Genomic DNA, 144,179 nt, shown 5'->3' with positions numbered 1-144,179 from the left:
GGTAGGGGTAGGTTCTGGTATTTGAATGTTACTGCTGGGATCTGAAGGGTGCAGATAGGAAATTTTGAGACCAATCTTATGTAACATTACAACATTTGCTGCTCCAGCGTTGCTAAGTATGATTTTACGATGCACAAATATTCTCTACCAAGATCTTTTCCAGGCTCTTTCCTGCCGTAACTCCACTTTATTTTATGAAGCTTTTCATTAGCCCTTTGCTTCACAGAAGGGAAGAGAACAAAACAAAAAGAACCTGCTTGACATGTAGATGCTGTGTGTGTTGCTGCTCGCTTGTACTTGTTCAGTCCCCAGAACAGTAAGATGCTGATCCGTAGCTGGAGTACCTAAGCTCTGCTCTAATACAAATAAATAAAAATAATGCCTTTACTGTGTTATCCTAAATAAAATGGTGGCATTGATGATAATGTTACAGCACTAAGTGTCGTAGTGATTATTAGTGTGAGGAGCTGAAAGCTATGAAGAAGATTTGAATAGCATTTCTTACAATATATTTACTGATCAGTGGACTCTTAAGACTCTTACTATTAAAGAGAAAATTATGGCACTAAAATCAATTGGGTAATTGGGAAGTATTTTTAGCAAAGCAAAATTGATACCGTTGCCAAGGAAACGCTCTCAGAGTTTTGATACGTATATGCCTGGTATTAACTCTTGTGTCTGTCTGGGAATATGAATCAGCACATCCAGATAATTGTGTAAAATGCTGGATGATCCTGTACACAGGGAACGTGAGAAAACATTCCCTCACTTAACGCAGAAAAGAATCTGAAGAAGAAACTCTTGAGCCGCTGGTGCCTCCTTGGCTGGGTGGGAGTTGCAGGAACAGCAGGTGGAAGGAGTCTCTGTTCCTCCCGCTGTCTGGATGTGTCACAAACGCAGACCAGGCTGGATGGAAGGCAGTAGGATGAGGCTTGCTGCTGAGGCACTAGCTGCCTCGAGGCTGAAGCAAATAAGATAGCTCTGCTTTAGAAAGCCCTCCTTCTTCAGGTGCCCAGGTTGTCTAGGGAAAGATCTTGTCCCAAGTCGTCTTGGGAAAGACAAGTCCTTGTTTAACTTGGTGACTTCAGCAGTTTCTGTATCAAGACTGCATGTAGTAAGTTAGTTGGAAAAGTGTTTCTTAGGTTAATGTTAAGGACAGAGTAAGTACCACTGCTCAGCGGTGGAAACAATTCAGAAAGTATCTTTAAAAATACATGCAAAACAGTTGCTAGAGAAGTTGTAGTGAATTAAGCGTCCAAGAACACTGGTTATTACAAATTGTTTTCCTGCCTCTTGAACTAGAGCTTCTTGCCACAGGGTTTGCTAGGCTGCGTGTAGGGAATAACCAAAGGCAGCTTCACAGCGCTTGGGTAGTGATCACCAAAGAAGAAACTCACGATCCCAAACTCAGAACTTGGTTCCCAGCAGGAGCTCGGTTACTCCTACCTATGGAAAATCAGCATGAGAAGATGGAAATGAGCAATTTGTTTATCTGGAGTTGTTAGAGAAAGCAGGGTACCAAAAGGCCCATTTTTGTGTGCAATACTGGGTCAAGTGGAGAGGAGATACGTAAGGCTTGGAAACTAAGATAAAAATTGAAAGGGTATATAAAATACCATGCGAGTATTCTGTACATCACACGCTGCATCTGTTTCTTTATAGAAGGTGCTAAGTTTTCTAGGGTCTCATTAACTTCCATGGCAGGAGTGTCGTGCCATGATTTCCAGTCCTCTACAGCTTTCATGAAGCCAAAGCCCTCACAGCATTGTAATCATGGAATAGGATATTTAATTTGTCTGGTGTAAATCCAAAAACAATCTTAAAGCAATGATGATTTCAATGGGAGAGATCTTTTGCCAAATCTAAATTTCACCAATGAAAGTTTTCCATCTAAAAACGTGTGACTGAATATAAGGGGGAACTTCTTCCTAGGAATGCAGGAAGGCCAAACTGGATAAAAACCTGAGCAATCTGGTCTGGTCTGAGCACAAGGTTCTATTAGAGATCTCCTGAGGTCCTTTCTACCTTATCCTATGAAATTCAAACCCATAGCAATAAGTGAATGTTATTTATTGCTGGAATACTTTCAAATGAGGACTTGATTTTCATCTAAAAGATCCTCTAGTTTAAATAAAATCAGGAGATTCCTATTGCCTGTATTATGATGAGGTTAGACTAAATGATTGTAATATCCTTCTAAACATAAGTAGTCTTGGTTATTCCTCATGTGGATTTCTTTTTTTCTTCTAGCAGTGGCTTTTCATAACTTTGATCTTTCACAAAGACATTTCACTGTGTCTATTTATTTTACTATATGCAAAAAGCACATAACTGTCTGCTATTTATTCCATGTATATTTTGATAGAGATTAGGGAGCAACTCACCTGGAAAATGCACTGAAATTTTACTGAAGCCAATCGAATACAAATACTTTTCATTTGCATTTTGCAGTTTGCTCTTTTGTATTTAAATTTCCTACAATGAGAAATGAAAATGTGACTAGTAGGGTGTGAAAGTGAGGCAAAGGGTGTTGCAGAGCAGCCAATTAAGTTACAGGACTTAGAGCATCTGCATGCAGTGCCACACTTCAGGTTCTCTAAGAATTTTCATGTGGAGTAAGGAAAGCTGCTTGCTGGGAAAATCACCTAGGTGGGTAGAATTCCAAAATGGGCTGAAATCTGTTTCAGGAGCAAATTAAATTAAAAGCATGGGTTAGATCAAAATATTAATGATGTATTAGCAAACCTTAGGAAGAGGTATAGAGTTATGATTTAGATATTAGAGGAAAGGTGATACAGATATGAATATAGAACCTGTGCCCACCTGGAGGTGGGAGAGAGGAGAGGCCGTCTTCATCGTTTTGCTTCCAGCTCTGAAGCGAATGCGGCATTTCACCTGTCTGCTTTTTTCTTTCCTTTTGGTTGCTAGTAAAACAGCCTAAAAACCTGTGTATTAGTGCCATTTCAAATACAATTGATAAATTATTGTAATGCCAGAAAAAAAGATGTCTAGAATGAGACCGTGGAATGATCTGACAAGAGAATAATTCAGCGAAATTGAGAAACAATTTGAAGTCTGCAGAGGTTGGGAACAGCCTGCTAATGCCTTGCGAGCGGCTAAAAATCATCTGCCCATGGGGTGATGTCTGTTCTGTCCGCTGTGTTAGCAATTCCTAAACCGGTGCTAGTATTTTGGTGTGTGGGGGGAGAGGGGGTGTCCGCTATCACACCACACCTCGGTTTTGTCACTGATTTTTGGTGTCCCAAGAGGAGGAGCTCGTGCGCCTGTTTAGTGCTGTGCTCTGGAGGGTGGAGTGAGTGCAGTTTGTAAATTGTTGTGAATAACATTTAAGACAAGGCAGCCATTAAAGGAAAAAAAAAAAGAATTTATTTACTGTAGTGAAGAAGCTACTAAGGCAGTTGTTACATATAGAGGCTGATAGAAATAAAGGAGCACTTACAGCTTTATGGCACCTTGTAGCTTTTACTTGAAGATATTTCCTCAGTTCCCTTCCATTGCCTGATCGTCAAATTAAGCTAACTGTATTTCACACGGCTCCCCTGAGCTGCATCCATTTATTTGAAAAGCTCCATTTTTAGGCTTGTTATCTCCAAAATAAATACTGACTTGGTGTTAAATAGTCTCTTTTCTATTTCTCTTTCTCAGTTATGTTGCTATTGAGTATAAACTCTCTCGGGGCCCTGCTACTGGCAGCTAATTCCGTGACACGCTGAATTCCTCTCCTAATTCCTGTCTGCGAAGTTTGAGTTAGCTCTGATACAGCCTCCCGCTTGTCATAGATTGACCTCTTCAGAGTTTCTCATCAAATCGAAAGACTTGGTTTAATATCTGCTTAAACTATAGGTACACAAACAGTAATTAAAAAAAATACACAGTCTGTCTATGCTTGGAGAAATTGATACCTGTTGTATCATACCTGGCAGTTTAGATCTGTATACAATTAAGAAAAATATTTCAGAATAAAATAGAAGAGCATTGAATGCATGTTGTGTTTTCCAAGCATCTAGGCATATTTACAGGTCAGCTACTTGGAGGATGCTGAAGTGCTGGCATCTAGTTTATTGGGGCTAGGGTTCTGGTAATGATAAGGAATTACTGATTAATCATTTCAGCGGTTTTCTCAATAAAGAGAAAAAGCCAGTGCGCTTTCCTTGTACATGTAATGAGAGCAATAGAAAAAAATGGCCCTTCGTCACATGGCTAGTGTAAGGAATAATTAATGTTTGCAAATATGTGGGCATATTTAGATTAGAAGTTGCAAAGAGAGCAAAACGAACATATGCTGCTTTCCTCTATTAAGCACAGTTAAAATAACACAGGAGATGGCAATGGTTTGGGAACAACTGGCCCATTTGGCTACATTAACTAAGGAGGGAAAATATCTTCAAGCTGGGAGATTTCTCGAAAGCCTCCTTTTCACTGAGGAGCCTGGTGTTTTCAAGGACTTCAGCTTGGAAGCACGGTCTATTAACAACGGGGTAAAAGAGGAAAGGAAAAAGCTGTAGCATGTATTTTGAACCAGAAGATTTCCCACACCGAATGCTAGTATACTGTCCTCCGCTTTGCACTGCTGCCTTTGGACCTTGGAAAGCTGGCATGTTTGATGGGCAAAGGAGCATAAGAAAATGCAGTGAAGAAGGATGGATGATCCAGTGCAGCTAGAGTGAACAAACTGATCATATCTCAAAGACAGCTGTGGCAGTTACTGTCGTTGCACCATTTGTGTTCCAACTCTGGTACAAGGGCTGCACTACTCCTCCCCTGTGTCTTTGTCCAAAGAGTTCCCATGATCCTTGAAATATGGTGGTCTTGATAATAATCACTATTGCAATTTTGTTGTTTGGGTCTTTCTAAGGATTTTAAAGAGTGGTAGGAAGTGCATGATGTCAGCCAACCCCAGTAAATTTTATCTTCCCTTTTGCATAAGAAATACAGATACTTTGAAAGTGGAAAACAATCCAACTGTACTGTCTCGTTCAGGGGGAAAAAATAAAAAAATAAAAAGATGACTAGAATAATGTATTCTTTCAAATGCACCTTTCATTAGAGGAGTGTGCTGATATACTGCCATGCTTTACAGTATTTATTATACCCAGAGTCATTATCGAGGTCATAAACCCATTGTGTAATATTAATCTCTTTTCTTACCTTTTGTCTTGCTCACATTTGGCTTATGAGTGCCTGGTACCTCTGACCTGTCCCATTTCTTTTCTACAAATCATGGTGATATGTAGCAGGCAATTAAGGTCAAATTCTTTTATTCATCAGAAAGCCAATTTCTGATGAGAAAGTGTAACAGTGATTGCCATAACATAAAATAATTCATCTTTAAAAGATGTCATCTGTCACTGTTAGCTTTCTGGCAACAGTAATACTAGCAGCTTTAAAGAACAGAATTGCTCTGATGGGAGCAGCTGAATGTTCCAGGATAGCCAACTTCAACACTGGTGACCAGTAGACTGAAAAAAAAATCAACAGTCTAATTTTAATTAAGATAATGGATATTTTGTACATATTTAGACCAATTCATGTCTGGGTTTTCGTGAGATCATGTACTGCAAGGAGCCTTTGTTCTGTTGTGCATGACACATCGTTTGCTATTTGAGTAAATATCTGTAGAATCTATCAATTAGGCTAAGATCAAAGCCAAAACTTTAAAATTACTTTCATTTTTCAAAAACTGACTTAAAGGCTTCAAAAATTAATTTTACCTAGTCCTTGAAATAAATTAGGAGAAAATACTGTGTCATCTGTTCATTTCAATCTCTGGGGTTATATTTCAAGCAAAAGTTAAAGGGACCTTTGAATTCAATTATCAACTGTTAGACTTGGTTGGCATGCGTTTCATCTGAAGAAAAGGTCCAAGATGGACAATTTGCATGTGGGGATTTTTCAGTTATTTTGAATTCCATCTCTTCTATGTGAAGGGAATCTACCTCCTTACAGGTGGTAGTTATTAAAGCTGTTTACGAGGTAAAATTGCAGCTTGGTTGGCTGCTCGTTGAGGATGTGCAACTTGTCTTTCCTTTTGCCTTGTGTCGCAGCCAGTACTACAGGGAACAAAGTGACTGTATGATAGGTATAGAATGGGTATGGACTGCTACATTAGAGATTAATTATGGCTTTGGGATATCTTAGGATGCAACAGAGACAGTTTTCAAAAAGTCCACATATTTGTACTGCGATTTTTCAGAAAAGAATCTATATTCCTTGTAAGGTCTGCCGGTATCTTTGGTATGTGGAAATAGATTGATCGGATGGATCTAGTAACATCCAATATGTAGCCAAAACATACAGAAGTAGTAGGACTTGCTGTGGATGGTGCTGTGGGTTTGGCCTTTCTAGCTTTAAGAAGAATTTTGCAGCCTCAAACGCTTCTACAGCCTCTTTGCACAGTAGGAAACACAAGATGTGCTAGACTATGAAACTCTGCTAACGGTAACAAAACTTCGAGAAATTACCGTCATCTTTTCTTAGCATATTTATGCATTTATGCCATTAAAAGAAAAAAGAACTGAAAAGACTACCTTTCAAATGTGAGTAAATTCAAAGGTCATATTCCATCCCACCCCCAAACTGCAAGTGCCCTTTTGTGCTATCTGTTGACTTTTAAGTTCTTGTTATTTCTCTTGGCAAATTCCATTTCAAATTCAGTATCTGTTTTGCATGGCATAAAAAATTGCACATGCTATGTGGCATAATGAGGCATTATTGTAGTTCTGACTTCCTATTACAGGACTGGAAGTGATTTTGGCCAAGGCAAGCAGGCAGAAGTCATTATCATCCGATAGCAGCTAAAGGTCACAAATGACACAATCAGGGGCATTCTTTTCATAAGAAAAACATCCCAGTTAACAAAACAGAAATTGCTTTATTTTAGTGATTGCAGAGCTATAATATTCAAGCACATAGTATCTTAACAATAAGAAATAAGAGTTAATAGTTGGCTATGTGAGGATCTTGGTCTACATGCGTGCGCAGAAAAACACGTAGCCTATATCTAAGTGTTTAATTCTGAAACATGCTTAATTATCCTACACATTGACTCAGGTTAATTGCTTCCCTAAAATATAAGCCTGTGCTAAAGTGTTCCTGAAACAGTCTAAATTTTGGTACATACACTTAGGAGTATTCTTTGTGGTATCATGGTGGTGCTGTTTATTGAGGACAGGAACATTATTGCGGGCAAAATATTTAAAATATTTAAATCTATTTTTCACATTGATATCTGTACCTCAGAAAGGTTTGTCTTCAGTCTCTTAATACAAAAAATGGAACATATCAACTGTTTTACTTAAATGTCCAAAAAAATATATTTTGACCTATGTGATTTTTTTTTTTCTTTTTGAACTGTGAAATTCATCAGAATAGACACTTTCACATAAATAGCTTAAATGATCATCCTGGAATTTGATGAGAAAATACGTTTTCTGGGTAGCTAGATGATACTAGATGCTATTTATTTTCTGTGTTTCTCCATGCTACCTCGTAACATCAAATCCCCTCTACAGAAGAGGTAGATGAACCCCTTTATGCAGCACTTGTCCTAGATCTTTGTTTTTGCCTTTTCTGCAATCTCCAGATTTTGGCTGCAGTATCTTTAAAAATCTTAAAAGAATCTTTGAAAATATCTTTAAAAAAGGAGCTAGGAAGTTGTTTTTAGACTCAAGCTTTGTATGCACTATAACAAATAGGCCGAACTACTTTAGGGGCTTGTTGTTGTTGCAGGCGGCTGCGCGTGGGGCGCCCCAGGGCGTCTGCGCGGTCGAGCCGGGGGCTGCGGCGCTTCAGCGGCGGCTCCCTGGATCCCACCTGCCTGGGGAGGCCTCCACGTGGGTTTTAGGGACGTTTGAGCTATTCAAATTACACGACCACAGTCTCTTTCACCTCCCTTGAAATGAATTTTAAATGAATTTAAATCCCTTCCTTTTAAATGAATTGTTTTAATACTGCTAAATTTAACGTGTTTAAAAGCATTTGTACTTTACATTGTTGGAAGGGGCAGAGGTAGCGCACGTTTTCATCCTACCACATACCCTTTTTGACCTTATGGAACTGAGGGGGACTTGTTGTCAGTTCTGCAGCAGGTTGCCCAAATCAGCAGTGCTCATTTTGGTTACCAAGGGTTAAAGACTTCTGCAGCAAAACAGCTTCCATTAGAAAACTAATGGAAACGTTTCCCTGTGCCCGATTTTCCTTTCCATAAAATGACCAGGCTTACCCTGAATCTGTGCATCTGATATTGTTTCATTGTTTTCCAAATGTATTAAATAAAATCTTGTATGGTATGACACCATTCTCTCTTTAAGTGGAAAAACATAATGCTGCTTTAAAAAAAGAGAAAAATGGTTTTTCTAGCTCCCTTCGCCTCTTCCTTCTCTATACAACCATGCCATGTTGGCCAGATATATTTGCTTGGTACTGTGTAGAGTAACTAGTAATGAGTAGGCAGTTTTTGTTAAATAACATGTGAATAAAAATAGGCAAGAGTACGTGTGTCTGGAGATTTATCTCTCTGCTTGTGCCTTGGGACAGAAAAAGGCATTTGCTCTTGTCCTGCTGTGCAGCTGGAGCAATGCCTGTCCTGCAGGACCAGGGCAAGTAGGACCTGAGCCAGGCTCGGGCTGTCAGCACCGTAACCCAGGCTGACGGCAGCGTGACTGTGTTGGTCTGTTTATTGTGGCATTTATTACTGGATTTCTCTAGGCTTAACACTTACGGAAAATACCTCAGGTTCTTTCTTCTGCTTTCCCTTAAAAATGGTGTCTACGCATGAATCAATGCTATGACAAAGTCTGAACTTGCATGCAAACTGAGCTCAAGGGATACAGAAGCAGCATTCATTCAGTGTTTTTCTCAGAAATGAGCTGTCTGGGTGCACCAGGAGTATCCTCATCTTTTGCTAGCTTTCTAAGGAAAATACTTCATTTAAACAAATATGTAACCATCACTTAAGATAGAATTCTCTTTCTGAAAATTATCGACAACCAAGTTGGCCAGTTGCCGCCGGGCCCTTACTCTGTTCAGAGAACCTTCTTGTGCCATAGATGTAATACAAAGCACTAATGCAATATTTCTTCATTATCAGGACTCCGACATTTCATTTTGGTTTTGTTTGCTAGAATTTTATTTAAAGTGTTATATTTGACGTGAGGAAAGAGGGAAAGAAAAGTCTTCAGGGCTATTAAAATTCAGAACACGGAAATAAATAACCATAATGTAATAGAATAGGTTCCTCTCTTTCAACCTCCAGCTTTTTTAAACAGGACAAGTCCATGTGGGTATTATTTCTGTGGCTCTAGGCAAACGTGTACTAAATTCCATGTACTTCGAAACATGTGGATGGCAGACTGGTGTGCTCCGTGTTTTCAGGGGAAGGGAATCCAAAATGTTTTGAACTGGAATGCGTAGTTGTGACAGGATGTCCAAATGTTTTCACAGGAATATTGATCAAATAATAATTTGATGAGTTTGGATAGACTCCACTGGCATCAATGCTAAAAGGAATTATTTGCACTTATCTTTGCATCCTGTAGTAATCATTCAATTTGATCAGCAAAATAGTCAAGCATATCCTGTTCATGTGTGTCAGGCTGTTTTTTTTTTTTTTTTTTTTTTTGCCAGATTTGAGCTATCAAAGAGCTGGATGAAATTGTAGTTATCTGTTGCACCTGTGGCAGAATGAAGATGAAACTGTATAAAGGGCCATGTTGAGGACTTTGCCGAAGGCTACTTGTCCATGCTATATGGCTTTGTTCTGCCGTACCTTACGTGAACAGACAGGTGCAGGGCTTTGGCCAACGGAGAGGCTGATTTGGTTCCCATTCCTCCAGCTTAGTTTTCCTATGCTGGCTCTTTCACTGCGGCAGTCGCCCAGGGGAGAAGCTTTGGGCCGTTTGCTCATCCGCATGGTCAAGAGGGAGCTACGGCTCTAGCCAAGGAGATGTTTCTTCAGGTTTCATCCCTGCGTGCCCCCCTGGACGTGGTATCGCTGTAGATCATTACAGCCCATTTGGCAGCCACATACAAAGATCTCTAGAAGACGACTAATACTAGACTTTGAGACAGAATTTCAACAATCCATTCCAATCCAAGTCGTCTTTGTAATTTCATAAGTCTTAACTACTTTTAATTATATTGGAGGGAAAGGATAAGAACAAAAAAGCCTTCCTTTTTTCACTCTATTCTGAACTTTCAGGGCGTCTTCTAAGTTTTCAATGACAAGTATTTATTATCTTTCTTCTAAGACTGTATATTCTGGAAAAGATAGTAGCATTTACTGTGATAAGTGTTTTCTGTTAACAAAAAAGCAACTATCCTATTTAAAGAGCCTTTTCCAGAATTCTGAGTGCTGATTGTTTCAGGTGAACATTCAGAAATGACAGAGAATGTTTAATTCATTGTCATCCTATTAGATTTTTCTGATTTTGCTACTTTTATTTTCTGGATTTCACCCTTTTTGGGCTTCAAAAACATCAATGTATCTCAAGAGACAAGCTCTGTAATTCAAAAAACTCTCTGCCTTTTCATTCCACTGATGAGTTCCCAGATATTTTTTCCTCTAGGAGAAGGAAAAGCATTTGAAATCTTTTGAAGAAAAGACTGTTCTTAGTTCTTTAAACAATAGCATGCTGTAGTGACCCTTATTTATGAATGGTCATTCCTGTGGTATATTTGTGTGTCATCAAGTGATTTTACACTTATGTTTAAACTGAGGGATTTTAATCTGTAATCTCCGAAGTCCATGATAGGTAATTAAGGAAAACGGATCTATTGTTAGTAAGCCTACTAATCTGAGGTAGAATTCTGCATGTTACACCGATTTAAACATGGCAGAAGTACCTCATTGTAGATGGAGTTATTGCTTGTGTAAACTGATAAAATCAGAATTCAGCATCTTAAATGTTTTATCATTTGAGGGATTTTTTTTCAGCTGTCCCTCTGTAGCTCATAGGTTGCATAAACTGAAATGTTTGGCTTGCATGAATGAGATGCTCCTGTCTAGGATATTCAGTGTCTGCCCAGTCTAATAAAGCTCTCAGATCAAAGAATCAGGACTCCTGTAAAAGTCATTTCCTTTTGAAGACTGGGATAAAAGCGGTCATTTAGGATGAAATTATTGCAAGTCATTTGAATAATCATCACTCATGAATTTTGGAATATTCTTTTTGGAACAAAAACCTGTATACAACAGAATGTAACTAGTGCTCAGGAGTGGGATATTTCATCAAGTGATGCTGAACATTCAAAAATCTACCACTGCTGAGCAATATAACATGCTGTCACAGATACCATTACAGAATATCATCAGTCTTGGGAAAGCTCATTCGAAAACTGAACTCTGAAGTCATAGAATCACAGAATGCTTAAGGTTAGAAGGGACCTCTAGAGATCATCTAGTCCAACCCCCCTGCACATGCAGGGTCACCTAGAGCATGTGGCACAGGACTGTGTCCAAGCGGGTGTTGAAGGTCTCTAGAGAAGGAGACTCCACAACCTCTCTGGGCAGCCTGTTCCAGGGCTCTGTCACTCTCACTGTTAGGACTCTTTCCTCAAGTTCCTGTGGAACTTTTGATGCTTCAGTTTCTGGCCGTTTTTTCTTGTTCTGTCCGTGGCCACCAGTGAAAAGAGGCCAGCAGTATCCTCTGCACTCCCTCCCTTGAGGTACTTATATACACTGATTAGATCCCCTCTCAGCCTTCTCTTCTCCAGGCTGAACAGGCCCAGCTCCCTCAGCCTCTCCTCATAGGGCAGATGTTCCAGGCCCCTGATCATCCTTGTGGCCCTGCGCTGGACTCTCTCCAGAAGCTCCACATCCCTCTTGTCCTGTGGAGCCCAGAACTGGCCACAGTACTCCAGATGTGGCCTCACCAGGGCTGAGTAGAGGGGCAGGATCACCTCCCTTGACCTGCTGGAGACACCCTTGTTAACACATCCCAGGATCCCATTGGCCTTCTTGGCCACGAGGGCACACTGCTGCCTCATGGTCAACTTGTCGTCCACCATGACACCCAGGTCTTTCTCCGCAGAGCTGCTCTCCACAAGCTCGGTCCCCAGCCTGTACTGGTGTCTTGGGTTATTCCTCCCCAGGTGCAGGACCTTGCACTTGGCCTTGTTGAATTGCATGAGGTTTTTCACTGCCCAGTTGTCCAGTCTGTCCAGGTCCCTCTGGATGGCAGCGCAGCCCTCTGGGGTATCGGCTACTCCTCCCAGTTTGGTGTCATCAGCAAAGATTGTTAGGGAGAAGTTTGATTTTCTGTAGTAGTCACTAGACACCAAACATGTAATGAAGCTGACTACAGCCTGGCCTCAGTGGATTATTCCATTCACCATTAATTATAAATATGGCAAACTAGGTGGGCTAGGCTAGTATTGAGCTTAACTAGGAAAGGATATTGAAAGTGGAATTCAATGTATAATGGCTTGGATAGATGAGATGGGTAAGGCAATGTGATCTGTAAGTTAATGCAAACATAACAATTGAATATCCTATGTAGGTTTTAGGTAAATGCTTGCTGAAAAAAGAAATGGCATTGAGAATATTATATTGAGGATATTATATTTATAGTGTTCATAAGGTATAAAACTAATAGTTGCTTATATGCCTACTAAGTTGCATTTGAGTACGGATACCAAAAATTGTAGGTATGTTGCATCTCTGAAATGAAAAAGCCTTCTACAGGCTTCCAGAGTAGATGGTACTTTTAGCTGGTATGTTAAATGCAAACTGCAGGTTGATAAGATAGCTAAGGAAGGAAGAGATGAATTTAGATTTTCTTCTAATTAGAAACAGCAATCAAGGACGTGTTTTTACTAAAAGAGACGTGCTGATAATGCATTTTCGATGCTGGAGAAATAAAGATAAACTGAAAACAAAATAATTTGACTAATCTTTTTGTTTCTTAACCATCTATTCAACGTATTGACTTTTCAACTTACTTTTATTTACTTTATCCCGAAAGTGCATTATCCAGCTGTCTTCTCTAAGCATGTTATCTATATATTTAATTCAACACAATTCTATCTTTTAGAGATGTTTTGTGGAGTCTAGTGATTAAAAATGATCCAACATGTCTACAACTGTGTTCATTAGCATTCACCCTACGAAGTGAGTAGAGTTTTACTGTATCAATCCATACGTTTTAATGCTTTGGGGCTCTTTGGGATGACAAGCTCTGCACAAATTTACATAATGTAACATCTGCTGATGAACGGTTGTCTGTTTTACAGGGCATTTTGCTTTGTAATCTAAGATAGACGTAACCGGCACCAGGTTTTGCGGGTTTTTTTGAGTACACTAATATTCCATTCTGTAGTTTGCATGTTATGTAAAGGTGTAAACAATAGGCTGCTGCATTAAACACACTCAACAAAGTAATTAGATAACATCTTACTGGCAGAACTGAGCACAGTCAGTCTGTATATTTAGATTACATGGCATAAAAAAATCAGGAATTCTTTTTCTGTGGAGTAGAAACAGCTTTTTTGTGGCCACTATATTTAATGGTTTGTTTTTGATTATGAAAAGTTTTTTATGGATTGCAATGATGATGGTGTTTTTTTTGAAGGAATGCACTGATATAAAATCATCCCTTAATGAAAACCCTAAAGCAATGGAGTATTACCAAATGCAAATGCATTAACAAAGTAATGAATGATGAAAATCACAGGGCTATTGATACAGGTGTTTTATTTCTATAAAAGCTGTTTCTCTGACCAAAATGGTGAACATTCCTGTTAGAGGCTCAATCTGAGAAGTGTAGAGACCAGCAGGCTGCTTGATCTGGTAGGCCTCTTGCCCCTCTGTCTTCTCATGCTTATTCTTCTTTGGTCCTCCCTTTCACCTGCTTTGGACCCTCCCCTGAAGATCCATAATAAATTTCTTACTTTCCAGCAATCCTCTTAAAACATTAGTTTTACACAAACTCAAAATTCTGTCTGACCCATTCTCAGATTCTTTCTTTCTGTCCTGTAACAAGTCCTAAAACCCTTTGTGTTGAGTGGCAGAGAGAATTTCTTCAACTGGGACATCTAGGTGGGTTTCTGTACCTAGGCAATAATATAATTTTTCTCTCCTGGTTTTAGTACTGAATTGTGCTCTGTCTTCACTTGTGTGTTGTTTGGTTTCCTCTGCCTACAATAGTTGTTCTGTTTCTTGCTGGTTTTTTACTTAGTTTGACTTGCCTTTAGTTACATAATCCAACACTTACTATTTTTCTCTAAGAATTAATGTTCTGTGTGTAACTAAGTGTTTGTGTTTTCATATCATATCTCAAAATTTAGGAGTGGGTCAACAGCCAGGAAAGGAAAAATATCCAGATATTCTGACAAATTTATGCAAAATAACCTTTGGTCCAGTAAAAGAATCAGCAAACTTTTTAATACTTTTATTATTGAAATATTGCCTCCTTTAAAAATACTTGTCTAGCTTATCTTCTACAAGAACACAGATGCAAGGGCATAAAACTGTATGACCCTGGCTGGGGCACTGCATCCTGCTAAGACAAGCATTCAAAAAGTGCCTAATTTAAAAGGATCTGTGGAAGTTCTATTTCATATCCTACAGCACACACCAAAAAAAAAAAAACAGGTGGTGTTCAGGAAAATGGCAAAAATGACCCCATTTCTGTAATGTGTCTTGGGAATGCAGAGGTATAGATCAATAAGTCTGTGTTCCTGAAATAATGAAGAATATGTTCAGTAAGATTCTCCATCCTAGAAAAGAGCTAGCCATGGATTACAAAAGAAGGCAAATAGCTCTTCCCTGGAAAGGCCTGAACATCCCAGAGTTCCCAGTTCATCCCCAGTTCCCTGCCAATGCAGCCAGGAAACGTCCCTCCTCAGGGGCTGCTGGTTTAAGAAGCAGTTGTCAGCACAAACTGTGCTCGAGTTATTTTAATAACTCTAAGTAAATCTAATCTGCATATTAAATGTTAGTCTAATCTTGACTCCAGTGATTTGTTTAGACCTTTTATATAAAGCAGGAGACTGTACTTTTTCTGAACCTCATTATAGATCAGGCCACTTAGGAATATCCCATTTATTCACTGTTTTAAGAAAAACAAGCAAACATTTCAGACCTACTCAGGTATTATACATCCTAATGGACTGTAGTTGGGAAAGAATCTGTGGTCTTATTTGAAACATCACTAATATCTCTCATTACCACAGAAGGACACGCAATACAGATGAAAACACGGAGCTCAGGGGGCCCATGCCTCCTTCCAGAAGCGTGGTTCAGCTTCAGGCAAAGATGAAGCAAAACCACCAGAAGGAACAGATGCCCCTAATGCCGTTCTCAGTTTTGCTAGGCCCAGGAAGGCAGGCTTGCCTTGCTGCCAAAGGAGGAGTTGTGGTTGTGGCATGGCAGTTACCAGTGGGGTAATTGCTGGAGGGGACTGCGGTGACTGATCGTTTCACTGTGGGCTGTTAAGAGAAGGAGCAAATCCTGCTCCCAGGAAAGGCTCTCTGCCCCAGGAAGACTTCGGTTGGGGCTGTGCTGCTGAGAAGCCTGCACCCTGCTCTTGAGAATTAAATAGGCTCAAATCCCAACAGAGGCTTAAGGCTCCTGTTGCTTGATGGAATATGATTTGTCATACTTTTCCAAACAAGTATGGGAAATACTTCAGCTGCTGTGGAAGTGCTCATGTACTTCAGTAATGCTTCATCTTGTCCTTTCTGATGCTTGCTTTTGGCCTCGCTCTGCTGTTAAGCATAGTACTCGCTGCCATGGAGCCCAAGATGCTCCATCTATCAGTCATTAGCAATAGTTTCTTAAAAACACCTCAAGCAAGCATTTTTTTAAAAAGCAGTAGTATTTGCTTTTATTTCTGTTATTTCTGTTAATCATTATTGAGCTATGTGGTCATTCAAAGTTATTTTAAAGCTTTGATCTTGTTAAATAAATTCTTGAGTTAAAACTTCACAGTAAAAGCAGCATTATAGATGTAATTCATTGAAGACTTCATAGTCTTCAATGGACCAGCCACCAATAGTGATAGAAAGCTGAGTACAAATGGTATTGATCACCCAGGCAGTTTTTTCCTGGAGTCAGTGAAGCAAATACTGCTTGCTTCCCTGGCAGGCTACAGGCCTCAAAGGAACAGTTTTTCTGTAGAAAGACTAGGTAGGACCTTGAGGACTTGCAGGCACATGGGCAAGCTGGCAGACAACCTGAATGTGGAGCAATGCCCGTGCAAATCGATGATAAAGTTCCTGCTGACTTTAATGGGTGCTGGAAAAGAGGAATCGACCATTTAGGGAGCAGGTGGTGGCAGGTGGCCATGTGGTACATACCTCCTGTTACGTGTTACCTGAGAATATTTTGACTCTTTATCTCCCTTTTCTTTATTATTTCTGACCTTTGAAAAAAAAGGCAGGTTTTTTTTCCCCCCCCATTGTTTTCCTCCTTGTTGAACTTAAGTGTATCTCAAGCTAGAGGATGATAAACACACCCTCCACCCTTGAAAATGAAGGGGACACAAAGGTGATGCTATGTTCCTTATTCCTCCTGGCTGAATCTGTGTGCTGAGAAAGTTGAGATTAGTGAGATAAACAGTATTCTTCAGATTCCCTGCACGGCTTTATGAAAAACAGCCTGGATTGAAAACTGATTCCCTAAACACATGTGATCACTTGTGAGGCTATTGGGAAGCTGCATTATTGGTAACCTGGATAACTTTGCTACTTGAGAAGTTTGTTAATGAGTCTTACCAGCCGGCAAAAGGAGTAATCTATTCGTGTAACAGGAACAATCTCTTCCTATTTTACTGGGGGAAAAAATCCTTCATTAAAATGACCAGATTGCTTGTTTATGCAAACATATATTTTCAGCTTTCTCAAACTTATTTTGCATTTTGTAGCAGTTGCCTAATGGTTGTTTAACAATGAGCTGTGAGGATCTTTGCATATCAGCTCATCAGAAAAAAAAATGTATATGTTTTTTAAAGATTGTTAAGTATGGGTTGTAATAACCTTGCAAAATGTTCTCTTCCTGATTCTTCTTTGATCTCTGTTTATGTACTCTGCCAACATTGGTGCTCATAAATCTAGTAGACTCCAAAACCATATAAATAAATAAACTTTGACAGCCTGTCACCTACAGGACACATGCTTATTTTTATTGTTTTGCCATGGTCTTCTGATTTTGCCTAAGGTTGACCTTGAGTTTGCAGGTGGTTTTGAAAGTTAATGATTGAGTATAACAGACTTGAAATGGACAATATGCAGTTTGAGATGAACTAAACCCAAATTTTATATTGGCTTATGTAACAGGCTTCTCCAAATTCTTTAAAACTGGCTTGAGTTCTGGCCCATGCCAAAATTATCACTTCTTGTTAAAGTTTTGAAGACTGTTTCAGGACTTGTTACATAGGACCTGCAGCGTGATGGAAAAGGGAAGGACAAGGAGACCTCTTTATTTCTCTTTTTCTTTATTTTTGCTTTCTGCATGAGAATGAATCTTTTCTGTGTCCAAGATAAAGTACAAACTTTGAACCCAAGTTGTAGTAGTTGTTGGTGGAAAATGATATTTGAAGAAGAAATTCTGTCACAAAATCTCATTTCTAATGGAGAGCAAGTGCTTGACTAAGCTAATTCTGGTGGATAATGATGTGTAGCTAAATCTCAAACTGAACTCGAAATAGTTGCACAAGCAAGGGGCAAAGGGAAAAGAGGAGAGTCAGGGAGAATCACAGTTTGTGACAGAGGAAGGCACAAGGGTTGCTAGCGGGATGGTTCTCCTAGATAGGGAATGTGAGGAAGCAGGGAGCAGAGCCAGCTGGTTCTCTCTCCCTCTCGTTCCTCTCTACCTCCTGAAAGAGGCCACCTTGGCAGCAGTTTGTGCCTCAGGCAGGTGGTTCTGAAGCTTAATACAAAGAGAGCAGCTACCTGTATAATCTTCAATTTCATTTGAAAAATCATATTTCAAGAGAGCAGTTTGTTGCCTCTCCAGTTAGCAAACTTGCCTTTATACTTGCTTAAGAGTTCTTTTATCTAAGATGCTTGTCCACTAACCAAACATTATGCACAGTATATTCGGCTCTCTTCAAACTCAGCGCCGTTAGTAGAACATAATGAATGAACACCATAGAATGACCAGACTGCCAGAAGCAGAAGTGGGGCTATGGATGAGCTTAGAGCTCTTCACAGGAGCACTTCTTTAGTAGAAGGTCTCTTTCTATTTAGAAAAAGCCTTGGTAAAAGTCTTTTAAAGTAACCTTAGAAAGCTCATTGGCAGCTGCTTTTTCTGTGATTCTGTGCTAGTGGAGCCTGTAGCCAAGATTCCCTGACCCTTGTTAGTGCTTGAATGGTAACTTCGAAAGCTAAATTTGAGCTTTCACATAACCACTCAAGATAGTTATGGGCAACTATTGTGTAAAACTCTCTTCTTCCTTGTTTTTGCGTAACATTTACTGGCTTTGTGTGACACAGGTTATGATGGCATATTCAGGTCACTCCAGTGACATAGCAGCTATATATGTAACTTTAGTTTCCTTTCAGCTGTGTTTATGGGCCTTTGACAATAGCCAGTGTGCAAAGATATTTTACCCTCTGCCAGTTTGTCCCTCCCTCATTTGTACTTCTTGAGATGAAAAGGCAGCATCTTAAATTCAAAAAAATGCAGTGGTTGGAATACTGCATATGGATCAGTCAGAAGTAACCTAGTTTTGTAAGGTCTTTATAATAGTTTTGTACACTATGCAAGTATCTCTTTTTCTGTCCCAAACTTTTGCAGGGATTGCTTTTGTAGAGAGGAGTTACAACTGTGTGTATATTGTGATCTGACTCATAGCTCTCAGCCACTATAAATGTCAAATTTCTCATTAAAAAAAAAAAAAACAGATGTTCAAGTATGTTAAGTGCATTTTCAACTGCTCTAGTATTATAGTTGGGTGATAGATAAATTCAGCTGAGACTGGGTATGTTATAAGACAAGCTCATGGCACAGTTTTGTTAGAAACAAATGTCATATATGCTCTAATGAGGGGGAAATCTGTAATCTCCTAAGATGTAGTGCCAAGCGTGATGTGCCTTCCCAGACCTTTGGTCCAATTCCCTTTGCAGTAGGTACTACTTAATTGTAACTTTTTTTTTAATTTACTAAGGTGAGAGAATGAGGACAGAGAGAATGAGTGGGTAAAATTCTGCTCTAATGACTAGAGCCTATGTTTAGAAATAGAAATGTGCTAAATTGCACATGCTAAATGTGCAACAGGCATTGCTCATATATTATCAGTGAGCAATGAACAGCAAGTCCTTTTAAAAAGTGTTATGTACTTGTATATCAAAAGTTAGGAGTGTGAAGGTGAGGCAAATGGGGAAATTGGGCAGTGTGGCAGTGAGGGATGATCATCCATCATCTTGAATCTACTTGATATATTGTTTCCTGTTGCTTTGTAGTTTTGTTAACTTTCTCTCCTCAGGGCAGCAAGAAGGGTGAAAGAGGGAGAAATACCTATTTATTATGAGTAGGCTGAAAGAAAAAAATTATGACCACTGGCCCTCTCAAGTGATGTGATTAATAGATATTACTTAGAAAGAAACCCAGTAATTTAAGCCTCCACCAAAATCATGGGTTCTGCACAGGTTATCTGGAAGCCAAGAGCGGTGTCGCATAAAAGTGCCCAAGTGGGAAGAGGCCTTTGGTAGGATATTGTTTTATTTTTAGAAATTCCAGGCAGAATCATAGACTGTAGACACTGTTTCTCAGATAATTCCTGTCTCTAATTTAACTTTTAATTGGAAATCATAGCAAACTAGGTCAGGGTGCTCAATAAAGTTGTGAGAGAATTCCTGTCAATGAGAAGTGTGTACATAAACTTGCATTCCAACATGAAAGCAGATTCCCACCGCAGCCACTGGAAAATGGATATGAAACCTAGAGGATAAGGCACAGGTGCCTGTGGATAGAGAGTACTAACTCTATAGCATTTGTATTGAGAAATATGTTGACTGATATATTGGGGTAAAGCTGAAATCCAGTTGGAGAATAGTTAAAAGTATAGAACCACCCAGCAATTTATAAATGTCCATCATCATATCTTGGAGGTAGTAGTATGGTTATGAACTGCTGTCAATGTAAAAATATATTGATACTTTGTATGTTTGAGGAGTCAAAAATGATTTGCAAGATAAATTACTTAAATTTATATCTACTATTCTATAAATTTAAATGAAAGAAACTGCTTAAAATGGTACTTTCAGGTTTCATACAGGAAGAAATAAAGCTAGGAAAGAAACAATAGATATTAGCTTGGTGGGCAAAAGTGCAAGATGCTACTGAATGGCAAAAATGTTCTGTCAATATTATGTTCTAACAAAGATGAGAAATTGATTCCTCAAATAGTTCATCAGTCATATTAGAAAGAAGATACTGCTTTCTCATCTGTTTCTAGATCCGTTCCTAGATATCTACAGCAGTAAGTCTAGTAAGCAGAGTTACTGCTGTAGATATCACCAATACTGTAATGTCACCAAAATAAGAAAACTAGGAATCCAGAACACAAGTTCAGATTATCTGCAAGTAATAACAGTGAAATATCACTGTAACTTTCTAATTCTGAAGAATGTTTGGAAAAAAAATCCAACATCACTCTTGCTGGAAAAGGAAAATATGCTTTCTTGTTTCAAAAAAATACATTTTTGTAATCAAAACTGTCATTACTGAAATCTAAATCCAATGAAAAACCAAGCAAAAGAGAAGACACTAATCTTCTGATTTTCACTCTTCCCAGTTTCACTGAAATGAAACTGAAATTATAAGCAGGTTTTCTCTCGGGATAAAGGCTGAGGTCTAGTCTTGATTTATATTTTATAAAATAGATTGGAATATGATTATTGCTATTTAAAACAAGAACAAATAAAAAAGCCCACTAAAATCAAAGAAATGAGACTGATGGGTCCCACTGCAGTCTGAGAAGACTAATGGAACCATCTTTTTTAAAGATAACAATTTTCCCTATTAGTTAGAGAAGCAGACTTGAGGGCTAATGTTTAAATGGCTAAAAAATAAGTGTGTTTAATCTCATCCATAGTATTTTGTCCCATATTTGGAGGGGGTGGGGAAGGAGTTAAATACAGATAGTTATTTAGTTCATAGTGTGAAATGAAAATGCTATTGCCTGGACGAACCCTTGATCACATTTGATTTAACTCATCTCAGTTAGCATCATCCCACAATGGCCAGTATCCATGGGGATGAGTAATCTGAGTGTAGCTGTTAATTGTAAGAGATTAGAGCCTGCACATTGATTTCGGAATGCTGAAAAAGAGGTGATTCTAACAGGATGTGTTGAATGAATTTAAAAACAGGGTGTTGATTAGTGTTCCTCACAGATGCTGTCATTCCGGAAATCCAGAAGGGCCGCTGAGCAAATACTCTATTACTTAGATGGTTAGAAAGACAACCACCAAATAATTCTGGGTGGCACTCGTGATATTATTTGGCTATGATACTATTCAGGGCTGTTGACTTACTGCTGTAGATATCACCAGGACTATAATGTCACCAAGTGCACATCCACAGTGAGTAGAAGCATGTCTTGGATAATCAAGTCCATAATAAGATGGGAAGGTTTGCAAATGCATTTGGAGGATGATATAGGTGTCACAACCAGGCCCAGTTCATCTTGCTGGTCAAACAGCCTGTTGTCAGCCACAGATGTCAAACATCCAATGTACTCCAGGCAGCTGAGGCTACCATCACTATTCCTAGCCTGGAGGTCTCACCAATATTGAGAGGCTTCTTGTATTTCATTCCACTTGGTGACCTGCATTTAAAACATTTTCACTTGTTGCATTATGCTTACTTTATTCCAGTAGTCAGGAAATAAATATGGTAATACAGAATAGATGGGAGGTAGCACAATATGGAGAAAAATGCTGTATTTAGAAGATATCTAAAGGGTGGCTCTTTATTATGGTTATTTATTGCTTGTCTTAGACATTTGGTCACAAGGACACTAAGACATTTATTTCTTAAAGTTCAAAACTGTATTTTTACATAAGATTACCCAGGATAACTAGCATTATAATCTCAGGGATGCCTGCAGAATAGTTTTTCTGCAGGCAGGGATTTTCAGAAACAGTAACAACTAAGGTGTGAATTAAGCAAGGAATAAACTCTATCCCCAACTGAAAGACCTTGAAAAGAGAACACTGAGATAGTTTATTGCTAGGATAGGAAAGAGAAAGTTTCAAAACAAAATCAGGTAGCTTAAGGTGCAAGATAGTTCCAAGATTCCAAACTAGGGAAAATATAAATATTGATGTTATGATAGAGCAAAATCAAAAGATTGAAATCTGTGATACTAAGGAAAGTACTGCCTCATAAGTAGAGAGATCCTTCAGGTTTGACCCTGAAGATCTGCAGTAATCCTTGTGAGGGCTGTGTTACATGTACCGAGGTACATCTGCTTCTGAATTTAAAGCTAAAACTCTAGCAGAACATCAAAACCAGTCAGCTCCAATACACATGTAAATTGGCAATGGTGAGAATAGTCATCAGCAAGTACATGACTTTATTGCAGTCTAAGTGGCATTCCTTGCCATTTTCATATATGGAAGTGTATTGAAATTTTATATTTACTGTTTTGAAACATAATGAAATCTTGAAATGTCGTATTCACTAAATTGGAATACTCTAGTAATGCTATTATTTTTAAAAAGAATAGTATATTTATGTGTTTTTTTTGCCTTTACATGGTGTTATGTGACACATATATATAAATATTACTGCTATTACCAGTTCTTTTTGCTTCTCCTTCACCACTGTTTACTTGTTCATTACTTCTCAATCATATAATATGCTGTTGCTGGCTTACACAAGTAGTCCCAAAAGTACAGGTTTTAATTATGAAAGTCTCCATATTGTTCTCTCAGTAGCTTGTAATAGGCTCGCTATAGGGATCTGTAGAGTCTTGAACACAACTTGCTGTGTACAGGAATTACTTGCTGCAAAGTCACTCTTTTGGCTTCCAAGATTGAGCTTTGCCAGTCTTGCCTTCTGTGCAAGGAAGAATCTTCCATTTCTGTCATAAATAATATTCTTCCTCTTATTTACACAAGGAATAAGATTAGTGTTCCCTTTTGGGAAAATCTCCTGTATACGCTGTTTTGAAAATGGACACATGTAATGGCAGGGCTGCAATTTAGGTGCAATTTAGGCTAGTCTACTCAGACTGCTGAGTTTAAAAGCCCTTAGCTTAGGTAGTCAAGCGTACCACTTGCTTGCAGTAGGAATGCAACACATATTAGGCTTGATCAGTCCACTTTTAGGCTTGTGGCTGCAACACAGGCTGACTTCTGACATGCAACAAATAAATGAGGTTTCCTCTTAACAGATCCTCAAAGACTGAATTAGAAGAACATGCTGTTAACCCTTTTAGAGGTGCTGTTGGTGGCACAAACGATGAGCGCCATAGCTTTGTTCACACGAATATGCAGAGTTGGGATATAAAGCCAGTGAGGCTTTCCATGCTTACATGGAAGTACAGATATATGTGTTAGATTTTACTGAAGAAGCATAAAGGACATCCATTTCTCATCAAGTTTCAGGTTTTTGAGGGATACAACATCAGTTCTGTTACAGTGTGTTCACTTAAAAGACAACTTTTCTTCCATAGCTGCATTTTTTTGCCATACTTCTGTTAGATGGCATATTATTGCAGGATCACTTTGTTACAGACCAAATAGGTCTGCTAGGTAGTTTTTACAAAATCCATGAGACTTTGAAGCTTCTAATCTTAGCTGGTCTGCAACAGACTCTATTTGGTAGTGCCTAGCATAAAAAAGCCATCAGTTTTTTAGAGAGAGTTGAAGATGTGTGTCCACAACAGTGATGAATGTAGTTTAGCTTCTGTCTGAAGGGTTCTCCCTCAGTGGTTGCTGTGTATTGCTGCTGGAGGCATTACCATACTATAAATGAAAGTGGCTTTTCACACAAAGTTTGTAGGCATTTTGTTTCATTGTTTAAATAAGTAGACAAATAGCGTAAAGAAACTGTACTGAGAGTTAAACAGTATCACACTGTATTTGTGCATTCGGTTTTTTTCTTTTTTTCTGCTTTCAGCTGTCAACTCAAGTGGTTTTGTTCATGTATCAGTGTCTGTTTGACAAGGAGGATAAGAGAAGAGATGCTAAAACTGAGCTGATCAAGACCCTGAGTCAAGCTCAAGAAAGCCCCAGCTAAGCAGACAGCTGGGCTGCTGCATTAGAGTATTAGAGGCTGTTTCCTGTTCTCTATTTCCTCCTCACGGTTCAGCGTTTTGCTCTGCTTTTAGCAGAACTGCCTCACTTGGGATGTTCTCCAGTGAGCTTGTTTTATTAGTGTTTCTTACTGTCATTGTTATGGGAATAAGAATTCACTGCCCACTTCTTTGCTTAATAACCCCTTAACTCAAGGCCGCTTCCAGTGCACCTTATTGCCTTAGTTTAATTTCTGATATTCAGCAAGGAGAACCTACACTTATTGTTCACTTCCTCAGTAATCGAGACCTTAATTTTCTCTGTCTCCAAAGAACCTAGTTGCTTGAAATAGATGGGGGAAAAAGGCAGCTTTTTTTATTGGTTTATTAATTTTTAAGTGATATTGGCATCTTTCTGAAAAGACAAACTCAGCGAATGTACTTTTGCTACTACAGAATCAACTTGTATTGCATTTCTTCAAAAGAACCTCTTTAGCAAAAGAGATGTTGAGGATGCATTTTGTGTTCCCCAAAGCCGATATCCCCCATGAGACAGCTTAGTCCACATTCTTAAAATACTGCTTAAAACTGTGACTGATCAAGAAAGAATTTGAGGATTAAAGAAGAGTATATGAATCATTTGCAAAAATAGTGTTTTTCTGCTGTGAACCCTTTTTGAGAACAAAGCAGTGCGCTAGCGTATCCCTTCCCGTTCTTTCTGTCCTATCACGCTGTTATTACCAACAGTTAACAAGTTAGTTGTAAAACCAGAGCACCAGCCGATACCGTATGATGTTTTTTCTCATGTGTCTCTGGTCTGGGTTAGCCATGCTGTACTGTGAGAGGCAGCTCTCTGCTTCGGTTAAGGCTTGGACAGATTTTACAGGGCACTTCTTTATGGAGTGCCAATAGGTGGAACTATAAAATGGGAACAAAAGTTCAGTTAAAAAAAAGAATAAAACTATTTTTATAAGGATGGCTTCTTGGGAGTCCCAGGAAGAGAGCCAAAGCAGTGTTTGAAAAGTTTTTTTCTAAAACCAGTGTGATTGCATCCTTGATTAATCCCTTAATGAATCCTAATGTAAGTCGAACAATTTGAAGTTTGTGGAAATAGGTATCTTCAAAAAATTGTCTTTAGATCCAGGCTAGGATCAAACACCTGGCTAATTAATTCTGCCTCATGTCCATCAAAAGCAAGTGGAAAGGTCTCGGCAGTGCAGATCTTCCGTTTAGTAACATCATAACAGACAACAACCATGTCAGAATTTGACCAAGACGGTCCATGGTTCATTCTAGAAGGGTTTTACAGTTGCAGTTCGATTCAGTAACTGCATTCTAATTCTACAGGCAATTTTTTTACTTGTAAACAAGTAAAACTGTTTTTTTGTTACTGCTCTGAAAACTGTTTATTTGTAAAATATTCATACTTATAACCTTCATGCCACAATTAGTCATGTTAGTGTTTCTATTGAGAAAATCTTCACTTGCAAGTATATAAAGATTATATTTAGCTTGTCTGCATCGTAATGAGACATAGACACAAAGATCACATTTCATAAAAATGCAGATTTTTTTTATTAAAAATATTATATCACAGCTTTTTCAGAAAATAACTTTATGCTGTAACAATTCCAGGCAGAGCAACACACTGAACTTCTGAACGATGTCATTTGCTTCATACCAAGCTGTCATATAGAGTGATGGATTAATGGCTTGACAGACTTTAGCACCATGTATTTTTGACTTAATTCCAATAATTCATATTGAGGTGATATTTTGCTTTTCTTTATTTGTCAGTTGTTACCTTTTCAACTGTCTGAAACAGGTGCCTATAACAGGGTTAATCCTGTACTCCCTGCCCAGAGTTTAAAACAGATCCTCTGTATACAAGTTGTAATGTTTGCCCTTATGTAATAGTGAACCTGCCATGTTCAGACAGACCCAGCCTTTTCATGACCAGACCCCTACTGTATTTCGACCTGGAAAACCACTTTCTGGCTGTACAGTGGCTGCTGCAGTGAATCTGTGAAGGGCTCATTCCTGTGAAGAGTTCTGGAGGGTGCTCCCATTTGATGTGAACAGTAGGAGCCTCACTGATAGCTAGCAATTAATTACTGAAACACCGTATGGTCATAGACACACAGCAGATGTATGTGTGTACGTGGCAGAAAGGGGTAGAAAGTTCTACATTGGCAATTCAAGCAAGGAAAAAGCCTAATTGTTACAATCAGGATCTAAAAATAGCAGCTTGGATTTGCCTTCAAGCAGCTAATGCTTCAGCATGTTTGGACCGTGGTTATTGCCGAGTTGTTTGTGTGTGTGTGATTTCCACTTTTCTGTTCTTTTGCTATTTGATGATTGTGAAAGCAGTGTGGTGGGAGGCTTTTGGGCTTTGGTTTTATTTTCTACTGACTGCAAGCGCATGTGCGAGATCCTGTGGCGTGATAGAACAAATTGTCCAGGGTTAGCCACCACTTATATCAAGAACGAAAGCAAAATTAGGCCTGTGGCCTTAACGTAAAGGAAACCATGCTTATTTCATGCATACTACTCTTAGAGTATTGCCATAGCATGTTTTCAAGTGATATTTTTATACCTGTCTTGTTTTTATAAAATGATTCTTACTACCTTCCTTTAAGCTTGATGTAGCTGATTTTCAAACTGCTTGTTACTAGTAGTACCTCATATCGCCTCAAACACTGCCAAATCCAACCAGACAAGACACTCAGGAGTCATTTAGTGGCAGGCAGATCTGACTCCAAGACAGAATTTAGGTTAAAAAAAAAAGAAAGAAATATTGCTATTATCTATTTTAGAAACCAAATCTGCCCGATTAAGTGATTTATAAGAGATTCTGTAGGAAATCTGTGGGCAAACCCAAGGTTCCATGCAGATGCATAGTTACAAATTGCTGATGGAGCTATTTGGTAGCCTTCAGCTGAACTTTGCTTTGTCAAAGAGTATCAGTACTTTCTCAGAATATCTTTCCTAAATTTCCCTTTGCTAGAATGGCTCAGGGTGAGGTACAGCCTTGCAGAAGATTAAGTTCATCTGACTCTTGTCATTTAGGTGAAAAGCAAGGGCAGATTTGTAGAGGCAGAGAGGATAAAGAACAGCACCAAGCAAGGCCATGTCTCACTTAAAGCACATCTGTGTTGGAACGGACGTTGGTGCTCCCAAGCTCACCAATCAATACCCTTTTGATAAGGTTTCTTTCCTAAAGTCACCTGTAGACTTTGTAAGTTTAAATAAACAAGAAGACAAGAACAATGCACTGGAATCCTATAACTTTTATTATTGCATTTTCAGAAGAATCCTGTTAAAAGCACAGGATTTATTTTCAGCACAAGTGTTACATCATTTCATTTGATTTGAGGAATACTACAGCATATATGCGTAATAGCAGTGCTACCCTGTTGTTTTACTTCTCTGCAGTGAATCACTTTCTTCTCTCTTGTACCTCACCAAGCTTTTCCTATTTGTTCTGTCAGCTATATATTTCCCTGTACACCTTCTTTGCTTGTCAGCCAGCTGCAAAGATCTATTCTGATAAGCATCAGTATTTAAGAACGGGTATATTGATCGTGGACTTGGCATTTACACAGTTCACAAGAGCATCGTTCAGTTGTTGCCTTCTTAAAAACAGGAAACAGGAGTTTTTTCCTTGTATTTTCAGTTCTTGTACGGTAAACTTTTAGAGCTGTATCTCTTGTGTTTTGGCTTTTCTTCAAGGTCATAGAATGTCTCTGTGTATTCTCCCTCTGTTCTGTAAAGGAATTCTTTTAATTTTTCTTTATTGGTGCTTATGCTCACCAACAGCCTCATAGATTACAAGCTTGGTGGTATAGCAGTGCTGTGGACTCTCCTGGATATGACCTGTATGGAGTGCATAGCATGTCTGTAGGAACTGCAAAGCGAGAGATCTGAACATGATCAGTCGTTCCCTCAGACATTCGCTAGAAAGCTAAACTCTGAGTTTTGCATAATGTCAGTCTTAAAACGGTGATGAAGCTACTGAGCTCAAGTGATCAAGAGGGAGAGTCTGCTAGTCATGAGACAGTATATAGGATAAGTTATCCTAGTCAAACTTCAGGCGTTTCTTATCCTCAATTTTTAGTAATCAAAAGGTGGCACCGGACACCTAGGTCCATATAGAGAGAGTGAAGGATTTTGATCCTAGCTTGTGCTGGCTGATGCAGGCCATGAGGCTGACCCTTGAGGAGCGCTTGTCTCTCTGTGTCTGGAAAGACCAGGAGTGAAAGGTTCCTATGAAATAACAAATGTGCAAGTAACTGTTCTTAGAGCAGGTGAACCCCAATAGAATGACCTGTATGAAAGATTCATTTTTTAATGTCTAGTGCTTGTATGGTTAAAGTTGTTTAAGAATTAGAGGTGAGAACCACAGAATCATTGCAGAGAAAGGTGCCCTGCAGTTTAGCTGCATCATGAATACAGATTAATATGTGAAAGCGCTTGTATAATGCCTGTGTAATAGCAATTGATTTAGTAAGGTAAATATGTGATGCAATACAAGGCAAAGACCAGCAGAGGTCACAGAAGCAGGAATAAAAGCCTGGAAAACACCAAGAAGCTAGGAAAAGCTATCTGTGAGGGGGTAAGATAAGGGCTGGAAAGCTGAGTGAGCTCTCAGAGAAAGTCACAAGGACCAAAGCAAATTCAGAGTTCACAGGCCCAGTGATATATTGCACTGATTGCAAACTTAATGAAAGTTTAATCCTCGCAGAAACAATCAAACTGATAAATACAAGTTAGAGTTTTAAAGTACATCAAACTGCAGTGCAAAATTATCTGCTAATAAGAGGTAATTAAATGATATGCTAGATTAAAGAACCATTCAGTAAGATATTAAGAAAATTAAAATTGAACTCCAAGTGACATTTATCCCAATCATAAATGACAGGTTTCTAATAAAGAGCAAATTTATATTCAAGGGAAAAAAATGTGCAAGTCAATTATATTTCCTTATTCAAGCCTTTATTTGTAAATTTCCAACATTTATGTATGTGAAATTTTCATTATAGCATACATTAAGATTGTTTGGTAACTAAATCATGAAAATTACTTTGGATAATGCAAAGTTTGATGATATTTTTAGAGAAAGCAATGAAATGTTATTCAGGAAATGGCAATCAAAAAGTAAGAAGAAAAGGTTGCTAGTATTGGCCGGGCCCCCACTCCCTTTCTTTAACAAAAGCTATAAATCAATTGGACTTAAAAGTGAAACCATTTTAAATGCTGAAGGCAATACAGTGCAATTCCCCTGAATACCTTTTATGTTTTAAATGGTACTACAATGATATCTTTAGAATGAAGCCTAGCTCCATTAGAGACAAATCTTTAGTTTTTAATGAATCTGCTATTGATCAGCCTGCAAGGATTGAGCCAGACAGTTCATCAATGGCCTCTATATTTGCAGGTCCGCATTTTTGTGTGCTCCAGTCTTCCATACAAGAAATTTTCCTTTTATGTTTTTCAGCTGATAACTTAGTTTTTTTTTTCTAACAAATAACTACCTCAATTTTTGCCTTCTTTAGAAATTTACAACTTTATTATTATCATCTATTACTATTTTTTCAGACATTGTAAGTTTAAGCATTTGACAAATGTTCACCAGTGTTTGACTGTCTCATTTTGATAAGAAATGGTTTTAATTTTTTCAATTAAAAATAGCATTTTTAAAAATCCATGGCATCAAAGCTTTATTTATGTGATTTGAGCCCTTAAATGGTTGTCTTGGATTTCCTGTACTGCTGTGAATTAGACTGGCTTGATTGCTGTGACACCAGGCAGACCAAGTGGCACTGCCAGTTCTTTCTCATAGTCTTTGTTCAGTTCCACTGGTCAGCCACAAGTGCAAGCTTCCTTGCACTGTAAATGGAGAGATGAAAATATAATCTCTTAATTTTTGTTATTTTTTATTTATTTTTTATTTTTATTAGTACTTATGATCTCTTAGATTTTCGTCTGGAGGCTTCCTTTTTGTGATAAACGTGATAGAAGCAGATGCAATTATAAGACCTTTCCTCTCAGAAGAATGATTAATTGTAGAGATAAACACATATATTTGGGTGGCCAAAACTGATCTTTGGTGCTTCCTTTCTGTAGCAATATATTGAGAGTTGGAGTTATGGCCGCTGTAATCAGGTTTACATTTCCAAAGTGGGGATGTGATGTGGTAAAAGTGAGTATGCTCCATGACTTTTATGACTTCTACTTGGGGAGTCTTTGATTCTGAATTATGACTAGGATTAAAAATAGGCCAATGTGTTCATAATTTTTATGGCTTTTGGAATGTAATTATTCTAATACTAATTATTCTAATAATTAGAGATTCCGTGTATGATGTATCATACAAGACAAAGACTTTTGTGCGCTCCAATCTTCCATACAAGAAATTTTCCTTTTATGTTTTTCAGCTGATAACTTAGTTTTTTTTTCTAACAAATAACTACCTCAATTTTTGCCTTCTTTAGAAATTTACAACTTTATTATTATCATCTATTACTATTTTTTTCAGACACTGTAAGTTTAAGACAAACTGTGGAGAAAATCAATTCTCTAACTAGAAATGTAAGCTACAAGGTATGCACAGGTAGCACGTGCAATGAAAGGTGAGGAATTAGCCTGATCTCTGCAGCCTGTTGGCTGTTTAGAAGTGGGGTTGTTGTTCATTAAAGGGGTGATAAATCCAGCAGTGGTTCCTCGGAGCAGATGAGCTGCAGTGAGGGCAGTGCTGGCAGCCCAGAGAGCGCTCTTGGCTGCTCGCAGTACCCACATGGAAGATTCTCCTTACTCATTGCTGAAGGGGGTATTGCTTGTGCACTTTGTAGTGCCTATATCCATAGGCCTGTATCCACTGTATCCAGTGGCCAGTTTGGACTGTGCGTGAGAGAATAGTCTAAAAGATACTGAGTTTCTTTTTTTGGGGGTGGGAGGGGAACGCTATTCTGTCAATCCCTCTGCTGGGTAAAGCAATGAGGCAGCAGCTAGGCCGGGACGTGAGCAGCGCTGGAGTGTCCGTGCCCGGCCTGCTGCTCTTTGCGGGCGCCCAGGAGCCGCGCGCTCCCGCTGCAGGGTTAGAGCACCTCAGCGCTGGAAGGGCCGGGCTGGCCAAACCGCGTGCGTGAGCGGCCAAGCAGCAGCAGCGATGCAGTGCGATGGCAGCGACGCGTGCCCCCGGCGCGTGCGATGCTTCCTGCACCGTTACCATATGCCTTCCAGCTTTACCTGTTTGAAGAACATGTAGTAATAAGTTCAGGCCACTGTAACTTTGTCTTTGACATTTATCTTTTTTTTTTTTTTGTACTGCATATTTCATTGCATTTACAAGCAACTGTACATTCTCCTTCACTCGGTGTCCCTGTCCTCAGGGCAGCTGCCCTTTTCACCATGCTCCAGCAGCAGTTGGTTACATTGCCATTGGTTCCACATTTCACATTTCTACTGTCTGAGTTTACGGCAATTTATGGCACTTGCCCCTCTGATGCCTCTGCTTTTGCACTGTACACGTGAGCAAGCAAGATATTAGCAAGGTATTAGCAAGAAGGAACGTTTTAAATTTAAAACAGGAGCAAATACTGAAGAGGACAAGTCAGAAAAAGGGAGAGGCAGAACATCAGCAGTGGCACAACTCTGTTTTGGGTACCTCTCCACTTGTCAGGTCTACTTGAAGCAAACCTTGAAGCATTGTGACCGATGAATTTTATCTGAAATGAGCTGGTATTTAGTGATTTGGGGAGGTGCCTAGAGATAGAGCTGCTGCTCAATAAATCTCTTAAATGAGGAAAAAAAGATCACCCCAAAGTATATTTCATATTATGTGAGGAAAAAAAAGGCAATTATTGCTAGATGCCACTGCAGAATGTACTGAAATTAATGGGAAGCTTTCCAATGACATTAGGAGATCTGCATCAGGTTTTGTAAAATTTCATGGATATATATTTGATCTGACTAACTGTTTTTGAAATTCAGAGGACAGTGTCTTCCACTCAGAATAGCTAGAGACAAATTAAGGTTCATCTTTTGGTTTTCCCTAGTGGAGCTCTGAGTAGAAGCAGGGATGGAGGCAGAGAAGTGAAATGGGATAGAGGAGAGAAATTGCTTCCATTCAAAATGGGTGTTTTGTCTTCCTAGAAAATTCCTGATTAGTTACAACTACTTTACACAAATGAAAATTGTGGACCCTCTTGTCCTGCACGTTTACATAGACTAGTTGTCTTACAAGATGTATTCAGCCAACCTCTTTATCACCAGGTGGGGAATGAGCGAAAGTAGGTTTTTAGCTGGGAATTTTTCCTCTTATTTCAAAAGTGCAACTTTTAAAAATGAGCTACATATCTGGCATGTGATATACATATTCTAAGGTGAAAGATTTGTGCGCTTCATTAGATTCCTCAGCGTTCTTCTGTTTCTTCATTATTTCCATGCTGGAAAAAATAGAATGACAGGATAGTTGAGGTTGGAAGGGACCTGTGGAGATGATCTACTCCAACACCCCAGAATTGTTTTATAAATATCGGATACATGAAGGATTTTCAACTTCTATTTTCTCTTAACCAAAAAAAAAAAAAAAATGGTTACAGAAGACCTTCACAGGGAAGTTCTTTATGGTACAGTAGCTCCTGTGTGTGGAGCTTTGTATTAAAGCTGACATGACTATTGTTGGGCTTTGTCCCTCCTGCAATGTTAAGTAAAATGTTCTCTATCTCTCTGTTTTGACTGAAATGCTGCTCCTTGAGTGCCCGTGTAGATTGTGTACTGTACACAGTACTTCCCCCATTTCCCCCATTTTTGCTGATTTGTGCATGGTTTTCTCTCATCAAATTAATAATAATAAAACACCCTTATGTCTCCAAAGTTCTTTTTCACCCTCTCAAATAAATTCTGGCCAGACTTGTCATCTATTTAAAAAAAGAAAAAAAAAAAAAAACATACTGAGAAATTGATATTCATGTTGTGAAGTACTTAAAAACATGAAGCACAAGCATTCCTGCAAGGGGAGCTGATTAAGAATAGTAAGTATAGAACAAAATATAAAAGAATACAAATTTTTTTCCAAGTCATCCCAAGCTCAGACCCAGAGGAGTTTGTTCATGAAGCAGAGTGGACAAGGTCCTGTGAGTGATGGCAATAATTTTAAGATAGTTGAGAAACACTGGGCCAAACCTTGTCCTTGCTGGTCCAAATCACTATTGGGTTAGTGAGCACAGCAGCTGAGAAGTGAGATGTAACAGAAGCACCGAGCTGTACAAGCTTGAAATATCTGATGTGGTTTAAAATTAAATCTTAAAGACAATTATGTTTAATTAAAGTAAATGAATTAAGAATAAATACAAGAATGGAAAGTATAGCTTCACAGGGATGTACTTGGAGGTTTAAAACCACCTAAACAGGATTCACGTTCAGTTAATACTTGTAAGGAGCAAAAAATGAAAGCAGCAAAAGTGAGAACGAGTCAGTGCTCGCCAACAGGGAGAAGTGGCTGCTCCGCCAGGGCGGGGAGTGCAGCTGGCAGTGACTCCATGTCTGAGGCATTGAGCTTCTGTTTGAGCTGGGCTTTTAATAGGGAAAAGGATGGCAAGAAATGGAACATATAGGCCACAGTCTGAACGTTGCTGCACATGACAAAACCATGGCTGCTAATTCAAATGAGTGCAGAATTAGTATCACAGTAAATACACATTGGGGCCTAAAAAAAGTAGCATATACGGAATGTAACCTGGCAGCTGGTGACAGGCATGGGGACATGTGAGAACCTAGTTGAGCCTTTGCCATACTTCTTCCTCCCCTATAGACACTGGGTTACCAGATACAATGAAGTAAATGGGACATTGTGCTTGACAAATGAGAGCTTGGGATGAATATTGATGGGGAAATGACTCATGGTGCTTAGCAGTCTCTAGCAGGGGGTGTGGAGGAGGGAGCTGAGCGGCTGCAAGGCACACGGCACAGAGCACTGCCCGGAGAGACACGCCATGCTCTGCCCTCGGGAGAAGCGTCCCCTTCTAGTGGCTCTCTTAGCGCTCAAAATGAAGTCAAAAGTCTCTAAAATGTAGTCATTTTCTGGCTTTGCAGAGTTTCCGCTCAGGAAAATAAGAATTAAAAATGGTACCTAAATTTAAAAGCCAAGATGTTTTTCTCCTTGGACACCCCATTCAGAGCAGCAAGAACATTGGTGTGAAAGCAAGTGGCAGCTGTGTAGTTACTTTGGGGGATGTGTGTGGTTTTTTGGGGTTTCTTTTTTTTTTTTTTTAAACTCAGGTTAAAATGTTCTGAGGGAGATGGAGCCTGGTTGCACTGGCAAAGCTGCTACCTGCATTTTCAGACTTATTTGATGTATGTTACTTGGCTTTTAAGAATCTAAAAAAGGAAGATCTAAAAGCACCTCACTTCTCACTGGCAACTTAGTACTAGCAGGGCAGAGCTGCCTTTATTCCGAGAGAGAGCACAGAGAGGTGACTAATCGCTCTAGGCCGTCGTCTTTGTGGAAGAGCCAGGACATGCGTGTTAGGTTAGCACCTCAAACGTGTGCCAAGTCAGCTGTCCCTGCATTTCTATTAGTCTGTTCCTCAGCCATAGCCATGATGCTCAGTATGCAGCTACTTGCATGGAAAGGCCTGTTAAAATACATTTCCAGCTACATTTCTCACATTCTTTCCTCTACATCTCTTCTTCCTTGGTGATCTTTTGCTCAGAAGGCCGTCTGCATCCATTCCGGTGCTCGGCAGAATTGAATGTTTGGAAATTATGGGGAAATTTTTCATCCTTATCTCCTCTTCCATCTGAGAGCCCCTTCTTTCTGGACACTCCACCAACTCCTGTTAGATGGTGAGAGGAATTAATGTGCAGTTGATAATATGGCTATAGAGGTTTGCTGACTGTACTCTTCTGTTACTCTGCTAGAAATCTTAGCTTCATTGTCTGTGTAAATTGGATGACAAAGTCCCTGGAGAAGAAATTGCAGGTTTTGTGTGTGGTTCATGTCATTATCTGAGCATGATTTGAGCAATCAACAAAATAGTATTCTGACTAATAGTAACTGTGTAGCTGTTGGTTGCAGTAATCTGATAAAACTATTGCTTCTGCTACCTGGACCTTTTTTTTTTCTTTCTTGTTACCTTGCCAGGTAACTAACTAATAAATACACAGCTAACAAAGCTATAGTTTAGTAAGAGTTAAACTAGTTGATTCTTCAGCTAAGGTTAAGCTAGCTAAGAGGACCAGCAAATGCCATAATTTCTACTCAAATCATAACATGTCATCAAGTCTTTACACATTAATCCCTGACTATAGAGCTCTTGCTGTCACTGATCAGTAACTCGCATTGATTGGGATGGCTTCTGTAAGCAACGCTCCTTTGAGGAACAGGCTACTCCTTGGCTGGTTCCAGGCTGCCAGGCCTTGAAGAAAGGGTGGCAGAGTCTGGCTACCTGTCAAACCTCCTACATTATCAACCTCTGTAAAATAATCTCCAAAGCATGTTTAGTTTGCAAATGAAACTGCTTTTGCTATTCTCTCTGGGCATTTTATACCCATTGTTTTATTCTGAGTGGTGGTGTTTTCTGCTGCTTATGACAATCATTAATGTTTTATGAAGTGCTGCATTTATTTGCTTAGTGTTATTCCAGATCTGTTCTAAACAGCCCTGAACTGTACATGCCTGACTGCCTGCAACACTGACAAATATCAGTGTTCATGCATGGTTAACCAGGCAATGAACTATTCACCGCCCCAACGTGCAGCGTACTGTATTTTCAAAAGGCATGAGAACAAATGTATTTCCCTCTTATGCAGTGAAGAATGTGAATGAGATGTATTGATGGCAATAATAAGGACAAGTCAGTTGTTATGGCCAATACATGCTAAACTTTCCTTAACGTTTGGGCAGGGACAGAGCTCGGGGCTGAGAACTCGTGTGCTGCTCTGTGTGTCACACCTGTGCTGTCCCAGCTGGGGCACAGGCTGGGAGCCAGCCAAGCGCTGCTTCACTGGGTAGATAACATTCCGCTTTACTCATCCGAAACCACTGCTTGTTAATTGCTCTGAATCTGCCTCCAGTAAACTGTAATTTGAACCTTGCCTACCAGTAATAGGTATTTCAATAGTATCTTTATTTCCTGAATTAACTGAAATATCTGAGATTAGAAAGGAGTACCAAAATATGTCATTTAGTCTATGAGATGGAGACGATGTGAAACTCACATATTTATTCTGGTGAACTTACTGCTTAAAAGAGGGAAGTTCACCAAAGAAAATTCACATCTGAAGATGTCATTAGAAAAAAAAGCTGTGATATCTTGCTATATTTGGTATATATTTAGGCTCTGAGATGAGCAGCAGAGATCAGTTTGGAAGTCAAGATACTGCGTAGAATTTTCTAAAGTAACCAGGGTATGGGGCAAAAGGCAACAGTACTGTCAGGTCCCAGTGCAGCAGTATATTTACACTATATTTAGAGACAGGGGTCATGAGCGAAACAAGCTTCTGACCTGAATTCAGGATTATTAACTTGGACTCAGTATCCTGCAGAACCAAAGCACATAAGCATGGACATTAAAAGTGCACAGCCCTTCACATACTGAATTCCCTGACCTCTCAAATGTACAGCTTTAAGCCAGCATGTATTTTTTTTAAAAAAGGTTTACATTATTATCATTATTATTTTTAGAAGCACTGTATTGACTTTGCTGGAGGCAATAGGTGGAAGGATAATAGCACTGTGTCGCAAAGAAGGGTTGTTAGCATTCAGTTAGAGTAAATGATTGCTGTTAGCATTCAGCTGCAGTAAATGATTACTGCCCAGAGACAGCAATACTGCACGCTCCTCATCTGCTCCATTTCAGTGTTAGTGAGTATCACTGAAGAGGCTTCCAAAATCTTGCAGTCATTCTTCCAGAAGAGTTATCAGAGTATCTCATTTCTTCTCTTTTGGATGAGTGCAAGGGGAAAAAAAATTCTATGTATTTGAATTTTTTGTAATACGGGAAACGCTATATGATTTCAGCAGCTTGAGAAACAATTGCTGCCCTGGGTAGTTGCTTTGTAATCAAGCAATTGCCAATCTGTTGATTGGAGGAGCAAAAGATGGTGAGAGGCGAAAGCAGACATGTTTGTTTGAGATTTTTTAATGGGATATCAAATGGAATAGGCCACCTACAGGCAGAATTCATTAATATCTGATTTTATTTAATGTTGCAGCAGTAGGAATTTTCTGAAAATAATTGAAACAAGGATGGGCTATTTAACTCCTTTCACAGAAAAGTCTTTCTTCTGAGATTTGAATTTAGGGCAAATGTGGGTCTCCTGCATGCATCAAAAGATAGGAGGAATAGCCAAATTCAAACAAATAGGTAAGAATATTAAAGTAAATCATATTATCAAGAGGCCAGAGATTTTATCGTGTTTTATCATGTAAGGCAATGTGAGGATCATGGTGTATGCGTGCACAGGCCCAAGCACGCGGCCTGTCCAGCTTTGCTCACACGGGCAGCGTGCCCGGCCCTCCGCAGCCTGAACCAGGGCCTCTCCAGGAATGCTGCTCCTCACATACACCTAAAAAAAGGAAGAATCGGGCAAAGGCGGTGGCTTGTGTGAGGATGTCCTGCTGGGACAGTGGCTTTACTGTCATGGTGCCTGTGCAGAGGCCAGGACTGCTGGTCCTGCCTGGCCTGTTGTCTTGGAAAACTGCCCAGGCTGTGACCAAATGATTTCAGCTGTGTGGAGGCCTGGAGGGGGGTGAAGGTGGCTCTTGTGGAACATTAACTGCACCTGCGGGAACCCCTCAAGCTGGAGGAGGAGTAGCCTAGGGGCTCTTCATTGACTTAAGAGATAAAAACTTCAGTATCTGTTTACTGTGACAAAAGCTTCTCAAGTATGAAGATTTACCTTTGAATGAGATAACCTTTTTTTTTTAAAAAAACATTCCACAAGAAATTGTCAATAGAATGCCTGAAAATGCAGCTGCCTTATTAGAGCCTGGGCCTGCTCAGTGTAGGAAAATCTTCTGTTACAGGTGTTGGTCATTCTGATAAATCACCTAATTCTTGCCCAGCCAAAAAGGTCCATCTGGGCAGTTAAGCTCCTCTGAGCACTGTGGTATGGATGAGCAGATGTAGCTCTGGAAGGCGAGGAAAACAACCTTGTATCCCTGAGCTGCTGCAGGGAGGAGGAACCAGAACCTACCAAGAAAGGTATTGGTCCAAAAGCACATGTGAATGTGCCAAGTGTGTTGCACCATGTTATCTTTGCAAATGGCTACAAGCGGGCTTAGCAGCACCTATTTTGTGTGGCAGTTGATGGGCTCTGGGCCCTGTGATTGCTGTGCTGAGTGTGTCCTGAGGTCACAGCGTGCTGTTCATGCAAACAGGCATCACAGAAGGCTGAACACAGGCTCAGGAAAAAAATGTGCGTTGCTGGAATAACGGCCTCAGCCATTAGCTGTAGGTAGAAGTGGTTTGCGTTCTGAAGAGAAAACACACTGCTTTAGACAGAGGCATTAAAACAGTGTGCACGAAGGCAAGGTCATGCATGGGATAAGGATAATGGAGGCAGGTAATTTCGTGAAACTGGTTAAATGCAAAAGCAGAAGCCAAGTCTTTAACCGGGCATAGGCTGGGGTGACTCTGGGATTGCTGTGCCAGGAAATACGTTGCTTAGTGTTTGAACAGAAGGGAGGCTGCTCATCCCAGTGAGCACATAACCCCTTTGGAGGGTTGTAGCACAGGCTCCAAGCTGCTCCAGTGCAGTGACTGGCATTTCTTCCAATATTTATTTTACCACTGCCATCCCTGTTATTGTGTTTACCCCCTGCTGCTTCCAGACTCTCTAGCTGGCAAGTAGAGCTCAGGGACTATAAATAGCTGTTATTCACTGCAGAAATGCAGATCCTGAAAGCAGTGGCTTTCTGAGGAATGGTTAAGTGGCAATCTGAGGCAGTACATCAGCCCTGCTCATTATTATTCTGCTTTGAAATTCATTGTTTTAACTACTGGTATATTAATTAGTGTACTTGTTTCAAAGCCTGCTACATTCTTTCATGAAGTTAATATTTAGTGCCATGGTACTAATTTAAATAGGTAGACTTTAAATTTGATAGCCTCATGTTACTCAGGGCATGATGTGGTAATTAGTAAATAATGGTATATTCTTGTTTTTGTTAATTGAGAATCAAGTCATTTGACAATTATGCAGCATTCTTTCATTGCTAAAGGTTTCCATATTTTAGCAAATTTTTATACTTTATGTTGTTTAAAAAACAAACAAAAAAACTTAGATTTTAACGCTAAATTTGTACTGTTGAGATTTAATTGAGCCTGCATGAATCAGTGTTGTTTTGACCATTTCTCCTCTTTGTCTTTGAAAAATACGTATTTGGATGGCTTGGGTAGTTCTGGAATAGCTGCTACCTCTGAGCTGTAGAGCCTTCCTTATGAGACAGACTTTCATTATATATTTGTTGTTCTCTTTGTAACCTTGACCTTTGCTACTGGCTGTTGAATTCAGGATATTCAGCTCTGAAGATGAGCTTGTTACAGTCATTTCTGTACCGTTTGGCACACAACTCCAAGAAAATTTTGACGTAATGCCTTCCGAATATCTTCCCTCCTTCTGCGTAGGAGCCTGCGGTTTGTTTCTCAAGCCTGATAGTCTGTGACAATTCCCCACAACTGAAGAAATTTAAAACCAGACCTTTCACCTTCCTTGTGTGTTTGCTCCCGAACACAGAGTTTCAGATGCAGCTGGGATGCCTTGTGGCTTAACTCCCCAGCTGTAGCTTGTTAGCACTGGAGGCTATTTGAAGCTCTAACAATACACCTGCAGTTTTAATGGCTTATGCCCCAAATATTTTTCTCTGAATTTTCTGAAAGAAAAATCTGGATCTTCTCATCTGAAAAAGTTCAAAAGTTAAAGTCTTGATTCCATTTTCTACTTTCTAGCAAATATTTCTCAACTAATTACAATGAATTGACTGCAGAGCAAGTGTGCACTGCTTCAGGTATTCAGTATTGCATATATACCTGCCAATACTGAATATTTCAGTAGGCAAATGAAAATAAAGGCCTTTAAGTGCCCCAAATTCCCTTTCACTTTCAACTTTGAATCTTGCAAAGAAGCAGCAATGTGTTCACAGAGTGACTAGACGGTGACTAGACGGTGATGGTCTCTTTTCAGTGGTGGCCACTGATAGGACTAGAGGAAATGGCCGGAAACTGAAACACCAAAAATTCCATAGGAACTTAAGGAAAAATTTCTTGACAGTGAGGGTGACCGAGCCCTGGAACAGGCTGCCCAGAGAGGTTGTGGAGTCTCCTTCTCTGGAGATCTTCAAAACCCGCTTGGACGCAGTCCTGTGCCACGTGCTCTAGGTGACCCTGCGTGTGCAGGGGGATTGGACTAGATGATCTCTAGAGGTCCCTTCCAACCCTAAGCATTCTATGATTCTATGACTAGTGACTAACCCAAATAGTTAAATGCTGTGGTGCAGCATTGATAGCAGCATGTACATTTGAGAGTGCAAGCTGTGTATAGATGAGGAAAAAGTATATTAAAAATGCAGCAGCAAGAACTGTGCTGTCCTGTGTGAATAGCATAATCTATAAGCAACAGTTATCTGCTCTCTCCTGGGCACTTTCTGAAAGAACTTTCTATTGTAGAAGTCTCCAAGCTGCAAGTTGGCAGCCTCATCTGTGTGTGTTTTACAGTAGAACCAGGCTACATATAAATGAATGGAAAAAAATATACATCAAAATATTCCAAGTCATCTGTCACTTTTAAACAATAGCTTTTTAAAATCAAGGTGAAATGTGCATTGGAGGACAACTTTCACATTTTTATAAAACATTCCTTTTTGACAATCATCTCGGACACAGAATTACTACAGGAAATGTTCCTTTAAGCATGCAAAGCTGTGTGCACCAGAGAGATATTTTTATAGTGACAAAATTCAACCCATTATTGAGAAAGTGAAAACTGAGCTCTGCAATTAAAAGAAAATATGCTGACTCTGAACATGGCCCCAAGATTTAGTGAAAGACTTCTAAAGCAGAAAAGTCAACAGAAGTTTTTTGAAATATGTTTTGAGGGAGTTTTTCTTCCCCGTGAATGCTAGCATGAAGAAAAGTACCTTCAGGCAGGCTTATTCCTTTCAGAATAAGTGTGGGTGTTTTTTTTTTTTTCTTCCAAAAAATGGTAATGTTTTTATTTGTGAACCTTCTGCACTTCGTCTACGCAAAGGCAGATGAGCTAATGAGGGTATTTTCCAATTTGCCATTGCTGTGGCTTTGGACCAGCTCTGCTGTTTCTAGGTCCAAACAGATGCGAATAAGCTAAGCTAAAATATACAACATAAATGTCTTATCCTGAGTTGTGTTAGTGTAATACACCAAAAAGTGGCAGAAGCTTAAAAAAATGGATTAAAATTGCAATGGCAAAAACAGAATGAAACCACTCTGTAAGGCAGATAAAGGGCGGGGGGAAAAGTGCATGTAATCCAGAAGTAATAGGAATTTTGTTAGGGAATCACTATGGGTGGTATGTGAACTCATAGACATATCCTTTATTATTGTACAAAGAGGAATCAATTTTCAAACATTTTATTATTTAAATATGATCATTATATAGTTGTCTAAAGCAAAAATCTGGAAAAAAAAAGTCTGGGATATAAATGGTCCCCAAAAGTGCAGTCGAATTTGTATGTGACCATTAGACTGCAGAATAGGCTTGTAAAACAGGATTTATCGCTTCTTTCTAAAATGGAGTTTATCATACTTACCTAGCTTGCTTTGACTTGCAGATAATTTTTAAGTGATAGTGTGCAGAATTTCCACACGTTGTCCTATACACTACCTGTTTAGTTATTCTAAAGTAGAAAGGTGCAAAGCTACAATAAGGTCAGTATCAAATAACTTGTTCTCAGAATCTGCTTCTTTTTTAGTCCATGTACAGGTGAACAACACCCTTGGGTTATAGAAAGGAGGGTCAAGATGCTTAGACTTGACTTATGCATGTGTTTTACAAAGTGTTTGCAATGGGTAGCATTGTTTGCAACCAGGTTTTCCCAAGCAGCCACAGCCTCTAGCTCAATTTTCCCAAATTCTTGAGTCACAGTTTAAAAAAAAAAAAAAAATCCAAGTTAGTTATCTGTAACTGATGCATCTGAATGTGGAGTTGCACATCCTCATCATCCTAAAAGGGCTTGCAGGCTGTCTCTGTGAGCAACGAGCACCCAGATGTTCTAATTCAGGCTATCACTAATATCTGAGAGTTGCAACTAATCTACATAATATTAACAGTCATGTGTTATTTTGTAACACCATAAAATTCATCTAGCATATCCAGATATTATCTGTTCATAATCACAATGGCTTTTTCATGACTCTCAGAAAGCAGCTAAAGATGTGTAGGATATTCTGCATTGCTGATTTTAGTGAATTGCCTTTTCACTGGTTGAAAAGGTTTTTTAGCATCCCTGTCCCTTGTCACTGATCAGCATGTTGTGTATCACGCAGGTAAGCAGTACTATGCAGGTCTTTTCTGCGATTCTTCCAGGAGTTTCCATCTAGGCTTGTCCTGGTAGTGACCAGGAATGTCATGTGGAGACGCAAAACGCAGCTGTCTGATAAGTCTAGGTCATACTGATAGATTTTTCATTCACCTGAGGGTGAACGTATTGTTAAAGATGTTATAAACATGTCTACAAAGAAAGTTCATTTGAGGGGTTTTGTGGGATAGATTGTCACAAATTGGCTTACAGGTAAATAATTTTATTAACATCTTTTACATGTATGTAAATACTTTTCTGAATCTATTTATTATAAATTTTCCTTTTCATCTTTTTTCTATGTAGAGGATAGTACATGAAAGCTATGAGTGTTCTGGGGGTTTGACCTGATCTAAGAGAAATGACAGAAGAAATTATAGAAAAGCACTTTTTATCTCAAGTTTTAGCATTCCATATCTTGTAACTAAAGGTTTTTTACTTTTTAAATCCTATAGACAGAAGTTTTTCTAAAAACACTTTAATACCAGCACTAATCTATTTAGCAGTACAGTACTTCCAGAGAACGTATATTTTCTGATGGTAGTAATACCTGGAGATACTAGCAAAGCTTAATGTTGTTATAGAATGCTTCTTTATCATCAGTTTTATGATTTTTTTTCTTAAGATTTCTGGTAGTGTTGCTCTACCAAAATCCTATGTACAAAGAGATATGGAAATTTACTGAATTTGTGCAAGAGTAAAGATGTGGTCTTGAATCAATAGGCTGCCTATATTCTTTTAATGATGGTTATCAGTAAGTGTGTAGACTGAGGCTAGTGTTTTCCTAGTACAAGTTTAAAGATTATTTTGATGTGCACAGAAGATCATTTCTGTAGTGCTAGATTAATGCTAGAGTAATGCTAGAGCTGGTTCAGAAACTTTACAGTATTAGGGAATAAATAGGGCGAGTAGACAGAAGTGGGGAATTACTTGAAATTGTGATATTTAATATGGATATGATGTTTATTATGGTTGCTTTATTTTTTTTGAATCTATCTTAGTTTTAGAAAAGGCTTTATAAAAGATTTTTAAAAATACCTTTACTTTGGAATGAATTCTTTAATATTCATAATTGATAATAAATAAAATTGTTCAAATACTCTGGGTAGAAGGTTTCCAAAGCTTAAAAGTCCATTCAAGATACCAGCCTGTAAAGGAGGGTCCTTTCCTATTAGAGTGCGTTGCCACTAAGACTGAGAGACTCTCAAGAAGTTGAAGGTGATGAGGTGCGATACCATCACACAGAGAGTGAAAGGGGAGGTATGCAAAGCACTCGCTTGAAAAATAAATAAATCCAAGGCATGTGTCCTAGTTGGGACGTGGCTTCTGATCCACAAACCATGCAAGGCTGCTCCGCATTGACAACCACTGACTGCATGGGTGCGAAACGGGAAGCGTAGGCACCGCTGCAGCCCAGCTGCACCCACACCCCGTGCATGCTCTCCACGTTTAAACGCAAGGCTCCTGGCAGGCAGGTCTCCTTAGGCAATCTTAATCCCATCCTGCGGGACTGTAGTTCACAGTGTGAAAGGAAGAGTGACTGGGGAAGACTGGGGACTCTTCGATTTGACTTCCCACAGTCCCATGACACTTTCTCATAACCAGAAAGCAAATGAAGGCACACCAGATGGCATTTGAACCAATATTAACTGCTGTTCGCTAAAAATGTGCGTGCTTTGTTATTGAAGATTAAGGTCTCTTCTCAACTTCACTAATTCAAGAGCCTTCTCCCCTGAAAATTGCCTGACATGGTATTTTCCAGAGGCGATGATTACTTTTTGGTGCTAGTTGTGTGCACCCCGGGAGGACAGCTGGTCTGTGGCAATGATGAGCTGGTGAGCTCTGCGTGCAGGGGCTGAGTGGGGTTGGCAGCTGGCACTTCTCCACATTACTGCCCTTTTCCCAAGTCCCACATATTAATGGGCTTCCCAGGCAGCGCTGGCACATCCCTACAGTCCCTGCAGGGAGGCCCAGGCTCTCCCTGTGAAACCTGAAGAAACCACTGGGTTTCAGCAGTTACTTTGTGCTACTGAATTAGGAGAACTGGGAACTTACCTGCCAAAGAACACAAAGCCCAGAACTTTCTGGTATTTTCAATGCTTGTCTCAAGTTTGTCCTTTTCTTCTGTTACCTGTTCTCTAATATTCAAGAAACAAATTTTAGCAAATATAGGCTCATTAGACTTAAATGCTAAGCCAAAATGCCAAAAAGCCACAGAAATGCATTTGCAGTTGAAATGTAATTTACAGCAGAAAGAACATTCTCACTTCAAGCAGAATTGGTTATTTATAAAAATATCTAATAGAAAGTTTAAAAATTACCCAGAAAGTTTAAAACTTCCCTTGCATGACTTAGTTTATTAACATCTCACGCATATTTTGAATGTGAAGCAGTTCTGCCCAACTGCTGCAAAGGAGGCTTCTTCTACCTTTTCCTCAGCAAAGAGTTTTGGATCTACATTTCAACTCATAAAATCACAGACAATTTGAGGATGAAAAAGACTAACTGGCTTCCTTTAAACTTGAACAAGAACCTAACAGCTCCCGGGAAAATGATGAAGTTGGCAGCTCAGTTTTATTTTGCTATTATTTTTCTCTGGACCTCTGAGACCAGATTTGGACTTTGACTTGTCATACACAATATTACTAAAAGCTCTCATACAACAATACTGCTAAAAGCTCATTTTCTTTCAAAGGGACCATGGTATTTATGGGGTAGTGTGTATAAAGATGCACAGACTTTCACCCTGAAACGACTGAGTGATGAGTGAGCCTACATCCATCTATCCGTGTGCTATCCATACACTGCATCCATCTGTCCATGCGCTGTCCCAGCCACGGTCACTTGGGAGCTTGCACAAGAGGTGTGTGTGAGGCAGCAGAAAGCGCCCTTTGAGGATAAGGAGGTGTAAAAGCCTGGGAAGGCCAAAAACAGGCCAGGCACATCAGAAGAACTAAATCCATGCCAAGGCATTTGGAAAAACAGGTTTGGGTATGTGGAGGAACAAGAACCTGGCAAACGTGGAAGGGAATAAAACTCCAACATGTAATGTTTAGAAAGAAGAGTGTGATACTTCTTTCTAGGAGTCCTACTTTTCTGAACACATCTTCTTAGAGGGATTTCAGGTCTGATGAATTCAGCTAGCCATTCGTCCCACACAGCTGCCACTTTCTCTCCTTTATTTCTATTTTAAATTAGTCTCTTTGAAATTACCTTTTGTGAATTAGACTGGCTTGTACAGTTTGTTGCCTTCAAGAGACTAGAATCCTTTCATGTGTCAGGAGAAGCAATAAGGGGTGAAGGCCTGAGGTTGGGGAGCTGCTATATGTATTTTTTTATTTGTTATTTTCTTAAGAGACTTCAAAAGCACAGCGGGCAGAAGTAGGCAAGGAAACTGTTTGACAGAGGTCCAACTTCTTCCTTTGGACAAGAAAGAGAAAACGTGCAGCAAAGTACAAGTTTTTGAGAAGGTAGTGATAACAAAATCATCTGAATTTTGGTCAGGAAGTTGATGCTACTCTAGAAGGAAAAAGCCCAAATACTAGTTAAGTATCAAGGGAGACAAAATGACACACACACAGTCCTCAAACAGAGAATTACAAATTAAATCTTTCCTCAAAATCAGATATTTTAAAAATACATTATCTAGGACTTGTTCCAAACTTCCATTTCACTTGTTTGTGCAAATTCTGAGAAAAGCTATTAAGAGACAAACAAAATACTTGGAGAACTGACTTTCTATACTATTTGCAGTAGTTATGACTATGGAGAGGCAAACGGGAGTATTGTGTCTTTTTTTAAATACAGATTACTATGTTGACCATTATTTTTATATCCTTAAGCCTGTCTCTTGTCAGCACTGTATCTTCTTTAATCTATTTGTGCTCATGTATAAGGGCAATGCACTTAGTTAAGACAGCATGATGTAATGATGACAGAATACTAGTTTTCTGCAGTTTTTAAACTTAATTTTTATTTTGTCATTGATTCCTTTAGCTTCCCCTCCAAAAAAGTCCATTCCATCCTTTTGGTGTAATAGCTTTTAGTTCATATCCATTGCACTGACAAGTCATGCTGGCAACTTTTCAGAAATCTTTTAGATGTTTTTGGCAGTGCTTATTAGTGATAATTTCCTCATTAGGTCCCTTTCTTTTATCCTATTAAAAGCTGCAATAGCTTTTAATCTTGAACTGTTCCTGGACACTTGGCCCCAAAGTTTTTTGGGTCATTTTCAGTGACCAGGATTTGAGGAGCTGCCATTTCCACCGTCCCCAGTAGCATCTGTGGAGCTCGCTGTCTATGATGAAGTAAAATGAAATAAGGTAGCTTGAACGTAGCCTTCCTGTGCTGTCACCTCCAGGAAGGTTTCCAGCTCTGTCTCTGCTTCTCCTCGGACGCCTGCTTAGCTGTTTTGCACCTGGCAGGCCGGGAATGCTCCCTGCCCTTGCTGGGTCACTGGCAGCCCAGGGACTTGCCATCGCCTCCTTCCCTCTTGCATTCATATACAGTTAATTGCAAAGGGCCGTTTTCCTGGACTACTGCCAGAGTTTGAAGATTTCCTAAAACCACTTTGCTGTATGTATTTGAACTTTCTGCTCCCGAAAGGTGAGAGCTGTGAAGTTTGCTCTTCATCCATGGAGAGTTGTTAGCAGTGCCAATTTCTATAGGACTGACTTACATGAACCTTGGTTTGGAGGATCTGTCCTTTCAAATGAAAGGTTAATTAGATGCTTTATGGCTTTGAGTCCTAGCTTTTTTTTTTTTTTCTCCTCTCTCTCTCTCTCTCTCTCTCCCTCCCCCCCCTCCTCTAAAGAGAGCACTGATTTAGTCTCATTGCAAATTTGAGTAATGGTGACTTCTCTGCAGCAGTGTGTAGCATCTATCTCCATTATTTTTCAGAACTTAGCTAAGAGCTAGAATCTGCAATCCAGCTAGAGCTATTTTATCCTATGTGTGAGTACAAAGTGCTTGAAGTTTGAAATATATTTGCACTGTGCCAAGCAACTCTGGGCATGCAAAGATGCTCTGCAGGCATTTCTAGGGTCAGCAAAATTCTTTGCAAATAACAGAAATGAAGGAAAAGATGAGGATAGGACTTTTTGCCTTAAGGATGGAGAAGAAAGGACACTAGCAGCTTTGCATTCATTTCCATTTACTGAAGTGGCAGGATAATATCTGTGAGAAGACTGAACTGGTACTCCCCAAAATTATTGTTTCTTTTAAAATAATGCTGGTTCATTGAGGTCTAGGCTTACGGCAGAAGTAGATTTGTTCGTTACATTTTCAGCAGTAAAGCTTGAAAATTGCTCGCCAGTCCCTTTGTGTGGTTTGGGGTGCAGCAGCCCAGCTGAGAAATCTATTTTCCTTCTGCAAACTTTGGGAAGAATTTATTCTTGCATCCAGACAAAAGAAAGCAAGTTTCTAAACCTGAAGCTGTGCTAAAATTCAAAAATAGTCATAATGTGCTTGTTGCTAGAGTGTTTTGTGAGAGGGGATGGATCATCTTTAGGAAGATGTAGGAAGTCCTTTATCTTAGGGATTTGGAGATATTGTTAGAAAAGTTGTTTTTTTTAAAAAAAAAACTCTAAGAATTAGTAGGACATTATTTTTATTTGTCCTTGTAAAGTTAAATATTAACATGAATTTTGTGGTTTGGGGGGCTGGTTTTGTTTGTTTTTTTCCAAGATTACTCAAGTGCCTCCAGTTGTGCCTCTTGTTCAGACAGGTAATGGCCATAGAGCAGTGGGGCAATAGAAGGGGCTGTTGTGTTTGCTGGCTCTAAGGATTAATTTGCCATAGAGTGGAAGGCAGTAGCTGAATTACAATTTGGAGATGGATAATGAAGCAAGTCCTAGTTCTGAGCTTAAAATGCACCATATTTCTCTATTTGGCTATGCTGTTCTCCAGTCTAGATAACTTTGGTATTTATGAAGTTTCTGTTAAAAAAATACGAAGAACGATTTTGTCGGTAGGAGGGCAAGATGCCTTTTATAAACCTCTTAGTATCCCTTGTCCTTCATGCACAGAGGTGAGGCTGATTCTTTCCTGCAGCATCGAAGAACTGTTTATGCAGCTAGTACAGAATACGCATGTAAGGATTTTCCTCGATCAGGAAAGCACAAAACTTTGAAGTTCTGGTGGGCTTGAAAGTGTCGGCAGCAGGGACACCATTGCTGAGGTGGTGGCCTCAGGTCTGTGCTCTGCTCTACCTTGTGCTTGAACCAACGATGTGAAGGAGAGGGCCTGGAAAAGAGGGAAAAACAACCTTTTCTTTCTCTGTCTTGTACAGCTTCTGGAAAATGGAAGCTGTGCTGCATTAAAATGTAACACAATGATAAATTTTATGTAACAACCTATTTTCCAGGCTCCTCTTTCTTCTAGCGTGTTCTGGGCTTAATATTTATCCTCCTCCTTAGTGTAGCCATTCATTCCTAGATGTCCAATCTACCTTTTAAAGTCAGTTTGACAGGCTAAAAGAGGGCATTTTTCCTGAACTGTCCTCAGTTGTTTGATTTGTGGAGAATGTGAAGTATCAAGTAACTTACTTTGTCTGGCAGAATAGGTGCTGTCCTGAAAGAGGCACCAGCCTCAGAGAAGTGAAATAATAAGCTATATAGTCTGCACTATCCTTTCCAGAACATGGAAACCTGGTGCCTCATGAGTAGGTTTAATGTATAGTGGGCAAAAAATATTTCTAAATGTTTAGATGACTTTTAAGTAGAATATCATATCCACTGCTTTTGCCTCTCAAATATTGGTTCTTCGTCATCCCACTTGCAAGTGTGATTTGATTTGTGTAGATGCTGATTAAAAGCAAATTTTGAGACAGTAGCCAAGATCTGTGTAATCAAAACATGGTTTTAACAAGTGGAAATAGTTTACAAAGGTCAGATCACACAATCAGGAGCAGAATCACTGTATTGTGGGTTTGATGATCATAGTACAGGAGCTGAATACTTGCATAGAGAGTATGCACTTCGTGAGCTCTGTATCAATCAAATTAATAACCCCTATGAGGGGGAGAAAGTGTGAGTCAAATACATTGTTATCACAGTATTTGTGTATAGCTGCTTCTTTCATAATATCACAACAGACATTCGAAGAATTAGATTTGCTTTTTTTTCTGTTTCTGTCTGGGGGAATTAGAAAAGAATAAGCTGTCATGGGCTCAATAAAGTAACTTAAGAGTTCAAAAGAAATGGCTGAAAATGGTGTTGAGCAAGTGTGCAACATATACAGAATGTTAATTTAATCAAGAAACCTAGAGAAATGAAGTAGTGAACAGGATGTATCCTGATGCATAAATAAAATGTGGGTACTTTACTATGATTTTATTCTTTGAAAATGCAACAACTTAATATTGGTACTAGATATTGAAAATTAAAATATTTTGTATATTTCAGTAATATAAATGTATAGTGACAACTGATGCCATTTAGGTGCATCACTAATCTGGTTTGTTATGAATATTATCCATTATAATCTGAAAATGTCACTAACGATAATTTCAGTAATACTTTTCCTTGGAGATTATTGTGTTTAAAAGACTCAAAAATTTCGGCTGCTGTTGGCTAACAGAGTTGAAAGCTCAAAAAGGAAAAACAGATATGGAAAAGCTATCCAAATAAAGATTTTAAAAGGTCTATACCTCTGAGGAATGATGAGGTTACTATTGCTCTCTATCCCAAGCATTTTCAGATATCTGCCATCTTTTGACTTAGCTTCACTTGAACCCCTTGATCAAGTCAAGGCATCCAGGGTAAGCGTGAGTCCTGGGCAGTGTTTGGTGTGGAGGATGGAGACTCAGGGTACTGCTTCAACAGGGGCCTTGGAGTAGCATCAGACTGATCTATATTTAGCACTGTTAAATTACAATATGATGCAGTAAGGGTTGTGACCAACTGACATTTTGTTTGACAGAAAACCAAAAACAAATGTGCCTGTAGTATTGGAAACTGATGTCAGAGCTTTAGGGACTTGCACAAGTGTAAAAAAAGAAATATGAGAAACAGAACCTCAGCATGATCCTCAAAATGGCATTTCATATTTTTGCAGAAGAAAACAGTGTTTGAGACAGGAGTTGCTGACATGGGGTTGCGTGCCCATTAGAGGAGCTTTTCACCCCAAACAGATGGATGCCGTAGTGCAATGTCGCTTCCAGATCCCAGAGGAAGAAAGAAGTTCTGGGATCTGGAAGAGACATTTCACTACGGCATCCGTTTGGGATGGGTCTGGGGCCATGTGGGCCATTTAGATGTTTGATAAGAGTTCTGAGGTCTGGAAGAAGCCAAATCAATGATCTTGCAGCCTCCTGCTACCCCCTGGGGTTTCTTGGGATGGGGGTGGGAGCTGAATGGGGCAGGGAGGGTCACAGGATTAATCAATTAAATCCAAATAACAGGAAAGCTTTCCTTACAAATATATTGAAGAATGAAGTTGGGAGCCTTTTTATGTCAATGACGGCCTTTTAAATATTAAGTTTTGCAGAAAAAAAAATATGTCTAGGAAGATGCAGTCCTCAGAAAGGCGAACTGGATGGCGTAGTATTTGTATTACTTGTGTTTGTTACCCGTATGTATTTCTCATTCTACATGGCCACCGGAAATGTGGGCAGCTGTTTGAAGTAAGATCCATCTGGGCCTTAGTGATGAAGATAGCTCAGAGAGAGCAAGCCAGGCAACTCTTGCATTTGTAGTTGGGGAACCTCTGGTATGTGAACAGTGGCCAGTTGGAGGGAGACACTGTTTTCTTAAAGGCAGCTTCTTTGTTCCTGCTTTATGCGATTTTATATGCTCACTTTTTTTAGTGTTTTTTTTTTTTTTCTTTTTGATACCTGCCTAATATATGTGCTTTCCTTTTTCTCCTTAAAGAATTTATTCAGCCATTGATAAAATGTATGGAGCTATTTGATTGTCTCTTAAGCAGGTATTGAATTTCCTGTAAATGAACAATAGACTTATTCCCAACATGCACTCAAACCAAGTCCCCACTAGGTTTGCATCTCTTGGGTGGTCTTTGCTCCGTTATCACTTTGTGATTGACAGTTACACGTTCACCCTTACGCCTAATCTTTACAGACTTTTGACTTTTATCATTAGTTCCCTTACAGAGATTTTAAGTGGCATGTCGTTAGGAGGGGTTTCTTAAAAAAAAAAAAAAAAAAAAAAAAAAAAAAAAAAAGGTCAGAAATAACAGATTAATTGTAAAACTTAACCTCAACTAAATATGCCAAGCTATGGCAAGTATCTGTGTTTGTAGATACGGCCTGGTACAACTGACACCTTGTTAATGCATAGCAAGACTGCTATGAGCATTACTCATAGTGGAAAAGGTTAAAAAAAAATGCTATTGCTCCCAGGTAGCAGAGCCCTGCAAGGTCTCGCCAGTGCAGCCTGTTACTTCTTAGGGAAGTCAGCGGAGTTAAGGCCCTGTGCTACCTCACTGCCTTTAAGATACTTCTTCTGCCGTTAACCAGGGCTGCAGGATCTGCTCACGCTGCTCACTTACTTGGGAGCATTTGCAGGAAAATATTAACTACTTCTCTGTGAAGGACAACAAGATATTTCACATAATTTTAATTAAAGTGAAAAATCCACACTTGCATAATAGGCCTGGGTGGCATGCTTGGATGGCTGCATTCTCTTTCTACTCTTTTTAATTATTTCTGCTTCTTATGCAAGAACCTTCTTTGCACCTTCTCTTTGCTCTCTCTAAGCAATTTGTTGTCTTTCACAGTTTGATCTTCCCTGACAGCTTTCTTTGCTCCGTTTTCTGGGCATAAAGAGCAAAACATACATTTCAGTCTCAATGACTTTCATTTTAGATTAGGAAAACTGAAATACAAAGTGAGAACAAATATAAAATCTTCATGAAAGCGGAAGTGAAGAATCTGTAAGATCTGTGGTTTAAAAAATTCTATAAAACCCTTCATCTTTAATCCTCTTATAACTCTGTCACTGGCTGACAGGCCAGTGGAGAGATTTTTTATTTTATGCCGCGGAAAGGACAGATTTGTGATTAAGGCATAGATTGGGTCTCGGAGGATTCTAGTTCAGTTTACATCTCTTGTTATAAAACTCTTGCATGTGTTTTGATTTAGACTTCATATTCTCTGTGTCTTCCACTCTGTCAAATGAGGATGATAATGTTCCTCTGTCTACTTAGATGTACTAATCCCTGAAATGCTGTTTTCTACTGGGACTGTTAACTTTGTGATTATCTGAAATTTGGGCCTGCTAAGTGTTACACAACAGCCCCCGCTATGGATGCAGTTGCACGTGTGCCTGATCCCTGTGGATGGTAAATGCGAGAGCCCCCTCAATGTGCCGCCTCTGTGCTCTCCCTCGACCTGGAAACCGAAAATGTGGAATACCTCAGAGAGGAATGGTAATGGGTGTGTGGTGATGTGAAATGTCTGGGGTGGGATGTAACCTGTGAGCAGATTTCTAGACAGTGGCGTTAGAAGGGAGCACGTTTACAGGTGAGCGTGAGTGTGATCTCTGGAGCATTAGCCCAAGTGACTGCTCATCTTTTTGATGCTCTTGGGCAGCAGTGGCTATTTCAAGGGTAGCTTCAGTGGAATGGGAAGTCATGTCAGCACTTGAAAAACACTCATTGGAAACTAGTGTCATTTATTTATGCTGTCTGATATAAAGGCTATTTTCATGCAGTTCACATTTTTTTTGTGGCTTGATATCTCAACTTTTTTTTGAAATGCTGTCCAGGTTCTTTTCTCATCTATTTTAACCTGATTTTGGGGCGTAGTTTGGTGGGAACTGAGGTCAGAATACTCAAGTACAGCATTTTTTTCTCAATTGTACCAGGTTTCTGGAACTCCTCTTTCATCAGGAAGAAAGCTGGGAGTATTCAGACTTCTTCTAGACTTACAGCATCACTCAAGTGTAGATTTTTGAACAATTTTCAATTTCTGGTGAATTTCTGTTGGTTCTACAAACAAAACACAGTTGCTCTAACCCAACAAAAAGGTGAATCTACTAAGTTGTTTTTCTGTTACACACTAAGCAACCTTAAATGTCTCCTTGAAAGCCAGCTAATATCATTTGCTTTCAGTTTTAATATCAACAGGAAAGGAGATCTGTGCCTCAAGCTAGGTTTTCAGTTCACCCAGAGTCTCTGAAGTAGGTCCAGGAGAGGCAGAATTGACCAAAAGAGCAGAAAGAGAGAAGCAAGGGGAGACAAACTAACAGCCATTGCATTTCCAATTCCAACTCTTGGTACCATGAGGAATTCTCTGTGAGTGTGTGGACTGATTTGCCCACTTTTTTCTTGCCGATCATGGAGTCTATGCAGAAGAAAACCTCTGCAATGGTGTCCAAAATTGTTGCAAGCAGTCTGGCTTCCGGACCCTCTTGTCACCCTATCCTTGGGTTGCCGGGCTGATCCTTCCTCCTTTTGCCCAGCAGCTCCTCTTCTACTTCATGTTTTACCTTTCTCTTCTCTCCTGGAGGTTAAAAAAAAAAAAAAAAAAAAAAAAAAAAAAAGGCTTGGGAAGTACATTTTCTGTTCATCATAGACCCAAAATATGTATTTCAGTCTCAATCATCAAACCCAGGGGATGTGAACACAGATTCTGTAGATCAGCTGCAGACTATGTATCGTTGGTTTGTATGCTACTAAAGGGGACATCTCTGGAGATAACCATAAATTAACGTGTACAGTTATTATTAGCTGAGTGTGATTGCTGGAGGAGCATTCCGTTGTTAGCGTTCAGGAGTTCAGTTGCTCCTTGAAATGGAGGAAATTATTAATTTTATTTAATGGTACTATGCTAGTCAATGCAGAGTCATTATGGGATGATAGAAACTAATCCCTGGGATTTTTCATGGATATACATGGTGTTTTGAAGCGGGAGATCATATTTACTTGATGAGAGGCAAAAATAAAATCTTTTAATTCTAAAATACTAGCAAATAACTGGAAAAATCTTGGAAAGAGTTTAGTGGTCAGAAATTTGTATTAAAATGAAGCAAAGGAGACTTTTTAGATTCAAGGAGAAAAATAGTGTGCTGTATCTGTATATGTCACCCCGAAACCTGCAAAAACACTAAATTACTTGAGACAAGGAAGGCTGCTGCTGTCTTGAGGTGACATTCATACTGCTTCCCTCCCTAATGGTGCTGGGCAGTTTGCTAGGCAGTTGGAAAATGCAAAACAGAGCTGTCAGGACATAGCCAGGTAGCATGATATTTTATGGAGAATATTTGGGTAATGTTTGTGAATGTCATAATGGAGCTTTTTTCTTTTTTTTGCTTGATATTTATAGGAAAATATATAGTACAATAACAGAAAAGCTGAAGATGACTGAATGAGATGATGTTCCCAAATGGGAAGCATCGTTAAGTGGTAAAACAAACACTTCCCAAGCTACATTAATATGTTCTAACATTTTCTTCAATATTCTTGGTTTTCTAAACATCCTTGCAGGAATAGACAAAATAAGATTCATCAAAAATACAAGATTTGATGTTTAATGAAAAGTTTGGAGAGGGTATCTGTGTTTCTGTATAAAATTAAATAACAACGCAGGTGTACACAGCTATTATTTGATGTACTTAGCATATATTCCTGAGAGGTCTAGCCTTTGAATAACAATATATTTCAAAATACAGGGAAAAGAGCATGTTCAAATTTAACTTCTAAAAAGTGTAGCCAGTGAGTTCTTAAAATTGCCTTCCTTTCTTTGAGCCTTTTTTCAGAGATAGACACTTTTCACCTGCTCTTTTTTTACCTTGATTGCTGTGTGATTTATTTCTGTCTTTTATTCTACTAAGATGTAAAGAATACCTTTTCTATTCTAAGTCTTTTAAAAACATGCATATCTCCCTAGCTGATAATAATTACTGTTGTTATCTGTTTAGGATAAAATGTGCACTTTTTTCTACTGCAGGTTAAATGACTTTTGATTAGCAATGTTTCATCTGCAGCCCTTGAGTTAAATAGTGCTATGAAAATTAATAAGATTTTTGTTGTTTAAAATTACAAGACAGGGGTGCTCCTTTTCATTTTCAACAATGCTCACTGAACACATTCTCTAGGCAATATCAGGATCTGTTTATTGGAGCTGTGGCAAATTGTTCAGGCAGGGTAGAATTACTGAATTGTACTAACAGTCAAAAAGACATAGGAAACTAGTGCTTTTCTCATAGGATTAGCCCAGATAGTTTTAGGCTACAAAGATTAGTCTTCTAAGTTATAAAGTTCATCTTCTAAGATTTTTGGGAAGGCCAAATGCAATACAGGGGCTAGGCTGCCAACATTTCTTTCTTTACCTAGATATGTTGATAGCAGAGTTAGTTTATTTTCCATTTTACATATTCCCCAAATAGCAGTTTTCCTTTCTATGTATTTTTCCTAAACTCAGAGTAAAATGAGGACAGGTCTGAAAAGTAAATCTGTTCTTCTTAAACTCTTCCTTTGCATGAAATATGAAAAGATAAATCTTCTATGGATCCAAGTCTTCTAAGCCTAGCCCCTTCTGTGCACAGTGACAGGGAAGATAGAGGGAGCAATAACATGATACTAAAGGTATCAGAAAATTTTTTGCGATTATCTTGAATGTGCATGGGATGCAAACTTCTACCTGCCTACATAATCAAAGCCCGGGTATCTGCATTAACTGCTCATCTCTACAGCCACATTGTTGTTTGCCTTTTTATGGATAGGGAAAATAAATTCTAAAGGCCAAATTATGCACTCGGATGATACGTGTGTATTCAGCTTATCCCGTAGGAGATGTTACCATAGCTGTTAGCAAAACTCTTATTTCAGTTTTGGGAGGAAGGTCAAGACTTCAAGTGCTTTATCCTTAAATTCTTTATAAAGGAAAAGGTCATGCAAAGAATTAAACCTGACAGTTTTTACGATTCAGAGCTCTGGTGCTGAGCGAACCACTTTGGTTCTGCTGGGCAGGTGCCCGGTATTTTGGTTCATTTGACAGTAGCTCTAAAATACACAGTAACAGAGAAACATGGTACCATCTTGCACTTAAGTAATTCCTTTTAACATCACTAAAAGAAACAGGCAACAATGAAAATGATGTAATATTTAAAAAAAATCAGATTATTTAAAATTTTATGTAGCCTGAAGATATCCATAATGACATAACAACACTGAATTGTTATTACATTCTACTCTTTAATACCAGGCTATTCTAATCGGTTTCCCTTTTTCCCATTTGCCAGGTTTACCTTTGGCCCAGGAGCTTGTGATTTAGGATCCCTGTTCCATTTAGCATGAGCGAGAAGGCACCAGGCCATGAGCTGCAGTGCTGGCGACGCGACGGCTCCTCATCAGGCCTCAGCATCCTTCCTGAGGAGCGTTCCTCTGAGAGCTCCGTGGCTTCGTGGAAAGGTAGGAGGCTTTTATGAAGCTGATGTTTTAATTAAAACAAATTTGCCTAAGTTTTGAAAGTTCTGTTCAGTCTCCTGTCAGATACATCTGTCAGGTGCATCACTGTGCACAAGTGATGAGATATGAGGTTAGCTGGAGCTGGAAGGAGGAACTGCGCTACTTTTTCTTCAGAGTTAATGCTCTAAAGGATAGAAAAGGTTTTTCATCTCTAAAATGCTATTTTTTAAAACACAGACTAATATCGTAGAACAAGATGAATCTTTAAGTAGAGGAAGTTCTGACCAACTATGTCAGATCATACAGAGTAGTTCGGAACAAATTTCTGCATGCACATTGAGAGTTTGCAGGGTGACTTCTTAATAAACTTTTGCTTTGTTTCTACTGATCTTGGATAAATGTGTGCTTGGAGCTGAAGTCACTGCAAAAAAACTGCCCGTTATCTGCCACCCAAATGTTTCAAGGAACTCGCAGGGGAGCAAGGCAGACAGAAGTGCTCCTTGTTGCCCAGTTGCCTATGTAACAAAATCTACCTTAGGATGCATACACAATAGATTTAGAAGTACTCTGTCACATCTATGAAGTGGAGTCTTACTTGCTGTTCTTTGTCTTTTTCTATTACAAATATTTTTTAAATATTTTTTCCTGTGGTATTTCTGCAAAATAATCTGTAGAAATAAATGGCAAAATGTGTTTTAATAGGTAAAAGACCATTTCTTAAGCTGCTCTTGTAGCTTCCCTCTGTGCGTGTTTTTGTTCTGCCGAGCTGGTATTTCTTGTGTATCCCAAGGGTTTGAGCTGAAGAACAAATGTGTTGTTATTGATTCAGACTTTATAAATATAAGATTTAGTAAACTGCTTTCTCGAAGTTGTCAAGATCCTGTACCAAGATGAGCTCATGCTTATCCAGTCTGTATCCATGATTCTCCGACACTGAAAGTCTCCCAGGGGCCCTCCTGGGTATGTTCTGCTAATGCATAACTGAAAAGAGTTGCTGCAACCCCCTGAGAAATGGGCCAAGTGACTGGAATCGGGGAAAGCAGCCAGATAGTGCTCATGGAGTGTTACCTGGGGTTGTAATGAGCTGACTGCAGCTGTGTGTGTCGTGTTTGCTCTGTGGAGCTACTGCAGGAGCTGGAGGAGCTGCAGGGGCTCGCACTGGGTGTTGGGCACGAGCCGGAGGGTCTCGGGAGGCTGGGGAACAACTGCGCATTTCCAGACCTTGCATCCGTGCACACAAGGGCACACTGGGCTAGTGCCGTTCAGTGCAGAGGGAAGCAGGGCCTGACATCAGCTCTGCTGGCGAGAAGTAAGGTAAATGCAAGCTCAGTGCTAGGAGTAAGTTTATCTGCTTATTAGCTCCCCTGTGTTAAGTCTGATTACTGTAGAATTTCACCTGGCATTTCCTTAAAACTAATAGTTTTCCAAGGGCAATAATTTTTTGAAGTTAAAGGGAAGCACCTAAATTTTGGGTAACTTTATGAGGACTCTGCGAGGACAGTGGTTTGTAGGACCAACTACTGCACAAGAAAGCTCGAGAGCTGCTGGATCAGCAAGAAAGCTCCTAAAGGCATGTGAAAAATCGGAGGGGGTGGCGGAAGAACTAAAACCATAAATGGTATTTTTCTGCAAGAAATTTCATAAAACAGCAGATTAAGAAGTACTAGTATAAGTAAAACAAGAATTTGAGAACCAAAGACCTGTGAAACCTGGATAGATCTGTGAGATTATGGAAAGGGAAAGGCTACCTGGATTTGCTTACCTCATCATTCCAGTCTTTCATTTCTAGACTTTCAGGGAAACACTGAAATTAATTCCCTGAATTTAAGGGACCTTGTGCATTGTTTTTTCAATACAAGCATGCTTGAAAGTGTAGAATTGGTTTTTATTTGTTTGTGGTTTTATTTTTATCTTCTCATTTAGATTTCAGTTGTGCAGTAGGCTTAATTTAGAGGGTTTTGTTGTTGTTGTTCGGATGTTTTATTTAATACTATAAAGTACCCAGCTATGTTAAATCCCATTTAATGAGTCTTTTTTGATTTCCAAGTAGCCGCTTTATAGCCTGAGCTACTATTTTTATAGCCATCTTTTACAAGTATCAGCTGGATAGATGTACTGCTGTTTGAGTGTATCATTTTAGGAATGAAATGAGAAGTTGCTTTTTTCTGTGGGTAAATTATGGTTAAGCTGATCCTCATCTTTCACAGCCAAATATATAGCTACGCTTAAAGAACATATCTGAAAGTTCTAAAGAAAAATAGTGATGGCAAGAAAAATGAAATCTCATCAGATAGTTCAGTATGCTAGCATCATAAAGCATGTGTCTGGTTGAAAGGTCAATATTTTTAATGTCTTTCATACTGGTTAAATTAAAGCTATGTTAATTTTTCATTTTTTATTCTCCCCTTTTCCTTTTTGATAATGGATATGAATTTTATGCAACTGGAAATGTGAAAATCTAATCTAGTGTCATCATACTGTACTTTTCCTCTCCTTCCTCTCTCCGCTCCACCCAGCCCCCATATGAGAAAAGAGACATTTTTACATATTTCTCTGAGGTAATGCAGTGTTCTGGAATGCATTATTCAAGGAGGAATGTTGGTTTATAAGCAAAGCTTTTAGTTCTTGCCTGGTACCTCAGATCTTTTAAAGGTCATGAACTTTTTTTCTACCTGTTAAAAGGATACATTTTTCATTGTAAATCTTGACTTTAAAAGAAAAGGAAAAAAAAAAAAACACGGTAATTTATGACTAGGAAGTTCAGATATTTTCATCTGCAGGATTGTTCTAAATAAGGAAGGAAAGTGCATAGGCTTTTCATTTTTATAAATGGAACAATAGTTCTATCATGGGTATAATAAACTGATTTACCTATGAAGTTTTTCATAAGATTTAATTAAATTCTCTTTGCAAAGCAATTGAAATTTTTTATGAAAGACAACACTTGCATCTTAAAATATCACTTTTCCCCCAGGCTTTAATTAAGTTTCATCCAGACGGAACCTCTTTATTTGCATTTTGCTTTCTACGTTGATGCTTAGAGTTGAATTCTGCCTTCTAGCCCTTAGCCTATTTTACAGTAGGCTTCAACCTTCTAGTTGCAGAGGACCATGAATAGGGATTATTTTTCACTAGGTTCTTACCTTAAACCCAGCTCTTCATTTCTAAGCAACATTCATACTCTGCTACAGCATCGCAAAATTCTTGTTCTCTGTGTGCAGGTGAAGTTTAAACCCTACTGGTGCTCTGGTCGCATCAGAAGAGACCCATGAGTGTTCATGATCTCTGCCCAGACAGTTGATGTTTCTGCTGGTGACTGTCCTGCCTCTCTGCTCCTCCTCTCAGTGTCTTGCTCTGGGCTGCCTCTTTAGTCTCTTCCTTTTCCTAGTACCTAATTCTTGTGTTGGTTCTCTGACGTGATCCTTTGCAGGTGGATAAAGCAGATGAGCTCAGTATTGACTTCAGCTTTTGCCATCGTCAATGTCTTTCTTTTATGGCCCATCTACCAGCCTCCCCCATAATGACCTTCTTTCCCACCCTTCCTTTTGTGTTGCATGTGGAACAACTTGCTGAACATCCTACCTTATCCTTTTTCAAATCCCAATTTATAGCTCCTCTCTCCTGTGATCCTACCAAACACAGTAGATAATCTAGAACTACTTTTTACTTTTCTACTATTATTTCCATTCAACCTATAGTTCCATGTATAGTACTGTTACTAGAATTTGTCCAGTTAAGAAAGCCTACTTGATCAGCGTTCTAAAATACTGAGTACTTTAAAACTTTCTTCTTTTTTTATTCATGTTTTTAGACGGAACAGCTTTGGAGCACAGAAGGGAGGAGATGTTGGCTGTGTTTGTGAAGTTTAATGGGGCTCTGTTCACAGTGAAGGGATCTGGTGTCTCCTGTATCTCAAATATTTGCTGCTTTAGCTGATGTAGCTGATGCACATAGTGTGTTTGACCTGTACAGTCATGTTTGAGGGACAGACACTGCTTAGCTTCTGTTGAAAGTGGAAATCCTACAAGGGTCAGGGTGAAAAATATTTTCCATCTCTTGTAAAAATGCGCGGAATGTTGAAGTATGTCCTTGAGCAGTGCAGTGGAGCCTGTGTGGCTGCTGCCTTTGTGCTACTGTGGAAAACGAGGATAACAGAGAGCTCGGGAAAGCAGTGATCCCTGCAGTGCTTGCACGGGCTCCAGCTACGGCTGCAGTTTGTGCAGCTCCTCCTGCCCCTTCCTTACAGCTGCGAGGGCCGAGCGAGGCCAGAGGCTGCACACAAGATAAAACGTGACCAGGCTGGGCTTGGTTTTATAGAGAATCTGGAGCCTGGATTTATCTGTATGCACAATGAGGTAGAAATGCAGAATCCAAGATGTGTGGGCACGTGAAAAAAGTCACTGGCTTTGGCGTTCGTTCACACCTGTGTGTGTGTGTGTATCATCCATGGTGAGAACTGCACCTTTAGGAGGCTTCAGTGTGAACCTCGGAGGTTAAAATCATTCAAGACTAACCAGTTAAAACACATGCTGTCTTGCATCGGTGCCTAATGTTGGCAACAGGACAGCATGTTGTTAAGTCACGTGAGCTCTCTTGCGTTCTAGCTCTTAGTTTACAAAATAAATTAAGATTTGTATGTGATTTGAGGGCTTTCTCTGATATGTTGGACATAATCCCTGAGACAGCAATACCTTGCCTCAACAGAGGCATCTACCTGCTCCTGGAGCGCAGAGAGCCTGTGAAGGCTTGAGCTGTTTCTGGGCACTGGACACCAAGCTCACAGACATGTCCCAGGGCAGGAGTAGCAGCCTGTGCAATGGTGACCACGAAAACATTTTAGCACCAGGAGGACTTTTTCCCCCTAGAATTAAGCTGGGCAGTGATTAATATTTATTGTGTGTGTGTGTATGTTACACTGTGTGTCTCTATGTAAAATCTCTTCTCAGCAGTTTTCTTCTGGGAGCGAAATAACCTTTATCATACTCAAATGCCATTTCATTTGCTGCTTTGCTTGCTGTGATGGCAGTGTAAGTTTACAATACAGAGGTCGACTTTTGATTATGTGCTGAATAGCTGGCCTAGTCCCTGTTTGGAGAACACTTTTGCACAGTCAGCACCAGACCGGGCTTTGATGTCGCTTTCTCAACAGGAATTACAGGTTTCTGCAAGAACGGTGCTGTTGAATCCAGTTAGTCTTCCCCAGGAGTAAGAGACAAATCTGCTAGATAAGGCTGGCGGATCCCAAGTGTTGGATCATGACTGATGAAGGGTCTGTTTCCTTTTCTCTGTTTGCTGGGAGGTAGTGGAGGAAGGACATTCAGCTTTTAGCTTCAGGTTTGGTTTACTCTCTGTTTTTGTGCACTTTGTGCTATTGATGGGGGATATATTCTTGAAGTTTATGGGAGCCATCCCTTGGTGGAAGGAGGTGGCCAGGTTGCACAAGTGAATAATATGATCTCGTATTCCTAATAATTTGCACTTCATTGTTGTGTCTTACTCTTCAGGGCAGAGGGCTTTGTAGAAGCATGAGATGACTGAAGTCGGGAGAAAGAGTGACTGAACTCTGAACTGCTCAGACCTTGACAGAAAAAAAAAATCTATGTATGTTGATTGCAATACCCTCTGTCTGAGGGACTTAGAGTCTTGATTTAGGGAGAAACTCATAATGTTCTGCCTAAGGCCTATTTGATAATATGTGGAAGTTCCAGGTGAAAATAATTTAAATGTATGTCATCAGCTACTCTTGTTAACTGGAATGAACTAATAGAAAGCTGTTAAATCACTGACAGCTGCAGAAATTGATTGCTCAATGATCTGTCTGGCAGTGGCTGAAACCCGTTTTCTTGTGAAAGGGAATGGACACTTGTTCAGGGAGTGGAAACACTAGGTGTTGTAAGCAGAGCAGCAAAAGTAATCCCTCTCTATCAGGATATTTCCATTGCAGTGGTGTTTTGAAGAACAGAGTAGGCTTCAAGGTGATTTTAAAGATTTAGACCCCAACCTTGAAGGTTGTGTGAGTGGGCCATTTGACTACAAAATGAGGCAATGCAGAGTATTATGATGATGATAATCACTTAGACTTAGGCAGCTGATGAATTAGAGATGAGTCTGGTCCTTTGAAGCAGCCTTTAACAAACTAACCACAAGAAGACTGTGCAATTGAGTGCAGCAGTTTTATTGAAAAAGTCCACAGGTGTGTGCAATTCCTTTATTAAAAGGTTCTCAAATACATTGGACAAGGAGCAATTGATGATTAAGAGTTATACCTTTTTATACATTATTTCCAAAACTATACAAACATTGGAAATTTTTCCTTTTCCTCTATTTTAGCTATTAATAATTCTGTAATGAGAAGTTATTTATCTCTCATTGCAGTCTGCAAGCCTGCTTTCTTGAAGGTGACATTTTACATCTTGGAAAATAAAAAAGTCAGTAATATTTACATGTGCTTAAGGTTGCATAATTGAGCATCGTACAGGTTCTGAAAACCAGTGGATAAGTGGATTTCAAGATTCACCCAGATGGGCTGAAGGTTTTAAATACACACAAACTGCATACATATGATTTAGTAGCCAAGATGCCCTCTGTTCCCTTTAGTTTTCAAGGTTATCTATAAACTGTGTGCTAGCCATGATATGGGTTGGTTTTAGTAAAGGTACTCACAGAGTGAAAAGCAGCACTGACAACGACACTTGCTGATCAAGGAAATGAACGGGCACTGAATTGTACATGTACACAGGATGAAAGTTCAGTGCCTCAAAATGAACTTGGAGTTTGTATATAAAAGTAATGTCTAGAAGAAAGTGTGAGAAAAATAGCAAAGCTCATGGGAGAAGAACGAGAGAAGCACGTGGGTTAGTTTTTGTAGCTGATCTTGCAATGCATAATTATTGGAAAGTCAGTTAAAATATAAGCAACATTATCAATGGAAAATGAAGGCTACAACAGCAGTGGACACATACAGCATACTTAATAAACTATTATATTGACCATACAGGTTTGTCTACGTGTTATTTATTTGAATCCTTAAGGCTTCTCTAATGTATTACATGAAAGTGCTGTCTGCTTGGATCTTCCATGCATGAGGGAAGAGGGTATTTTTTCAAGGAAAAAAAAAATGATTTTTTTTATCCACATTTCAGTTACAATAGCACATCCAGAGACACAAAATAAAAGACATTATGGTACCTTTGTTTCATTTATTTTGGCCCCCAAAAATGCATGCACTAGACTTTATGTACTATAAGGTATTGAAATATTTACAGCATTGTACATGTGCTCTTAAAGGGATGGCAAAGGTAGAGGTCTATTTTTATCTGGGTGGGGGTAGAAGTTATTTTCCTAGCTAATAATACCTATTCAAAGTGAGAGATGACTCTTCCAAAAAGAAAAGCCCACAGAGAATAAAGCTATAGCGTAATTATAGCCAATGTTAACAAACTGTACAGTACTTTACCTGGGAATGCCAGTCTTGGTCGCTCATGTTTGGAATGGCAGTACCACCTTCTAGGTAACGTTGCTGTGCTCCCCTTGCCCTGTCTGCTCTGCTTGTCTGTTCCAACAGGTATAGCTCTGTATAACCTGTTTCCATGACTTCGATTTCAAATTATTTCAACATGTTGAATGGACATTTAATTCACAATAACCTGATGGCAGTTTCTGGACAAATGGTGTGATCAATACTTACCGGGTTATGGCACTAAAGAATTCAGACCACTATAAAGCGCATCATAAATACTTCAAGTGGACTTAGAAAGGAAACCATCTCTCTAAGAAATTCAGTGAGTAAGGCTCGTATCACTGATCTCATTCTGCTTTTAAAGGTAAAGATATGATACCCAATACACCAGGTTAAACAAGCAGAAGGCCGTAGGGAAGAAGATGCGGGCGTAGGAGTCCATTTTGGCGATGCGGATGTGTATTCTGCCATGCCTCCAGGCGCCTGTTCTGCAATCCTCAAAGCAGCAGAAAAAACTGGCACAGTCCTTGCCATCGAGACACTCGTACCCGTATTCTTCATCCCGTTCTTGCAGGTGTGTAGCATTGTTCATTTGAATAGTAGCTGATCGAGGCCGGATGTCAATTGTGGGGGCCTAAGGGGCAGTGACAGAAAAAGGAGAAGATGCGGGAGGGAAGGACAAGGTTGTTATCACCAGACCACCAGGAAAGTAGAAACTAATGGTCAACATGGGAATGATGGTGCTGCATGGGGAATACGGCAAATTGCTAAGGGTGTCTAATGGCAATACTAGCTTGGGCTTGCTCCTATCTGTTGCATCAAACACTTTAACTTTAGAGATCAGCAGCATAAATCCATCTAAAGTTAACTGTGGACAATTGCCTCCAGTTAAAGGAAACATTCAGGAATGCAACTGAATTGCTTTTATGTTTTATAATTTACGTAGCTGCTTGATACATGAAGGCAATCTGGGTGTTGCACATGGAAGGAACTGAAATAATAATTGGAAATGCACAATTTTCTTTAATATAAGACTGGCTCATGCTGAAACAGGAGTGAATACTATATACAAGAAAAAAAGGCAACAGCCAGGTCTTTTAAAGTACGTTAGTAGAGTCTCACAACCAGTAGGTTATGTGAATATATGTAGATCAGCATCTACTACTGTTCACCAGCTAGCTGGTTGCATCAGGTTATGGTAACTGCACATATATAGGTTTGGAATGAATTGGGCAAATAAAGAATTTAAAACTCATTTGAGCACATGGTGAACACTGGGATGACAGGAAGACAGGCCTCAGAATTTCTGACTGCTGTTTATTAGAATAAAATAACTCCATCTCGGGAGTATGGAAACCTGTTATTTTTAATAGGTTTAGAACAAAATCTATGCATTTCTGAATGAAGATAAGATTCAGATGTATTAGATATATTTTTTAATTTGTTAACGGTGTGCCGATCTAGTGACAGCATTAAAAATGCAGGCATCTTAAACCCTTTCAAAACTCTTACTCTTGCATAAGCAACAGCATTTGAGGTGGTATTGAGTTCTGTTCAGGTCAACATCGGAATAAATTAGATTTTGTAATTTAAAATAAACTAAGCTTTAGAAGAGAGCTTAGAGATGAGTTCTAAAAGGGTGTTTTGCAGGTTTCTGGTGTAGCTGGTGGTATTGGATCCCATGGGCAATTGAGGAAGAGAAACAAATATTTTGAGCATATTAAACTCTCTTAATTCATGAGATCCAATAATGTTGGTCACTCTTGAACTTAGGCTAAGTTCAAAACCATAGTGAATCAATATTTGGGCTGCTGAATCAACTCTACACACTCTTCTGAAATAAGTAACCATTCTGCTTAATTAGGTGTTTACCTTGAGTAGAATGGTTAAGCTAATACTAATTTTAAAAGAACAAAACCAAAACAACAACAACACTCTTATATAAAAGCTCTAATAGTTAAATTCAGCAGTCGCATGCAGTGAATTTCCATTCCAAAAAACATTATACCTTGAAGGAAAACATCCGAAGAAGCTTTCATTTTGTAGACAGAAAAGAGAATCAGAGGTTTTTGGGTTTTTTAAATTAAAGAAAGGAAAGAAAGAGACAAAAATAATGTAAATTAAAAATATGTTTCTAAAGCATAGTAATCTAAAAGGTCTAAATTTATAGAAAGGGTGGGGTAATACCAATTTACACAAGTATCTATAATATAAAAACACATTTTTGTCTTCTCACTCTTTTTGTAGCTACATTTGGGGAAAAAAGTGTAAGATATAAAACTTATTTTAGATCTCGTCATATTCTCTGGGTATTCCAGTCTTTTATGCTGGACTGTTTTGGAAGAGGAGACCATTCACATTTCATAAACACACATTTCAAATGATATTCTTTTTTTCTGTAGATAGGCTTTAATGCTCTACTATTAAGTAGTCTAGACTCTGCATTTAGGAACCAGGCCATTATTTAGACTTCTGCTTGTCCCCAGAATTTCACAGCTAAAAAGGTACAATTAACCTATGCTAATATGGACATCTCTAGGTAGGACATCAAAACTAGAAATAATTATCCTTTTCCTGCTAGTGAAAGACAGAGGTGCTCAAAGACAGCTATTTGTCTCATCCCCCAAAGGGATGGATGAATCTCTCTCCAGAAATGCCTGTTTCTTTCTATTGACCATGACTTCAACTCTAACATATCTAAAATTAGATGTCAGTTCTTTGGCTATGAACTCATGGCTGATTTTGTTGCTGTTCAGCCACTATAGAGCACATTATTATTTTTTTTTTAAATGTGCTTCTAAACAGTCTTTTAAAGATGAAATAAAAAATAGCATGTAGTAAAATGTTCTCTAATTAATGTATTTATCTGCTTTGGTTCTTTTCTGCTAATATAAGAAGTTCTTGAAGATTTTAGGGGGGTGAATGCACGCATTTGTATTTGTTTCCTTTGTGCTTGAAATAGATGTGAAAACGCTCTCTACAAATATAAAGCACTTATGTCCTTCACATTTTATACCGGCACATTTAGCTTTTGAAAGGGTTTGTTGTTTGTTATTCCCTTTAGTATTTTACCCTAGTTCTTTTCATCCCACCCACGGACTGTAGACAACAGACTTGTCAGCTCAGTTGCAAAAGGCAAAGAGAAGTCTGTCCTGGACTAAGTAGGCAGCAACTTTTTTTCCCTGCCTAGGCAAACCTCTCAGCTTCCATAGATACTGTTTCCAAGATTCTTTATTGTGGCTATTATAGGTGTTTTCTGTTACTGTGTACCATGTACCCACAAATAATATTGCAAACTGCTAACCAAATCACATTCTAGGGAAGAGAAATGGATAAAAGAGGGAGAAAATTCAAGAAAAAGAAGGTAAGGAGACAATGAGAAAGAAATAGATGCTTAAAGGGGAATTAGAAAAATTACATGCCATAGTTTGAATATAAAAGATTAACTTGATAATATAAGAAGAATCAAGTCAGTAATACAGACATTCTGTTAAAGGCAGAGAATATCACCAAAGCCAAGACAGAGAAAGTGTTCTAGTTCTGCTAGGAAGGTCACAGCAAGAGCTCTGTCTGCAACATAAATACTGACTTAGGTGATAGAATTTGCACAATACTTTAGTTAGAAGGATTCTGGTTCTAAGAAATCAGTCTCTGTAGATCCAGAGCACTGTAATAATTGAGCTTTCTCACTCTCAAGGACGAATGTTTGCATTTCTATTAATAGTTAATAAGAATATACATATAGTAGCAAAATCTAAAATAATATAAGCATAAAATGGGATTCAAATGATCTTTTATAAAACCTAACCAAGTTTTATATTGTGGTGGTAAAAATATACATACTGGGTTTTTCTTCTTTTTGTCTTTATCCTTGCTTGGTTTTCTGTTGCTGACAAAGTAGTGCAAAGTTCCATACTCGACCAGTGCAGAGAACACAAAAATAAAGCAAACTGACACAAAAAGATCCATTGCTGTCACGTAGGAGACTTTTGGAAGAGATTTGCGAGCAATTGTACTTAGGGTGGTCATTGTCAGGACAGTTGTGATACCTGGTATGTAGACAGACAACAACAGAAGTATCAGGTGAAAAAGTAATTTTGTCAGTTATCTCGCATTGAGTGGATTTGAGCCTGGAGCTCTGGGGATTCAATGAGAGCCCCAAGGAATAAGGGAGTAGGAAGCACCTTTGCATGGTCAATGCAAGGGTTGTCCTTGCAGGACACTCTCTTTAGAAGGATCTTGGTTCAAAGAAATGAGTTTAGTTTTTCAGTTGGTTTTTATGAGACCTTTGTTTTAGGGATTTAATTTAGAATGAGAAATAAGATGAGTTGTTGTTTCAGAATAAGAAAATAAGAAAAAAATGTCTAAAAAATATATCTAGCATTTTAGACTATTCTTCAGTGTAATCTCAGGCCCAGTCTCCCTAAATCTTTCACTCTACTGGAATCAGTTTCCTTTGTTTTTGATTGCTGGGCAGTGACAGCGCTCTCGGGTGCAGGGGAGCGCTGCTCTGCGCCTCGCGCCCCTTCTCGCCTCGCAACACGGTGCCCGCTGTTTTCCTATGAAGAGCATTAACACTACATCAGAACAGCTAAAGTCCATCCCAGTTCTACAGGGCAGGTTTCAAACCTCTGACTCTGCTATAAGATTTTTTTTTTTTTTTTTTTAGAAAAAGAGTGGGGAAAAAGGGCAGGAAAATGCTCAAAATGCTCTGCTGTGGGAACCAGCAGACCTCTAGTCCTGTGTTCCTTGCAAAGGAGCTCTGGAATGAGAATGTTGTTTCTCATTTTACACACTCTTGTTCTGTATTGTAGTTTTGTGGAGAAATGAAAATGCAGAAGTAAAAACTAAAATCATCACATCCATTTAGTGTAGGAGTAGAAAATCGAGTGTTCCTAAGTGTTGCAGTCACATGAATCTACTCTGCCAATTCTTTATGGCTGCAGCCGCTTCCTGCAAGCAAACTTAGCTTGGTCGTTCTTTTAGTTAATTTGTGGAAAAATTTCTAATCGTATAGAAATTAATAATTCTGATTAGCTGTATGTCACGTGTGTGACAGAATGGTACAGGAATTTAGATAACTCATCAAATTTGGTGGAGTGTTTTTTTTTTTTTTTTTTTTAATGATCTGGAGGTTATCTGGCCTATGATTCCTGAAGTAGAACCTAGTGTGCTGTACTGTTCCCTCTGCCGTTATGTCACATAGATTGAAAGAATTGTTCCTGGTATTGATTTCATTTGTGTGGCTGGTTGCCATGATGTGGAAATAGAACTAATAAAACCAAGAAGTACCTAGACCTAAACCCAGAAATTCACTTCATCTTTTTGATTTCTAGAAATGCATAAATTACCAGCAAGAAAAGTAATTTTTATTGCAGACAATTTACAATATATAGAGTTAGCATCCAACCTAGTAAGAAGAAAGAGATGTAAATAGTGTTTAGGTTGTGTTATACCTTGGAAATGAATACTTCAGTCTGAGCAGTAAGAAGAACTTATGTGAATCTACATGTCTTGCATTTACCAACTGGTGGTCTGCAGAGGTGTCAGTTCCATCATGAGGCCTGAATAAAAGCAGGGAGATGCAACAACTCACCCAGTGATGTCCTAGCTGGAACGGCATCCTTGTTTATCCAGAAGGAAACCCAGGACAACACAACAATAAGTGTGCAGGGAATGTAAGTCTGAATAGTGAAATAACCCATCCTTCTGCTCAGGTTAAAATAGACAGACATGACTACATAATCTCCTGTAAAATAAAAGCATACAGAGAAAGAAAATTGTATTAAAACCTCTGTATATTTTCTACGTGTTAGCAAGAGTGCTATTTGGTTTTGAGTTTGGTGCATTAGACTCTCTTGCTAGATGTTGTGCAGGCAAATAAATGTTTATTCCTCCTTCAGAGCTGATATAAAGCAAGAGCTGGTGAGTTTTCCACACTGTGAAAGTAAACACTCTTGCAGGTTCACGAAGGTGACTTGAACTGCAGTTTCAAAGGTAACCTCTCTCATATAGCACAGCAGGTTGCTTCCTTACCAAATTGTTCCTCAGAACTTGCACATGCCCTAGCAGAGGCCTCCTGAGGGCCGGGTGGTGGAAGCCTCGTGTCCCAGTGCTCCTGTGCTGCGGCTCGCTGGCAGCGCGTGCCTTCGGCTGCGCTTCCTCAATTATTGATGTCCTCAACTGTTCTGCAGGGCACGGCTGTGTCAGCAATTAATTTTTGATTTGTCTTCAAATCTCCCGTTTTATTGTCTCCTCTAAGAGAATCTGAACCCACATTTCCCAAGGAAGTGCCTGAAGACCATGCTGCCCATTATTCTGCAGCATGGTCCACCTCAATTCCAATCAACACATTCGTGATTCCATTTCCAAATTCTTTTTTTTTTTTTTCCTTTCTGAACAAAGTGAGTTCTCATCCTTCTTTCAAGTTATACCCTTACAGCTATCCCGGGAAATTCTGATCCCCAAAGAATTACCCGAGCTCTTGGCTGCAGCACAGTGTGCTCTGCAGTCTGCAGCCATCTTGAACTGAGGCAGGGCGGAGTTTGCAAACCTAGCAACTTTTCTTAGATGAGTCAAAGATACTGTGGCTAATATGTGTTTTGATTTGATCGGTACCATTCCTTCACATAAACTCTATGTTTTCAGGCATCATTAAAATCTTAATTTTCCCAGAATACCCAATGTGAACCTGACCACAGAAAACAACTTTGGACATCATTTTTTCAGTTGGTGTTTTTTGTTGCTATTCGGCTTTTTCGGTGCGAATGTTCATGCCCCATGCAGTTAACTGGTTTATATTTTAATTATTTTATTATTAAATAATAAAAAACACTTAAATGATATACATGCAGTCTGTAAAGTAGATATTACTGAATGTGAGCAACTTTAATAACTACAGTCCGATACTTCCCTTAATTTACAAATATGTTTGCATTATATATATGTGTCCTATATATACACATATATTCATCAAGAATACTATGAAACTGAACCCATAACATTACAGTATGAATTATTCTTCATCTCCGTGAATCATGTATTAAGCTTCTGGAAAGTTATTGTTTTGTCACTTGGGAATTAATTCCTTTATTGATCTACCTTGATATATACCATTAATAGCCTTGGTATTTCAGGTGGTATTGGTATTTGGTATTTCAAAATTGGCTTTGTTTCTTCTGTATTATGGTAGAAATTACTTTAAGCAGTAACTGCATTACATCAGAGCAAACAGGCTCTAGGAGAAGGCTTTTTTCATGCTCAGAGTTATTCTGTTTCTTTAATGAGACAAAAAAATCAGAAGAAAGAGCTGAAATATAAATCAAAACATATAAGAGAACATGAAAAGGAAGAAAAGATTAGCTTGAACTGAAATAAAAAATATATCTACTTGATAATATATTTGCTTTCTGATCCTGCTTATTTTTCTGGGGCTGACGTGACTGCCATAGACTGTCTCCTGGGGTAGCTGAGATGATATATCAGATGCTGGCTGGCTACTTTGTTAGTTGTTTTAGTCCACATTTTGGTCCTGTCCTGGAATTGGTCTTTCTGGCAAAGTTGTGATAGTTCTAGCACTCTTATCTTTACACATGCCAGCACTGTTGCTTATAAATATTAGCCAAATGTAAAACAATATCTGTGGTGAGAAAATGAACAGATAAGTCCAGCTATGCTAAAACAGGGCATATAGTGGAGACCTCATGCAAAGACTCCTTGTTCAGTAAACAATGTATGTAACCCAAGCAAAATTGGGATGTGAATGACAGATCACTGTATACATTGCGTGTGTGTGTATAGTAGCCTCAAACAGTTTTCCGTTTTGTGGGTGTTCTTCACAAACACTGGTTTTATCAAGCTTTATCTAGAAAACCGTGGAGGTGTCTTTCAATATTCCCCTTAATGCAAGCAGTGTTTTTATATAGTAAGCTTTTACAATAGCATTTTTAAAGTTTTATGTATTATTTTCTTATTTTTTTAATTAAATACACAGGAGCTTTTAAAATGTTAACGAACTTGGTCAATCCTTGATCCGTTTAGGAGCAATGAAGCATTACCTGGAACTGTCTCTGCTGTGCCAGTGATGCACTTCTGTAGCCAGTGCATCTCCATAGAGAGACCCCTGTGTCCTGCCCCAGGGTATTTGCTACAGATCCTGGAGACATTCTAGGTGCAAGTGTTTTATATCTCATTGCACAGAATTCCCTTTTTTGTTTGTTTGTATTGGCCATCTTAACTGTGTTTAGAAATAGCATGTTTCTACCAACATGTTCAAGAAGGCTTAAAAGTGATGTAACTGTCCTAGATTTTGTTCACCTCTCACAAATGTCATTGCTCCTTCCTGTGTGCAAGGCCTTTCTAAAGCATTTATTTAGTTTTTGAAGTTGTGAGATAGCAGCTGAACTGGTATAGTTCTTAGCCACCCATACCAATCTTCTAGGAGAAAAAGAAACACAAAACCCCATTTCAGCAGAGCAGAGCCAACAACAGTTCAAGTTGGCCCGTGAGGGCAATCTGAAAGAGTCCTTCTATAGCTGCAGACACATCAGGACTATAATTGCTTTTGGAGGTTGAAGGGAGTTTGAAACTGGATAGTGAAATAAAAATAACACCTATGTTCAATTCAAATCTCAAATTGCTAGTTAATAATGCAGATTTTTCATTGGCTTTAAGACTTTGCCTTTGAGTGAAAGTAACACGGTTGCTATAACATAAAAGCAATATAATTACCGTTTGTAAGATGTAAATAACATTTTCCAACATTGCAAAGAGTTTTCCATAGCAGACGCTTTTTAACAGTTCCCAATATTTTTATAGACAAAGTCCACAGAAGTATCCTGCTAGACCTTCTGATGACAGTCAACACTTGACTGAACTCTCAAGGATATTAAAAAGAAAACAGGTAAACTCTCATGGGCTTTAAGGGTTTTACTAATGCAGAAGTTAAATTAGAGGAAGTTAAAACTTTAAATGTCCAACCTAACCTGTCAGACACCTGTCAGTGTGGAGCTGACCAGTCTAAGGAACCATTTGAGGATGTGTAAATTCTTCTGAACTACTTGTTGCCTTCAAATCCCAAGTCTATTGGTACTGCTAACACTCTGTTATCTTGTGAAAACCAGTATTTCAGAGAATAATATTAATTACTCAGTGGTTGTTATTTGTTTCCTTGAGAGTCTGGGGATTGGTGTCTACTGACAATTTTTTTTCAAATTACGATGATTTATCAAGGTAAGCTAAGAATAATGAACATAGGAAATAACGTACCAAGCAAAGCGAGGAATTCTGTAATATATTTGATATCTCCTCCAGACTTGAAGCAATATAAACAATCTTAAAAAAGGCAAATGGAAAAACAGGACTGAAGTGGTAGAGTACTCTAGGGGAAGCTTGCCAGGTGTTCGCTTGTTTCTTTAAGTGATGTTGGAGTGCCATAAGTACAGGCCTTTTAAACATAAGGGTTTCTGAGTAAGAAAAGCACTTGGGAAATCATCAAACACATAATACTATAGAAGCACACGAGTTAATGCAAGACCGAACATGTGCAGTTGAGGACCTAATATCAGTTGTCATGAAATGCATATCCAAAACATAAAATCCACTGACTGCGCTAGAGAGCAGGGACTAGACAGTACTTTGTTTTAATCCCGCTTTTCATGAGTGAAATCCATTAGCTCTGCAAGAGAATCTTTCCCGAGCTGTGTTTATCTACATTTGTTTTCTCTGACTTTATTCATGGACCTCTCTGCTCTTGAGCTGGGACCAGTTTAAATAGACTCTGTCTATTGCTCTCAGATTATCTCGGTGCCCGAGGCGACTCACGCTCCCGGTGCGATGCCTGGATGGAGCTGTCAAGCTGAGACATTGCTGTAGTCAAAAATGACCAGACGATCCTCACAGGAGTGTCAGTCGCTAGCTCTCCCTTGATAAAAGGCTAATCTTTTCATTATCACTTTGTCCCTTTTCCCTGTTCCCTGCTTTTCCTTTCCCTGGGATTGTCTAATGTAGCAAGGAGGCTCCTCAGCACTGCCAGGTTGCTCTTTGGGGGCTAACATATGTTTGGATTCTTCTAGAAATAAATGATAATGCAACCTGGCAGGATCTGTGTGAGCAAGACAACATATTTAAGTGTTTCACTTCAGGCACCCTAATTAGAAGATGTGTGGTTAACTGGCCTTTCACAGAGAACTTACTGTCTTGCTCTGCCTCTTCTGTGGTTAGTACATACCTGTATAAAACAATACCTCAATAATTTCCAAATTTCCAAATAATTTGTACTTTTCCTGTATAAGATGCTTTTGTGAAGGCTGCGACCTGCTCCGACAGTCAAGAGGACAGCAGTCGTGTAGGAGCAAGGCTGGCCCCAGGTCTCCTGTACAGGCTGCCCCTTGTTCTTTAAGGACTGATCAAGTGACTAGCAACTGGGATTAACACAGGTCACTGTTTATGTGGTAACTAATAGGCACAATTTTAGTAGTGCAGCCACATGGTGCACGCAGACCCGGGCATACACCAGCTGTCCACATGGGCAACAGTGTGTGGGTTTCTTTTTTTTCTCTCCTAGTTTTAAATAGAAACCCAGAAAAGAGCAAGCAGTCAAGAACTTTCTAAAGGTCTTCTTGGAGAACGGTATGATAATATAGCTAGAAATGGAACCCTTTTCTCCAGATTAACTCATATTAAAAAAGTGTATTAAAAATGACTTGTTTTGAGTAGGAAATCCTATTCAGTTCATGTCTGGATGGACTGTACATAGGCAAACAGCAAATAAAAAATAATGCCACAGGAAACGCTTGGCTTTCTAGGATTATTCCCCATACTGAGTTATACAAACACTCATAGGCAATAACTGACTTCTATGGCTGTATTATCATAGGAGCAGTTGCAAGAATAAATCTAACTCTTGTATGATAGAAATATTACCAAATGTTACCACCTTTGCGCTACACATAATGAGTATAAGCTACCTAAATTTTTAATGCGAACAGTGGCAGCAGAATTCATCTCCTTTTCCTCATAAATTTCTAATAGATACATCCTTGTTCCCCTTTGCTGTTAGGTTTCATTTTCTGTTGTGCAGAGAATCCAGTTCACACTGTTCTTTAGTAACGAGCTAATGGAATAATGCTTTTGTTTTAATGTATTAATAATTCATTTTCTTATTTTTAATCATGGTGCATGAAAATACCATCAAAATAGTAACACGGGATTTTTGTAAACAACTCCTTTAACATAAAAGCTACAATTGGCAATTAGTTGTCAGTATCCTCAACTAACCAACCTTTCACTCTGAAAGAATCTTGGTTGAAGTTACAGAAAGAGAAAGGACCACATTTATACTACAATTAGGAAGGCCACTTAAATCATGAAGGATTTGAGAGAAAAAAAATGTGTTTCTAAAAGTGTTTAAAATATTTTAACAGCACTGGAAGGTCTCAGTGTGAGATCTGCACCTTTCTAGGACACATGAATAACATCTGTTACTTTTCTGGGGCTGATGTAATTGTTTCTTGCTCTGTATTATTTCAATGTCTTGCCTTCCTGGGCTGGAGCTAGGTACTGAATTCTGCTGAATCTGTCTGAACTCTTGATTCTCTCTAGTTCTGAAATATCTTAGCAAGTAGGTGCCCTAAGGAAGCATCTTTCCTCTTTAAAGCGGGGAGTGTTTAAGTCCTGGTTGATGCCCTTTCTCTACAGATATTCAGTAATAGCAAGTAATAAATAGCTGGACGGCTTGTGGCACCATGGAGGGCAGCAGGGTTACCAGACACCTGCCACTAGTGGAGGCAGATCTTCAGGAGTGGCATCCTTGATGCATCTGCCCTTGGCTTTTTATACCCCGTTTCTTTTCGTGCCTTGGCAGGACCTGTTTCTGGAGGAGTGCTGGGGTTCCCTGTCGTGGTAGGGGCACCAAGTCTGCCTGAGGATGCAGTTCAGTGAGAAGGCTTGCAAAGGTGGTGGTATCAGGAAAACAAAATGCTCCTCTCTAAGTACAAAATTTTCTATGAGGATTCAGATTTAATATATTCAAATGACTTGACTGTATGAAATCTGAGATGATCTGTTTTTGATATTTTTTTTCCTCTGAATGGATATTAGGAAGTAGTTAGGCCTGTCTAGTTTAGCACTATGAAAAGCACGCTTCTAGAATTTGATATTTATCACATAAAGACATGTAAATACTAGCTCCTCCAATGCAATATCTTTTTACATATATCACAGTAAAATCGTGTGCAGCCATACTACTTGATCGCTTGGGCCCATGAGTGAATTGCCATCAAGGTAAGGCAGGAGAAGGCAAATTCTCACCAGTGCCCCCAACGTCTTTGACCATGAGACCTCATTAGCTTATCCTTTACCAAGCGCCCCTACTTTGGTTTCCATGCCTTACATTTTTAATTTTTTTGTTTCTTTCACCCATTTTGCATCTGCATAAGGACTAGGCAGTTTAAAAAAAGAAGCTCTGGTGTTGTCATGAACCCCCCTGCATCCCCCTTCCCTCTGAGGTTTAGCAGTGTTGGGTCCTGGGGAGCCGGGAGGTTCCTCTGAGTGCTGCTCTGGGGGAGGAGGAGGAGCAGAGGGTCTGCGGCCGCGGCGCAGAGGATGGGGAGCCCCGCTCCAAATATCCATTGCTAAGCCGCGAGTGGCACTCGGTTACGTAACAAGGTAAAACGACGTTAAGACTTTGCCAAAGCTTGTACTGAGGTCCATTTATGTAAGATTATCTCGGGATTTGGATAGCTGTGAGACGGGTTTTCAATTTACACTCCTCAGGCTGAATTCTCGCCGCATCGTGCGGCGGGGATAGAGGACGGGGGAGATCTCCTCTTTCCTCCTGTTTTTTGGCTAGCAACACGTATGGGTCTCTGCATGACCGTGCCTGGCGCCTTTTTTTTTTTTTTTTTTTTTTTTTTTTTTTTTTTTTTACCCTGTACAGTATCTGTATCTGGAAACTTGTTGAACTTTTGGGGAAAATGGACTGCATGTGCTTCTGATGCTCCGTATGTGGAGTTGGAAGGGAAAGTGAACTTAACTGCCCTATCTATTTTCATTAGAATTTTTCTATTTGGGAGCATAATTGCAAACAACTTATCATTGCTTATTTATTTTAAGCAGCCAACCGACTGCTCTGGCTTTAGCAAGCCCAGGAGGGTTGTTGGTGTGTGGGATTAGCTCTCAGCTGTGGCAGCAGCCTGATGCAGTGGATTGCGCTGCTGGGAGGGAGCCTTTCTGCTCGGTGTGTAAACAATCTGCAAATTACAGAACCTTCTGCTCCCTGCCCGCTCGCGGCCTCTCTGGGAAGCAGCAGCCCGGGATGAAATCCATGCATCTCCTCTCCGAGCGGGCAGGAAGAGTTAGGACTTTTCTCTTTTTTTTTTTTCTAAAAACCATGTTTGACTTGCTGTGATAAGTATAATATTGGAGAATAAAGATAAGCAAATGTGAGGCTGACCGAAATTCCAAGGAATATGAAATAGGAGGGGGCAGAATTTGCAAGCAGCCCTGCCAGCTGGGTGCTGTTCTTGTGCAGCCCTGGCTGTGCCTGACTCGGCTGGGCTGGCTGTGCCCTTGGCTGTTTTAGATGTCTGGTTGTTACCTGAATGCTTAAGTAAATGCTCTTATCACGTTGAAATTTTCAATAGTTTGCAGCAATGTAAAAAAAAAAAAAAAAAAAAGACACAAAAATGATGATTATTTTGTTTTTACACGTGTGGTAAACACAGTTTTTAGACAGCACCATGGATCTATAAATATGGGCTTCCTAGGCAACTGTGGGAAGCAGCTGCATGAGAAGGGAGCACGGAGAACTCCAAGGATAAGTTAAGTATAATTATGATATGTAAAAAAGTGGGAATGGAGTAAGCAAAGACAGCACTTTGAGCCTGTGTTAACAGCTGCTCTCAGTAGGACCCTGCAATGCGGTCGGCTGAAGGGCTAATTCCCTTCCAGGTGCCTGTCTCAGTTCAGCTGCTATCAGGCAGCTGGGCTCTAAGGTCCACAGATGAAGTTGGGTGACAGATCCCCTGCCTGCATTTGCTGAAGTGGAAAACCCACATGCTGTTTCCACACCCTTTTGCAGTCTTCCCTACATTTCCACAGTTGTTGGAAATGAGATACAGACTCATTTGAGGCACTTGCTGAAGTGGCTGCACAGGACTATGGCTTTGCATACAGTGCTCTTTCTTGTCTTCACATGGCTAAGGTCATTCTGAAAGTCCTCTGAAAACCTTTTGTTCCAAGAGAAGAGGAAGCTGAGGGTACAGTGCATTTAGTCTTTGACCTCTATGTTTCTAGTTATTTTCAGAGGTGAGAGGCAGTATTACATAACCTGGGGCTGCAATAAAACTTGATGCTTTCTTCTTCCTTCTCTCCAGAAGAGAGAAGGCATGAACGCATGGAGGCAAAGCTCTGTAGGGAAGCCTCAGATTTTACAGATTCAGATGGCCTGAACCTCCCAGCAAAAGAAGTGTTTATAAAACAAGTACCAATCCAGCACCAGCATCTCGCTGTCACTGAATGCGTGGGGCTGTCACAGGCAAGGCAGCACTGGGAACAGCGAGCTGGGGGGATGCTGGAAGGAATAGCATGCGCTATTGCTCCACCTCCAGCACTGCTCTTTTCTCCTTTTTTTTTTTTTTTTTTTTTTTAAGGACCTCAATTCCATTTATTTTTGGCTTCCTTTAAATATTTTAGAGGATTTCATCAGTGAATATTTTGTTTTAAGCCTCCAGGAAACCAATCTGAGTAACCAAGAAAAGACTAAAAACTCACCCGGGTGTGAGATCCTGGAAGGCAAAACATCAAGGAGCAGAAGTAGCACTGATCAAAACCTGCTTTCTTCAGAGCTCGGTGTGATCAGCTACCAAATGTCAGGGGCTTCAGAGAGCTAGGGCAACTCAGTAAGAGCGGATGAGTTCCAGCACAAGAACCCAACAAAGTTATGTATTGAAAAATAAATTGACTTCCTGAAAAACAACACAGCTCAGAAATATCTCAAAGAGGCAGTGTGGATTATTGATGAGGACACTAGAGCAGCAGGCAGGATATCTCAGTTCTAGTCCCAGCTCTATCACTGAGCGGTGACGGGGCTGCCAGCAGCCAATTTTTCTCCTTCTGACCCTTCTCTGCTTCCCCTGTGAGCTCCATGGGATTTTGCATGCTCTGTGCTTGAGCAGTGTCTAATATTCTTGTGTTAGAGAGGCAGGGGGATAATACAGAAGCAGGCAGAGAGGATGTTCACGCATTTTGATAAAGTGTCTTCTAACCCCAACTTCTTGATTAGGAGTTTCCGGTACGGCTGAGTTAGGAATTCCAGTTAGAGCTATTGTGGAGCAATGGTGATGAGGCGAGCATCCTCCTCCTCCCCTAGCTGCTGGTTTGCCTGAGGACAGCGTCTGCCCTGATGCTTGATTCTAAATTGTTTTTGGCTTCTGGAGCGCGTTCTGCCTTGCAGAAACCAGGTGCAAACCTTCAGCAATGTGCAAATGAATCTTGTTCACAATCACAGCTAACATGTAACAGCAGAAGCATACACTGACAAAAGTAGGTGTTGCAAAATAGTCTAAGGTGTGACTGCTAAGGAAATTGAATGGAAGAAACAAGCTCTAACGGAACAGTTATTTATATGCTAAGAAAGGAGATGGCAAATGTGTTTGGGTGTATTTTTAAACTCTTGAGCTTTTTAGGAGGATATTATTGACATTAGGTGGAAAGCAAAATTGTTGGAGGAAAGGAAGAGCAGCTGTCAAACCCAGAATCTCTTCAGCTCTCAGGAGGAAAAGCTTTCTTTTTTTTTTTTTTTTTTTAATCAAAGAGTAAGAAGGAATAAAAGCACTGAAGCAGAAAGAACTGGGTTGTGGTTAAAATAGTAAATAAATGTAGAGTTCAGAAAGCAGAAGGTGTCAGTGAGAGCGAAATGAAAAATGGCAAACAGTGAGATGATGTTCTAAAATTATAGTTAATTCCAAGAACAAGGGTGAGAGAAGCCACAGGCCTGTATGCAACAGGCCTGCAGGGAAGGATAAAGATGAAGGGGATGCTTAGTTTGAAGATCATGTCTCAAAAGAGATAGCAGTGAAACATGAATAATTTATAACTCATATCGCCATTTCAAGTCAAGCAGATCAAGTTTAGGATGTAAAAAATTCTTCTGAGATTACAGATACCAGCTTCAAGTTCTAGTTACTCAGTAACCGGCTTTGCAGGAATAAAGGCAGAGCTTGCAGGTGTATGGAATCACTCAGGTCCAAATCCTATAAGGTATTAAATGACTCACTGTTTTTTAAGGAGACCTTTGAGGATCTGGACTGCATTTGTTTCTCAAATAGGCACATCCAGAAGAATGTTCACAGCTACTACAGCACAGGTTCCCCTGGGACTCTCCATTCCACATCACGGTGTCAATATGTTCACATTGGATGTTTTTGGGCCATAGAGTGCAATCTCTTAATCTTTTTTAAAAATTGAAGATACAACCCTCTGAATCCCATGGGTTATGTCTGCGTAAGGCTTTCTACTTTTAACATTTTTGAAAATGGCTTTGAGGAAGCTGTGGGCAGAACTTTTTCAGGCAGGCCATAACAAACACTTAGCATATATCCATGGGAATATGAAAATCGTGGTATCTAGGTGTCTGGAGTGTGTTCTAGGTTGTTTTCTTGAAGAACACCTAATGTGCTTTTTACTCTATAGAGAACTAAGATTGCAACTGTGACTAGGCATCAGAACTGGTTAATACGCACAAAATAGTGACCCAAAGGATTTTGCATTTATCTTTCTGGGGAGGCTGCTGTCATAGAAGACGTAAGGGTTTAGATGGTGAGTTAGATGCAGGAATAATACAGTAGTCATTCATAATCTCACTTGCTAATTTGGTAGATATAGACTCCAAGTCAGGCAATATCTGGTGCCACAAAATAGCAGGGTACTTAAAACAAGCAGGTAAAGCAATAAAATGGCAAGTGATAACTCCTTATACTCGACATAACAGAATTTGTTGTGAAGGAGCCCCTGACTTTCTTGGGAGGGACGTGCCTTTGGAAATGCCATCCAGTTTCCTTGGAGAAAGCAGCATCCCCGTCAGGTGAGAGCAGCCCTCCCTTCCGCAGCCGCCTCCGGTCCCGTTCAGCATCCGCTGGCCCCATTCCCTGCGGAGCCCTCGGCCGCTCAGAGGGTCATACGGCGCGTGGGAGAGGAGGAGCAGCCACAGCCAAGAGAGCGCTTGAAGAACTGGAGAAAGTGGCAAGGAAGAACTCCAAGTTTTGTTGATAACTTCCAGTTTTCACTGTGGGATGACAGCAGTGTCGGTCTCAAACTGCCTTCCAAAGGTTCCCAGCAAGATGAATCCTAAGCATTTTATTATTTCTACTGGTAGAGTAAGTTCAAAAGAAGATGAGTGACAGGAGTTATTGAAAAATACATGTAGTATTGATGTAGTTTCCTCCCCATCTCTTGATCCTAACAACTGCGTGTGAATACCTCTCTAAGCAAAGCAGAATCGATGTTTGAAGATGTGAGAACAGGTGTAAACCAAGTTCTCCCAGAAACTGTCAACATTGAACAATGTATTTATTTTTCATGCTACCATGAACTAGCAACCCTCATCTTGGGTCGAAGTCACACTGTCATGGAAACTGTATCCGGAACAAAAAACAGAGCTTGAAACCCCCAAATTTCTGTTCCCTGGATAAGGAATTATTATAATTACAGCTTTTTGTTTTATAAAAAACTAAGAGCTCTCACTGATTTTCCTTTTCCTTTCCATTCATTTTTGTGTAGTGTTTAAGATAACATGTTTGCATGTTCACTGTGGTACTGAATTTAGATAATCATATTAGCAAGTATTATACATTTATCTTAAAGTTTAGCTAGTACAGGTATTATAAAGCACCCTCACTTAACCAGCCCATGAAGTGGAGGCTCTGTAAATTAACACCTTTAGCACTGCTGAAAATGGGTTTTATGTCGCTCAAGCTACAGTCAAAAATTACCCTGTGAATGATTGCTGTGCAAAATTTTTGCTGTCTGTCCAGACGGTTGAACTCTGTCTATATTGTCAGTGGATGAAATGATGAAATCCTTATCTTTTTTTTTTTTTTTTTTTTAATTCTGTGCATGAAATTCAACATGTTTATCTGAACCATGCACAAAATAATTACCATTCTTAAATCTACAGAAATTAGGTTGAAAATTCTCAAAAGATTTGAATTTTTTCCTGGCTTTAATATAATATTTTAAATTCTGCTTGGGATATTTTGAATCTTAGAGTTTGATTCCCATCTCCCATCTGAAGGTTGGTATTACCATGGCTTGGGAAATTTAGTAGGCAATGAAACAAATCCTGAGTGCCTATTTATTTGTTTATTTAATAGCAGGCGCTATTAAATATTAAATTTTGAGAAAGCTATTGCATTTTACCCTGTTTTGCTATTAGTAATTGAGGCTATACTTTCTCAGGCCATGCTAGTTTGTAGATCTGGATGCACTGATCAAGTATAAGCACAGTCAGTGCTAAGACAGAAGCTGCAAGGGTGTTGGGATGCCAGGTAGAGGTACTGGAGGGACTGTTGGATGCTGCTCCCCTGCTGCTTTCCCCTGGGTCAGCACCTCTGCTCACCAAGGCTTGAATGTGGTTCTAGTTCAACTCTGGAGAAACTGTCTAGAAAAGACCTATGACAAATGTTTCAGCTGTAGAAAATGCTTAAAATGACATTTACATGTTCCTTAAACACCAGTGAATTCTATAATGGATGCAAATCTGTGAGAAATCTTCCTTCTGCTCATAGAACTGTTAGCTTTTAATTTTCCCTAGAGGGAATCTCTTATCATATGAGGAAACAAAGAGCCCTTTCGAGCTCCTGAGGACGTAATGAATGAGGTTGGGCCAGTGAGAGGGTAGGTAGAGAATTTTTTTCCTCAGTTCATCAGCGCAGAGCTGTGTCTGCAGGACGTAGTTAATTCTGAAGCCTAATGAAGAAGCGGTGGGCAGCGAAGGCCGCGCGTGGCAGGGGGTATCTGTTGGTGTTGCTTGTGGATCGGCCGTTTCGGGACGTAACTGCCAGGAGCGGCAGCAGCGGCCCCAGGTCCAGGCGCCGTCGGCTCCGTGCGGAAGGGGCTCCCCGCACGCGTGCTGGGTGCCTGGGTGCCGGAGACCCGCGGCTGCTACCACGTGAAGCGGGGCAGCCTTGGTCCTTGCTAAGCCCCAAAATCACGTTCGCCTTAACGAGATGCGGTTCCGATATGGACCGGCTGCCGGGGGCCGTGTGGGGCGGGAGGTTTGCGCGGTGCCTCCTCTCCAGCCGAGCGGTGGGACTTGCTCTTGGCACATAACTGGGGCCGTTTCACACGTGGGGAGAAGCACCTTGTTTCCAGAAGGCTGACCTTTTCCTGCATCCTTTTTCATCTTGATTTTTTTTTTAATATTTGCATTATTTCCTAGTAGTAAATTCCCCTAGTCAAGTTCATTTCCTATATCTGTACTTGTAAGTCAAGGGTTTATTTCTATAATGTTGTGAAAAATCTAGTCATGCGTCTTTTACAGTTGAGATTTAAAAAAATAATAAAAAAAAAAAGGCAAAACAAATGTAGTTAGATTCCTTCAAATTCAGTAATGTTCTTGCTTTTCCCAAAACAGCAGCAACTGTTGCCAAAATCCTTAGCTGTAGAGCAAATATAGCAGAAGTGACAGAATGATCTCATAAATTACCCTGGTTATTGCGGCTATATTTCTGCAGCAAAGATAGTAACTTTTCCTTTCCTTTTTTTTTTTTAAAAAAAAAAAAACCTTTTTGATTATTCCTAATAGCTTTGTTTCAGTCAAGCAGTTTGTTGTGGTAATATAAGAAATGAAATTTCGTTGAACTACAAGTGTACTTTGAAGGATTCAGAGATGTTGTTTTATTTTGTTTTAAATAAATATCACTGGATACCAGCAGGAAATAATTGGCTTTATATTTAATTGCCTGCAATTTTTTTATATTTTGCATGAAAAGGAGAAACTCTAAGTAAACTGAAATAGTTTCTGCAATCTGTTCTTGGAAAAGGCAGGATGTGTGCTCATTTTAGGGAGTTTTCTTTTGCTAGGCTGGGTGACCAAAGTTGTCTTTTAACCCACATGCTCTGAGAGGAGAAGCAACCCCATGTGTCTGGTTGTTGCTACAGTAATTCCTTGCTCTTCAAACTTGCATTCTCAAAGTAAAAAAAGAACAAATGGTAAGATACAGCCAACAGGAAAACATGATTCCCATTTTTTTTTTCTCTCCCATTTTCTCATTTCTTAGAGCTATATATGAGGAAACGAATAACAATTTGCTGACTAGTTTCATGGTTATTTCTAGTCACTTGCATAGAGACGCACAAAGGGTGTTGTGATACTTTATGCGTTGAATCTTGAAAAATATTTTAAGATTTTCCTATATAGGGCACGATAGAGGAAGAAAGTATTATTACATAAATGTTATCCTGCAGCTCTTTAGCCTTAATTATGCAGTCTTCTTGAGAATAGCAAAGAACTCACTTAATAGGCTGTATCATTTTTGAGATAAGTGGTATATTTATAGCTTCTATAATGTACATCAAAATGAGGACAATTATGCCTTGTTTAAAAAGGCGATGTTAAAACACGCTATTTACAATTAAGAATTTGGTTTAATGATAAAAAAGGAAGAGTTAACATTTATTAAACATAAGATCATAATGAAAAATGCATAGATGTTACTACTACGGTAAAAATTATACAGCTATGCACCTCTGTGAGAATGTGCTGTTGAAGTTAAAGGATTGTTTTAGGGAATTAGACCACATATGGTTAATAACAGGTATTGTGTTGAGCACTAGAAGTCTGTATATCTTGTGCATATTTTCATTAACAACCTGGGCTGGTTTCTTTTTATTTCTTCTTTGTCATTGATAGAAAAAAATCAAAGTCAAACGTGGCTGGTAAGATCTCTGTAAACTTGGTGGTGCTAAATGAGTTTCATTTGCTTTGTACACTGGATATAGGCATAGACGGGAGTATCATTACCCCCGCGGATGCTGTGTGGCTCTTACAGTCCTGTTGTGAAGCCCCGACATCCCATCGGCCTTTCGGTTACAGCCACTCCAATGCAGTGACACCTCCCTGCAAGCCGAGAGCATCTCTCCAGTTTGCTGCTGGAACTGCTCCGCAGCGACGCGCGCTTTGGAAGCCAGGCATTTCACTTGCAGACTGGAGGGATTTCACTGTGCGAGCACAACCTCCCAGGCATGTGCATTTATTATTTAGGACACATACATGCCCCAGGCAAATCCAAAATTATTTCAAATCAACAATCCCTACACTATGCACACCATCATCATTAAGTTGTTGTCACCTTCAAAGATCCTTCCTGAATTTGTTTTTGTCCCTGAAAGAGAGGGAAGGTGATGGGGGGGGACGACGACTCTTTTTTTCCTTTAAATTATTCTACTGCAAACCTTTTTTTTGAGCACAAAGAGGATTTACTATGGTAAGAAACTGAAACATCAGTGCTATGCTGATCATTTTACAGGCTACAGAGTTTACTTTGTGATGCCACAGCTCAAAGCCTGAAGTGCTCTGGAAACCTGCAATTTATTATTCCTTGAAGTTCAATTATTTAAATAACAAAACACTTATTTGTGTAAATCAGTAATTTCAACATGCCTATTTGCTCTGAAGAAAGCTCTTCTAGAAAATGCTTTAATATACTGAATCATTGTAATGGTGAAGTAATTGTGAATATCCATTTTTCTTTTACTGCTTAGCTGTTATGTCTAGTCCCTTTGAACTAAAGATTTCTCATCACAAATCATTATAATTAGATCTAGCTCTGGTTGCAAACAATGGAATTATCCTGATTTTCTTTTGTGATACTGCAACGGTTTTTGTGAAAGCCAATCAGGGGATGGGATATGATTATAAAAGCAACAACAACAATAAAACTTAACAGGAATTTAAAAAGAGGGACTGAGATGGTAACATGCCTTGTGTCTCAAAGGGTTATCAGGACAATATACTGATGATATACTCGCAAAGGCACTATAGGCAATGCAAATTGTCTAAGAATTTATTTGCAGGACTTAAAGTGATAGGATCAGTCTGTTTTTCTGCTTTCATCATGAAATCAAAAGCATTAAAATGTCTTTTTTTCTTTTTTTTTTAAACAGTTTAAGTCTCCTAAAACATATAATTATTTTTTGTGCAACTAAATGGACAAACATTTTTCTGAATTTTTTTTTTGTGTAAATCCAATCTTTTACAAACCCCATCTTGCCTTCAGCATCAAGCCTCTTGCAATTACCCTGCATTAGGTTTGGCAGAATTGTTTATCGGATGCCACATGATCCCTCATTCTCTGCTCTCCTGTATCTTTTTTATCCTTACGCGCCCTTTCTCCAGCCCCGTTTAAGTTGTCGCCAGTCCCAGGGGCTGAAGCCGCTGGAGGGTCAGGAAGGCGCTCGTGGCCCTCGCTCAGCGGGCGGCATCGCGGGGGCCCACGAGAGCCCCAGGGGCGGCCACGAGGGCCCTGGGGCCGGTGCCGGAACGGGGCACTCGCCGGGGGAGAAGCTGCCCGGCTGCCTTAGCTTGGTCATGAATCCATCTATAACTACTCGTTTGCTACGCAGTTAACCAACTTGGAAGAGAAAATGTGGAGCCTCTGGTGGTGCAGGGGGTGGGGACCGTACTGCATCCTGGCAGATGTGATCCTCAGGACTAGACTCTGCTGACCAAACTTCCCATCCGTTACAACGTCAGCAAGCAAGTTCAGTAAGTGCTGTGGTCTGAGAAATGGCTTGGCACGTACAGTGTCTGGCTTATCTGAGGAATGCTTGTTGTTTGCATTCGTTAGCCTTGATGAGCAATCACAGACAAGGCGAGGGACCTGGCACGGCTTTTATTGCATGCGCAGCACGGCCACAAGAAGAGTCCCTCTCCTGAGCCCTTCGCAAGGGTGGGGAAAGGTAAATAACTGAGCTCTGCACTGCAGTTTTTGTCAGGTAACAGCATATTAGGCATGGTCGTGATAAACACTGGCTTATAAGAATAGTTCTAAATTGCTAGAGTAAGAGAAAGTATGAGTGAGAAAAAATGAAGCATTTTATAAGCAAGAATATTCCCTGATGGTCCTTTGTTTCCTGAGAGATGGCAAGAATACTTATATTATGAATCTTAAAATATAGCTATTGGACGTTTTAAGGATATCCTAGAGAAATAAAGGATATTAGCTTAGAACTGAGTGTTGAAGCATCAAAAAAAAAAAAAAAAAAACTTTTTAGTCACCTGCTGCTTTAAATGTTTCACTGCCCTAGAGAGACAGGATTCTTTTAGCTGATATGTGTAAGGTAATAACAAATGTAGCTGTTTAAAAGACAAGGATATTGAGACAAATATCCTCCTAAGCCATCAAGAGAACAGTAAAGATGCCCAAGACAGTCAGACGCAGTAGGCTGGAGTCTCTGCTGATTTACAGCTTATGTCATCGTTAGCTCCTCTGCAAAGTGAGGACAAAGATGCTTAAATGCTGCCAAATGAAAAACGCAGGTATTAGTAACTTATGCTGGATCAAAATCCTCAGGCAGGGAATGTTTGCCAGTGCTGGGGGGGCCTCCCTGCCTATACCATATGCTATGAGCAGTCCGTATTGAAACCTAGAGCTGTTTATGGGCCTGCCAGGGCTTTTTAGGTGCAGTGTTGTCTCATCTATGGCTGTTTTTAATGCCAAGGCTATTTCCCAATATGTTCAGAAATTTAAATATTTTGTGTACCTGTCATGTCATATGTGACTAAGTAACCACAGGGAAAAGACTCCTGGTTGTTAGGGGGATTGTAATGAAGTGGCAACAGTGCACTCCAGAGCATAAGAGCAAGTATAAAAATCTGGAAATATGTCATCTTCTGCAAAATAACAGCCTGGACCACATTTGCCTGATAAGTAGAAACTGTCCATGTATCTATTGATGTGGCTTAAACGATGCATAATGAGATAAATATTTCATTGCCAATTTGATGCTGTTTATCTAAGTGACACAGTCCCTATTAGCTCTGCAAAGCACAGAACAGTAAGAAACTAAAAATGGAATTTGTAGGCGCTGCAAGTTCACCCATCTCAGGGATGCTGTGCAATGTGTCTGTCTGCTATTTCTTGATTATTTTTATAATGCGTATATCTAATTAAAAAATCAGGATGGGCTCTGTGAGTAAGGGCTACATAAAGTCCAGGCTAAAAAATGAACTATGCAGCCACAGAAATGAGCTGTGAATAACAGAAGCTGCATCTCTCCTGAGTAATCACACGTTCAGAAACTACCATGCGTAGTTCAGTGCTCAATATCATGTAACAGGATTGACACAGTAGAACTAGAGTTTGTCAGGTAGCGTTATTAAATCCATAGAAACTCATTGATGGGAAGCCTTTTGAGATGTTAGTCCTTTCCATCTGAGGTATGATCACTGTATTTCTAGACTGTCTCCCAGATATTTATTTCTTAGTCTTCTATTTCAAATATTTTAGCATCTACTTAAGCAGTCTGTGCTAGTGCTCATTATTCTTAAGGTTTAAAAAGGGTGCAATTACATTTGCGTGTTTTCTTTTTACCTCCCTATATCTTGATGCAAATCAGACTGCACCTCACAGAAATTTTCTACACAACTACTGAGCCTCTTGTTATTGTGCATTTTGAGTATTTCCTTTTCACTCCCTTTTACTGAAGAATTGCAAAAGCATTGTGGGGATGGGGCATTATATTGTGAGCAAAAGGTTCACACAGAGGAAAGGATAGTTCTTGTACTGGATGTGTCTGAGCAGTGACCGTTAGCTTAATTTTAATGGTACAGTAAGGCTTAAATCCATCAGTTTATGTGAATGTGAGATCAATTGGATTATTTTATATAACTCAGATAACATTATGACTTATTATGCATTTTCTTCCAAACACTGTGAACCAAACCACTGCTGTTTACATAGCATGGGTTATTCAAAAAAGAAAAAATGCTAGTGTTTCTGTATGCCTGGATATTTATCTTTGGTTAGTACTGTGTAGTTGTTTTAAGGAAATGTCCATATTTCTGCAAGTGGGGAGTTGCTGGTACCTTTTCCTGCCAGCCCCAGCTATTGTGGACACTGGATTTCATTAGCTAAATCATGTCTTTCTCTTTGCGTGTCTGTGACTATCAAAGCAAATTAAGTTCAGTGAGGAGAGTAACAAGATAACGATTCAGGGTGACTCACTTCAGATAAGAGAAAGGGGACAGCTTGTAAGAGTCCAGCTGCTTTTTGCTGCTGCTACCAGGATTTTCTAGCAGCTCAGGGATACAAGTGCAACATCTGGTGCTCTCTTACATCTTCCAGCTGTGCTGTCCAACATCTGCTGGAGGCTGCACAGGAAGAGCTGCAGATACTGCAACCACTTCAGCAAGTCTGTGAGCTCGTAGGAACGTTTTTCACGAATGGTCCTTGCCCTTCTCTGCCCCTGGGAGACACGCAGCCAGAACCACGTGTTTGGTCTGAAATGCAGTAAGTGTGGATGTGCAAAGCTGCCTCCAGGTTAAGTGCCATAACTCTACTCCCTTGGCCAGGTGGGCATCAAACGCTTCAGGCTGTATATGCGTTGCAAATAAATGTAAGATCTGGGAATGGTTTTTCCCAAACCTTTTATTTTGGAAAAACTCTTAAAAATGTGTGTGTGTAGGAGAGTGAACGCAGGCAGTGAATGGGGCTGGCTGAGGAATACTGGACTTGGTGCTGTTGCCCGCACACCTAACTAACCACTGAACACTGTCCAGGCCCTTCCAGCTCTCTCACAGTTTTTATACGAGATTCACTAGAAGTTCTATTTTGTTGTTTCACCTTTGATTACTTAGATAATACACATGAATCAAAATCAAAGGAAATTTTCATGCCTATCTGTGGTCATAAAAACAAAAGGAGCAAGGAAGATCAAAAATAGCATAACCCTGGAGAAGAAGCGTCCAAGCAGGACTTTTGTTTTCAAGTCTTTTTTACCCAGAATATCTTTGAAAGCAGCTCAAGAAGACTGTGTGTCCTTCAGGAGCATTTCTTCTTAGGAGTCTAGTGATAACTAGAGTGATGCTTTGCTGCTTTAAAGTGCATGCTACCTGCTAATTACTTATTTTTGTTTAAGCAAATTAAAAAGGCTGATGTGTGTTGTCATATTAAAACAACTGACACAACGTTATAGTAGTACTCTAGAATAGTACAAGTTTGAGTGGTTAGCCTTGAAAAAAGTGCTTCTCTCTGAATGGGAATGTGTCTTTTCTCCTTTCTTTATCTTTTATTTTTAGTTTATTTCTCTATAAGAGCTCTGTTTGCATTAGCAGATTATTAGGAACTGCTTTTGATTTACCCGTGCAAGATGTGCTAGAACAGTGGATCTGAAGCTTGTAGCATGTTAAGATTTTATTGCTTTCTATCTCTGCCAAAAGCAATTTATTTGAGAATGGTTCAAGTAGAAAAAGAAAGAAACAGAGCAAACAGAAGCAGCTCGAATGAAGCCTAAAGTGAGGCAGGGCTCAGCCTGAGCAGGACGGGCCTGCGCTTGGCCGCCCTGCTGGCCCTTGTGCCCTGCCTGCTGCGGGGCAGTCTCGGGGGAGATGCACGATGCACTCTGCTTATATTTTTGTTTTGAGGGCAATTCCACTGTGTTCCAGGTAATGGTAGTTATTAGTGGCAATGGCTCCTCTCTTGGCCTCTTTTGCACCTTTCCTTTTTTACCCTTGGGAAAAATGTGAAAGGTCAAATGCGGTCTCGACCAGCTGACCCTGCTGGAGTGGCTGAAGGTGCCATAAGGCAAATGTGGCTACAGCTGGGAGGCCTTGGTCCGTTTTCACCCTGCTCATAAGACTAAACATGTCATCAGGGCTTAATATCCAGTGATTCACAAGCTGGATGTTGAATTAATTCTCATCTTTTTCTTTGCACTCGGGTGTAATGCACAGCAGGCTGCCCTCCGCTCTAGGAGATCTCGTTCTCCTTTTGAATATAACAGCACTGCTGACCTTTGAGAAATAATTGTGTTATTTCTTCTAATGGATGGGGATATTTCTGAAGTCAGAATAAGCATAAAGGTCTTTGAATTTAAATCAATATATTTGCCAGAACAATAACATTGAGGTAAAAATCAAAAGCAACCTGAAAAGAAAAATTGCTTTCATTTCACTTTTCTTTTTCAAAGTAAGAAATCAAAGACAAGAGATATCATGCACATACAAAAATATTAATATGCAATTCTTCTCATATCCACTGATTTCCTTTCTACCAACAAATACAACAATATATATGTCTAGGAGAATTTATTTTCCTGCTTAGTTAGTAGTATTTAAATTGCCATTTTTATTAAAACCTGAGTCCTTTCTCATTTATCATTTTAAATTCCATTACTTGTTTCCAAGGAGATAGAAATATGCAGGAGAATCATCTGAGACTCTGGTTTGCAAGGCTGCTCGTTTTAATGAGAGCTGAATGTGCCCTGTCTTTAGGAACGAAATACCCTTGGAGCTGCTGTAGTGAAGAGGTTGAGACTTTGAATTTCATTTCTGCCCAGACCAACATTCTGCTTTTGGGAAATGGATTGGCAAGGTCTTAAAAGCAGTATCTGCTTGTCCCTGTTTCCTTAGTGGCTTATCTTTGCCGAGGCAGGTTTTGTGGTATGGTCTAACCTCCCCACCCCTTGCCAGTATTTGCTTTCTCATGGTAGTTCTAGAAATTTCTTTCCTTTAAAACGTAACCTTGGAGAACCCAAGAATAGACAGTAAACTACAAGTCATTTTTCTTCCTGTGAGGAGTTCTTCATAAATACTGAAGCCTGGATAGTGTCATAGATGTTAACGCCATAGCCTGTATGTGTTCTGTCAAGTGTCAACAGTGAGTTTCAGACATCAGGTTTCTTTTGTTGTTGTTGTTTTGTTCCTTTCTTTAATAAGATCCTAGAATAATTTGAAGGTAGAACGAAAAGTTGTCTTACCTGAAGTAGTCTTCACCACCTCAGTTGTATTTCTTAATCCCGTAAAGGAAAACTGGTAAAGCCTCCAGGACCTGGTGTCTCCCACCTCCACTGAGCTGCGCTTCCATTGGTAAATGATCTCTTCTCTTGGGTAACCATCTTATTGCAAGGGAAAATACAAAATGCTTTGCTTCATAGTCATGGCTAGCATCTTATTGTACTTTTTGGGGAGGAAAAACTACTATATTCTATTTCTGTAGAAGCATTTCACAAGTCACATGTTATCTTCTTTTATGTAACTATTAGGTAAATTGAAATAACATCACATTTTATTTATTTTAAATTAAAATAGGACTTCAGATAAACATTAAAAAAAAAAAAAAGACATAATGGGGTTTTGCCCAATCTTCAGTTACTGTGAAAAAGGCCTTGAGCTGGACTACGAATTCTTTCCTTGAGTTATTTGCAAGCATCAAACATCATTGACTCCAAGTATTCCTAATAGGGAAACTCCCATGTGCAAAGAGAAAGTATTAGGCCATAGGATGGTAAAAGTAAACATTTGTTCTGTTATACTAAGATATAAGTAGAAATTAATCATACATGTCCCAGAAGTAATGCCATTTTCATAATATTCCTGTATTATGCTTGTGAATATATATGATTTGAGTACATGAAAATAAGGTCAAAATAAAATGGAAAATTATGGGACTGTTTCTGGTTAAGAATATAACCCTAGTTCACTCTGTCGATATAAATTTATAAAAAGTAACTCAGTGTGGGATAGGAAAGTGATTAAATACATTTCCAGGTGCATTACTTACAGCTTGAAAATTCCAGTGGGCAGGAATGAGCATCCATGGGGAAGTTGTGTAGCTGCAGCTGACATTCAGCATCGATTGTCAGCCTAAGGAGAGAGAGCAGAATATACAAAACATACTGAAGAAATCTGTTCTTTCCAAACAAGATTATTAGTAATATTAAACAAGGTTGTGAAATATGCAAATGCATACCATGAACAAAAGCATCAACATGTATTTATTATTTTGGCTTTTCCAAACATATTCCAGGACATCTGGTTATTGATAGGCAGTGCAGTGTTTCTTTTTTAGTTACAAAGGCTCTTATCTGCTTAGAAGACTGTACTAGAATATGTATTAAAGTTTTGTTCCTTTGCATCTGAAATGGCAGCATTACTCATAACTAGCAAATCCGTAAGTGAATATGCAGGTCATCTCATACAAGCAGTGACAAATCTCTATGTCACAACATGCCATAATGTACTATGGAGATGTATTTTGCATGAAAAAAGATCTGTTTCAGAAATGACAGATGTGAGTCCTCTGTCCAAATTTAGACATCTACATCCAAGACAGTCATCTAGACTACCTAGGAAAAAGGCACTCTGAGGATATGCTTCATTTCATTCCACAATATACATCTGAACTAAGTTAGAAAAATGTGCTAGAAATATGTGTTTCTCCCCAAAGAATACTAGATGAGTCTGTGTGGAAAGTCAGGTCATATGGAGGGATATAGGTATCTTTCAGGTAGAGGCATGTACTTTAGGAAAATCAAATTTAGATGAGATGTATCAACTTATGTAGCTACTAAAACTCTAGCATTTTCCATTCAGTACCCTCATTGTTTCTAGCCTCTACATGCCCCAGGCTTGTCATGAGCCACATGATAGATGGAGTGGTAGCAAATAATCCATGAGAAGAAACAGCTTTGGAAAGGAGGGCAGAGATGGATGAGAAAAGGAAGGAAGGGTGTGTGGTGAGGAAGGAGAGCAGAGTGCGATTTATGTTTCTTGATTTTCCACAAAGAAATATATATTTTTATTCTTTGTTCACTCCTTGGTGTTCAAATGAGCACCTTCATGGTTCCTGGCTGTTACACCTAGGTGCTTCATGCAGGTATCTCCCTGTGTCTCATACACAGGATGTAGAGGGCTCTTGTGGCTGTTAGTCGCCAAGTCGATGAAGTCAAAAGGAAACTTCTGTGCCTTAGAGATCTCATTTTCACTGAAACTAATGGAAGTCTTGTCTCTGACACAAATGTAGAATTAACTCTTTGTTCTAAGAATATTATCTTTTCTTCTCATCTCATTTCCACCGTCTTCAGATTTACCTCAAGATAATCATAACACAGATCAAAAAAAAAAAAAAAAATCAAGTCTTCCTCTTCCTGTAGTATTTTTTCTCTTGTGAATATATCTAATATAATTTGAATCTGGGGTAGGTTCAGATTTACTGCTGTTTTTATTTGTTTTCTCTTGTGGAAATGACACTTAATTTCATTCATGAGCAGAAAGCCAGTTTTCATAGAATCACTAAATAGCAGCAATGCTGATATTGTTGGCTAGGTTATCTGGAGATCCAGGGACCCAACTGCTCTGCTCAAGGCAAGATCAACTACAGCAGATTGCCCAGGTCTCTTGTTAATCCATGTGCATCTCCTGCCACCTCTTCTTGATTTCTTGTTGTCCAGAGCAGGCTGTATTTGGAGGAGGTGATCCTTGAAAATCAGACATCTCTTTGGGCAGATATCACATGCAATTCTTCCAAGTAGACCTCTGAAGAGGCCAGAATCTACTCTCCTTTAGCTCAGGATTGTGATTTTTTTTTTTTGTTGTTCCCTCCTTTCGGGATCGTGATTTGCCCCAGCTCAGGGTCATTTCAGCCAAGGTTGCCCAACTTTCATATCCCCAACGAGTTTCACTTGTGTTTCTCCTTAACAAAAATCTTAGTCTGAATTAGCAATTTTGCTTTCAGAGGTGAAAAGAAGTCCTTCACAAATGGTTAAGATTCTTTCTTTTTTGTTTAGGTTTGTGGCTTAATGCTTAGGTATATGAGGAACCGAAGCAACAGACTCACATACTCTGTGAAGATTTCACATGCACTTCTGTTAGAACATTGCATTCCTAAGTTTTCTAAAGAGGTGTTTTTGCCTTTTTCCTTTAATGCAGATCTGTAATGAAGCTATCACATATCATTTTTGGGTTGATCCAGGATATAGGATAAATCTTTCATGATGCTTGCTGTGACTCAGTAGAACAACTAACTATACATTAATATCAGATAACCGTGTTTCTAAAACTCTGTTGAATATATCTCTTTCTAATGAGAGAGGCTGAATGGTTTGAAGAGAAAAGTAATGAGGTCTGAAGAGGAGGTAGTGTGGCTAAGTCCAATTTAAAATTTCTAAAGCAGATCTAGCATCTTCTTTATCAGACTGACTTTGATTTGCACTGGATTTCAATTCCAATCATTCCCTTATCTCTTCTGGAGATGCAGTGTGTAATGAATGTAAAATAACTATGAAATAAAACTCTTTTTGTAATTTGGAGAGTTTTTGCAATATTAAAAGGGCTTCTTTACCAAAGCTTCATATCTGTTTATTAAAATGAAAATGAATATGCTTTCCTTCAAAACTTTCTTTTTGTTATTCAATAAAAAAGGCAGAAAGCTAGAAAAAAAAGGGGGGGGCAGTTCAAAGCTCAGTGGTCCTACGCCTAACATGTATGATTATGATTATGTACTCTGAATTATATACTCTCTAGAACAGATGCTCTTTATCTGTGGTTTACATAGAGCCCAATATTAGATCATGTATATATGCATATAGGATTTTCAGGCATAGCAAACATGTTTCCTTATGGTCTCTGGGAGTATGTAATTCAGATTAGTACATATTGCATGTGTAACTTTTAAATGTTGGATTACATGTATCTGTTAGTTCTTGGATAGTTTATAATAGTAAACTGACTCCAAAATGTATGCACCATTGAGTAATCTGGATATGAGCATGTCTAGTTTAGAATCATGAAAATATTAATTGCACAGGGTGTATCTGTAGACTTTTGATTACACCATAAATGACCAATGTGAAAGAAAGAATCCTTATTTTCACAAGAAGTTTAAGGAATCAACGACTTTGGTGGGTGGAGCTATGGGAATTTGGGATAGAAGCTTTTGACATACATAATAAATTTCTTATACTGTCTATTTAATTCAAAGGTATTTCCAGATCCTCCATTTAACAGAATACAAAGATAAAAGGCAAGAGTACTGGTAATCAATACAACATAATGCAAAAAAGATGAGTTGCTATAACCATGCTTATATTCATTTTGACATAAAAATGTGATTGTGATCCAGAAAGTAATCCAGGGGTTTAAAAGTGCCAGTACATGCAAGTAATGCCTTCTAATACTTTCCATTTCCAGGTTGTACCCATAGGTAATAGGAAGAATTTTTTTTTCCCCTTTGAGTTAATAACTGACCTGAATTCACATGACTTTTGTATGAATACACTTTTACTTAGTTTTCCCTTGAGAAATTCAAAGTAAAATTGGGTGTAAATACCTTAGTGTGTACAACACTCTGCCATCATTCCAGATCCGGAGCATCCTATTAGGAGTTGTTATCCAATGGGCATCAGCTTTCTTGGAATTTCGGAAGAATGTGTCTGGTATCCAGATCTTCCCAACCATGTTGCTGTTTAATCTGAGCACTTTTATAGTGCTGTTGAACTTCAGACGTCTGTCATACCACGTTTGGGCGAAAAATATATCAATTGTATATTCCTGTTGTGTTAACCAGAAATACTGATGAAAACATACCACTAGGCATTTCACACTTCTCCTGATAAGCTTTCCTTGATTTCATACTAGAAAAACACATGTGAAATATGCAAGATAGTAGAATTGATTAAAAAAACAACCTTTGGCAATTTTTGAGGGTCTTGTCTGCAATTTTTGAGGGTCTTGTTTATCAAAGATTCTTATTTAAAACCTTTTCTTTTTTATTATTTTCTTAGGTAGAGGCTGACCTAAAATGCAAGTGAATCACTGAGGTCCCTTTTTCAATCCTGTGTTGTGTGGTAAAACTATTAATATTCAGTACAGCGTTTAGCTGGCATTTTATATAGATTCATAGTTCATATAGTCCTCACTTCTATAATAATAATACAATGAGACTTTTGAAATAATGCAGATAAAGCACAATATTAATAATGAAGCTTTATAATGCACAGAAGGGATGTAGGCTTTGTCATAAAGTGATTATTAAAAATGTAGTAAAATGTGGCAATTGTTTACCTACCATATTGATAGCATTCACCGGCCCAATGCTATTTACATACATGTCAGTGTGAATCACTGTTGGTTTAACTGCAAGAGAAACAAGGGTCACTAGCATGAGTGAAGTCAAAATGAACTAGATGCAAGTCAAACATAGGCAGAAGGGTCTCTATTGTACGGCTATGTTTGCCTCACATTTACATATATATCTTCAAAAAATAATAAAACAAGCATAAATCGGTAGTGATGTCTCCAAATTGAAATTAGATAGAGACAGTTTAGGACAAGTTCTTATATAATTTATGCTATCAGAACAAATGCACTTAGCTATGAGAACCAATGTTGAAACCAGTGTCATTACCTTAGAGTGAGTCATATCTGACTGAGAGGATCTGCACTTTGTGTCAGATCACAGCCGTGCACTTGATAAAACACTATCAACACAAGCAAACTTTTTCCTCTTGTGATGTGTTGCATCACTTATTTTATGCTGTAATGCCAAATACAACATGACTGCACTTGCCTGCAGAGATGGCTGTTGATAAGTAACAATTTCATGAGCCCAAAGCCACAACAGTGCTCAGGGCTCTAGAATAGGAATGAAGAACAGCTGTTAAATTCATTATTTTGAAATTACTCTACAGTGACTCTGTTATTCCCATGCACCTTGGCTAAAGATTTTTTTCCAGATGCTTTTTATGAATGTTTAATTTGTTTCTGTTCTCTAAAGTCTTGAAGTGGGAGAAGGAGGGAAATTTCTCTGCTAATTTAGAGTATAAACATACACTGAAGGTTAAATACTCAGATTCTCCCTCATGGTGGAAACATTCCCTGGTTCATAAGCCTCTGTAAACTTGTTAGTAACAGCCTCCCTTAAGCTTGCTGCTCTCTGCACGCCTCATGCATGAGGTCTCGTTTTCCATAATACTATTCCTGCTGTATCCTCTTCTGCAGAGGTGTCCCCTGGCTGCTCTGTGCCCACCTGGGGTGTTCACAGGATGTCCAAGGGGAGACTCTTCTTTTGGGGCCCCTCGCTAACCAGTGAGGGGAAGGTTCAGAGCACCCAGACTGCCTCTGAGGCTGAGCTGGAGTCTGCCTGCTCCCCGTGGCTGCAGGGGCATCCCGGGCGGTTGGCCTTGCGGGATGAACGCTGCCGTTTGGGAACGCTTCCTGCGCTGTACCCCGTTCCCCATCACCTCTCCTGCCGTGCGCCAGGCAGCGCAGACCTCCCGCTCTCTGCGGCTCCATCTATGTCCATCCCAACGTGCAGAAATTAGGCTACGTTATCCTCGCTTTGGCCTTGCTTTCCTGGTCTATTATTTGTCATCCTCTAACAGTATCTCTTAGCGATGGGAAGAAGAGAACAGGCTTTTCAGTTCCTCAGAAGTTAAGTCCAAACTTGGTATGCAGCTGCACTTCGTGACTGCAGGCAGGCTGAGTCAGCAAATGAGAGGCTTCTCAAGAGGTGTCTCAGGATATACCCAGAGGTCTTAATAGACACTGCTTCTAAGAGCAGGGCTGCTTTTTGTGCCACTGGTGTTTTACTACATCGTATTTTATTTTCCTAACTACTTTGGATAGTTTCTGCTTCTTGAGTAGCATAAGACAATGTGAATGCTCTTAGTCAGCCCACCTAATGAGAAGTTAAAGTTTTCTGAAAAGAAGAGCAGCATACCTCCTATGTCAGGTCTCAGCTTGTTGTCATATCCTTCCAGCAAGCCGTTTAAAATAAGAGTGACATCACTCTCGTGGACTTTGGGAGTCAAAACCCAAGTCTTATTTGAGGTGTAATCTTCATAATCATCATCTCCTTTTTGGGTGGAGCTGTTAAATAGAAATGAGGAAAAAGAAAGTCTTGAAATATATAAATTTACAGACAACCCCTTTGGAGATTGGCATTGCACACATAATCCTGGTTTTAATACTAGTGTAGAAAATATTGGAAAATGTTTACTTTATATATCAAGGATGTCACATAGCAGCTGAGGTTACAGCTCACTTTGGCAAAATTTTGTGTTAGTGCAGTTGAGATCATGTTCTGTCTGTTCAAAGGAACATCAGTGCTTATCACCTTTGGCATGTCTATTTTTTCTCTCCCTGACTCAGGTGGGACCTATTATGAAACAAATCTAATTGTCATTTGGCTTATGCAACTCTCCACCAAAATAACACTTAGTATGTGCACAGTGCTATTGCATTACTTCCCTTTGAGAGAATGATTTGATGCAACATGTTACTGACCAATAATTAGATTCATTCAAACAAACCGTCACACAGGCGCTCTCCACTCTGATGAACTTCATCTTATTGTGCATTTGGAAAGTTCAGCACATTTTTTTTTTTCTTTGCCAGTGGTTTTCATTTTTGCTTTTTCTAACTAGAATCTAGAGAAAATAAAAATAGTCCATCTGCTGTTTTTTTTCTGCTGCTGAGCAGTATAACACCAGATCTAGTATAATTCAACCTGCTTAGCACAGTAAAAAGGGCAGCTTCGGAATCAGAAATGTATAGATTATGTTTAATGGATGTTTTGCTTTCTTTAAAATCATTGCCTCCAGTTCCAAAGGAGAATATAGAAATTAATTCAGAATATGACATCAATGGATATTTTCATTGCAGAATGTCAGTAGTAATTAAAGCTGAATGCCTAGCATAGTGCTAGGCAATTCTGAGCAAGTTTTGTGCATAATTTGCCAGTGCCCTTCTTTCCTGAGCTGCTTCTATGGCGAAGTTTGAACACTAGTGGATTTTAAAACTCTTAATGATGCTGTAAATGTGTTAAACCAGTGGATGTGGTTTGGGTATGAGTGAGTCAAAGCAGAAGTGTGATTCTGCTGCCATTGCAGCCAGTCTGGGCAATGTCTTGAGTGTGCACAGGGGGCTCGGGAGGCAGCTCCTCGGGACGCTTGGCCACCCTGCCCCATCCTCATTCTGCTGGCACCCCAGCCCGGCTACCCAGGCCCCTATTTGCTGTTTTATTTATTTTTTTTTTTTTTGGCTTTGTGCTACATAGTATTCTGCTGGTAATGACAAGCAGGCTGTGATAATTAAGCTGAGGGGGCTATTTGTTTTTCTGCAGCTCTCAGGGGTTTCAGAGCTTTAACTGCAGTTTACAGGAATGTAACTGAAGCCAAGTTCCCTCCTGGAGAAAAGGGAAGCTTTTGGAACAGTCTTTGCAAGCAAGAGCGTATGCTTTAACCCTGCATAAAATGAATGGAAAACCTAACTGTGCATAAAAAGACATATTTCTATCAGATAACTCATGAAACGTCTTTTCTCTCAAGCAGAACTGTTCTTCTGCAGGGAGAGCAACAACTAAAACCAACACGTCCTTGCACCAAGGTAACGTGTTCCTGAATGTGAAGGGGATGAGAAAGCTTTAAAAGTCAAGGAGCTGGTTAGTAGAGCCTTGTGTGCTGGACACAATGAAATTAAAGGATGAAAAAGGATAAAATGAAAGGATGAAAAAATATCTTTTTCTAAGACTTGTCTCAAGACTAGAACCAGGAACAGCAGCATGTAAGTGCTAAAGCTCCCATTTCCCCTTGGTAATGATTCATTGTAAAGAAATAGCTACTTTGGTATCTATGGTCTGTTTGCCATTTCTAGCCTTTTTGGCACTCAAAATCTCAAAAGCAACAAATGTTTTATGAGAGGTTAGTGTGGAAGAGAGAAGAGGGAACACAGTCAATGTAACCAGGGTAAAAGGCCACTGAATTCTGGCTTTTATCAGAATTCCAAGGGGATTGTAAATCAGCATGGACATCCAATTGCCTAAATGCCTGTCTGTGTGAAACTGTGCCCAAGCCAGAACAAGCAGAAGTGCATCTCTACCCAGATGAGCAGAGCTTTAGCTGTGCAAGTGCCATTATTTCTAATGAAAGCTATAATGACAAAGCCTGATTCATCTCCTTAAGACTGTCAGATTAGTCTCTCTGATAATATGGCCTACATTTTGCAAGTGCTTTTCCTGTCCAGAACAAATTTGATAAAGCCCAGATTATTCCAAAATGCATATTGAAAAGTGTTTTTATTTTTATGACTGCTAGAGGTTTCTACATCTAGTAATCAAATAGGTAAGCAAAGGAACATCCACTTAACTTTTAGCAAATTATTATATGATTTTGGAAAGTAAATTTTTTCACACCCTTGCTCTCCAAGGTATTTTCACTTCTCACACTAGCAGTATTGCAAGATGTGGGCCAGGCTGTTCTACACAGACCCATTTTCTTCATTTAAAAAAGAGGGGACTTAAGGCAGTCAGAACAGGAATTTGAGAACTGGAATCATAGAGTAATTCAAGTTACAGGAGGCTTTTGGAGATCATCTGGTCTAACCCCTGCTCAGTTCTGCCTGCTGAGCCTGTATGAGCTTCATATGATTATAATTGCTTGCATATATAACCATGATTGTGCCTGAAATTAAGGGGGAGCTTTTGCATGCATCAAATTACTTGGAATACATTTTTACAAAAGAGTTATAAGGAAGAAATTGCTAAATGTTAATAAGCATTTATTAATTTAGATCAGAGGGTACATTAATTTAGACCACAGGAAGCTTTATGTGGGGATGACCGCACAAGATGGAGCCTCTTTTCTTTTTAATTCACTTTTTGATAGAATGTGTAAGCTTCTAGGAACTGGTAACTCACTCCACAATTACATACAAAATGTACAGACCATTTACTTTCTGTGACTGGGGATTTTACCAAGGAAAAGGTTAAGAATAGTTCTAACTTAGGTTTCTTAGCTTTGTCACTATAATGAATCTAAATTCTGAATTAGAGTTTTTACTTGATTTATAACATTTATATAGCTCTTTTGAGTGCTCATTGGTGAGTTTTAACCTAAGCACGGCCAGATCACCCTAGTGAAGTGTTCAGGGTGGGATTCTCCATCTCCTTGCTCGTGTATTCCCTGTGCACGTTGCTCGCGCTACTGTCTGGGCAGCTTTTAACCACCCCTCTTAAGGGTACCGTCCACAGGCAGAGCTTCCTGTTGGTGGGAGAACTGGTTTCTCCTAGCAAGGGACGAAGAACTACTAGAGAGATGACTCATTTTATTGGCACCACCTCTTTTACAAAACCCTTAATGCTAAATGTGTTATTACTATACTGGAGATGTGTTGAAACAGTATACCAGTCAGTCCCAGAGGATGTTTGTGCTGAGAAATCACTAAGGTCTTAGGAAAAGGTTCTTTTCTGAAGCTTGCCCAGAAGATGTGGCAAAATCTGTTATCCAAAGATTTTGGTAACGCACTAATATATTGCCCTCTAAACAGTTGGAAAACATGGGTGTCCACATTATAGCTTGGGAATTCACTCCTATTCTTACTGGATTCAATCTGGGTTTTGTTGTGGTTTTTATTTTTTACTTTAACTTCCTTGGAATTAATTTTGAGACCTACATAAAATCTTCATTTTGTCAAAATCCAGAGAATAACTATATTAACATTATTTCGCTGAATATTCATTATCTTTTGCCTTAAATTCTGTGGTTCGAAATTTATAATAAGGACAGCTTATCTATTACAAAAAATACCATGTTTTTGTTAGTTGCTTCTATAAAGCCACTGCTATAACTTTTTATGGTCTCTATAATTTATCTACTTCCTTGGTAACTTGGGCTAGATCAGTTTACTGTTCCAAAACTTCTGTAGACCAGAGAAACCCTCATGTAATTTCCAGAAGAATCTTATGTAGTATTTCTTGGAAATATAATACCATATGTCAGTCAAGATTCACTACAGATTATTTAAAAATACATCATCAGCAATAATTTTGCAGTCTAAACCTGGGGACAGATTGTGAGCATCTAATTTCATTAGTCAGGGATATCTCTCTGAAATAAGGTAAATATTTCCTGATCCAAAAGAGTATTTTCTAAATATAGGAAGCAAACTTTAATCATTTCCAAGTGTTCCATTAAGAAACTTCACAAAAGAGTCAGTTATCCCTGTGGGATTCTGCCTGCTGCTGCATTGCTGTTTGCAACCAGAATGAGAATGACCACAGAGTGTCTAAAAAAGACCTCTAGTAGTACTGGGAGAGCAACCAGCTAACTAATTCAACTCCAGCTAAAAGCTTCAGTTTATTTGACAAAAAATAATGACCAATTTTATTTTTGATAGCAAATAGGCCATAGAAACTACAGAGCCTGCAGCAAAGACTTAATAAACTACTTGCACATGTAATAAATCTTCTACTTAAAACAGTGATATTTTCTACCTCTCAGTGAAGGACTGAAACAAAGCCTGCTGTCTTACTTAACAGCACTGTTTAACTTAATGAATAGTCAACTTAATTCATTCTCTGATGTGCATAAAAAATTACCCCAATCTGTATATCATACATAATTCATGATGAGAATACAGTCATTTGGAGGGAAGGACATATTCCAAGTTCCCACTGCAGATAGAGGGATGTTGTATGCAGATGAGATGCATGAGTGTGTACAGAATAGAGTATTTGCAGGAGATCACAGTGTCTGCAGAAATGGAACCATGTCTATATGATCCTTTGTTGACAGGTGATCACATTTCAAGCGAAACTGTGGTAAGATAGGAAATGTTTACACAAAGCCATGGGCCCAATTCTCTCTCCCTGTTCACTTTTTGGTTCTATTGTCTATATGTATTGCTTAACCCTGAAGCTGGGGCTCCAGCCTAGCCTAAAGATAGGATGTCTCCTATCTTTACCTTAAAAACAGTGCATATTTTCTTTTCTACTACTGTATGCCCATTAGAATACTGACCTTCATTTTTCTCTGAATTGTAAATCATGTTATGCAAAGATTATTCTCCCCCCAAATAATTTATTTGCTATTACCTACATCAGCCACAAAACTCACTGGCCCCAGATGATGCTCTGCTTAAAGAGTGAAGGGGGAGATGGAGTCAGTGGTTGGAAGTTCCCAGAAGAGAAATGGAAAGTGTGCTGATAGTTTTGGGTTAAGAAGCTGAGGAGAACAGGTCTGTGGCAGCCCTGCTCCTCCCCCCTAGGGCTCTGTGGTGCTGATGGGGCGGCAGGGCTGGTACTGGTTGGCAGTTATGTTGCAAAAGAGCCATAGGGGACTCAAAATGCTAGAGTCTGAGTTTCTTCAGAAAAGCTTGTTTACTGAGTAGGCCCATGTCTTGGACTTGAGAGCAAATAATTTTCCAAACTCTGATGAAAGAATGTAGTCTAGCTGCAGTGGTTTTACACGGATAAATTCCCAGTGGAAACAGGGGAAGCATGGAGAGTGATTTTACTGTTACAGAGGATCTGCATTAGGAGGATTTGATAGTGCGGGTTGTTGTACTCACGAGCTCTTCTTAATAAAGACGAAGTCTGTAAAAACACGAGCTGAAGTGTTTCTACAGAGAAATCTGGAAGGCTACACTGAGTCAGTGAACACCAATTTATTTCAGTTTTACACCCACATAAGTCTACTGAATTGTAACGCGTACACCCCATAGTATGTGTTTCTGTGCTTCCGTAATCAAAGATCACACCCCCACCACTGTGAAGCTGCTGCTTGTACTTTATTTTCCTTGAGGTCTTCACTGGCACAGAAGCAAGCAGCTGTACCTGGGAAGAATGACAGCACTAACGAGTGCCAGCTAACCTGTCCTTCCTCACATCCCTAGGCTCCTAGGGACATGAACTCCAACGTTGGCAGAGGGGCTAAGCTAAGTTTGATGTTCCCAAGGTAACTTACATAACCACACGGTACCCCAGTTTCAAGAAAGAGAAACTGGATGTCAGCTTAAACAAGATATTTCTGTTTTACTTCTGAGAGAGGGAATGTATTTATCACATTATATAGGACACTGGAAAATAAATCAATAATTTCTACCTGTACAAAACAGAGAAATTCATATCATTCTTAAATAAAAATAAATGTATATTGGCAGTGCAGGTAACTACCAACTTATCTGCTAAACACGGGTGTTTCTATAGCAGAAATAATCCGACCTTGGAAAAGGCCTGGAATACACAGACTCCTACAGAGACTTGTAAGGACTGTATGTGCCAACTTTTGCCTTGTTATGTAAATAAAAGTGAAGCTGTCACATGACAAAAACCCAGATCTGTGTCATCTCAGGGGATAGTGAAGCTGTGTCACATTGATGGTAGATGTCTTCACTACACGATGTACATGGCGTGACTTGGTCTTAAGGGTGGATTAGTTGCTTTTTGTCCGCCTGACAGAGTCAAGTGGGTAACCCTCATCAAGAAGGGGAAAGTGAATGGGTTATAGCTATATTTAATGGTTTGAGTAGGTTGGATTTTAGGTAGGTCCTTTGTACTCAATCATTTATTTGCTATAAAGCTAAATCTATCACTCCTTGAACTGTTCATATCATTTAAAACATTCACAAACCTCTTTAAACTTCTTATAGAGTGATTGGACTGAAGTCCTGGACTGTTAATGTAACAGAAAACGCAGTGAGAAGTGAGAAACAGCCCACATCTGTCAACTTGCTTTCACAACCAGGAGCGCTGCTTAATAGCAAACCAAAGGTCAGGTTCTCAGTCACACAGGTACTGAAGTGAACAGGAAAAAGAGCATAGAAATAACACTGCAATTCTCACATATAAATAGTTATTGTGGAAACACTTAAGATTAAGTAGGGACCGAGCCCACAGGTTGCAGAGTGAGTGCTGTAAGTGCAGGAATCGCTGCAGCAGCACAGATGAGGGCTCCCAGCAGATGACAGAGTATGTGAAGACCTAGGATTGCCAGCAGTCAAGCAGTCTAAGCCAAGTCATCTTAGGAAACGGTGCCTACTTGGAGATTTAAAGCTTGGCCAAATTCCTGTGAATATTTGCACTGTTTTTTGCACTGCTTAAGATGATATCTGGCAACACAGCCCCAAATGTCCCACTGTGGATTTCGCAGGCCTTCTTCCAGCCATTCAGCATCTCACATCGTCCTCCCTGGCGCTTGTCAGCCATTTTGAGTAACACGGTCCAGTTCTTAAATCTCTTCACTGACTTCTAATAAAATATTGCATGGCATTCAGGTTTTTTACTAGCCACTATAAAACTGTCAGTCTTAGCACACTGGTTTATCTTGCAGCCATTCTGTATCTGCCCCGAGACATTTACTAACATTAGCTACTGCTCATTACCACATCATAAAGTTTAGCCCCTGGTAGTTGCACTTAACACGTCTATTTTCCATATATGCAGAGTCAACTGAATTTGAATAGAGGAGGAGTGTTTACACAGAACGGTTGAAAGTGAAAAAATTAACCTAGTTTAAGTTTTGTTTGCTGCCTATAAGCTTGTGAAATGCTTTAAAAAAAATTGAATTTTTGAGGTGTATTTATTGAGTGCTGTCAGCATTGGCTGTGTTTTCTTCTCTAAATTCATTCCAATGAAAAATTGGTTTGTGATTGGTTACATCTATGTAATTGGTTATATTCAAGTTGAGACTAAATGAAGGTTATTGTCATGTTTTAAATATTTCTAGTATAAACTAAATGGACTCATGACCGATTGTCACCAAAATTACCTGAAGCAAATACCAGCGTTAGCAATCTCAGCAAACAATAAAACAGGCATGAAGACTGAAATGTCTGTTTCCTAGACAATTTAGAAGCAATTTCTGTGGCAAAAAAATAGAGGCATGTTGACTGAGTAAGTTGATAAAGGACTTCCATCTTCAGGGAGTCAGGGTAGACTGATATATTTGACCAAAATGGAATTACATGACATACCTTCTGGCAGTGATAGCAAATATATGCTACCCCCAGGGAGGCAAGCAAAAGGCGGAGGAATGAAACGACTTGTATAGCCAGTAAGGAAAAGGTGAAACAATTACAGAAACAAGCACACATCATTCCTTCTGAGCAGCCAGAATTAATAATTACAAGAACTCTGGAGGAGTCTAGGATTGATCATATGATTCAGACAAGCCCTCATAACTTAAGACAATTATTTCAAATTTTTTGAGCTGAAATTTGCTTTTGAATATGTTTATTACATTTTATTTGTTGGAAATTATGCAATCTACTTACATCTTGTTTCTTCTTGCAGTTGTTATCACTCTACTTCTAAATGACAAGCATTATAGGGCAGCCAGAGGTTCCACAAGGAAAGTAAGCATTAGATAGAAATGAATGAAAAATGAACGATATCTTGAGTATCTTCTGCATCATAGTTTTTGCTTAAGTTTATCTTCTGCTTATATCTACATGTAAAAGATATAGCCTTGGACGTATATGAACTTCAGGAGTTACATTTCTTGGTTTTATTTTTTCCTCTCTCTTTTTTGAAACTGTTCTATTCATCTCTGCATGTGAAACCTGCAGCACCTTGGGCATGATTGGCTCTTTTTGCTATTACTTGGCTCCTGTAGATTTCAGCTGTAGCTGGCAGAGCTCAAGACATGGAGTGAAATTAATGGCCATTACTGAAAATGTGATCTGACCTGGTGGTTTTTAGTATGAGCTCACATCATCTTTCCTGGCTGCATTTTATTGTATCAAATTGTCATCTGTTACCTTATATATGATTTCTCTTACCAAGTAAGGTAGAAAAGATTGCTCTAAAATCTCACTATAATTTAACAAGAGGCACAAAGAGTTTAGTTTTAATCTCAGGGAGTAAGATTAGGAAAACAAGTGCCCTCCAGCTGTCTATTTAAACAATAACCCTGAAAAACAATGTTATTGCTTACTGAGTTTGTAAAACGAAAGAATAAAGGTTCTTGCTGTGAAGTATCCTATGAGGGACTCCTAGTCATATTTTGACAGAATACTTGCACAACTTTTTTTTTTTTCTATATTTTGTCAGTATGACAGTTCTACTCAGAGTGAAATCACTTGTGGATCAATCATTCATGATGTAGTCAACTTCACACCGTTATTTGTCAATTTTTAAAATCAAACATGTGAGATGCCACAAATCTCAGCAATTTTGCTTTTTGAATAACCCTCTTGGATTTTTTTTGAGATTTAGAATACCTTTTGTTTGCCCATGTGATCTTTAAAATTCAAATTAAATGGACTATAAATTCTCCTTAGAAAGAAATCCCTCAGAAAATTTCCATTTCTATGCATCTCAGTACACAGCAAAGCGCAGCAGGATAGTGCCTGGGAGTCAGGAACATTGGTGATTTATCCCAGTTCAAGGACCTATGTCCTTTTACTTGCTGTATTTAGCCAATTCATTTAATAAACGCCGGGATAATAATACCCCACTGCACAGAGCACCTGGTGATTTGTGCCTGACAATCCCGTGATAAATATTACTGGAAAGGCAAAGCTATAAGCAATTAGAATGGCAAAAAAAAAGAAAAAGCTCCTTTGCTTCACCAGTTTTACAGTGAATTTTTTTTAGTTAAGATCAGGAAGCAAATAAATGCCATAGATCTGTCTTCCTCATCTCTAAAGAGCCATTTGTTGGTTATGATTCTTGTTTTTCCCATTAAGAAGGTTAAAAAGAAATCATGGGAAAACAAAATAATTTTTTTTCTCTTTCTTTTTGCATTTTCTTTATTGGGTAACATTAAAAAAGTCATTGACCTAGAGATTATTGCTGCATTTGTATGACATAATACTGATCTTGGAATAGCATATAATCCGACAGAAATGACAATGCAATTTGGACATAAAGAATTAGATCTTAAATATCCCAACGCAGAATAAAGAAGAGATTACAGTCCCCTTGTCCTTTTGCAAGGCTGAATTAGGATGTTTCTATTAATAGCTTTAATGCAGGAAAGTGAGAAATAACTGATTTTACATCAGAAAATAATTTATTAGTGTGGAAATTCAGTGTAAATATGCAGCACTGAAGCACCTCCTTAGCCAAGGATATTATAGGGAGCGCTTGTCAGTAGGAGCCCTCTTCTCCAAACCTGTCTCCTTTATTGTCAGCTCTTGGGTTATCTGGTGCTGTTGACTTGAGGGAGCAGTATCAGTTCTGTGGGGAGCCTCATCTTGTGTGAAAGCACAGATGTTGCTAGGTGGAAAGTGTCTACTCTGGTCAGTGGACTGTCAACGGCCTAATTAAGCTCTTCATAAATTTAGACAGGTAAACAAAACAAGTTTTTTAGCTTGCTAAATCTGTGATGGCAACATTTTGATTTATTCTGTTTAGTTTATAGGTCAAGCTATCAGTCAAGCCTAAGCTATGGATCCAAATAGATACACTCCATGCTGTTTCCTCAGCCTGGCATTCATAACCCCTGTCCTCAGCTCTGCCTCTGCCCAAATGATCCATCCTGGGGCTTACTCAGCAGAGCTCCTGCCCAGGAAACCCTCCCCTCGATCTCCTATCGATCCCGCTCCTCTGATTGATTCAAGTAGGGCATTGAATTTCTTATTCCACTTGCATGGTATTATTGCATGCAAACCTGTTCCTGGCACCCGGAGACACCTTTGGACTGCATCTCCTAACTTTATCTAAGCCTAAGACCTCATCCCTTATGAACAAGTCTATTTTCATGTTGTAAGGGTTTTTTTTTGAAAGCTGTTGGTGAAGATAATTTATATTGTTTTTGCATGTAAAGATATACTAAGTAGGCACAAATATGTTTCTTACTATTTGCTTTTGTGGAAACTAGACATGATGGCAAACTGTTGTATTAGGAGGGAAAAAAACAATCACTGAGATGAAATTGCATTGCCTGGAATGTGGCTTAGCAGCCACATTATAGTCCCTATCTTCTGTAAAGCAAGTGATGACCAGGGGAACAGTTACATATAAAAAACAATATAGCATATCTTGTTTGTTTGTTTGTTTGCTCTGAGCATATTCTTACAGCTTGCTTCTTCCAGATCATGGAAGGATCGTTACTGAAATGTTTAGCAGACAGAAATGTCTTGAAGAAAGAGCTGAATTGACAGAGAATTTTTTTTTTTTTTCCACACAGCTCTTTAATCAACTCATCATGAACACTCATTCATAAAAAGAGCATAAACCAGTAGTGAAAACCAAACTGTTAGAGTCCGTTTTGTTTTTAAAAATGTTTCTGATTTGACTTCTTTTTTAATGTATGGTAACCAGGAGTAACGCGTGTGTTCCCAGGTAAACTCACTTATATCATGCAAGATGCCATTTACACTCATGCTCATGAAACAGACTGTGCAGGGGTGGATGTGGAGTTGAGTCCTGATCACAGGCTAGATGTGTGATACATTAAGAGTGTAAGTGGCAAGTTAATGTCTCTATGTCAACTGAGAAGGAAAACTGTCAACAAGTGTGTCTGAATATGCCCATATGTATGTTTTTTTTCTGATAAAATGGCCTGCGTTGGTTTTGTTTTGGAATTCTAATGGACTTTCCTTTGTGGTTGGTGTTACTGGGATGGCTTCATGTCCAGAACTTCTTAATTCTCTGGAGTGTGAACCTCTGAGCTTCAGGGTAAGGACCATTGTTCCTCTCTGTTTCCTCCTGTCATCCAGATTATTCAGTGGCAATTTTCTGACCATAGCATCTTATTTTGTAGGAAGTCCCTTCATACTGGAGTGGAAGAAAACTTCCCCCCAAAAGGGTGGGTCAGGACATCATCTAATAGTACCATTAGAGCTGTATTTCGGTCTCCCATTAAATAAAATTGTCCCTTATTTCAGTCTCCCTTAAATAAAAGGACATTAGCTGCTTTGCTCACAGGGAGTGGCTGTCTCTGTTTCTTGAAGAATTCTTCTATTTGCAGTGCCTTATTGAAGGAGATACAGAACCTTTTCCCATGGTAGATGATATCAGTGCTATTCTGCAGGGAAGATCTCATGTGTTCTGTAAATATTTTTCAATTAAATTATTCAATGAAATATTTTTAAAAATCATTTCCAAAAATGCTATTTATGAAGCATTTCCAATTTGAGATCTTTGGAATGGAAAAGCATGTCCAAAAGCAAGAGAGTAAGGAAAAAAAAAATAGTCTTTGGATACTTATATTGTAGAATGTAATTGCTAGGGGCAGAAACTGGTTTTCACAGAGCTGTCAGAAGAGACAGATTTTGCCAGGTAGCATCTGAGCTGATAGATCTGTATCTGCAGAAACCCTATTCCGTCTTTGCGCAGTAGGAGACTATCAGGAATCCAGCTTGATTCCTACACATCTGCTGCTGCTGCTTTGTGACTTCTCGGTAGATTTGCTCCTTGCTTGCTCTGTCCTTTAGAAGGCAGTGTCGGTGTTAGTGTTTTCCTTCAGGGCAATAGAGCAGGCGTCTCAGGTATGTGAGGACTTTTTGCATGTTTGCTTGGTTTGGAGAGAGGCTTTTCTGAAAAAAAAAAAAGGCCCTTGACACTGAAGAAATGAAGGAGGAGGCTAATGCTATGCCAGCCAGTCTCAGTTTTACATGTGGCTTTTACACCTTAGCTCTTTCTTCACTAGACTATTGCTCCTTGTTGCACAGAGCTGACTGTGTATGATGCCTGTGTGAGATACTGTTCGTATTGTTACCCCTTGTTTTGTGCAGGTCTGAATTTCTTCACTTGACCGCTGATGAGTTTTTAGCTGTAGGGTGTCCAGCGCCAGCCTGTGCCCCCTGTCATATCACCCCATCTCCACTCCTCTACGCTGTGTCGCATAGCTCCACTTCTCCAAGCTGTCACGGTCATGTGAGGCTTGAAACCCTCTACCTGTCATCATTGTGTCAGTCGTACATGCCTCCTTCCGCACACAGTAACTGCTCACTACCTAAAATTGTGGTTGTTCCACAGAAGGAAAACTAAAAGTGAAGCAAATTAGCCATAGACAGCTGGTCAATTAGAGAAATTGCAGTCAGAGCTAAACCAAGTAAAACGAAGCTGCAAGGAGGTCAGGGGAAGTTCAGACAGAGCAGGTCTGACAAGCCTCAGCCCTGAGGCCTTGCAAACTCGGTAGGAAGCTGCTGGGCCGTCGTTAGCAGTGGCGATGCCGGCTGGCAGGGCCACACACTTGCCATTCTCAAATGGCTGCTCCAGGGTAACACTGGTGCAACCGCTTCCCTTCCTGTTTATGCCCCCAAGATGACGAATATTTTGGAATAGAATCTCAGAAAGTAATGCCATGGTATAGAGAGAAAAAAAAAGATATGAAACATATGCTTAGGCTATCTATTCCATAGAAAGAAGATCTCACTATCAATTATGTTCAGCTTTTTATGCAAAAACTTCACATTATTTTTTGAAAGCTGGTAACTTGTTTTAATGATGATAACTAGTAAATAATAAGATAGCAACATTATTGAGAATATTGAGAAAAAAATGAGGAAGGATTCATCTAGCTGGTGTCTTATCTGTCCCTTTTTGCCCCCTCTGGCACTCTCTGATAAGTGAAAATGAAGGCACATAAGTTGCAAATGCTACTTAGCTCTCAGAATTTTGACATTCGAGTGGGCTTGACATTAGGCGTAATGATCATGGCAAACCCTTTCTTCCAGTCCCTATATTTAAGTGCGACTGTTAGATCTAGTCAAAACACCAAGAAAGTAGGAGCAATTTTTGTTTCCCGTGCACAAACACACACATATACACAAACATGTACTTCCCAGAAGTACATGTTTGCTTTTCCTCCAGAAATGGTTTGGTACATGTTTCCTGACTGTCCCTCATAAGTACCCAAATTTAATTTTATTAATTGTCACTGCTCCACTATTGATCAGAGAGGTTTGTTGTTGCAAGAAGAATGAAATTTTTAAAGAGAAAACTGCTAAGTCCTCAGTTCAGAAATAGAAGATGTCCAGGGACAGGGAAAGACAGATTCCTCATAACTCAGAAAGAGGGCAAGAATCAGAACAGCAACAGAGCACAAGCAGAACCTGAGAAAGGGCATATACCTAAGTTTGGTGTGTGGAATTGGCTACCAGGATCAGAAATAGCAGTAGATGTAGCCATAAACATATTCCAAAATTATTACTAAGCAGAACTTCACAGAGAACAGAGATTACAGGGTACAACTATTACTGGTTTATTTCTGAAATTCCTGGAGGGGCAAAACCACATCAAGGTCTCAAAGATGCAGACTCAGGTAAGGAGAGTTTCAGAATACATTTAGCAGAGGAATAATGCAGAGTGCAGAAGATGCTGTGGAGAAGTGCGTGAAGTACAGAAAGAGACGCAAAGGTGGAAATGTTTCTTTCAGTTAGATTATGTAAGAGGATTTTTTGCCTTCCTCCCCTTCACTACAGCTTTAGGCTGAGGCTAAATCACTGGATGCAATGAAAGGGCTGCAGAGCCTCCATCAAATATAGAACAAAATGCCCGTGTATTCAGGACACAGCGTCCAGGCCCCCCAGGTTTCCTTGGCCTCTTTCTCAGAGCTCCTGCGGAGCCACCAAGGCCACCGCACCAGCAGGGAGCTTTAAAGGTGACCGGGCTCAAGGCCAAGCACTGAGGTACATCTGCTGCCTCCCGACATTGCCCGCTTGTCCTGTGTTAGTCCCGTCCCAGCCTTTGGGCACTCCACCTCAGAGACGTCAGCACCACGCGCACGTGGTGGCATTTTTAGGAGTCGTGGAGGTCATGAGCCCCGAGGCAAGATCCGTCAGGACACTTTAGAGTCTCAGGACAGCTGAGCATGGGGGGTTTGGCAAAAGGCAGGAGGTTTCAGCCCCCTTTTCCCTGTGGGTAGAGAGGAATCTCTGCTTTGATTTGATACAGAGGACTCTTGAGTAACAAATGTAGAGCACCTGCCAAAACCAAGGTGATTCAGAGAGAACTTTGGTCAGTGGAGGATTTTACCCAAACTGCATCACTGATCTGTAAAAAACAGAAAAGGTTTTTCATGACTAGAATGAATACCAGGTGGGACCATCAGGTGAGGAGGGAGATCTGATAACTTGGAAAGAGAGCAAAATTCCAAAATGAATGGAACATGAGCAGTTAAGCAAGGATTTTGTTCGTTTTCGTTTTACTGCTCAGAGCCTATCTCCCATATAGATAAATTCAGTTTCATTTGCTACCAGTCAAACACTTTTTCTGAGGCACAAATGCAAAATCCTTGGCAGAGGGTTTCTGAGAAGCAATTCCCCGGGAAGCCAGGGAAGCTGGAAGCTTCTAAATGCAGTTTGTTCTCCTGAAACTCCAGGAACTTCGGTGAATATGCCTGACTCTGTTTTGTTTTGTTTTGTTTTTTAAAGTAAAGAGCAGGTACTATGCCAAGCCGGGGAACCGTGTTCCAGGGAAGACACCCAGTAAAATAATTAAGAAGAGAGGACATAACGTGAATACGCTTATTGGCAATGTTGGCATTTTTGCTCACGTCTGTCAGATTTTTAAGGATTTACAGTTCTTCACAGTGCTGATTGCTCAATATTGCAGTCTTGGTGCAGGAAAGATGCTAGTAAACATTTCAGCAGAAGTGAAGGTACTTTCCTGGATGCAAGCCAGAGAACCTTGCATGATTGCACCCGTTTAGCTGCCTCCCAACCACCATGTTCTCCCAAGCTGTCACTGGCAGACGGGAGGTCTCCTATAGGGAAATACATTCTTCACATGCTATGTGGAAGTCTTGTAGGCAAACTCAAATGACAAGTCCCGTTTAAGTCCTGTTTAGGATAGGTACTATTTGTGGTTGGACATAATTTGGTTTTAAGTTTCCATTTTTTTCATTAAATCTTTTCATTGCTGTTTTATTGGGGAACTTATAACATTGTGTATGTAGGTAACAAAATTACAGGTAATAGATGTTTCTCATTCTCTAATCTGAATACCTATTATAATAAATTAAATCACCTCTGCTGATTATCTAATATAGAGAAAATGAGAGAGATTGCTTTTGGGACTCTAACAGAATAATTGATTTTACAGATATAGTATGTTTCCTCTTTCTTTTTCCATTAACGAATGATATAATTAAAAGCTGCAAATAATTTTCTCTTGTAATACTCTATAAAAATCTTCACACATTTAGAACTTTTACGAAGTTACCATGTGAGCTAAAATTCTTGGTCTCTGGCCAAAGACAAATTTTATTGCAAAGCTTAAAATAAAATCCAGTCTCTGAAATCTTTAAGGTTAAAATTATTCCCCTTTCAAATCAAATCTATATATGGTTTGTTTTTACACAGCTAATCCTTAGATGAATGAATAGTAAATTCTGGAACTCACTACAGAAATGATCCTTATTGAGGAGTCTACCCAGAGTCAAGTGTTAAAAATGGTTGGATATTAATAGCCGTGAATAATTTGGAATGGTTAATGCTCTTACTGAGAAATGAACTCTCTCTAGAGGCAGTGGTGGCATGTTGTGAGAGGAAAGAAACCTTGTCCTCACCTGGGGAAAATACAGGTGCTGGACTGCTCAAAGTTGTTTGATATCAATAGGGCAAAGTTATGGCTCATTATCAAGACAACCAGGGGATAAAGAACAATATTTTTATCTTGCCCATGAGTGCCTCTTAAATATGGCTTGGAGCCTGATTAGTTACGCTGGACTTGGAAGTTAAGAATTTTGCTTTAAAGATTTGTGGTGGTTTAATCTCATGTGTTACATTAGAGATTTATTAAGGTTTAAAGTCATTTTAAGCACATACTTTAAGTCTTTAAAGCAGCTTAGTGAGGTTTTTGAGCCTAGCTTTTAGAAACCAGAAATAAAAAGTAAGAAAATATTATGAATGTAACATAGATTGTCTTTGCCCCCAAAAGCTTACAAATATCCATAGGTGTTTGTTCACTACAGTGCAGCCTTTGACACTATTTTGGTAAAATTAAAAAAAAAGCAGTATTTTTATTTCACTCAAGGATCTTCAAAGCATTTTACCACTGGCCACCTTCCCTTCCAAACCCACTCTTCTTCCAAGAAAATAGTGATGCTTCTATGACTTTTACAAAACCAAACTGTAATGCACAAACAGATTAGGGTTCACAGGCCCCACTGGCTGTAGGAGCAAAATGCTTTATTTCATTTTTTTGCATGAGAGGGGGGAATTTACAAGTTCAGTTACTAAGTGTAGTTACTGCGTTCAGTTACACAGTTTACAAGTTCAGTTATTAAGACAGTTCTTGATCCATGTAATTTCCGTTACATGGATCTCAATCCTCATCTCTTCCAAACCCTCTTAGGGCATCACCGCTCCTTTCACCAATGCTACTTGGAGCAGGGAGTTACTTTGGGAACTTCTCTTTCCTACTACTGCATAACCAAGAACCACTATCAATTTTCTCACTTCTCAATCTCCCTTCCCTCTAACTTCCAAAACATATACACAGCATAACCTCATTCCATACAAAAGGCTGCCCTGCATTTCTCATCTTTTCCTGTTATTTTGTTCACATAGCTTGTCTTCCTGAATCTCTGTGCTGCTTTCCTCTTTGAAGTAATAGCAGGCTGCTTGTCACTGTGTTCAAAACACTGTGTAATTCTAATTCTATAAATCACGTCTGTATCTCCTTCTCTTCTGCCTTCTGCTCATGATGTCTGTAAAATCCTTATTCAACACATTAAGTCCCTCTAAGAGGGACTCATCTATATGTTAGTGATGCATCTCTAGAGAGTCAAGCTGACTGCAACTTGAATTGTATATTGATTATTTAGTGGCATTCTTCATTCACTGGCATCCGTGTGCTTGTTTGCCCTTAGATTGGTATCTCTTTGGAGCCATGACTTCTTAATTGTTTCTAAAATAGTAGTCATTGCTGCAAATACACGTGAGCTAGTGACTTGAATATAGGACTGTATTATTGACTTTGGGGATCAGGTGATTTGTTTTCAGCACAGAGAGGCAGCCTGAGTGCCTCCATTTAGGTAAAATGGCCCTTTGGCCTGCAAGCGTTGAAAGCAGAGATGTAGTTCAGGATATAAAAAAAAAAATAGTGATTATGCAGCCCTCTTAATGAACTGGTCTCCCTTACCTGCACCAGTGTTTGATGTACACATAGTTGAAGCCTATTTAGTATTAATCAACAGTGTGAAGGTTTTTGTGTCTTCATTAGTTTATGGAGAGAAAAAGCAGAGTAAATTCTCTACCCATTCTATGGGCTCTGCAAAAAGTGGCCAAGAAATGCCTGGTCTCTTTATCTGACTGTTTTGGGGTTAACTGAGCCGTGGTTTGGTGCCACAGTTCCTCTCTCAAGTATGCATGGGCCACAGGGTCCCAAAAGTGCAGTAATACTAAATAATATATCAAATAACATATTGATTAGCTTAATAAGGCTTTCTAAATTGCCTCGTTAATATTAATTGTTATTCATCTTGTTCTCATTCTTTCTCTTTTTCTCTTTTTATTTGTAAAAGACTCTAAGGAACATTTTTTCTGCAGGATAAGTTAAGCGGAAGTGCAGTTTAGTAGATAATCCTCAATCTGTCACAGCAGGCAGACTTCTGTTTATATCTGAAGATATCTTACTAGAGATTAACAGAAGCTTTGTATGACCAGAACATGCTATTTATGATGCACAATATAACATTGAATCAGTATTGAAGGAAAACATTCATTTTCTGGTATCACCCACTGATTTCCAGGGAATTCTGTCAGAGGGTTATTTTGGGTAGACGTGAGATTGAGCCTCTCTAAAATGCTTTTCTCATCATCACTCGATAGAACCAGAGGTAAATGGCTCAGAAACCAGCTAGCCTTTCATCTCAAGGGTTCACATTGAAGTCCAAGATGACATTCAGTAAAAAATACAATTTCATACATGATTACCTGCATCATTTGGAAAGGGCTAATGCAAGCATAAAAATAGATATCATCTTCTCATTCTGTTTTGTTCAAAACTCTCATTATTCTCCATTTTTTAAAAATACTTTTCGTGCCCCATATTGACATTTGTTTATGGCAATCCATATACATTGGCTTGGGTTTTGTTAAAGTGTGATCCCTTTAATATTTCACTGGCTGTCTGCAAACAGATGAAAATCTTTTGGAAGAAACACTAAGCTTCATGTATAATGTTGAGATTTCGCAGTTAGGCCTACACATTGGCTTGTGCATTAATAATTATGTGTGAAAATGTCCTTCAAGAAAATCTGAAAAAAATATAACTGATTTTGTAGATAAGAAAATTTGACTTGCATATTACTGTATGCCTCATATGTTGCACTGAGATTCGTGTATAAGTGAAGTTCTATTACCTGCCATCACTTTGCAGGCATAAGAGCATATTGTAATGATGATATCCTGCCTTTGACAAATGCCCCTAGCACAACCTAGCTAAGAGCAAAAGATGGGGTCAAGCACATAGCAATATTTCCCTGGGAAAACCTCTTGGCTCCCAGAAACCTGCAGATGGAGATTTCCTGTAATGAAGTGTTACTATGGAGTTTAATGCTTGTTTTTTTTTTTTCCTCCCTTCTTTTGGAATCTATATAATAAGTCTTTGGTCTCTGCATAGAAACTGCATAGAAAGAATACTGTTTTTTGTAAGTTTTCAGCTCAGCCAATGGTGCTTTCAGTGGTGCTCTATGTCCTTTATATAAGGGAGAACAAATATTGCTTTTAGACTCAACTTTTTCTGTTTCATTTGGGACATCATGTACTAAAACATTATGCAACTGAGATAACCATTTGTATGGTATGGTTCACACAACTGGCTTCCAGCAGCACCAAACTATCCTCTTGATTTCTGTGTAACAGAACTCACATTAAAATACTACCCAGTTATATAAATAAGAGGGTATCACTGTGTATGAGAATGTGTACCCAATATTCGGTCCGATGAGACTGCTATCTCAGATTTTAAGCTCAACTGCACCAGAATTGTAGCAGATAGAATTCTCACTGTTCCCTCAGTTGCTTTCTTAACCTACCACTTTCACCCCTCCTTTACCTCAGTTTATCTCTGCCTGTTGGCAGATGCTGGGGCTTGTGAAAATATGTATCCCGTCTCCCTCAGTCTACTCCTTTTCCATATGGATGACAAAAACTATTATAGTTTTCGTATAAATTCACTCTTATTTTGAAGGAGATGGTTACACTTTCTGATAAATAAGAATTTCTAACACTTTGTTTAAAAGCAGATCATGTTATTTTCTAGTTTCCAAAGATAAAATTAAATGATGTTTCCATCTTTTAACATAGAGCAAAGAAAAAAAATATTTTTAACTGGATTTTGAAAACAAGCAGGTTGCTTATGCACATCATGCATTGAAAACTGGATTTTCGTAAGAACTGTTTTCAGAGAACAGTAAAACTCCTACTGATTGCACTGGAACACATCTGACACAGGAATGCATTTAAGTAAAATGCATGTAAAGATAGTATGGCTCCATAGGTGTATACATCAGGTGAACTGAGGCTCTCACAATATACTTTTATTAGTATCATTATGGTTTGGGCCATAATCTAGTATGAAATAGAAACAAGCAGTGAACATTAGGTTTTGAGTCATCAAAATGAATCTTGAATCTAAAACCTAAAATCAGCATGTTTAGAATGGCCAGTTTATGCTTTTTCATTCTCATATCACTTTTACCCTCCAGCTAAGATAACTCTTCATTCTGTTTATTCTACTGGACGATATTTTCATCAGTGCAGTCATTTTCAATAATTTCGTTAGTGCTCAATGAGTCTGCATTTAGTCTCATTCTGTGAAATAGGCTTTTCCTTCCCTAATAATTCTTATAGTTACCTGACTATGCTTTTTGCGCTTGTTTTCTGGAACTTGTGGGTCTTTCTTGGTTCTTCCTGCAGGAATTTAGTGTTTTTAGTTAACAGGCAGTGCATGTAACTTGTTCAAGGAAAACAGCCTCCACCTTTGATCCCTGAAGCACACCTCTAATTCTGGTGAAGTTACTTGGATATCTATTTCTGTCATCAGTTGTTACATCTTGTCTAAAAGGAGATAAACAAACACATATTTTTTATTGCCGCAAACTTGCCCTGGTTCTTCTTCAGGTCTTCAATTCACAGAACACAAGTTCTTTAATGAGAAACTCCTTTATATCAAGAGGGCCAGCACAAGACCTGTGTGCCCTTCAGATCAATTTGTATTACTGTCTGTGAGCTTAACTACCTGATACGTATTGTGCTAATCTTGTTTTACAGAATAAATTTCACCCTGATAGAGGAAAAAAAAAAAAAAGTGTTTTATAGGTTTTTTAAAGCAGCAAGAATGTAGGCTGAAAGCTTTTTGCAAAGAGTAAAGGCATTATGCAGTGTAAGAAACACTTTCTGAGGATTCTTATTGAGTTATAATCTAACTTTGGGTTATTTCCCAGTTCTTACGTAGGAACACACTATAAAACATAGGAACTACATAGGAACACCTATAAGAAATGATATTGGGTAGGTCCTGGCTGTTCTGTCAACAGCAGACTGACTTCAGTGGGCCAAGCAGGGGATAAAGTTAGGCCCATCATTTGAGGAGATTCCTATGACCCCTGAGATTTTCTACTATAGAGTAGGGCATTGATTTCTCAGCAGACTTTACTGGGAAAATGGACGGTCAAATCTGTGTTTAAGGCAGTCTATGGTACAACGAATGTCCATGAAACATGTACAGCACGAACATTTTAAAAAGCTTCAGTTCCAAAAGCCCTACGTTAACCATTTATTCGATAGGTATATTTTCTAAGCCAAATTTCGTATGGAGGCAGCCGTTGGGTAGCTTTGTGTTCTGCTGTTTTCACAGGGTTTCTCTCTTCCTCTGTGCATGACTGTGTGTGGCTGCAGGAGAGGCATTGGCAAGGCCGGAGTGAAGCAGAGAGTCAGGGTAGACTCTAGTCATTCTCTTGATTTCTTGTGAAAATAATCAGATGATTAAACAAACTAGTACCCCGATACAATCTTTGTATCTAGGAACATATGAAGTTTTACTGTTTGAGTGTCTGAATATAATGAAGGAAAAGCCACAGGGTACTGAGCAAGCCTCAGCTAGGCCGGTACATGTCCATGATGCAGGGGGCCTACCTTCAGTTCTTTGTTTGAGGAAAAGGTGATCATTGCTGAAGTATGGAGGATTTACAGTGTAATTGCTAATTTCTAAGTGACTGTTGTAGAGTATCTTGACATACCTCACTGAGCAAATGGAGCATAAAGAGGAAGAGAAGGCAACTAAAACCCAGTCAACAAGATTTTTCTCTTTAAGCTTAACACTCAAAAGCATGGTTCTTAAGGCTGTGAAATATGAATCATATGGAAAATATTAGTTTAAAAGAATAATTTCTGATGGTATTTTTTCCATAGTTAGGTATAAAATCATATCTTAGACTTTTCACTTTTATTAAGTTTTAATCTTGTAAGGAGTACTCAGATTTTCAGGGTCAACCTCTTTCTGAACATCACTTAGCATATTCACTAGAGTGAATTTTCTAACATCACTATTACCAGAGTAATAGTGATCACAATTCACTGCAGTGATTTCCTAACATCACTTGGCGTATTCATTGGAGTGGTTTGCAACATATGAATTTTGGTGTGCATGTTATGGCTAAGTGGTATAGTCATTAAATCAAATGCTAATAAAAAGGCTTATCTCACATTTCCAAACATACGTACTTTCTAGCAGGGAATCAGTGTCTATAATCTTTTATGCTCATGTTATTAATAACAAGGTAGTGAGATTTTTTATTAATTGTTTGAATTGTTGTTGGTTTAGATCATTGCATTTGGTAGCCTTTCTACCACAGTGAGATTTGCTTCAAGTTCCTTCTTGGAATGAGCTGGTACCCCAGCATGAAACCTGGTATTTGATATCAGTCAGCAGTGCAGCATGACAAGGAAAATCTCAAAGGCAGCCTTGCCTTCCTGCCACTCCTGAAATGCTCATGCAGGGGGACTATCCAGACAGCTCTCAGCTCTGTTGAAACAAACTCTGAGTATCTGAGCTGGTTAACACTAAGCATTCTGTTTCATAGTAACAGAGTATAACAATTGTTGGAGAGTGCATGGATTGACATCATGTGTCTTGAGGTTTTGTTTACATAGATCTATTCCTTGTTGTTTGAAAAAGCTTCTGCTCAGAAACACCTTATTCCAGCAGTGCTCCAGGTGGCTTCTCTAGGACCTCTGACTTCATATAAGTGCTGTACAGTGTGTGAGGGTATCAGAAGCTATTGTACAAGTAATTGCAGCTGCAGAATTAACAGCAAACCAGTGCTAGCAACCTTTACATTAATTCTAAATGACTCTTCAGTTCAGGGATATTCATGCCCCTTTTAATTATTATTATTACATCTCTTACCATACAGTGCAAAAACCTAGTTCACACTGCCAATGCTCTACAGGAGCAAAATGATTTTATTTACTCACACACTGATTAACTCTGCTAGTAAAAATAGACATATTTGCATAAGTACAAGAGTATTGGTATTAATACAAATTTTATGAGTTAGGATTTGTGCTTTTTTAAGCTAAGTCTTGCCAGTTTTCCATTTTAGATATCCAGCTGCAGCATAGAAATATTTCCACGTGACTATTTGACTACAAGTAACTAATCAAAAGTAGTCACAAGCCAGCATTTCATGGGCAGACATTACTTTGTTCATGTGATTTTTGATGACAGTTTGTTAGGTCTAAGGACTATGCAAAAGTATCAAATAAAATCTACATGTAAACAATGCTTAGATTATAGCTTTAAGACAGAAACTTTGCTGATCAAAGAGCTCTGTTAATGTAAAATATGTTAATTTTCAGTTATAAGTTCAATAAGTTTATTTACTCCCAATTAAACCCTATATCGATGAATGCATTGTTGTTGCAGTGCTGCTCCAAAGGCAGAGTGGAGTGAGAGGTTGACAGGGGAGCTTCAGGCAGGACATTTGCAGAGCAGTAGAGAAGTATATTAGACAAAAACATTTTGTAATGCTCACAGTTTTGAGGGTGATCTGTCCATGTGATTCAGTTATTTTAAAAGTAAAATATTGCAATGATGCAATATGGACAACATATTCCAAATTGGGGGAAATCATGGTTTGCTGAAGTCAGTGCTAGAATTTGAACTGCTTTCAGTGAGGCTGGAATGACACCCTAACTTTCCTTTTCTTTCTCTAGTAAAAGGTTAGTGAAGTGCAACAACTGACTTGTGCAGGAAATAACTTGTTTGTTTCAATATTGAAAAAAAAATCTGCACAGTATTAGTAATTCATTGTTATCGATTTAATTACTTGGCCAAATTTTGTAACTACTTAAACTTTTGTGAATGCTCTGATTGTTGTCAGTGTATTTATTCACGTGCAGAGCACGCAGTATGCATGTTAGGGTTTGGTCTTGTTGGCCTGTAAGGAATTTGAAAGTCCTAAACAAGTGATACATGAGGAAAGGATGTTCCCCTCCCTCTGAAGTGTTAATAAGTTTTTAACAAAGATGAGCTTTCATCCTGCTTATAAATAAACAGCAGCTACAAGCAACTTTTGTATGTCTTAGTCCATAAGTTTCCCAAACTAGTTTAAGGCTGGTTCCACAGCAGGAGAAAGTTGTCTTGGTTATTAGAATTAAAATCCTGTTTTTATGTTGAGGAACTGGAATATTTTCATTTAGCACTAAGTTTTTTCCTCTTTAATATGGTCTATTTAATATATCTTCTCCATATAGTACTTTAAAATATGAGGTCAGGAAGGTGTCAGAGGGAATCATCTTGCCTATCAGATGGTTATGAACAGAAACCACAATCTTTGCTGAGATAAAACATCAATTTCCATTACAAAGAGTTTTCTTTCAAAGCTCGTGAAAAAATTTTGGGAATTTCCTTCCTGGCTATGTTAATCCACAAGATGACAGAAAAGAAAAACATGGGTTAAAATAACTATTTGAGATTATTATGGAGGAAGTCTTATGGTTAGATAATCTGAGATCTGAGCGTGTTTGTGTAAACAACACACTTTGCAAGGGGAGAGGAAAGGAGAGAGGCACACACAGAATGGTATAAACCGAGGTGCCCTGTCCTCAGCTGGAGACTTCCACATTATTCAGGTCATTTGCTTGAAATCCTATAAAAGTTCATTTTCTGTTGGTCTATTTGTAGTGTTTGTAAATAATTCTTACAAAATTAGAGAAACCTTGCAGCTGCCTTTCTCCAAATACCAAGTGTCCCTCCTTGCAGGTTCTCCAAGTTTTATCTCACTCTCTACTCCTTTTTCAACCATTTTGCATGTCCTTCCACATGAATTCTTCACACAAGCTTTTGTCAGTGTGTGTGTGTGTGTGTGTGTGTGAAGAAATGAGCAACTTTTTTCCCTGGCCAATAGTTTTGGCCTTCTAATTTGCTTAGAAATAAGATCCTGCCTGCACAACTACCTGCACAACTACATCGTGTGATTTTTCTTAAGCAGACCAACTAAAAAGCAAACCAACAGAGAGCAGTTTTTGGTATGGTGGTTCCCTGGGGGCAAGGAGGGAGAAGGAAAGGTAAGGGAGCCTGTCTGGAGAGACCATTAAGAGCAGAAGAGGGAGTGGGTACTAACTTTAATGTATCACTGGAGCGGGACTTGCGCATCTGGGAGGAAGAGGCTGTGCCACTTTCAAGGCCAGGTACTTTGCACTGCAGAATTACCTTCCTACCTAACCTGTTCAATGCACAGTCCAGGAATTGCTGCCGGAACGGCTGGTTCCACGCAGCGCTGCAGCAGCAGCGCTCCCCCAGCACACACTGTCTGCCCAGCTGCACATAAAGTCCTTCTTCCTCTGCTGTTAAGGGCTTTACCCGTTTGCACGTATGCGTACAGAACACATCGCAGGCATGCACAGGGCTTCATCCACCAGAATGTGTGCGTAAACGCCACAAATACTCTCCAATATGCCCGGCTCCACGACAAGCAATCGCTCCCTGTCTGCCCTGCCTTGTTCCATCGGGGTTGGAAGCGTTTTGCGCGTGGGGAAATGCCGGCGGCGCTGAGCTGCCGTCTCGGGAGGGACCTGGATCCCTGTCCTTGGTCCTAAATCCCGGCCGGCTCGGAGGTGGCGGGCGCGCAGCCGGGCACAGCCATGATGCCGCGGCGGAGCCCCGGAGCGCCGGGCACCAGGGCCAGCAGTAACGCGGCGGGAATCCTTCCTAAACATGGCTCCAAACTGCACGGAGCGCCCGGCGCATCCCTGCAGCCGCCAGCCCTCCCTGCCCGCCTCGCAGCAACGGCCGCGTACGAGGAACGCAGCCCGGGAAGAGCTGCTGGGAGCGGGGCCGCGCAATGCCGCGCTCCCAACCTTCGGCATCCTCGCTCCGCGCTGCGAATTTGCAACCGGCATCTTCACCCCCCAGCCCTCCCTCGCCCCCCCCAGCAAACAGAATCAGAAAGCACATCTTACCGCTGGATGAGGGAGAGCAGCACAAGTGCCCGCACCATCATTTTGAGAGAAAATGCAGGATTCAAGAGTGCAGGGCTGCCCAGGCTTGTTGGATTTGGAGGGATCATCTCTGTTTTTTCCCCCCCTCTTTTTTTTTTCCCCTTTCCTCTTGGTTGCAGATGGATCCGTCCCCTTCTTAAATTTTTTTTTTTTTTTTGGTAGTGGTTCTCCCCCCCTCCCTAGCAGGTCCCGTCAGTAGGATGATACATTGCGCCCAGCTGCGGGAATTAATATGCGGGGGGGGCAGAAATTAGATCCGCACAAGCCCTTTGCAGATATAATCAAAAAATGTCAGCTCAGGCAGCAGGCAGCAGCTTCCAGATCGAGAGGAATAATGTAGCAGGGAGGGAAAAAAAAAAAAAAAAACACATCCACACACTCGCGGAATAAAAGCGGCTAAGGGAAGGAGAAGCACAAACATGCACACGTTTACAGGATCACTCCTACACATGCAACAAAATCCGATGCACCGGGAGAACGAGTAAATGAGAGGAAAAAGAAAAGAAAGAATAAAGCAATGGAGCGTCTGCCTGAATGCAGATTAACTCTGAGGTCAAAGTGGAAATGATGCACTGTGCTGCAGCACAGATTAACACATGCGTGGTGTCAGCCGGGGTGCTTTTTAACCTTTGGTTACACATATGCAGGCAGCCTGGATTTTCGTTTTGGGAGCGAGGAGGAATTGGCAGGCATAAAAAGGGAGGTTGGAAGGAAAAGCTTGCCCTGTGCTGCTGAGCATATTCATTTTTCTAAACCGTGTGGAAACCGTGATTGCAGAGGGGAAGGAAAAAAAGGATGGATCAGGGGAGTGGAAAAGGGAGGGATGCTTGTTGCTAAGTAACTCAGGAAATGGGGAAAGCAGCATTGGTGGAGTCAGTATGAATGAGGTGATTCAGTGTGCGATAGGATTAGGGAGAATGTACAAGATTTCATCTCCCCTCCCCCTAATAAAAATCAGGGTATACAAATGTAGGAAATGCCTCCTGCAGAGAAAGGAAACAATAGGTGGCTACAAAAGCAGGAATTTTGGAACCAGCTTCCCAAATTCCATTGTCCAAACGTGCAATTTCAGCTGCTGTCAGGGAACCTGAGGCTTCTGCGAGGAAGCGTGCCTAGAGGCAGCCTGGGGCCAGCACTGAGGCTTCCGAAATTTTGACCTCCAAATTTTTGCTGCCTAAATACAAAGCAAATTCAGACAAGCTCAGGCCTCTCCAGCCAGGCCCGCTCGCACACAGGAAGATGGAAGTGCAGGCAGAATCATCAGGAGCCGAGCTAGGGAACCTCACACCGCTTTAGTTTGAAGCCCATCCCTCTGTGCAACTCGAGGAAGAAAAAAAGAAAGATTTCTTTTAAAAAGTATAGGTAAAAAGATATAAACCTATTAAGCATTCCCAATTTTTCTCCTACTATCTCTGAGTATATATACAAGAATATATGCGTATGCATGCAAGAATCAACATTTGCTCCTGTTTCCCTTCATTACCTATGAACATGACACCTTTGTGTTTTTATTGCTGTAATCTTCCTTATCTGCTATCAAAATATTCCTTTGAGAGATGACGATGTTTCATGTGGTTTTTTTTCTGAAAATTATTCCATGACTTCCTACAAAATTGTTATGCGCATCCTCTCCAGGGAGCTGGCTTATGATGGTGTCTGGGTCCCTAAGCTCAAAGAAAATCTTGTTCTTCCTTACTGCTAAAATCACTTTTTCCTGTGTATCAAATATTGTTTGGTATGTTAGGAAAGAAGGCAAAAGGAGAGATAAGAAAAAGCAAATGCAAAAAAGAAAAAAAAAAGTTAATTAGAAAATATACACTATCATTGCTAATGATAGATTTTTGACAGGTTATTCACAGGTTGCATATTTTTTTTCTTCTACTTGATGTTGCTTGTCCTGAAGTCCTTAGTGTTTCAGCTTGTAAAAGCATGTGTTGTTTTAGACAAATAACAAAAATAAATTGGCTAAACACTCTTTAAACTAGTCTCACAATCTTTCAGGTGATATAAAATTTGGGTAAGAGGTGACTTTGATTATTTTAGGCTATATTGAAGATATTTTAAAAGCAGGAAATGATACTTATTTCAGGCCTAGGTAGATCAGCTGTCTAGTAATGATGTAAGAGCCATTATTAATTATATATCAACTAATCCTTGGAGTTCAGAAACATTTTCATCCAGAAATAGGATATCCTTGTTATAGAAAAAAAATGCCTTTAGAGCTTTAGAGCTCCTAGAGTCTACAAACTTTAAGCAATAGCTTGTTTAAATAGCTTTATAGAAATATATAGTAATTGTAATAATACTGATAGCATTTAGACTATCCAAGATTCCCATTGCATATTCTAGTCCCAGGGAAATATATTCATCCTGAATTCCTAAGGAAAATGGTATCCAATGTAAAACACTTTTTAGACTATATTCTAAGCTTTGAGACAATCTCTCTCTTTTTCCCAGACCTGTCTTCTAAGACACTTTCTGCTTATTGATGGATGTATAAATGTATGTCAAAATGGAAACATCTAAAATTAATTTTTCAGATAGGTTCACCTCATGGGAAAGAGAGATCTTAAATTTTTGTAGGCTGTTATACTGCATATACGTGTGTGATTGTGTGTATTTTTCTGCTATTATTTTATTAGTTCATTAGCTCACGGCTAAGGTCTGTAGTGCGGCGGTTCTGCCGCCGGGAAGGAGCTGCCAGGTGGAGTCGGCGCGTGGAAGAGCTCAAGGTCTCGTCCTCTGCATCCCCGCGCACAAAAACATCCGCAGATGTTTGGTGGAGGAGCAGCACGGAGGTGCATTGGATGAACAGACTAAGATCTTAGTTTGGAGATGATTATTCACTTCTTAAGGGAGAGGAAATTGAGGCTTTTCAGAGAGTACTTTTAATCAAGTTGAACTGAACATCACTGCAAGTGTGAGGATTTTATACATTGCTCTCAGTGTTAAGTAGATGAACTCTAATCCACAGTTCATTATGTATCCAAATACAGATTTATTTGCATCAGCAAATGTGATTTATTGTGACATAACTAAAAATAATCTTTTTTAAAAAAGTAAAACACCTCATATCTTAGCACTACATTCTTTTATTAAATTTCTAGATTATTACTGTAGGATTCCAGATGGACTTTATTTTTTTAATTGAAAGAGCAAAATATAAACATTGTCTCAATGCTATTAATTGCATTATGACAATTTACTTGAGCTGTCTGGGAGAAGAAAAGAGATGAAAGAAATGTAAATAATATTTCTTTTAAGCAAACCATCAAGCTGAGGCTGACTTTTCAGAGGTTTCAGCCTACTGCATTATTGGAGTAGCAATGTCTTGTGCTGTTTGGTAATTTTTTTTTTCCCATTTAGAATTATTTTAGACACTGGCCATAAAAATGGGCGTTATTTTCTAGAATACGCGAAATGCACTTTTGCCATTCCTTATGTAAATTTAACATTTTTCAGAGAGATTTTTACTTTGACTGTTCCGTGTGATTTCTTTTTCAAGCAATCACTTTCTGAGTACCTGATTTACAAGAAAAAATGCTGGTAGCCTAGATGCAACCACAACACAACCCCCCAAACTGTGTTTGTTTATATGCTTTGATCTTGTTTTAGAACAGTACAGAAAATATGTTCTTGGCTAAGAGCTCTCTCACAGTACTTTGATTTACAAGCTTCTGTCAGCAACAGCTTTAATGAAAACTATTTTTACTATATACATCTAGTATTCCCTCATAACAGAGCTCCTTCAGCAAACCGCTTTTGCCTTTCTCCCTGCCAGTGCCCCTGAGCTTCCTCCCCATCCTGTAGTCACCGGGGTTGTTTATGAAGTGGAGGAGGGAGTCATGCATTATTTCTTCAGTTCTTCAATTCAGTCTTTTCATTTACTTTGTGGATCGTGGTTTAATTTTTTATGCTTACTCTTGCTACCAATGGGGCTCCTAACAATGCTAAACTTTGTTCGTTTAAACCATACACAGCTACAATATTATTCCCAGCTGAGGAAGCAAAATACTTGCAGTTCCAGAAAAACTGTATTTTTTCAGTTGTTAGTTTTGCCCAATCTGTAATGCAGTAAGAGGAGCAACACCAGGTTCTGCACAAATACAAGACAAAAAAGAAAAAGTAACGACCTAAGCTGTCGTAAGAGTGACTGCTTTTCAGAAAAAAAAAAAGATATTTAGTGTTGCAACGTCATAGTTATCTAAATGCAGACCTTACTCCACACAAATGGTGTAACCTTTTATCATTTTCATTAATGAAACAAAGGCCATAACTTGCTGGAAAGTAGTTCAATCTCAGATTATAATTTTTTTACAGTTGATAATATTATTTTCTCATTAAAGACAACTCTTTTTCTGTGTATTTGACTCCACCTCTTATCAGGAAAATGAGATCTAGCAAGACAAAGGTGAGGCCTTTATGAATGTGAAGAATGTCTTCTCTTGTTAGAGGTGGGCAATAACAGCAGAAGCCTAGCAAAAAGGCAGCAGCTCATTCTCTCATTTTAAGACGGGAGAAAAACTAGTCAATTAGGTGTCAAAGTGTTATATTACCTATTCAGGAGTAAGAATACACATGATGCTGTAAACAGTTATCAATATAGTATTCATCATTTGATTTCCATGTATAAGTTTGAGCTGTAAGGTTGGCTTATTTTTCGTCCACATTTTTATATACTGCTGAATTAGATTATTTAAAAGGTATTAACTTCTATTCAGGAGATGTTTGTATGTTTACGTCCTTTGTCTGACACATCCACCCATTTTACTTCTTTTTCTTGCATGAATGTAAAATGTTCTCAATGAAAGGAAATTTTAAAAGTTGGTTGTGAAAAATGTTTCCATTTCAGCTAGATATTGCATAAGAATATGTAAAAGCCATTCATTGTATTGGCAATCCCTCCTTTGCTGCTCTTTCTTTCATAGAATTAAAACACTGTGAAGCTAAATAAGTTGGGCTCTGATCCTGCAAAAATTCTATGCCTGTTGTGTTTTCATAGGAGCATGGTGAACAGGAAAGTGAAGTTTCAAGAAACTAGGATTTAGTTTTGAGTTGAAACCAATCTAGTATGAATACTCATAATGCTCTGGCAATTTACCCTGGCTAATGAATATGATGGTGCAAGACTGACCATTCATAGTCAATCTCCTTGTTTTATATCTTTCTGAGAAAAACTTGCAATCAGTGTTCTTTTGTGCTCAGCCCTCTGGAATTGGGGTGCGTAGACAGTGAGACTGAACGTAGAGTACAAATAAAATAAGCTAATAATTAATACTAGCACCATCAAATTAAGAAGTACATGATGTTCTTGTCGATTACTCAAGTTCTACTAATATTTTTAGAGATGGAATTTGTTTCTTTCTTGGGGTAAATTCCATTTTCTGGGGTAAATTTTCTGGGGTAAATTCTATGAGAATATAGTCAGTATCTCTTGAAATATTTTGGCAACAAAAGTCACTGAAATGTAAAGTCTCGAAATGTAAAGTTCTATTTGGAAATGAGTGTGAGTTATGCACATTTCATCCAGAGCTGATGGAGTCTGTATTTTTTATCCCTTTTTTATTAGAACATGGATTTTCTACATGGATTTTCTAAGATAATTCCAAAGAGTGAAAAGATCTAAGCTATTGCAAACACTATCAACTAATTATTCTTTGTTTCTTTTAATATAATATCTGGTGATCTTTCTTGAGTCATCCTGACCTGTGCAAACATAAAGGTAGGTCTGTGCCCCAAAGATCATGGAATCTATCTGGAAATGGGGAGGGGAACGATCTTCCTGGGTTAGATAGCAAATACACAGCAAAGGTAGTGATAAAATCTGAAACCACAGCTTCCCACGGAGACCCATTTTTCTGCCTCTAGGAAACTCTTGTGATCTCTGTAAACAAGCCAGCAGTGTTTTTAAACGTTCGCATTGCATACGGTGGACACAAATAGGCATCGGAAACGAAATTATGCCAGGTCGTGGCCCATGTGTGTTAGCAGGCTGGGAACACACCTGCTGTCGTTGGGCTTTTGGTCTGGTCTTGAGTGACATCCTGAGGAGCAAACTAGGCATGGATCATCTAGGTCCACAAATCTGTTCTCCAAAAGTAATATTTAAGCATTTGCTCTTAAAAAGGAAGGAGGTCTGAGCAGAATTCTTCAGGTCCTTATTTTGGAGCCTTTATTCCTAAATATTTTTTTAAATGCCATGGATGATAAATAATATTCTTACTAAATTTAGTAAGGATCCTATGCTGGGACACAGGAGATTTAGTATAGCTTTTTAGACTGTCACTGAATAACTCGGAAAAGATTTCCCATACCAGGAATCCTGAGGCACTGGGACAGCTTCCTGAGGTCAAATAGGCCTATGAGGTCCCTTCACTGCTGTTCTCCGTGAGTGGTCAAGAAGTGCATAGCTAAAGACCTACCTTAAATAATGGGATGGAATTAAACTAACAGACAATCATTCAGACAAGCTTTTGGACATAAAAGTAAAAAGACAATCTTCCACGTAGCTTTTATCTGTAAGAACTAATAGAAATCTATTCATTTAGTAGGGCAAAGGGCAGTGAAAACATTTGATGCCACTTTAAAAAAAAAAAAAGACTCTGATGCATTTTTCATGATTTAGATGAGAAAATAATGAGGAAAATCACGCATATTAGAGGTAATGAGAAATTAGGCATCTGAGATAAAAAGCAAATGGAGAAAAAGTAATGGAAAAATAGGAGTATTGCTTATAAGATCAAAAGGAAATGAAGAAAAAAAGCAATTTCTAAGGATGTTATGTAAAGTCTGTAGCTTCTTTTCATCTCTGCCTCTCAAGTTCAGTTTTCTGACATGAAAGTCCACAGCTAAGAAATGATTTTCAGAAAAATATTTCTAAGATAATCCTGATTCTTATTATGTTTCATTTTATTTGGTCTTGTATTATGTATACTCAGAACTGTGTTTTCATTGGAAAGTTCTTCAAGTTGCAGGAACTATAGTGCTTTTATTTCTCTTTGCTCTCTGTTTGCTTACCCGTTTTGTTTGTTTTAGAGAAACAAATAGTAGCATTTTTCTCTAACACTGTCCTCTTTTGCACCTAGAAATAACACGGACTATATAATAATGAAATAAAGATGAGATCTGAATCACCCCTTTTCCACTGAAATGCATAGTGTATGGTTATCTCATCTGCAGACTAGATTTTAGCTTTTACCCATAGTAGCAGATTTCTGTTTTTTCAAGGTTGTAAATTTTCAAGAACCATCATATCCCAAAATACAAAATACATTTTAAATAGTGATTTATTAAGAGAAATTTATGTGATAAATTTTTATACCATGCATGCATTTACTTAATTAGTCAAATATTTATTGACAAAAAAAATCCATTACTCTGAAAGTTTATATTCACATCATTAAGTGGCTACCTCAGATATACTGGACTGTTTTCTCAGGAACTTGCTAAAGTCCATACAGAGACAGAAATTTTATGAACTGTAGAAAGTTAGTATTTGACCTCTCTTCTGCTGTACAAAACTCACTGAGATAGTACCAAAACCAGAAAATCTCTCAAAAAGATATGTCATATTCTATATGACAAATATGTCATATAGAAATGACCATGGTGGCAGGGTGAAGGCTGAGGCCTGTGCGCAGCACTGGGCTGTTCCTCGTCGGCTGGGAAGAGCCTGGCTGGACGTGGCCGTGTGAAACCTCCTGCTCAAAGCAGGGCCAGCACTGAAATCAGACCTGCTTGCCCAGGACCTGGTCTAACCAGGTCTAGGAAACCTCCAAGGATGGAAATCTCGTAACCGCTCTTCTTCCAGAGCTTAATTCCCGTTATTGTGCAATGCCCTCTATCTCTGTTAGGCCTTTCCTCTTGGCTTCCACCATACTGTGAGGAGGCAAGGTCTTGGTAGATGCCAGGGCACACTCTGGATCCCATATCCTCCGGCCCCGGGGCCGGCAGGCCTCCCGTCCTTCCCTCAGCACGGGATTAGTCCAGCCTCGGTGCAGCATGTTGCGTTTCTTATCCTGAACATCAGGAGGCTCCTGTAGGCCCATTCCCTCAGCCTGAGGAGCCGCCCGTGCAGGTCCGTGTCCCGCGGAGCCACGAGGGAGCAGCCAGTCGCCTCTGGTGCTGACGTGTGCTAACAGCAAACTGAAAAATGCAGAACTGCTAGCTAAAACAGGCTGCTAAAAACTGGAATTAGTGTTTCTTTTACATGAAAATGAAAACAGTACTTTTAAAAATACTAAGATTTTAAAAATACAACCACTAGCAGGTTCCTGTAACCATATTTTAAGTATATTTTTGTTTTGTGCCTGTTTTGAATTTTACATGCTCAGTGTACATTTCTGTGATTAAAAAAAAAAATCTATAAACTGGCTTTATTCTCAAATGCAAATAGTTTTGCAGTACCCTTATTTTAAAGGCTGTATTATCACAGGGACTGTTACAATGTGATTAGAGCTAATGACTCCATGTATCAACACGATCCCATTAGAGCACCGGCAAATGAAACTGCATTTTAGAGCAAAAATAACTGAAAAGTTATGTAGGTTCAAATAAATTTAAACATGCAAAACACTATTATGTCAAGCCAGGTTAGGATAAGAATGGTTATTATTAGCAATGGTAATTATTAGGCAATTGGGCTATTATTTAATTTAATAGTGTGTTAATAACAACAAGGCAATATTATCTAGTTTGGAGTCTGAAGGCCTTGAGATGTCTTGTTATTCAAAGCACTTGGACTAAAATTAGTATGAATGCATACATTATCTTTAAAAAATGAAAACAAGAAAAGCAGAATTAAACCAACTAGTAAGAGAGAGATTAACTTTGAATATCCCTGTACCAATTATCACTGTCATATACGTAAACCTAGTAGAAAATAAAGGGCAAAAAGCCTCGAATTTATCCATTTGAAAATGAATTGTTCTGCCCACTGACTGATCCACTTCTGAACTGATAGTGCAGGACACGGTTAGGAAGAGGCTTTCAAGTACTTTTCAATTATCAGTTTAGTTTTACAAAATCTCTTGTCTTAAGAATGCTCTCTTAGAAGCTGTAAAGCAAGAATTATTCTCCCAAAACTTGTGATCTTTTTCATCCACCAAATATTGATTTATTTTTTTCATACTTTTCCCAGAGAATAACCAAGAAACGAATGGATTCTGCACTTTCACTGTGGTCAGAATATTCAACAGCAGTGAGGCCAGAATGAATCTCGAGTACAGGCAAACCTAGTGTTTTTATATTTGGATGTCTAGTAGCAGGTACACACATCTTTATTTAAATTGGTAATTTAAAATGAAATAAGTGGCTGTTTCTTTCAGAGATGCTTCTTAATTAAGTTTTGTATATTTTCAGAGCAAAAGTCTCAGTAGCAGAAGCAACCTGTGTCTCTGCAGTAGCATGTTTGCACACTCACTAACAGAACGTTTATTTAGTTATGGTGTTCACCAGGGTCTAAGAAACATACCTCAAGCAAAACGCAGAGGGATATTGCAAAGCTCCCAAGTATAGAGCCAAAACTGAATCCTCACAGACGTGCGTGGATGTGTAGGAGAACACAAACCTAGAGATTTTTTTTCAAAAAAAAACCTGATTACGTTAGTGGGCTTTTTTTTTTTTTTTTAAATAGCTGATATGTGTCTATCCTTCCTCTCTTGAAACAGAGTGGAGGTAGAGCTGTCGTGCCTCCCAGAGCACGGCCTTGGAGCACCCAGACAGCTGCCCCGCTGTTCTCAGGCCTTCTCCCGAGAACAGAGGTTTGCTCCACGGTGCTGCTGCACGGGGTAAATGGAACATATAGACAGGGAGGAAAAATGCTGCTTAACGCTGTTCAAAAGAGACAGCAGATGGGAAGACTATTTTTCAAAATAATCCTCCCTAATGGACATTACAGTCACAGTCTCACAGAAGGAAGGAGGGGAAAAAAAAACTTCTCCACAGCAGCTGTGAAATGAAGTCCTGGGGAAACAAATAAACTAGGCTCTTTTAAACAGAGGGACCAGAATTTTTATATATAAAGGCATATTCCCTCATTTACATCCTTTTGTGTTGTTCAGGGATAGTTTAACTGAATTCACAGATACCTTCTGTCAGAGCACATTTGCAATCCTGATTCTTTTACACTGTTCCAAAGGAGGGACAGAAAATTTGTTAAAGAGAATTTTTGCTGGCATGAGGATCCCAAAGGTAATGCCAACCACTTAGCCGTTATGCCATTTATTCTTGTCTTTGTCCCCAACATAGAAAGCAGAATGTTGAAATGGAAAGATTGACTTTTTTTTTTTTTTTCCTTGAAGGGGCAACCCAAATGTGCAAATATTTCTAATTGTTTCTCTTCTCCTTTTGGCAGTGAGCAAACTACTAATCTATAAAACTTCACAGAGTTCTTGTTCTGTCCCTGTTCATTTTTTTAGGGTAATTGAATCATTATTTCTTTATTCTGTTTGTTGATCTGGGCAGTGGCTTTGTAGTGTCTGGAAGCTAATTAAAATCCTCCTCCTGCATTGTAACATTCGTTACAGCTGCTCTCTGGTATTTCAATTCTGTATTTGTAAGTAGACGATGTCTTTTTTTTTTTTTTTTTCCCACCACCCTCTTTTTAAAAAGTCTTCCTATTTTCAGACTTTGGGCGTTCATTCTTTGATTGTGTCTATTAAATTGTATGGAAATAAACATGGAATTTCCCTGTAGCAAAATGTCACAGAATGAGCTTCAATACTGCTAAAATGAGTTAAACGAAGGGAATGTAACAACAACAAAAAATGTGTGCTAGAAATAGGAATAAGAACAGATGGCTTAAGTTAGCATTTTTAGATACTATATTACATAAAGTGGTAGGAGGGAATCTAAAAGGTAAATAGCAACATCTTTAATAATCGAAATGTTCTGTTGATGCACTCATATCCAGTCTCATCTACAATAGCAAAGCAAATAGCTTTAATAAATAGGATTTATTCTCTATGCTTTATGTGGGTATAAAAAGTGAAAATACCATTGCTAAATATTACAAATTTCAATATGACACTAGTATTTAAGCTAAATAGAAATTGCTAGAATACCTACAATTGACTATGTGCTCTCTGTGGCTTAAGACTGTTTTGCATTTATTTGAAAGAAAATATAATGATTAATTATTTCACATTTCACAGATCTGCATATTCATTTGCAAATTAAATGCACAGCACTATCCATCGCTGTTGCAGAGTGTCTCCAACTAGAGAGAAGTGTCTCTAGTTTCTGGTTTGAAGCTGTCTACCACGCTTTATGCTTGATTTCTCCAATATTTGCCTCTTTACTTAGGAGTTCTTTTACTACTCAGGATTTTGTAATATTGCCAAGGAGCTTCTAGTTGAATTCAGGCTGCACTTCTTTCTTTATTATGTTAAAAGAAAAGCAGAGTAGACTCACGTATTCTGTACTGTGAAATATTATTCATTGTAATGGCTGTGGCTAGACAACCCCTCTTTCTGTTTTTAATTATGGAAAATGGACAAATCCTCAGATAATTGTTAAATTGTCATTGACATCATATTTAAGCACAACCTTATACATCTAAGATTAAAGAATGTAGGTCAGGCTCAAAATGAAAAGGGCAGTACTATAGATGCAATGGTTCTGAAAATGGTCTGGGTGCTGGTTAAGAATCAGTTGGACATTAATTTCTAGTGAGTTTTTTTGGTTGGCAGCAAGAACAGGACCCTGGGTGTCCAAGCAGGGTGCGTGTATCCCTAATGAAGCACAAGATACTGAGTACTGGAAAAGGTTTGAAGTGAAGGTCGTGGGAATGATCTGAAAACGAGGTAACTTATCCTCGGGTGAGGCTTGCTTAATTCCATCTATTTGATTTATCCGAAAGTAGATTAAGAAGGGAGACTGCGTGAGAGTACAGAAATGCTTGGCAGAAGGAGGAGATTTCCGACAGTAGATGATTCTTAAAATGAGCAGGAAAAAGGAGACATAAAATCCAATGATAGGAAACTTGGGTCTGATGGACATTCTTGCTGGAAGTAAAGTAATATATATTGGTGTGGAAAATTAACCATGAGAACAACTTACCTTATGGATGCTGCTGGCACTGTATCACTACAATACTGAGGCAAGACTGAAGGGCTTCGTTACTGCTGACTTACAGTTTGAGCCAATGTAAAGGTTGATGCAGGAAATATCAGGCAGTGCTCCCTGACCGATGCATGCGGCCGGCCAGCCTAGGTGGCGACAGTGGCCTTCCTCAACTCAGGATCCAGGAAATAAAAACATGAGGGTAAAAATGGGCCAGTCCTATCTCCTGGTTTTTGTTTTACTAAATTACAAAGTACAAAATTGCCTGCAATCCCTTATAAAAGAAGTATTCACTTAATCCAGGATTTGGATTTACTTCGTAGCTAGTAACAAACAGGTGCTTCTAACACAAATATTATGAATATATTTTATGAAACAATAATATGAGAGTTTCTTCCTAAATCCCCTAAATTAATCATTAACTGAACTCCAGAAGCGTGCATACCTCTTATTCAAAAATATAGAAGAGAGAATTTTTTTCATCATCTTAACTACCTTTTGGATCCTGCAGGCAGACCCCATCAGTTTGGAATTCAGATTGACTCAAAGTTTGGTGAAAAAGGTCCCTTGTGCCAATTCCTATATAGGAACTGCCAAACCTGTGCATACTTGTTTTCCTTCTCCTAAATAGGGATGAACTTAACTGAGAAGCATAAAATACATGTACTCTGGTATTTCATACTACTTTTAACTCCTCCCAGCCGGGGCTGTTGGTCCCTGTCCCCAACACCACAGGGGAGCTGCTCCAGCCTCATCGGGATGACCGGCACTAAGAGCCCCTCTTCAAAGGTGACAGTCTGTATCTAATGCAAAGGTTCTCTTCAGGTCCTCAGATCCTTTTTGGATCTGGACAGTGAAGTGAAACATAAGAACAGAAGATGAAGACGGTGAGAATGAAAAAAAATATATATATATACATTTGCTTATTAAATTATCTAGCATATAATGTATCTGCTAACTACCAAAATATTGTTTGAATAATACCCTCAGATAATAAAATTTAGTATTGATGTTAGATAATATTCAGTAATTTACTAGCCAAGAAACTTTTCTTACTTACTGAGCTAAGGCATGCTATTGCTCCATTCCTATCTAAAATATTAAACATATTTCACGAAGTCATTTAATTTAGCTGTAATGCATCTTTCCAATTAGATAAGACTCACAATATAGCCATAAAACTCTTTTTGACTGTGCCTGTCTCGTATAGACGATCAGATGGTTTCATTATCTTCACTTCTTTGACCAAAGTAATACTCCATTACATTATAAATAGTCATTTTCCTTTACCTTTTGATGTCTTTGCCTTTCAAAGAATATGTCATTTACAATCTGCTAGTTAAAATGTTATAGGAATCAAAGTTCTTTCGTGAACAACTATGGTGGGTCACATTCATCTGTTCGATTGGGATGAATCAACAAATATTTCAGGTCATTTTATGTTTTGTTTTTAATATGTCATATTGTGTTCCTATTTTATATCCTCAGAGGAGCTTTTTTAAATAGGAGTTGAATATTTAAATTATTAAATTTCTTAAGGTAACATTATTTTAAAGTGCTATGAATGGGATTCATCATTAATGGATTTGTCTGCCTGAAGAAACTGTCATTGATATCAGAAACTGTTTTATACCAAATATATTTTTCAAAAATATATTTCCTGTGGGTTTACTTGCATTTATGCTAGCAATATTTGTGTAAAAGCATAGGCAAGCATTGATGAAAGCAGGATTTGTAGAAAACATAGACGAAGAGGTTTATCCAGATAAAGTGTGTACTTTGGTTCATTGAATAGATACATTAGGGACTGTTTTAGAGTACATTATAAAATAAAGCTGTGCTATGCTCAGATCAGAAAACTAGATTACAGTCAGATCCTCATTTCACCTGAACCTGTAATATTTGTAATCTTTAACCATGCAACATTAGGAATTTTTTTTATTTTAAAGCAGTTTTCAGACATTTTTCACAATCTTCCTAGCCTTTCAGATATTGCACTGGCCTGGTTGCTTCCTGCTGTTGGACAGTATCATGTGAAATCTCTCTCCTTTGGCAGTGATATCCCAGAGTAGATTAATGGAAGTGGTGGTGGTTTCTTCATGAAATTGTATTAGCTTAGCTGAAAAATGCCTGTATCAATTCCATAAACATTCCCCAAACAAGTGATCAATTTTCTTCAATTCCATATTAATCTATGAACAAATCTGTCAATTGTGATTTAGCATAGAGCTTAAATGTGTTTTCACAACGTCTGCCCTGATTCAGTTCTTCTTGCACCATGTTTATTTTATTCTTGGTACTGCTTTATAACGCTGCAAGGAGATACATATCATAATTAATAAAAAAAATATGTTCAGCTATTATTTTATATAGAGCTGTTCAGCTCCTAGAAGGCTCCAGAGACATAAATGGTGCATTTCCAGGGAGGAATTTTTTTTCTTACTGCAAAGCAATTTGAAGAGGACAAAATTGAAGTAAATTGTAAACAGACATTACAGGGAAAGCAGTAAAATAGAGCTAGATAAACAGCATGCTATGAAGGTTTTCAGGGCAGAATGTTTCCTGTACCTGCATTTCTGGAAACTTTTCAAACCCTTTGCTCTGTGCTTATACATCAAGTAGCTGCTACAATCACCCATCTCTCTGGTGCCAAATCAATTAGCTTTTTCTTTCCTGTTGGCTTGCAGCTGGAAATGCATTTGTAATAGGTTTTTGGGTTTGTAAACATGATGACAGTAAATATGCATGGCTCTGTGTTTGTTATTTGAACATTAGGCTGTCTTCTGTGGACAAGAAAAGTGATGATCATGTGCAAACTCTTTTCAAATTCCTGAATATTGGTATTGGCAATTACTTCTCTGGCTGCCTTTTGGTTTCCTACCTGCCTTTTAGCTTTGTTTCTACTCTCTTCTTTTTATGCTGCCTCTATATTCATTTTCATTAGAAGTAGATTCTTTTAGACTCTTCTGACAATAGAGCTTAATACGGGGAACAAGGGAGATGGACTTTTTTTTTTTTTGTGATCACTCAATATTCACACTAGAACTTGTTTCAAAGTGATGGTGCAAATAATTGGTTTTATGCAGGAAGGAAAAAATAGGATGTTTAAAAACATTTCAGAGTACCCCAGATGAATCACCATAAAAAATAGCAATATAAATAAACTTGTAGAAGTTGAAGAATTTATTAAAGCATATGTGCTTACTTTGACTGCAATCAGAAGCTGTACTGATATAACATTTTACTGGAGTATAACTACAAACTGCTAAAAGTCATATATTTTCAACAAAAAAGAAATTAAAGAATAGTAACATTCCCAGAGTAGGGTCGAAAGTTAAACTGAACTTTCTTCTATGTTTTTATTAAAAGAGATGAAAATCCTTATTAATATTAATAGAAAATTACTATTACTAAATTACTAAAAACTTAAAAATTATATCTAGTTGTTGAAATGGTTTTATTTCAGGCAGTATTCATTTAATTGTATCTTGCTCTTTCATGTGGCTTCCACTTTCAATTCACGCTGCGTTTTACAGAGAGTTTTCACTCTACTGGTCAGGTCTACAGCCTCCATTTTGTGTAATATCTTAAATGGGCAAAAATGTGATAATTTCTGACTCTTGTGATATTTTGTGTTACTATTTCAGGCCAGAGGGACAAAAGACTTATAACATTTTTTGCTCATTCTCAAAAAAAAGGGGATCCCAGCAGAACTGAACTAATTTTCATAAAATGTCAGAGGAGGTAACGGGTCCCTAATGTGCAAGAATTATTATATGCCTATACACCTGTCCTGGGCCTAGTTGTATGCGCTATTATAACACAGATTAATGAACAACTGAGAATTTAAATCAGATTATGGTTCTAAATGCTAGAGAAATCTTAGTATATCATTTATCTTTTCGTCTTGTAAACAGGATCACAGTGCCTCTCTAGCTCAAAATCAAGCTGAATCCCCTTAATAAGTGTATGACATCATGGCAGGAGTCACTGCATGCAGATCTGGCACTTCTAATCAAATCATCATTTCCTCTATCAGTTTGGTAGCATTATTAAGTGACACTTACAAGTAATCTTGATGATTAAATGAGCGGTTCTTCACAACAAGCACGTAATTTTGTTTTCTATGAAGAATACAAATCAAGATATATAAAAGTTCTGTACTCGGTTTATCTGCGCCGGGTCTAAAAATGCTGGTACAAATTGCTTCCTTCCTTATCCACCTCTCAAATGTCTCAGTCATTCCTTTGCCAGTTTATTTGATTTTTGAGACTTACCTTGCTTCCAGTTCGTATGCTGTCAAATGGAGACAATTCTGACAATAACTAGGAATAGTTATTTTCATTAGTAAAACAGAAAAAAAGAAGAGAGAAGGAGACTATGCTTTTTCAGTTAATCCCATTGCTGTCTATTAGAGTTGTCATGTATCCTTGTGATGTCAGATGGTATCTCATTTCTAAATCTTTTTCTACAATCATCATGTAAGCAAACGGAAACTTTTTTTTTCACTCAGGCCTCCCACTACATCTAAATGCCCTTCACTATTAGGAAAGTCTATCTTGTTATCCTTCTTGTTCAGTATATGATGGAAGGCATTAAGAAAACATGAGAAATATTTGATGTTTCAGCATCTTTTAATATGTCACGATCAGCTCATTTTCACCAAACACTGAATACATGCCCTCTTAACCCTCTTAACTAAGGATGAAATGGGAGAAACTCACTCTTTGAAGAAATTTTCAAGTATAAATTTATTTGGTTTTCCTTTGGTGCACAGATATTATATTGAATTTTACTTTCTGCAAATTAAGGTTTTTAGCAGCTACTGTGATAGAGTCCATTTATTATTTTGACAGGTAAGATTTAATCATAAAAGAAGGAAACTGTAGACGTGTTTTCAGAGAAGGAAACTGCATTCACATCTTCATCTATATATATTTTACAATTTTTGAGTGCTGTATTTCTGCTTTAGACATGTTTATCCTGTTCTTTGATTGATAGGCTAGAGTTTCTATTTTGAAACACAGGGTTTATTTCCTATTCTCAAGTCAGAACCGATTGCTATACAAAGGTAACCCACCTACAAAAATGCTAGGTAGCTGCTTACAATAGATTTTCGAGATTCTAAATCCTAAAATGACCTTTCCTGTAGCAGTAACATTTGCAAAATCAGACTTGCTTCAGACATTTAGTGTTTGTATAAAAATAACAGGTTAACTTGGGATACTTTCTGCTCTAAAAATACAGTGGAGGGAGCATCTACACGTAGAATCTGTTCCTGCTTGTCCAACAGCAGTTGGACTTTGATTCTTATGCAACGTATATTTCAAGAACACCTATAAAGATAATTGCAATTTTCATCGTACCAGCTTCCAGTATGTGCAGATGGTGGTCCAAGAGTTAGCCTGTCACATTGTGCACCTTTGTGGAAGATGAATAAAATGCTTCAATATTTAGCGAGCAGTAATCAAAGTGTCCAAGCGGTCAAGCAGTGGATGAGCAGTCCAGCTGTGGAGCTCTTCTGGTCTGCACGTACTCAAAGGAGCAATTCCAGCTGTGCAAGCTCCAAGGCTTGCGCCCCACAGAGCAAGCCACCCAGCTGGACTAACACCTGGCAGAAAAGTGCAGTACCTATAGTACTATAAATATATGAAATTTGCTGAATTTAAGAAAACATAAGAAAACTTATTAGTGAGATTTTTTTATTTTGCATCACAAAGTCTATGAACCTCTATACTCATTTATATATTTCCATTACAGTATGTTTATTTTCCTGTTACTCATCTGGTGTTACTTTTTTTTTTAGACATTATGTTTTTGTTCATAAGTTATTAACACATTCAGTAACATGTTTCAAGACAAGCTTTTATAAAACTGCTGAAATGATAGATGGGATTTCGAAAGTGATGAATGCTGTGTCACCCACCAATGAAAACTTCCACTGACAGTAAATGCCTTATTAAGCCATCAGAACTGACTGTTCACTATCTAGCTTCACACGTTCTTTAAAATAATACAGAAATATATGTATTTTAGATATTCTATTGGCTGGGAACATAGTATTTTTGTTCAGATGTCTATAGCAGTATTTTATTTGATTGTTCTTTTCATAGCTCAAAATCAATTTTAGATTATGTTTAAAATTATCTGCTATATTCTTGTACCAACTACACAGCACATGACATTCTGAAAAGCTGAAACTGCTAAACCTCTTATGCAGATTTTTTTTCCAAATGTTATCCCTAATTTTAGCACCATTATCATTGTCATCTTGCAATTAAACAGGGGCATATACAGCATGACCTGCAAATAATGTATCTGCAAAGGGTTTTTCCCTCCTACAGG

General features: G+C 39.0%; 1 protein-coding gene across 2 annotated transcripts; it reads right to left on the bottom strand.

The window, feature by feature from the left end:
- Positions 1 to 63,291: 63,291 nt before the first annotated feature.
- On the bottom strand, positions 63,292 to 126,172 carry GABRG2 (gamma-aminobutyric acid type A receptor subunit gamma2). 2 transcript variants are annotated; one of them, XM_010213849.2, is made up of 10 exons: positions 125,733 to 126,168; positions 99,310 to 99,458; positions 97,657 to 97,724; positions 96,919 to 97,139; positions 93,373 to 93,455; positions 92,570 to 92,707; positions 70,188 to 70,340; positions 68,435 to 68,640; positions 66,600 to 66,623; positions 63,292 to 65,225 (listed from the first exon to the last, which is right to left on the bottom strand). In XM_010213849.2, exons 1-10 carry the CDS (start codon positions 125,837 to 125,839, stop codon positions 64,950 to 64,952), a joined length of 1,425 nt encoding a protein of 474 aa, XP_010212151.1. In that variant the 5' UTR covers positions 125,840 to 126,168; the 3' UTR covers positions 63,292 to 64,949. The 2 variants fall into 2 exon arrangements, with proteins under 2 accessions (XP_010212151.1, XP_010212158.1); XM_010213856.2 differs by lacking the exon at positions 66,600 to 66,623 and having other exon boundaries at positions 125,733 to 126,172.
- Between the last annotated feature and the right edge of the window lie 18,007 nt (positions 126,173 to 144,179).

The sequence above is a fragment of the Tinamus guttatus genome, unplaced genomic scaffold, assembly GCF_059628265.1.
Source record: "Tinamus guttatus ecotype Peru unplaced genomic scaffold, ASM5962826v1 Tinamus_guttatus_pri_ptg000155l, whole genome shotgun sequence".
Taxonomy (NCBI): domain Eukaryota; kingdom Metazoa; phylum Chordata; class Aves; order Tinamiformes; family Tinamidae; genus Tinamus; species Tinamus guttatus.
This window is presented reverse-complemented; position numbering and strand designations above follow the sequence as displayed.

What these genes read in the sequence shown, in the direction of transcription:
- GABRG2 (XM_010213849.2), bottom strand. Translation starts at nt 125,839, where the DNA reads ATGATCCCTCCAAATCCAACAAGCCTGGGCAGCCCTGCACTCTTGAAT. An exon ending in GCTGAGACCTGACATAGGAG is followed by an intron (nt 97,725 to 99,309) that starts GTATGCTGCTCT and finishes TTTCTCTTGCAG; the next exon opens with TTAAACCAACAGTGATTCAC. An exon ending in CCCACTGGAATTTTCAAGCT is followed by an intron (nt 92,708 to 93,372) that starts GTAAGTAATGCA and finishes CCTTGCAATAAG; the next exon opens with ATGGTTACCCAAGAGAAGAG.